General features: G+C 38.8%; 3 protein-coding genes across 4 annotated transcripts; all 3 read left to right on the forward strand.

Annotated features, from left to right (window-relative positions):
• Positions 1-24,942: 24,942 nt before the first annotated feature.
• On the forward strand, positions 24,943-47,988 carry LOC145997421 (uncharacterized). Its single transcript, XM_083134489.1, has 13 exons — positions 24,943-25,006; positions 25,248-25,390; positions 27,204-27,411; positions 28,280-28,456; positions 31,687-31,819; positions 34,563-34,719; positions 35,395-35,568; positions 35,712-35,787; positions 37,103-37,197; positions 42,364-42,495; positions 43,982-44,107; positions 46,316-46,481; positions 47,747-47,988. Exons 2-13 carry the CDS (start codon positions 25,256-25,258, stop codon positions 47,857-47,859), a joined length of 1,692 nt encoding a protein of 563 aa, XP_082990615.1. The 5' UTR covers positions 24,943-25,006; positions 25,248-25,255; the 3' UTR covers positions 47,860-47,988.
• Positions 47,989-50,814: 2,826 nt separating this feature from the next.
• Positions 50,815-90,250, forward strand: LOC145997483 (uncharacterized). Its single transcript, XM_083134618.1, has 24 exons — positions 50,815-50,912; positions 53,579-53,721; positions 53,821-54,028; positions 55,650-55,826; positions 56,339-56,471; positions 57,265-57,421; positions 58,520-58,693; positions 60,183-60,258; positions 61,329-61,378; positions 62,276-62,377; positions 64,442-64,567; positions 64,669-64,834; positions 73,072-73,211; positions 74,193-74,400; positions 76,973-77,149; positions 77,767-77,899; positions 81,573-81,729; positions 82,913-83,086; positions 84,545-84,620; positions 85,362-85,411; positions 87,309-87,410; positions 88,468-88,593; positions 88,700-88,865; positions 90,036-90,250. The coding sequence occupies exons 2-24, from the start codon at positions 53,587-53,589 to the stop codon at positions 90,146-90,148; spliced, it is 3,126 nt and encodes a 1,041-aa protein (XP_082990744.1). The 5' UTR covers positions 50,815-50,912; positions 53,579-53,586; the 3' UTR covers positions 90,149-90,250.
• Positions 90,251-99,792: 9,542 nt separating this feature from the next.
• On the forward strand, positions 99,793-143,717 carry LOC145993627 (luciferin 4-monooxygenase-like). 2 transcript variants are annotated; one of them, XM_083129455.1, is made up of 11 exons: positions 99,793-99,994; positions 123,308-123,484; positions 124,623-124,755; positions 126,876-127,032; positions 128,081-128,254; positions 129,474-129,549; positions 130,041-130,090; positions 133,946-134,047; positions 134,421-134,549; positions 142,362-142,527; positions 143,583-143,717. In XM_083129455.1, exons 3-11 carry the CDS (start codon positions 124,652-124,654, stop codon positions 143,696-143,698), a joined length of 1,074 nt encoding a protein of 357 aa, XP_082985581.1. In that variant the 5' UTR covers positions 99,793-99,994; positions 123,308-123,484; positions 124,623-124,651; the 3' UTR covers positions 143,699-143,717. The 2 variants fall into 2 exon arrangements, with proteins under 2 accessions (XP_082985581.1, XP_082985582.1); XM_083129456.1 differs by lacking the exons at positions 99,793-99,994; positions 123,308-123,484; positions 124,623-124,755 and having other exon boundaries at positions 126,984-127,021.
• The last annotated feature ends 462 nt before the right edge of the window (positions 143,718-144,179 follow it).

A 144,179-nucleotide genomic window follows, 5' to 3' on the forward strand; every position in this document is an offset into this window, starting at 1 on the left:
TCACCTCCACATAGAGATACGGTTAGACATCTTGTCCTTAAATTACGAGAAACTGGATCGTTAAATTTTAAAACACCTAAGCAAAAACGACAGATTCTAACCTAAGCAAAACTCGATGAAATTGGTGCAGCGTTAGAACGTTCTCCAAACAAACCTCTACGCCATGTTTCACAGGAGATGGGCGTGTCAAAATCATCAGCACATACAGCCACTAAGCTACTAAAATTAAAACCGTACTCTTATAACACAGGTTAGTGCTCGTTTTGCAATAATTATATAAATGTCTGCATATGTCCATAAAAATAAACGGGCATTACAGGCCGCAAATGTCGGCATCTCCGCCAGCGCTGCCCGCCACGCTTCTCCCGATCTCTCGGCTGAAGATCGAAATGAACGCACGGTATTTTGTAATCTGCACATAACAGAGAAATCGGACGATAATGTTCCACTTTCGTGGGTATCGGTATTTTGGGGACCAACACTAAAACCCTTTTATTACAAGTATTAGCAAGACGATGATTTTGAAAAACCTCATTTACCCATTTTGTGAACAAATTCCCAACAATGGGCCAAAATAGTTGATACAAAGAGGTAGGTAACCCATCAATACCTGGAGATGAATTTTTTGAACCTTGCTTTACAGCTGCATGAACCTCATCATTAGTGCAATCTGATTCTAATATCTGACGCTCATCATCCGTCAGAGTATCTGGGACATTGTTCACAAATGAGACAGCATGGTCCCTGTTACATACCGATACATCATATATCTTTCTAAAGTACTCATAAATAACATTTTTGATATCCGGATAATGTGTAGATATATTTCCAGCTGTATCTGTAATACTATGAATCATTTGAGTTTTGCCACGAGCACGTTCACGTAACACATGGGTTAATGACGATTTTCCATGTAGACCAAATGGCAAAATTCGACTTCGATTTTTTACACTTGCTCTTTTTTGGGCATGCATTTGCAACAATATAGCTTGTACATGTTTCATTTCCGTGAAAAGCTTTTTACCTTGCAATGCCTCATTATGCATTTCACGCAACACTCTATAATAAAAATTATGTTTGACATTGCAATCACGTGCACTGTCACGACAATTTTGAATACAGAAACGTTTGATTGTCGGCTTTAAATATGTATCCCACCACGTAGGTAAATCACGTTGATTCTGACTAAGAGCTTCCCAATATTGCCATTTTTTGCTAAATTCAAATTGAAAAGTATGATCCTCAATCATGAAGGTATTTGATTTCCAATATCCATATCCATGTTGAATAGTAGGCAAGTTAATGTTACAAGACATAACTACTGCAGTGTGATCCGAAAAACACACCGGCTGAATTTGAATAGCAGAGACATTGCATATCAGAGATTGAGTTTTATATATATTCTATGTAATCTAGAGGAACAATTATTTCTCATATGTGTACAGCTGGGTGAATGGTTGACCACACATCAGAAAATTTAAACCCACTAACAATATTTTGTAAGGCAATTGATGTATTAAATCCCTGTCTCTGATCTTTGGGCAACAGTACACAGTTGAAATCACCAGAAAGGAAAATGTGTTCAGCACAGCTTGGAATTTCAGGTGCAAGATCATTCATAAATAAACTGTTACCGTTTTGGCGCTGTTGATTTCCTGATGGAGCATATACATTACAGATCCAAATATTATGTATCTTGACTCTTATGATCCGTCCATTCGGATGCATGATCACGTCCGTTATCGGGATATTGTCCTTTACTATTATGGCTGTTCCTTGTGCCTGGTAAGTAGCATTATTATATACACGAAGGGAAAATGGTAATCAAATTGGAGAACCGACACTTCTTGAACCAATGCAATATCAATAGATTATTGCAATAAAATCACCCAGGGCATGTTGCTTACATTGGTTCTGCATTTTATTGATATTAATGGTTGCAATTTTAATGTATGTGTTCATCACAACAAAATTAATATTATAACTTACCAAGAATACAGCATGTCGCACATCATCCTGGAGAAAACTATCGCATCACACAAGCACAGACCATATACTAACACGAAAAAATAACCAGAACAAATTCATCATATTGAAAACTTCTAATTTTTCTCACTTTCACTTGCAAGAACATTGGTATTTGTTACTCTGGGATCTAGTTATACGTGCCGCTGATGGATACGGGGAAGGTCGATCTTCAGGGTTTTTTGCAGAAAGCGAAGTCACCTCATGCCTTGCCTGGCCCTTTTTCCTTTTGTGTTTGCCACCTGTTTCTTACTTATGTATGAATTGGAACAATCGGGGATGTTTTCAGGCAATGGGTTCTGCAATTGCTCTCTACTGGATAATTCCGTAACACCAGTCGGATCAAACACCATACAAGAACTATCACTTCCGTTCAGCTGCAAAGAGGAGGGAACATTCTCCGCGTTTGTCTCGGTATTAACAGACATCAGACTTGAACCCATTTCACTATCTTCAACTTCCTTTATCCACGAAGAAATACTCGTCGTGAATTTCTCATCCTGCCGGATTTCGGAGATATGTTCCTCTTGTGGCGAATTTGTTTGTACACACACACGGGTTCATCCTTATGTATCACTGGTTCTTTCGGCACGTCTCCTATCGTGGAGTGAACAGAAGATTCTAATTCAGTCGGTAGAAATTCCATTGTGTCCTCCGTAAGGGGCAGCTGGATCGGAGAGCGAAGCACACTTTGTGCATAAGTCGCTGTTGAATGGGAAACACTGTCAGAAATCGTTGCGGGAGAGCGAGCTCCCAAAACTACCGAACGGGTATATGAACGTCTTTTAGGGCACATTATAGCCGTACGGGTCACTTCCCCACACAGTCGACAAGTAGGCTGTTGACCAGGATAAGTTGTCCAATAACGAATACCTAGAATTGTCACATAAGACGGTATTGGTTTCTTGAGTGACATTTCAACTAGCTTCCTCCCAGTACGAACAGGGTATATATGTTCACCTGAACAAACTTCATCATTGATATATTTAATTTCACCATAGGATGTCAACACAGCCCGAATCGCATCGTCCGAAAGTTCCATAGGCACTACATGTAATCGAACCATCACAGTGGTTTTATCCGCCCAGTCAATTTTCACGTCGTGAGAACCCTCTTCATCACAATATGTCAGAGTTGCACCACATTTAGCTATTAACTGTTCACCCAGAACTCGCGAAATCAGTTTAATATACACACTTGTCCGAAAGTAATCAATCTCAATACTTAACACTTGATCAGGGGTCAATAACAGCTTGTCACTAATGAAACGATGAATGTTCATAGATACCGGTACACGAGATACAGTCATAAAACACAATTTCAAAGTATTCACTCGCTTAGTTTCCATGGTGCGACACTATCTATTCTATTTCTCTCATAAAGCTACCGTGGCCGAGCACCAGTCCACGCAACACACAGGAGCTCACAAGCGATGTTGCTCCTTCGAAGGCTGACCTTCGACTTGCCACTCGGCCACTGGGTCCGGCTCATAATTATGTGTAAAAAAGTAATATTGTATTGTTACTATTACATGAATAGATAAAAATAATAGATTTAAGAATAGAGATGTAACAGGTTATATTCATTATCTAGAGTAGAGCAGTGGCACGGGTTCGCAAACCGAAAATGGGGCTCGATGGGGCTCGCCTTAATGGATTTCTCTCGTAAGGCATGAGCCCCATTTTCTCACAGTGTTGCCAGCTCACCCCAAGAATATTCCACCATGATATTTTACAGACGAAACTAACCTACGAATGGGAGTTGACAACACTGGCAACATCAATTGCGGTTTAATATTGCCAACTCACCCTAAGAATATTTCACAATGATATTTTACAGGCGAAGCTAACCTACGAATGGGCAACACTGACTAGTGGAGGTGGCCGGGTTCTGCAATATTAATTGCGGTTCAATATTGCCAACTCACCTTAAGAATATTCCACTATATGATATTTTACAGGCGAAGCTAACCTACGAATGGGAGTTGGCAAAACTGGCAACATCAATTGCGGCTCAATATTGCCAACTCACCTTAAGAATATTTCACCATATGATATTTTACAGACAAAACTAACCTACGAATGGGAGTTGACAACACTGGCAACATCAATTGCGGTTTAATATTGCCAACTCACTCTAAGAATATTTTACCATGATATTTTACAGGCGAAGCTGCTACGCCCCTTGTGGGTACGTACTTAAATGTTATTTACCACGGCTACAGATATCTTAATCTCAGGGGGATAGGTTCTTTGTTTGAGAATTCCAAATAAGAAAGCGTTTTATAGCCAAGAGGATATAGTAAAATGCGGATCTATATTCTGAGAACTTGACAAAATACAGAGGAAACATATGTATATGTATAATCGAAAAGGCTTCTTCTTCTTTTAAATGGCTTCTTCTTCTTTTAATATGGAAAAAGCTTCTTCTTCTTTTATTATGAAAACGGCTTCTTCTTCTTTTAATATGGAAATGGCTTCTTCTTCTTTTTCTTTGAATTTCTTCTTCTTTTATTAAAGCGTAATCTTATTTATGTGCTCGCTTTCCCCCCGCTTCTTTGTCAAACAATACAAGCTATACTTGTAGAAAGAGTAGGGTCGACTAAACTGACAATAGCGCCACCTCCTATTTGACGACCAAAGGGGAATAACCAGGATCGCTAATAACGAGCGCTACCAATGGCCCAGTGCGACTAATAAAAAGCGCAACCGAAAAGTGCTTCGGGGCGTCTAATTTGACACAGCGCCACCGGGGAACGGACAAATGCAAAAGCTGACGATGTTCTCCTCGTCAGAGAATCAAAAAGAAATTGAGATACGTTTCTGAATTCATTTGTTCACTTAATAACTTTCCTAAACGTTTCATATGCGGCCATATTCTTAATTCTTTTAATTTACTATATACATCATTCTATTTACTTCTTTTATAGTATTTGAACTCTTCATTTATGTGTTTCTCAATTTACTATAATTTATATAATCCATCTTCTCCGCTCCAAGTTTGTACAATGAACTGTGCTCTTCTTTATATGGCGTGCTGCCATCTATCGTCGATTACGAGAAACCATTCCTCCTTGTAACTTTCATTGTGTCGTGTGAAACTGGCACGTGACAAGCTAACCTACGAATGGGCAACACTGACTAGTGGAGGTGGCCGGGTTCTGCAACATTAATTGCCAGTGTTGCCAACTCACCTTAAGAATATTCCACCATATGATATTTTACAAGCGAAGCTAACCTACGAATGGGAGTTGGCAATACTGATTAGTGGAGGTGCACGGGTTCAAGAACATCAATTGCCAGTGTTGCCAACTCACTCTAAGAATATTTTACCATGATATTTTACAGGCGAAGCTAACCTACGAATGGGCAACACTGACTAGTGGAGGTGGCCGGGTTCTGCAACATTAATTGCCAGTGTTGCCAACTCACCTTAAGAATATTCCACCATATGATATTTTACAAGCGAAGCTAACCTACGAATGGGCAACACTGACTAGTGGAGGTGACCGGGGTTGCGTCCGAATCAGCAGCAGATGTCACCTGCACCGTTACATCCGGGGACTCAGCTAATTTTTGTTGTCCGAATTTGCGGTAGACGTGGAGTCGGAGGGAAGAGCAGAGAGGCGCGACAGATGCACGCTTGAACTCGCTGTGATGCTGCGCTTGGCAGCCATATTCTAATTTTTATTTTGTACAGGCAACATTTACTGATTAGAGGATGTAAAACTCAGTTATATTTTAATATTTTATCGATAATGAATGCAGAAAAATTGAAAATGATGAAATAGCGTGTTATATTTTTAATATGAGTAGTTAGGTGGAAATTATTTGTTTGTTTGCGCCCCACGCGGTGGGTGAAGTTCGGACTGTCACCTGGCGGGAAAAGTGACAGGCGTACTACAAGGGGACATGCAGATTCAAACGACTTGGACGTGACTTCGACGGCACGCGAGAGCAACGGGGAGAGAACGGGATGGAGCGCTTGCCAATTCGGACACGGCTTTTGTAAACCTCTCTCGCGGGAACGATGTGCCACACACACGTGCGCGCGCGCGTGCCTGTATTGTGACGCAAGCAAACAAACAAAATAATAATAATTGTTTTTAGGATTCCTGGCCCCTAACCTCGCCAGGGTGCGTGGTGCCCAACCCAAAAAGGTTTTAACGGCTGCGGTTAAAGATAGCCGCACCTCTGTAGGGTTTCACGTGTTTTTTTTTCCCCCAAACTTCCATGAAACCCTACAGAGGACCTCCGTAATGCATGCAACGTGTACTAACGACTCTAGTGTTATTTTGATGTTGTAATATTTTTGGATATAGAGTTTTATTGTGAGATATAGATAAAAATAATTATGTTTATTATAATATTTTTTTGATGAAGATGGAGAATGTATGTGTGTGTGTTACAAATAAAGTTGCATGCTTTTTTCTAGTGTGTGTGTATGTGTTTTTGATGTTTCGACAGCATCTGAAACGATAAAAAAAAAATTATTGTTAATTTTCTTGTGTAAAAAACAACAACAAATTTTTTTTGTGCAATCTACTAGATTGGTAGAAAAATATATTAGTGGGCAATAAAATCTGAAGAAGATTTGTGTCTAGCAAAAAATAAGCTAAATAGAATTACACATGCATACAATATTTATTTATTTTTCTATCTACAATTATATTTTTCTTATATATATTTTTTATTTTTTTATAGAGTTGATTAAAGCACATATTTGAGGAAGGCAACACCACCCATATATAAATAAACATACCCAAAAAAAATGCGCTCCATGAAAAATTGCCCTGTGTGCAAAACAGCCATATCAAGCAAACATTTTGCAAGACATTGTCGCACCTGCGTGCCAGGCAAGCATTTGGCTGCCACCGAACTGTGTTCCGGATGCAATAAACATATTACAATTGCGTATGTCAAGAAGCATAAGCTTACTTGTCTAAGCAAAAATACATCTGGGGCCCAGCCTTCGACCTCCACCAAGAGGAAGGCAGAAGCAGCCTCCATCAATGCACCACCCGCTAAACGCGTCAAGCCTCTGCTTTCGGGGGAATTTTAGGAGATTACGTTCAATTGTCGGATGGCTCATGCGACGTGCGTAGCTTTTTAGAGGAGAAGCGAGCAGAAATAGTTTCTATTTTTAGTAATGCACTGGCTACGCACTCCTCCACTAAATTCTACGCATCGCTTCGTTGCTGGTACAAAAGGCCGTCTGATGAAATTTACAGCTTCTGCCACAACACCAAGGCGAAGACGCTGCATCTGGCGGATGTCGACAACCTCGAGGACATCTACAACAAGTTTGTCGAGGAGCTGGTGGCAAAGCAAGAAGAACATCAAGCCAAGGGCTCGGGGGGTTCGCTGTGTGGGGAGCCTCACGAACTGCGCGTCAAACTTTCAAAGTTTGTGCCTCTCTCCGCCTCCAGCTACGTCCCCTTACCAGAAGCAATTGCGGAAAAGATGGCCGTCCTGAACATTCAGAACAGAGACGCCAAGTGCTTTCTCTGGTCGGTGCTTGCAGCGTTGCACCCTGTTCACTGGAAAAAACAACCACGCCGAGTTAACCACTACCTACCCTACGAGCCAGAGCTGGAAGATGCCATTGCTGGGATCAACTACCCGGTGGAGGTCTCGGATATTCGCAAGTTCGAGGCCCGTACACACAACCCTCGGTTGGCCATCAACGTTTATGGCCTCACCGAAAACAAAAATGTGGTTTTCCCTATCCGGGTGAGCAACGTAGACGACGATAGTGCGCAGGAAATTCATCTTCTGCTTATCAAGGACGAGACCCACCACCATTACACCCTCATTCGCTCGCTCTCTCGGCTTGTTTCAAGCCAGCTGAGCAAAGACAAAACCCACATAGAAGTTTGTCCCAGGTGCTTGTCTAAATTTCGTAATCAAAAACGGCAGGATTACCAGCGCATCAGAGGTCGCAACATCGCTGCCGAGAAGCTCGCTAACCACAAGCTCTACTGCAAAGCCAACGAACCTGGTCTGGCAGACTTGCCCAAACCTGGCGACGTGGAGCGTTTCCGCAAGCACGGTGCCATGGTAGAGCACCCCGCTATCATCATCGCGGATTTCGAGGCCTTTCTCAAACCCCTGTCTACTTGCGATCCCGATCCTGAAGTTTCTTCCACCACCCCTTACCAACTCCACGAGGCATCCAGTTTCGCATACGTTGTGGTGCGACGAGATCAACACATCGCGCCCGAGCCCTACGTGTACCGTGGTCCCGACGCAGCCAAACACTTCCTCGAGAGGATGGTTGTGGAAGCCAACGAGATAGGGAAGGTGCTGTTGACCCCCAAGTCTATGCTCCCACTGTCCCCCGATGATCAACGTAGACACGACGAGGCCATCACTTGCCTTGTCTGCGTCGAGGAGTACACCGCCAACAACCGTAAAGTCCATCACCACGATCACTTTAGCGGTAGGTACGTTGGTCCTTGGTGCAACAGATGTAACCTTAAGGCCCAGGACCCACGCTTCATCCCTGTGTTTTTTCACAATGGCTCGGGATACGACTTCCACCACCTGATCAAGCATCTTGGGTACGACAATGCAAGAATCAACGTCCTGGCACAAAACGAGGAGCGTTACATCAGTGTGAGCAAGTTGGTTCGAATCCCAGCATCCGACTCTACCGTCGAACTTCGCTTCCTCGACTCCCTGAGGTTCCTCCCGGCCAGCCTCGATGCTCTCGCAGGGAAGCTTAGCGACAAGCAAATGCGCATCACCTCTGCGAATTTTCCAAACTTGGACGCCGGTCTCTTCAGGCGTAAGGGGGTCTACCCCTACGAATACATCACAGACCCTACCAAGTTTGCGGAGACGTCGCTACCTCCCCAGGCGAAGTTCTACAGTCAGCTACGAGGCTCGAACATCACCGACGAAGAATATCATCACGCCCAGTCCATGTGGCGCGAGCTAGGTTGTCGAACTCTCGGAGACTACCACGATGCCTACCTCAGACTTGATGTGACGCTCCTCGCCGACGTGTTCCAGACGTTCCGGGCGACCGCAATGAACATCTACCACCTGGACCCCGCCTACTTCTATAGTCTCCCCGGACTGGCGTGGTCAGCCATGTTTCTGGTGACGAAAATCAAGCTGGAGCTTCTTTCAGACGTAGACATGATGCTGTTTGTGGAACGCGCCGTGCGGGGTGGAATGGTCCAGGTGTCGCAACGGCACGCGCGCGCCAACAACCATCACATGGCTACTGGCTACGACTCCACCCAACCGTCCAGCTACATCATGCACACGGACGTGAATAACTTGTATGGGCACTCCATGATGCAGCCACTCCCCTTTAGAGGGTTCGAGTGGGCTGACCCTTCCAACTTCGACGTTGAAGGTTTCGACGATTCGAAACATGGGTTCTTCGCCGAGGTGGACCTTGAGTTCTCCGAGAAGCTGCAGGATTTGTTCTGCGATCTTCCCCCTGCACCCGAGTTCAAGTGTCCACCCGATTCCAACCAGAAGAAGCTCGTCATGGATTTCGAACCCAAGAAGAATTACGTCCTTCACTACCGGAATCTCCGGTGGTTGATGCAGCAAGGAGTCACAGTCCACGCAGTTCACCACATCCTCAAGTTCGAGCATTCTCCATGGTTGCGTCGATATATTGAAGTCAACACTGAACACCGCACCGCAGCCACGTCCGAGCTTGATAAGGATTTCTTCAAGCTCATGAATAATGCGGTGTTTGGCAAGACCATGGAGAATGTACGGAATCGCGTGGACATAAAATTGGTAACGAGGAAAGAGCGATGTCGTCAGCTTGTCCCGAGTCCATTGTTCAAGTCTCGAACAATCTATAACGAGCAGCTGGCTCTGATTCACATGAGGCAAGGTGTGGTGAAACTCACCAAGCCCATCTACGTTGGAGCCACTGTTCTGGATCTGAGCAAGCTCCACATGTTCGAGACATACTACGACATATTACGTCCACACTACGGCCACAACATCTCGCTTCTCTACACGGACACGGACAGCTTGGTGTACCATGTTCGCACAGCCGACGCATACGGGGATATAGCCACAGTTCCAGCTCTTGAAAAGCTCTTCGACACCTCGGGCTATCCCCAGCCGAACCAGTACGACATCCTGGCCCGCAACAAGAAGGTGCCTGGCAAACTCAAAGATGAGAAGGACGGAGATGTGATTCTCGAGTTTGCAGGTCTTCGCGCCAAGGCCTATACCATCAAAGCCGAGGGTGGCGTTACCAAGAAGGCCAAGGGTGTCGGCAGACAGGTGGTTCGTGAGCATCTCACATTCGAGAACTTCGTGGATTGCCTCAAGACCAGGTCGTCGGTTCTAAGAGCAGAACAGCGCATCCAGAGCGTCGACCATGTGTTGACCACCAACAAAGTGAGGAAGATTGCCCTGGATCCCAACGACGACAAGAGGTGCGTTCTCCAATGTGGAATCCACACACTGCCGTGGGGGCACTATCGCTTAGCAGAAAGCAAAACCTGCAACATGTGCCCATCTTCAACAGAAGATTCATAAAACAAAACAGAAAAAAAAACAAAAAAAAACAAAACAAAAAAATTATTTTGTTAGTTATTACAAAAAAAAAACACTGACTGTCATTACAAAAAAAACTTTGACCGTATTTTAAATAACCAGCATACCTATGAATCTCTTTGGTTTCCGAAAACAAACCAACATGGAGACTGTACACCGCGCGACGACAGATCATGAATTTCTACCTTCCATGTTAACTAAACTCAACGGTCTACTGATTGTTCACCTTAACAGCATTTGGACGAAATTGGATGACGATGTGGGCAAGATGTTTTACGTCTTCAACAACAATTTACATTTTTACAAAATTCCGATCGATGGAAAACTTCAAATCACCGTGAATCCGGAAAACGTAGGCGAAATCAAAATATCTACCGGCAAGAACATTTTTCGAATCAAGCACGACAAGATGCTTTCTAACATTACGTACGATGTTTCCGCAGGAGATTCTTTATACGTGGAACTCCTAGGAGATTACGACAAACTCATTCCTCTCTTCGTAGAATTACGAATCGTCTATCCTATTATAAATAACCGTTAACCAAAATGCCTAACGACATTTTCGGCCACACCAAACGTGTAGACCACGCAGAAGAGATTCTCATGTTGGACGTCAGAATTAAAAAGTTGAGGAGCGATTTGATCGCTTTGCAGGAGACCTTAAACAAAAGTTTAGAGTCGGAGATTGCTACGCTCCAAACGCAATGTCTGGACCCCATTCTAAAAATCGATTCCGAACTGAAAACGCTCATAAAAAATTATGTCGACGTACCTTCTTACGACAGCGTTCAAAATATACAGTTGAGCGTGGATTCGCTTCAAAATGATTTGGCCAAATTACAGCAATTTCAATCGAAAAATGAAGATTTGGAAAAATTGAAACTCGAAATCGAAGAACGAACTTCCGCAATCGAAAAGAATTTCTCTGAACTTCAAACCGTCGTGAAGGATATCGATGTAGAACGCTTGCATGTCGTTGTTTCCAAATTACAAGAAGAATTCACCGGCACGTTGGAAGAAATTAAATCCAAGTTACAGACTTTGGAAGATACAATGACGAACCTACCATCGTCGGACGAACTGCAGGTCATCGGTAAAAGCGTCGCGAACATAAAAATTCAATTGGAGGCTTATCAAGATTTCGAACACATTCAAACCACCATCGCTACGCTTCAGGCGTCTCTGGAGTTGATCAACGAAGAAATTAAAAATATTCACGCTGAAGCAAGTGCGTTGACGAGCATACAAGACACGTTGAGCACGGTTCAGCAGAAGATCGAATATTTAGAAAATTTGAACGTCGAATCGAACCTTGCTCATTTTCATCACGTACTGGACAACATACAGGGTGACTTGGAATCGTTACGGACGAGCGTACCTTCGAGCGAAGATTTGGAAAAATTGAAAACGGCGGTGACGGCACTATCCGATTCGAGCGACATCAAAAGTTCGTTGAGCGATCTCGAGAGTAGGGTTGCCAATCTCCCCACCTCCAAAGAATTGCACGCTTTGAAAAGAAGCATATCACGTATGCTGAAACGACTGGAAACGGAAACGGCGAGCGTGGAACAGATTCGAGACGAACTTGCTTCGCTGGTGTCGACGCTGCCCACTTCGCAGAGCGTCGCCGACCTTCACACGCAGTTTACCGAGATGCGAAGCATCGTGAACGATCTTACCGAGAAAAGTTCGAAATTGAATCAAGTCGAGAACTTTCAGAGTATCGTCGTCAACATCAGAGATCAAGTTGGAGTGTTGGAATCCACGCAGGAATCGACGCTGGCCTCTTTCGGTGCCAAGTTACAAGAACTCAAGGAAAACTACAAGCAGTTGAACGTGGAAGTGAAAATCAAACCGTCATTTTCTACAGTAACGGATACCATCGTCGAACATTTGTTGCCCGTACAAAATACACTGGGACAGCTTCACAGCAACTTCGTTAGCGTCGATACTAAATTCGCTAAACTGCATTCTCTGCAAGCCATCGAAATCAACAGCGTACCCAATCAACAGAGAATCTCCACGTTCGTCGAAGGTAACAAACTGTACATGTTACATCCTTATCATCCGTACTACAAGTTTCTCCTCGATGGTACAATTCAGATAAACGAATTTTCGTACTGGTCTCACGGCAGAAAAGCTAGCGTTCCCACCATGACCTTGATATCGAATCGTGGTGTTCAGAAAGCAGGAAACATTCCTCTGGCACGTTGGAACGAAACGCGCAACATATATGAAATACACGAAGACGAAGATCTCACCGTTTTCGACGTGAGTGCCGGCGATAAGCTGATCATTCAAAACACGAGCGAAGTGCCACCCTCTTTGAATCCCATCACGCTGGTGCTTCTCTTCAAACGTAATCTCTAAAAAATGTCTAGGCAAGCCATCGTCGAAGAATTGCATAAACCTGCACGCCGCAACTACAAACGTTTAGCTGTGGTAACCAAGGGAATCGATGACCTCTGGCAAAGTGACCTCGTGGAGATGAGTAGCGGCAATCTAAAAAATGTGCATAAATTGAACAAGAGCAACAAGTACCTCCTCACCGTCATAGACACGTTTTCGAAATTCGCATGGGCTCTACCTTTGAAAGCCAAAACAGGAACGTGCGTTACGGAAGCATTCAAGACAATTTTTCGCGAAAGCGACAGACGACCTCGGTTTTTGCAAACGGACAAGGGGAAGGAATTTTACAATGCCGTATTCCAAAAGTTTATTCGGAAACACGACATTCGACATTATTCAACCTTCAGTCACATCAAAGCCAGCATCGTGGAAAGATTTAATCGAACCTTGAAAACACACATGTGGAAACGATTCACGCTTCGAGGAAATTACAAATGGGTCGACATACTGCCGGAACTCGTCGACACCTATAATAATACAGTACACAGAACGATAGGCATGAAGCCAGCTGACGTTACGAAATCTGACGAGCAGCGTTTAATTTCTACAGTTTACTGTCCAAAGTACACTCCCACGACTACCAAGAAATCAAAATTCAAAATTGGAGACCAGGTGAGGATCAGCAAATTCAAACGCACCTTCGAGAAGGGGTTCACAAAAAATTGGAGCACGGAACTTTTTACGGTGGTTCGAGTTTTACCCGGAAACCGACACACGTATATAATAAAAGATAGTAGCGGTGAGATTTTGAAAGGAAGATTTTACGAAGAGGAACTCTCTAAAACAAAACATCCCGACACGTACCTCATCGAGAAAGTATTGCGTAGAAAAGGCGACAAACTGTTTGTCAAATGGCTGGGACTTCCGGAAAAAAGTTGGATCAACGCGAACGAAGTGATCTTGTAAGTACATGGAACGTGGTGAAACGTCTACCGGATTCGGAAAGTCAAACGAGAAAAAAGAACGGTGAGTTGCTTCCCGACAGCATCCGCTGTCTGATCGTAGGTCCTTCGGGGTGTGGGAAAACAACACTGCTCGTGGACAATTTTCTCCTCGCACCGAATTGGTTAGATTGGAAGAACAGGCACCTCTACGTATTTTCGAAAAGTCTCGAACAAGCGAAATACAAGCAACTGATGAAACTGTACGATGGTCTGGACATTGCAACGTTCGCTTCGGAAATAAAGCCACTCGACGATTGTCGTGAAAATTCAGTCGTTGTGTTCGACGATGTCATCCTGGAAAATCAAAATGAAATTCGCAATTTTTTCACGCAAGGTCGTCACAAAGGAATAGATTGCTTCTTCCTAGCTCAAACGTTTTCCAAAATTCCAAAACAGTTAGTACGCGACAACGCTAATTTCATATGTTTGTTTCGTCAAGATCACACCAACCTCAAGCACGCGTACGATGACTACGTAGGCGGAGACATGAACTACAATCAATTTTCGGAACGCTGCTGCTCCCACTGTTGGAACAGTGACGATTTCGGATTCGCGACGATCGACATGACGAGGAAACCCAACGACGGAAAATACAGAAACAAAATCAACGACTTTCTAAACGTTGCAACGTTGTGAGAAACGACGTGTATAAATAACGTTATGACGAAACGAAAAATCGAAGACGAAAATCTCAAGCTTCGCGATTACCTCGCGAAACGCTTCAAAGGTTGGAAATCCGAGAATCGCGGATTCTACGAAGAGAAGAAACGTCAAGATCAACCTGTGATCGACGCCATCAGCGATCTAGGTAAAGAAATTAAAGGCGTCACGGAACAAAATAAAAATTTGATCAACGAACTCGTACCACTTGCAGCTAAAAGTTACACCGTACCCACGCCCATTTCGACCATTCCTTCGACGCCGTTCGAACTAAGAGACGTACCGCCACGACGTCGAGCCATAGGTAGCACGTCGTCGTCTTTGGATAAGATCGAGTTGGGACCTTTGGCACGAGACTACCTGAGCACGGGGAAATTCGACAAGGATGAAGTGTTCGGATTGTATCCGAGCATGGAGAGCAACGAAGGCGGCGGTGTGGTTTGGAAGATTGGAAAATCGAAGGTGACCTTCGAAGGCAACGACATTAAAGTTAATTTAGGCGAGAAGGATAGTTGGAACAGGTATCCGGGTACGGTGGGACTGTGGGAACTTGTTGCCAAAAAGCAGCCGAAAGATTACACCGACGAAGATTACCAGAGTTACAAGGAAATTTTGATCATGACGGATGCCTTGTACCAAAACAACGACGCCTCGCAGAATAGGGTGAAATCCAGCAGTGGCGAGAAGTACAGAAATCTCATCAAACCGATTTGGAACCAGGTGAAAACAGGCAGCGGCGTCAAACTCTACAACACCCTACCCAAAGAGTTTGTGTGGGTGGACGACGTGCGCAAGCTCATAGACAGGTTGTTGGTTATTGCAGGAGAGGAGAATGCAGGCAATCGTAATTTCTACAACGAGAAGGTGGGAATTGTGGACATGATCAGCGCCAAACTTTCCAACTTCATCGTGAACGAGGACAAGGGCATAGGTTACCTCATTAAAATTATCAACACGCTGCCTCCGAGATTCTGGAACGTGGCCGAAGGAAAGGGACTCGTGAACGACATCATCAACAAGTTACCTTTCGAGATGCATTTACCTGGCTACCAGTACTGCGGACCGGGTACCAAACTCGAGAAAAGATTGAAGAGAGGAGACAAGGGTGTGAATCCGTTGGACGCCGCATGCAAAGATCACGACATCGCTTACAACACCACTCGCACCGATCTGGATGCACGTCACGAAGCAGACAGAAAGTTAGAGCACGCAGCTTTCGAAAGATTCGTCAGCAGAGACGCTTCGCTGGGAGAAAGAGTTGCAGCACTGGGCACCACCATCGCCATGAACACAAAACAAAAACTTGGGTGGGGTATATAAATAACATACAGTAAAAAAAAACACATCATGTCTGGTATAACCGTCTTGCCACACGAACTGCTGTGTAAAATATTCAAACATGCAGTAAACGGAGATTGTGAGGATATAAGAAAATTTTTGATCATAGCGAGATCAACGCCGGAATTTCGCATCCCTTGTGAAATGGCTGTTAAGGATTATCTTCGGGAAATTAGTGGCATGAGGTGCGGCGATCTCGACACTCTTTTTTCGGTCGCAGGGGAAAAATTAAACAATAGGTTAGATGAACTGCACGAGGCGAGGCTGGGGAGAAGACGATTCACAGATGATTGGCATAAGTCGAAACAAGAGACGGAAGATATCATCACGCACATTATCGCATTTTCCGAAGCACAAACTTTCTTCCTCTAACACAGACAAAAAAAAATCTTCGATACAAAAATCTCGTGAAAAAAAATATATATAAAATAACACACATCGTGAAAAAAAAATAATCTTCAGTGTATATAAATAACACACATTGTGAAAAAAATTAAATTTCTCTAACACACACTCTGAAAATTTCTCTTCAATATGACGACTGAAAAAATGAGTGACTTTCAAGCATTAAAACAAATGCTAAATTTGACAGTAGAGTATGTAAAAATTCAGGAATTGGAAGTGGACAAACCTTACACGATAACTTCCGGTTCAATTGTTTCTACCCAGTATGGTCCCAAGGCGCGTTTGTTGCTCAACGCACAATACAGTCTATTTTTACCAGATCGATACGCTAACATGTTATCCGACGAGAAGCTAGCTATTTTAATCGAGAACAAAACTCAAATCGTGTACAAGGGTACAAAGGAACTTCTTGGTAAGAAAACAAAGCACGTAATAGAATTTGTGTAACGGCTCTGCGCGGAGTATATCCTTGAAAAAAAATTACACGGAACAAAAAAAATCTCAGAACATTTATATATAAATAACATACCGAAAAAAATTACACAAAACAAAAAAAAATCTCAAAACATATATATAAATAACATACCGTGAAGATAACATATAGAGCATCAACATGAAGCCCAAAGGTGTCGTGTACCAGATACCTTACTCCAATCTGAAAAATCTAGGTACCCTCGATGGTTTACTCATCAAAAAACAACGCGAGAAGAAACGTTCTTGCTTGATGAAAGGACACGGAATGAAATTACTTCTCAGCACACCTCAATTGAGACGCTTGCAGCGTTCGCGGAAACAGCAAAAAATCGGAGGTTTGATATTCAGCATCCCAGCCATCCTGGCAGCATTGGGGGCTGTTGGAAGTTTGGCCGGCGGAAGTGCCGCCATCGCGAAAACCGTCATCGACTCGAAGAAGAACAAGGCGGAATTGGAAGAACAGAAACGTCACAACCTGGCCATGGAGAAGAAAGGGAAAGGTATAACCAAAAAACAAAAAAGCAACCTCGATGCTTTAAAGAAATATAAAAAAAAGAAGAAGCCCTGTCCAACTTCGATATTGAATCTCTAATCGAACTGTTGGGAATAAAAAACTTCAGGGGTGTTTTCATGTCCGATTCTCTACCCTCTGCTGTGAAGAAAAAGGAGTATGGCGTGGTCAACCTGGACAGTTACAAAAATCCTGGTACACATTGGATATGCTACCTCAAAATTGACGATAACAATGCATTTGTTTTCGATTCGTTCGGTGGCACACCGCCTGCCAGGTTGGTGAAGTATCTCAGTGTTGCCAACCTCTACTACAATGACAAACGCATCCAGGGTTTCACCGATGTTAACTGCGGCCACCTATGCCTTTCTGTTCTCGCATACATGTCTAAAATAAATAACCCGTCGGTGGAACATTTTCAGAAAGCATTGTGGAACCTGAAACACGATGGGCGTGTTCCATCTCACGAGCGAATCTTCGATCCTGAAACTCACGCTGCACGACGACATCGTCTATCCTAAATCCGTAGCTCTGCGTGCATTCTACAGCATGTACCTCATACCTAACGTCACGCAGCACAATAATAAAATTAGTGTCGGAAACGAACACATCGTCGTCACGCCAGGCCAATACAATCTTTCCACTTTGCAAGCTCAGTTACCCAAAGGCACGTACCTTTCTCAAAATTCGGTCACGCACAGAGTGGAAATCGTGTCGGCAACGGAGACCGTGGACCTGGGCACCATGGGAGAACTTTTAGGTTTCGAGAACGACACCAAACTCGAAGCTGGCATCAAACATACGGCAACCAACATTCCTAAATTTCTAGCCATAGAAACTCTAAACGTTCACTGCAACGTGGCGGAAGGCATGATCACGAAATCCTCGGACGGATTGTTAGGAAGTCACAAGCAGACAGGAATCATAGCCACATTCAAACCCAGTTCCGAATTCATGGAACCGATCATCTACACACCCTCTTCGCCGATCTATTTTCCAGTATGCCGCAACCGCATAGACGACATAGAGTTGGTGGTGACAAACGAGAAAGGAGACGTGGTGGATTTCGCAGGTGCAACGACCACTGCCATCGTGGAGATCAACGTATAATAAATAACACGCATAGTAAAAATGGAGCAAATCGAAAGTTACGAATTGCAATCTTTCCCTCCCAACCGTCGCACGTTTGCCAATCTCAACGAAGCGAACAGGGAGATTGAATACGACGTGGACGTAGGCGACGGGTTTGTTCATCCTCACAGAGCGGACCTCTATCTTCAATTCGACGTGGTGAAGAAGGAAAGCGGAGACGCGTTTCCACCCAATGCAAATTTGATACTCGTGGACAACTTCGTGCCTCACCTGTTCTCGCAGGTGGAGGTGAGGAAACACAACACCGTCATAGACAGAATAGATTATCCAGGCATCACGTCGACGGCAGTGGGAACATTGAAATTATCCAAAACTGACGCAGCATACTACCAGGCGGGAGGATTCGAAGCGGGGACCAAAATATCGACTAGAAGTCACACGGTGCTCTTTCCCATGCGTCTGCTGCCGGGATTCTTCTCGGACTACAAAGAGATCATGTGGAAGGGAGGATTGCGCGTCACGTTTCGAAGAGCGGCCAACGACAACAACGCACTGATGCGATACACCAACTTGAACGCTGACGGCACGCCGATAGCCAACACATTACCCGAAGCGGCCAAGTGCGTCATACGGAGCATGGAATTGAGAATGCCGATCGTGGAATACGAGACGAACTACGCCCTCAAGTACAAAGCAGAGATCTTGAAGAATTCGCAGGTGCCGATTCACTTTCACGGTTACCAGTGCGTGCAGAAGATGGCATCGGGAAGTCACATGGAATTCGACGTGACAACTCAGTTCAACAACATACAGTTCGACATGCCAGATTTCGTCGTAGTGTTCTTTCAAACCGGGCGCGATAACAACCAGGAAAAAGATTCCAGCAAGTTCGACGACTGCAAGATCAAGAACGTTTATCTGAAGAACGGGAGGAACGAAGTGTTCCCGCGCGAGAATTACAACCTCGACATGACCAAAGACGATTATCTCAAACTTTACGAAGCTTACACCTCTTTCAAACGCGTGACCGAGGGAAGCATGGACATGTACTACACGCCCAGTGAATTCAAAACCCGCAGGCCGATGTTCGTCATCAACACATCTAAGAGAAAGCAGGTGGTGGTCAACGATCGAACCAACATCAAGGTCGTCTGCGAGTTCCACGAAGCCTTGCCCGAGGACACCGTGTGCAGCGTCATCCTGATTGCAGAGAAGTCCTTCGTCCACGACGTGAAGAACGAGAGGGTCACAGAGCAGTTTTAACATGTTTAACATCTTTTCTTGCACAAATAAGAAATTTTTTGTACTAGCACAATCAGTTACAATAGCACAATACGAATTTTACTAGTTCAGATCAGTTACAAATGTCAATTTCATTAGTTATCAGTTACAATATCTTTTTTGCACTATAGCACGAGAGACAAATCAGAAAATTTGCACAAAAAAAATTTGTTGTTGTTTTTTACACAAGAAAATTAACAATAAAATTTTTTTTTATCGTTTCAGATGCTGTCGAAACATCAAAAACACATACACACACACTAGAAAAAAGCATGCAACTTTATTTGTAACACACACACATACATTCTCCATCTTCATCAAAAAAATATTATAATAAACATAATTATTTTTATCTATATCTCACAATAAAACTCTATATCCAAAAATATTACAACATCAAAATAACACTAGAGTCGTTAGTACACGTTGCATGCATTACGGAAGTCCTCTGTAGGGTTTCATGGAAGTTTGGGGGAAAAAAAAAACACGTGAAACCCTACAGAGGTGCGGCTATCTTTAACCGCAGCCGTTAGAAAACCTTTTTGGGTTGGGCACCACGCACCCTGGCGAGGTTAGGGGCCAGGAATCCTAAAAACAATTATTATTATTTTGTTTGTTTGCTTGCGTCACAATACAGGCACGCGCGCGCGCACGTGTGTGTGGCACATCGTTCCCGCGAGAGAGGTTTACAAAAGCCGTGTCCGAATTGGCAAGCGCTCCATCCCGTTCTCTCCCCGTTGCTCTCGCGTGCCGTCGAAGTCACGTCCAAGTCGTTTGAATCTGCATGTCCCCTTGTAGTACGCCTGTCACTTTTCCCGCCAGGTGACAGTCCGAACTTCACCCACCGCGTGGGGCGCAAACAAACAAATAATTTCCACCTAACTACTCATATTAAAAATATAACACGCTATTTCATCATTTTCAATTTTTCTGCATTCATTATCGATAAAATATTAAAATATAACTGAGTTTTACATCCTCTAATCAGTAAATGTTGCCTGTACAAAATAAAAATTAGAATATGGCTGCCAAGCGCAGCATCACAGCGAGTTCAAGCGTGCATCTGTCGCGCCTCTCTGCTCTTCCCTCCGACTCCACGTCTACCGCAAATTCGGACAACAAAAATTAGCTGAGTCCCCGGATGTAACGGTGCAGGTGACATCTGCTGCTGATTCGGACGCAACCCCGGTCACCTCCACTAGTCAGTGTTGCCCATTCGTAGTTTAGCTTCGCTTGTAAAATATCATATGGTGGAATATTCTTAAGGTGAGTTGGCAACACTGGCAATTAATGTTGCAGAACCCGGCCACCTCCACTAGTCAGTGTTGCCCATTCGTAGGTTAGCTTCGCCTGTAAAATATCATGGTAAAATATTCTTAGAGTGAGTTGGCAACACTGGCAATTGATGTTCTTGAACCCGTGCACCTCCACTAATCAGTATTGCCAACTCCCATTCGTAGGTTAGCTTCGCTTGTAAAATATCATATGGTGGAATATTCTTAAGGTGAGTTGGCAACACTGGCAATTAATGTTGCAGAACCCGGCCACCTCCACTAGTCAGTGTTGCCCATTCGTAGGTTAGCTTCGCCTGTAAAATATCATGGTAAAATATTCTTAGAGTGAGTTGGCAATATTAAACCGCAATTGATGTTGCCAGTGTTGTCAACTCCCATTCGTAGGTTAGTTTTGTCTGTAAAATATCATATGGTGAAATATTCTTAAGGTGAGTTGGCAATATTGAGCCGCAATTGATGTTGCCAGTTTTGCCAACTCCCATTCGTAGGTTAGCTTCGCCTGTAAAATATCATATAGTGGAATATTCTTAAGGTGAGTTGGCAATATTGAACCGCAATTAATATTGCAGTACCCGGCCACCTCCACTAGTCAGTGTTGCCCATTCGTAGGTTAGCTTCGCCTGTAAAATATCATAGTGAAATATTCTTAGGGTGAGTTGGCAATATTAAACCGCAATTGATGTTGCCAGTGTTGTCAACTCCCATTCGTAGGTTAGTTTCGTCTGTAAAATATCATGGTGGAATATTCTTGGGGTGAGCTGGCAACACTGTGAGAAAATGGGGCTCATGCCTTACGAGAGAAATCCATTAAGGCGAGCCCCATCGAGCCCCATTTTCGGTTTGCGAACCCGTGCCACTGCTCTACTATCTAGTTTGCGCATAGTTAAGATCGATGAAATTTACGTTAAAACAACTTTTCTGGCAAGGAAGAAAAAAATAAAGAATGGAATATTTTTTTTAAAAGGATACAGAATGGAATATTTATTGAAAAGCGTAAAAACTATGTTAGATTCACTTAACGAAAACTAAAGTTCGTGAATAACATCTTATGCACATTATTATAAATAGTAGTGCGCATAAATCTTCTTTGGCACTGCCATATCAAAATTAATTACAAGCAAAACATATACTAGTAGATAGAACTAGAATGAAAATAAAAGTAAGTTAATAGTAATATTATGTTCCTTGCATTTTATGTGCCACACAATCATAACTAACAAAGTCGTCCAAAATTCGGACATTTAACTATACCAATTTGATATTATAAAAAAATATCAATTACTGTATGAGTTTCGATAATGCCAAATGGTGCACTCAGGAGATATCTAGAAAAAATATTTAATAATTAAATTTAATAAATCCATTTTATTCTTAATTTGACTGTTTCAGTCTTTGGTCATGATTATAAAAATTCAGAACTGCCTGATAAAGATAAAGGTCTATCCATCTCTTGCGGTCAAAATTTCTTCTCATACTTCTGAATATATGAAACTAAAAAAAGAAATTCTTAGGAGATATTCATGACATAATAATTGATAATTACATTAAATTAAACCAAAATAAAATTGTCCTTGATTGCTTTAAGTTGGTTTGCGTAGTTCCTGTACGATGGAAGAAATCACGAAAGTAACTTTTGATCGAAACTACACTTTCTACGAACAAGAATTTCGGAAAGAAAACTTTGAGTTGAATATTTGCAAATGCACACCTCCACCCCTGATAGTATGAAGGGGAAGAAATAAATAAGAAACCAAGTAATTTCGGACACATAAGTGCTAAAGTCAACAAAACGTCTATATTATATTAGATTTTTTTTCAGAGAGAATTCCCTACTTTAAACACCTGCGTGGAGGAGTTACCTTTGTGGAGAAGTTGCCGATGACCAACTCGGGAAAAGTATCTCGTTCCCTGCTGAAAAAGATGGAATATGAGTTGTGCTTTATCCTCCAAGACTCATGGGCAGGGAATTATAGATTCCATATAAACAGTTTTGTTTTGTAAATAAATTTGAATGTACACTCAACGGCAATAAAAATGGGACATCTACATCCTGAAATAGTGGCTTCCCGTAACTCTACGGCGATAATAGTGGGATTTTAATAGTAAATTTTCAATGACAACTTCTACAACCGCCGTAGAGGTAGGCAACACACACATAACAACTTGCAGGGAAACTTGTATTTCAGGATGTAGGTGACCAATTTTTATTGAAGGTGACACACGTCTATAGGTATTGGATGGGTGAAGGGATGTAAAGCACATTGATATTAACTGGACCTATTACCAGAATAGCAACGATGAATTTAAAAACATGAAAAAAAATCTCTGTATGAAGCACTATGTATACATAATAAACAGTATGGTAACTAATATATTATATTAATCTTTATATATGCATAGCTCATGCGGTCTTGCGAGTCAACCCCCAACTACAGTAACAATAACATGTTGACGGGTGGTTATAATCATGGGATTGCATGAGATCACTTATTAAAGCCACCCTACAAGTTACTTTGATTTTAACTTTGAAGGAAAATATTTGATCTATTATATGATCCTGCTTGTTAGTATTAGGTCGATAGTAGCGGGATGATCTTGGACAAGGGGAATTACACTTCAGTGACTTTTATTGGAGCGTGGTGTGGTGTGTGATCAAAGTGTTACGTTACTTTATATGCTCGCGATTGAAAGGAATACGAAGGCTTTATTGTGTTTCCACAGTGAAAAGTTGTGTTTAGCGTTCAATGAAAACGAACGCTTGCCAGCAGCATCGGTATTTCAACCCGTGATACAGCGAAGGCAGACGAAGGTAGAAGTACTTATTTCATTTATTGAAACGTTAAATGTGACAGATTAATGCAAATGTAAGAGAGAGTGGGGTAATGGTGAACACTTAAGGGAGATGCACGTTTTGGGTTGCTTCTTAACAACTAAAATGGTATTCAGAATTTTGTGATGAATAATTTTATTGAACACAGACAATGTTACATTGAAATCTGGTTTAGGAATCTTAAATTATGTGAAATATGGCAATGTTTACCATTAATGATGAACACATTTGACATAAAAATTATGTTGTATATGAAGTCTGGTTACTTCTTAAGAGTTTGCAGCGTCGTCGCCTTGTAAACAAGGAGTCCCGGGTTCGATACCTAGTAGAGGCACATAGTGGTTCGGATCCCACTTAAAAATGTAGGTCCAGTCCCGATTAGCCTTACTGTGCATAAAGTGGACTTAAAACACCAAATCAATCAATCTTAAGAGGTGGATTTAACATAAAGACCAAGAAAACCTTTATACCATATAAAGAACAGTTTTGTAACTTTGAAGATCTTATGAAATATAATAAAAGTAAAAATATAAACTCTTTCGGTTAGTAAAACATAAAACTAAGAGTTCAAACAATTCCATCACACCGCGTGTCTCCACCGGGTATCGAATCGAGGAACCCTTGATCGCAAGGCAACTACGTTACTACTGCACCATCGGGGAGACCAAAAAAACTGTTGAGAAAACTTTTCCTAATAGGGAATTAAACTCACCTTTTCATTGCGACCTAGTATCATTAAGATTTAATATTTTCTTGAATAATTTTTACCACCAATCTTTTCCTGCTTCTAAAAATATTTCATTCTCATAGTAACAAGCACAAATAAACACAATTCCTTGTTATATGGGGTTATGTAACTCTGCAATTAATACACGAATTGAACTTAGTTCTTCTGTTTCATTTTTGTCATCTCCAAACTGCGTTTTGGAAATTTAGGTTCAAGAACAATGAATTCGAATCTTATTTTAATCCGCATAACAACTGTACATCCTGCTCTATAATCAGCTCATTGCGAAAGCGTGGAAGATTTAGTAGAGAGTTAATTTGCTAGAGGAAACTACGCGAAAAATATCTACTAAATCTTTTTCACGGAAAATTCTTTGTAAACAACTGTATTTGCAATCACGAACACGTAGTCGTTTGGAATTGAGATAAATAGTACACATGACCCTCTCGTCCTCAGTCGCTGAATTGATCTGGTAAGTACATTAAGGTGAGATAAAATCTCAAATTGCAGGAACGTAATTTGAAACTGATTGAGTGTTTTTGAATGGGAAACACTATTATCGGAGTAACATGCCTCGTTCTTGTTTTTGCACTACATCTCCATTAGCGGAGCAAACAATCTCATCTCGAGAATTGTTTTAAATGAGAGTAGTATTGCTTTTTAATGCTTCCTTCCTTACAGCACGTTTATTAACTTCGTTTTATTTTTCGTAGCTTACAAAATGGAGAAGGAGCATATTTTCACCAGTCCTGCACCCGAAGAAGCCGACAGAGTTCAGTTATGTGTTCCTGTCACGGATTTCCTTTTCGGGAAAGTGCAAGAGCACTTGCATAGGACCAAGGACACAGCATGGGTGGTAAGTTCATTGTCCTTGTGAGGAAAGTAATGTGAGTATTTCAAAGTCCTACTACTGCTGTACGTGTAAAACACATTGGCGTAGCCACATATCGCGAGGCCCTGGTCGAGATGAGAACGTGAGGGTCCCGTCAGTTCTTTGGCCAAATGCGTCGATGTATTGGGTGTATATTATCTTCAAAGCTGGCTTCTAAATTTGGTTTCATCTTATTTATCATGACATTAAAATATTCTATTTCTGAACGTTTATCAACACTTTCAGAGCTAAACAGAATTTTTTTTCCAATGAACAATCATTCGGTGTTTGAATGTCAACTGAATGAAACAGTTACTTCTTCTTTACACATTCACGACCTTCTGTTAACGCAGATTGAAATCCAGTTGAATAGTACGAATATTCAATCCAGCCGCAGAATTCCTGAAGATAATCTTAGTCATTATGTATATGAATTTCAACACTTTGCCAAAGCTTCTCAACGAGAAAATAATTCATTCATAGCTTATTTATAGCAACACGGCTTCTAAAATCAACAGCTTACTCCTGGTTATTCAAAATACTAAAAAATTAATTCAAATTGTAACGTCTAACTAGAATCTGAAGACGAAAAACAGAATGTTGTAGTTTTATGTCCCACAAAAGTTTGCCTTTTCCATCTATTCTTTCCACTTCTATTTAATATATTTTTTGGTAAGTCCCATGGCAAGTGAGGCTCTTTCAGGTGAGAGGTCCCGGGCGTTTGTCTACTTCGCCCACCAATTGCTACGCCTCTGGTACAACATAACGGAAACAAAATGAAAAGATTTGTAGTCACTCCCCGGGAACTCTCAAAGAGTCTAGTCTTTTTTTTTTATTTAACGTCGCGTTTCTGTCACTTTTAGCTAATAGCGACGATGAAGATGAGTGATGATTGGATAAAATTGATGAAGGGCACTCACGAATAACACCCATGTCTACGTCAGAATTTGAACGCGAGAACTTGTGTTCCGAGTCCGCAAGTTGATCACTAACCTTGCTGGGACACCGAGCCGGTTCATAGAGTTAGTTCTGTTCCATCAATAATTCAGTTACACTAGACCTATCTACAAGGCAGAGTTGTTGAATGTCCAGGAATCCATAAATTCTAATTAGTTCTATTGGATCCCGTAACAGAACCTGAAAGGTATAAAAATGATTTTCCTTTGCCGGGGATAACTTTTTTTGTGTGGAGGGGAATCCCCGGCTTCCCCCGCCCTCGTTAATTTGCATACTGCATACATGTATCATTTCATTTTCATTTGGGTCAATGGCTGTGTATGATACTATCAGACACATTCTCTCTTGGATGTGTGGCCATGGCAACATACGTATTTATTCCGTTAACTCATTACATATAATTGCAAACACATAACATTACATGCAATCGGGTATCATGTATCACGTATCAGACTCGAATACCAATATTATTTTCCATCAACGATTGAGTTAATAACAAAGAATTACCAGAAAAATAATTTGTAACCTATACTATTTTCTTAAGGGCGGTTCGATTGCCGAGCATGTTAAGTGGTCGACTTTCGATATCGTCACCGAGGTTCCCAGATTTAAATCCCGGAGGGTGCGTTGGTGTTCTTTGTGAGTATCCCTGCATCAACACAATCACTTATTGTCACAATGAGTCAAAAGTGGCGGAAAAGCGATGCTAAATAACGAAAATACAAATCTATTTTTAAGTTTATAGTACTCTACTATTACCAACGCCCTCTCTTGGTTTATTCTTAAAATCTCTGTGTTCATAGTAAGGAATAATTCCAAATTCATTGCATCTCCATTCCAGACGGACACCGTCCACGGGACGCGAGTGTTGTTCTCGGAGGTGGAGCCACTGTCGAGGAAGGTGGCGAGCGCCCTCACGAGAAGAGGCTTCCGCAAGGGGGAGCTTCTGTATTTCGTCACCAACGAGATGGCGCTGCTCGACCTCTTCATCCTCGGTGCCTGGAGGTGCAACGGGGCGGTCAAGGGAGGGTGCCCTCGCAGCACCGAGGGTGAGTTTCCACATGAAAAATTGTGGTTCAAGAAGAAATCAAATATACTGAAGTCATTAAAGCCCTTACTTGCAGTAAAATGAATGGAGCTTTTCTATCAACATAATGGCCTATTTTGCAATTACGGTTGCAGTTTACATGGTTTGCTGAAGATTTGCGAGCAAATGAGCGGCAAAAGTAATTTACAGATGCAATACACAAGGGAGAATCAAATGAAAATCTTCATTTGTTTTTTGTTTCTTATCTAGCAGATTTCTGTATGTAGGGTTGCACAAGTTTGCTGCATTTTAGCACAGACCTATGGCTGATCTACATATATACCTATTCAACTTTGAGTTAATGCTTGTATACCTCAAGAAGAATAAGTTTTTGTAGTCCTTATGAACCACTGCGATGGCCTTTCCACTCATCGGCCTGCGATCTAAAGCCATTGCCAAACTTTCTCCTCCATTAGTAAACTTGCTGGTGTGGTAAGCATGCACAGAGATATTGAATTATTATTTTCCGAGAACTTTCTGTAAGTTTTAGGCTGAAAGAGGACAAGAAACCAATCCTCTTCACTGGTGCAAGTGTGTAGAGGAGGCGTCATCTTTAAAATGACAAAAATGGCGTTTTGAAGCTCACTTGATCAGCGTTTGAGCTGAGATTGTCTTATAAATAACACTTGATATTTCATGTACATTTGAGCTGTATACAGTCTGTCCCGTATTATTTATCGGACGTTTAAAGTTTTCTTTTTTTTATGAAATACTTATATGCACACACACACACACACACACTTCGAAAGTTATGTATATCTTAATCACTTCCAAATTTCCTATTTTGAGTACCCACGGTTTTAAATTGAATTTGTCTTCCAAAATTGCAGACGATCAGTACAAGCTGATGAAGGAGTGTGACACAAAGTTTGTCTTGTGCGACAAAGACACGGAAGAACATGTGAAGAATGTGTTGAAGAGGCTCCCATGGGAAGTCCAACTCTTCTCTCTTGGAGAAATGGAAAAGGCAACTTCCCTAGATGAACTATTGATGGACGATGGAAAAGGTAGTGTCTTACTGCAAATTGGATACAACTTTAGAATATATATATAGATATATAAAAATCAGTCTTTCATATTGATAGTTTTCGATACTACGTATGTACTAACTCTTCAGTCACAGTTCTGCCTCCTTTAAATTCCGTATCAAATCAAGTGGTGTCCGAATGACATTTTCTTTACACTGGAATATATATATGTAAATTGGTTTATAGTTAACGATAGCAACTATCAATGCAGGTACTGTTGATGATATTTTAGAAAGCTTTATGAGCTAACCATGTATTATTTAGCCATTGAAATGACTAAATGCTAAACTAAATGTGCAAATTCTGAATTTTAATGGACCTTTGACCTTGCTGTAACAGTTACGCCAGACCTGCTAAATATGAGGTATGGACGCGTGGTTTTAGAAGAAGTAGGGTTGAAAAGGGGTAAAAAAGAATTGAGTGAATGAAACAGGGGGCTTCGTCTGTTGCGTTCATGCAGTGTACAACCTCTCGACAATGAATTAGTAACAATACAGTGTGGCATTGTAGTCATAGAGGAAGAGAGAGAGCAGATGGTTCAGTGAAATTGAGGTCGCCTTCGACCATAATCTTTTTTATCTCTCAACGTTAGCTGCTCCCTTCTGCTGCTTAATGGCTTTGAGCTACAGTACCCAGGAGATAAGATCGCACTGCACCGAGCACTTCCTGGCTTCCACAAGTCCACGCGAGTTTGTCAAGCCTGTGTTACAGCAACAATAGACCCGTCTAGTTGGCAGCACTTTTTGACACTCGGTGTAGTGCAGGTGTATTCCGGTGTCAGGCTGGTGAAAGGAAATGACGTGCAACCAAGTAGACGGATAGCTGTGTTCAAGTTCAGTAAATTCAACAAATGCCTGTCCGCTGCTTGAAACGTTAATTTGATTAGTTAACCCGCACCACATGACCATACACCACACATTACACCGCTACAGAAGGTAGTGTAAACGATGCAGACACGATATGCACTACTTGACATCAAATCAACGAAGTAGACGAGTCTGTGTTGCACCGTGTAACCAACTAGACACTCAAGTGCAATGAGAGTCAGAAAGTGCAGTGAACTAGACGGGGCCATTGATGCTACACAAATTTATGACGTGGTATTCCGTAAAAACTGAATAGTATGTGTAGCATATATATCAGGGCCGGCGGAAGACGGGGGCGAACCGTGCCACTGCCCAGAGCGGCAAAATTTGAAGAGAAGAAAAAAATAAGCCTATTGAAAACTTGAAAGTTTCGTGTTCTACGTATTATATAACTTGGAAGTTAATACATGCTAACCCACAGTTTTAAAGGAACATACCAGTAGTCTCACTTTAAAACCACTGAGTGCCACAAGGAGGGAAAGCAGATTCGATGCCTTAACTCCGTTGAGATATCAAGTGGGAGAGGTTCATGATGCACTCCTTAAAATAATTGGCTACAATAAAACTGTCCAAATGGTCGCACATGAGGCTCAGTGTATTGCAAACCAGTTCCTTCGCTTTACATTCCTTTCCTCAATAGTTATCTGGTATGACTTTTTACTCCACGTAATTTAATGAACAAATGTCTTCAAAACATTAATCTACGGTGTGTTAGATGCTTTATTGCAAACATATCAGCGCTTTGAAAAAAACAGGAGTGATGAAAAATTTCGAAGTTTCTTAGACGCCACTTGGCAGCCTGGCAGGGCCTCCCTCCCTCCGCTCGTGGAGGCGTCGGGGGGCAGTGACCTGTGAGTCCCGGTTGATGAGAAAGAATTGGCATCGAATTTAGATATAAGTGATCCAAAGATAGGCAACACTGCACAGGGCCGATATCGAAAGAAGAATCAGTTTCAGTATGATCAAACTGTTGAAGGTCCACATGAACGGTACAAAGTTGATTTTATTACCAGGTCCTAGACGATTATTTTAGCTTAAACATCATAGCTGAATTTTAAATTTCTTTTATGATAGGAAAGACATGTCATCTGATCTTTTGTCTGAAAAGTGTAGAAAACTTGCGGGAATGTTAACACATGAAGCTAAAAGTGTTTTCGGCTATAATAAAACAATTACACCAAAGAGACCTTAAACTGATAGAGAGTCATGATTTTGCACCTAATGTGAGTGTAGAACATCGAATTTATTAACTTTGTCGATAACCGTGGCAAGTGGCGAACAAAGTTTTTTGGGGGGAAATTAAGGCTAATAAAAATACTATCTTCGGTCAGACATGTCTGAAACATGCTTGTTTCCATTCTGTGCAAGGTAGCATTATTCGAAAAATAATATTACATGCAAAGGTAAAGTTCCCTGTGCAGATAGCACCATGTTATGAAGGCACATTTAGAGGATGTGGGTTAGGGTCACACACATTCTCGATCTCGGCCATTTTGGAGGTGATGTGATCAGCACCACTCTCCGGTCGCCTTTACCTCCTAATGTTTCCACAGGTACCCATTAATTGGAGGCTGAGTGAGCCCAAGAGCCGCTTTATGCGGGGACAACGCAGGAAATAATTCAGACCTTAGATCACCCACGCGGGAGATCCGGAAATATTAAATGTAATTCTTTTAAAAATCCAATCATATATTACAGACCTACAACGGTAAACATATGAAGTCAAGCCTTAATTTATTTCCTAATACTTGTTACATTTAAGATACGTTTAAGAGAGAGAGAGAGAGAGAGAGAGAGAGAGAGAGAGAGAGAGAGAGAGAGAGAGAGAGAGAGAGAGAGAGAGAGAGAGAGAGAGTTTTCATAAAATATAATAATAATATAAAATTAGTGTCGCATTTTTTAAAGTTTAACTGTGGTCGAGCGAAATATCCTTTTGTGCTTAATAGCATTGAAATAGCGTAACAAGTCTCATTATTTATTTTACAGTTTGATGTTTTACTTAGGAATATATTGATTTTCAATATATATATCCCCTAGTCCTTATTAATTAGTATTAACACATACTTACGTATAGTACATGCATAATATAGATTGTATAAATGTTTACACAACACAACTGTCATTTAAATAACAATACATGCAAAAGTGTTAGTTACGTAGTAATTATGCACAACGCTATTCAGTAAGTCTTGCAAACAAGAGAGGATATTTTGAAAAATTAACAAACTTAAATAAATGAGCTCTTTACAAATGAGAAGCCGTTTTGTGCACTGGTTAGCATGTAATAAAGCCGTTTCGAAACTTTAAAACGTTATACATTTTTTAAATTTGGTTTTGTTTCAGCTTTCCCCAAGATGTTGGAAATAAATATTAAAGAGGATGTTATTTTCATTCCTACCACAGGCGGCAGCACTGGTCTCCCGAAAGGAGCAATGCATACACACTACTCCTTACTTCACACGATAAATAAATTTCGGTAAGGCGTTTCTTTATCCCTTGTCAAGAACTGTATAATTTTATAAATAGGCATATTTCAACGTTGATGTCGAATTTTCCTCATTTTACATAGAAATGTTTGTAATTCAACTAAGTTCCGAGGAATTATGTTTGTATATATTTAATAGATAACTTTTAAAAAGATTAGCTAGGTAAAGGATTCTATTAGATATAAATACTGAAACACCGATTAAAGAATAAAAGCTTGGTTAAACGTAAATAAAACGTACCGATAGATGATGCAAGGAATGGAGGAAACAGGATAGGGTGTGTGACCAGGTCCGTGCCCAGGATGTCTTTGAGGGGGGGCCAAGTCTGAAACCGCGCTCGCGTGTGTGAGTGTGTGTGTATATATATATATATATATATATATATATATATATATATATATATATATATGTCAATTATTAAATAATTAATTAATATAATGAAACATGTATAAATAAATTAATTTGGTACATTTATAAACTAGCAAATTAATTTCTTTAACAACTGGTTCAAAATGTCGAGAGATTAGACAATAGGTGAAATATTTTTAATAAGTGTTAGATTTTATTTAATTATTGCTTTCTATAAACAATGGTCAATAAAATTTCATACTTTCATTGTGGTATATTTCTATAATAGTGTAAATTTGTTCATGGTCTCTCGAATGGAAATATTTCCTTATCAGTGCTGTAGCTAGAGATTTCAGCGGTCAGGACAAGAATAGATTTTCGCAACCCCTGCACCGAATTTGCATCCCCCCCTTTCCTGCCTAGATGAGGCTCTCATACTTAGACAATGAAGAAAAAATTTTATGTACCTAATCTTTTCCGATGAATCCGATGAAAATAAAACTTAGCATTCAAGAAATGTGGCTAATAAAAGGACAGTCGGTTGTGAATCCTACCTCATCTTCATTCAAGCAGTGTGTGGTACTGTTCACATCTGCAAATTCGATTGCAAGGAACAGTTTATCAGTTCAGTTTATCTTGGTAGATAAAGTTTAGCATAGTGTGGGAGCAAAAATGGCAAAAGGTGGTGGGGCGGGGGGGGGGGGGGCAATTGCATCCCTCGCCCCTCTAATAGGTGCCACTGTCTATGACTATAGAAGTGCGTTTTAACCGCATGTTGTTACCAGCTATAAAGAAAGACACAGAGGGAGAGAGAGAGAGAGAGAGAGAGAGAGAGAGATAGAGAGAGCAGTTGCATGCAACATTCACACACACACACAGACATTATTCTTTGTTCTTCCTACCTTGTATGTGTTTCTGATATTATTCTTAGTAAAGAATGTATGAAGTCACAACTAATTGTTTATTTTTATTGTTATAACAAACTATTCCCCTCGGAAAATTTTGATTGTGGGGGGGGGGGTGAATTTTAGTAGAACAGGATCGTTGGTGGGATGATGTGAGATCCCCCCCGCCATGGCAATTCGTACCCTGGATATGACCAGCAACGCTAAGGTAGTATTGCAACTGGATGTACAATTGTAGTTTTGCAATATTATGGACCAAAGTAACGGGAAAAAATCAACTCAGTGATAACCCCGTCCCCCCCCCCCCCAATTTCCCTGGCCCGACAATCAAAAATACAGTTGCTTACAGAGAAAGGCTGTCACCTGGCGTACAGCTCGGTGCTTATTGCTTACATTCCATTCTCAAAAGTATTTGAATAATACAATATTCACAAATTAACAATGTTTTCAATTTTCTTATACCACCACCATTGAACAGCCATGATTTGATTTGATTTGTAATAAAGATAATCTATGATTACAAAATAATATATTTATAAGAAGTTAAATTACTTGTATTAGGAATGATTGTTATAATGAAGAACATGTCTGAATGTGAATTAAGAAAAAAAAAAGAACATTTTCTCATCAAGTCTGCAGTTCGAAAAAAATCAGGACAGAGATTAAAAATAGTGTACTGTCCCGACCAAATCGGTATGTTTGGTAACTTTGCATAAATGGTTATAAAACTAAAATTGCTAAATATACCACAGTGCAGACTTCTGGAATCTACCTCTCTCCAGAAACAACCCATTCATTTATGCAAGAAGAAAATTGAAATTCTGCAAAATGTGAAAAACCGTCCGTGTTTTTTTTGTAGTTTTTTTTATAAGTTCGCATTAAAATATTTCATGGCTCGAGGGGGGGGGGCATGGCCCCCTTGCCCCCGCCCCCTTGGGTACGGGCCTGTGTGTGACCAATATGGCTGCCTTGTTGGATTCAAAAGCAGTTTTTTAAGCAAAAAAGTGGGCATGTGGCACATGAACATAGGATAACATTTCAAGAGAGATACGCAGGTATACTACGTTTCGTTGTAATTTTGCACCAGGTAATCATTTTCGTAGGAGCTGGTTGACACCGGGAATCGAATTGGATCTCCCACGTAACAGTCAGATGCCCTGCTGACTTTTTTTTTCTAAAAAAAGAAAAGCCCCTAAGCGGCAGATTGCCCCAAATGAACCTTACATCAATTAATCTCAATTCTCTTCGTTTTCATTCAGGACAACAATCAGAAACGTCCATGTCTTGACTAGAATTCGAACCCGAGGTCCTTGGCTGACTGGACCACATCGCGTAATACATATTGAAACTAACAACCCGTCAGCCCTAAAGATGTTAGAAATGATTTTACATTTTCAAGGAAATTGACATTTTTCTTTTCAGATAGTATTTGTTTTGTGCCATAGATCAAGTGATACATTTTCTGGTCTGTGAATTCCAGGTTTCTATATTATGAGACAGATGTCACGCTAACATTGTCCAACTTCCACATAAGCGGAATGTACAGTAGTTTAGTCCAGTTGGTCAGAGGATTCAGAATATACACCATCCCCGTCTTCTCCGTTGAAAGTGTGCTGGAGGCTTTAACTCGATACAAGGTATCAGCTTCGCATGTTGACACTAGATTCTAGAGCTTTGCATATTTTCAATCACATATTTAAAATTTCAACAATTGGTTTAGAAATATAAGTGTGTTTCAAAACTCGCTCAAACATAACTTCCATTGCTTTTAATATGAAATGTATGATTGATTGATTTACTTGGTTATTTTTCTTCGCTTTTCTGCCACTTTTGGCTAATCGCAAGATGACTGATGAAATTAAAGAAGGGGCACTCACAAAGAACATCCATGCCTAGGACGGAATCTGACTCTAGAGCCCCTGACGATGTATTAAAACAGGCTTGTCATTATTTTAAAATTTTGTTTTTTATAATTTTGGATTTAATTGTGGTATTAATATTTAATGTTATATATATATGATAATTAATATGATGTAAAGCAGGTATTTTTATATCCTGTATATTTTAAATATTTTAAAGCAAAATTCTGGTAATTGATGCTTATAATTGGAATGGAATACAGTATTCTACGAATAATATTAATATTTTACACAACTTTTAATTGTTACAATTTTCAAGCATCGGTATCGGTGTGGGTATCTGTTCAAAGTGATATCGGCTCATTTCTAATGTGTATAATATGTATGTTTGTATGTATACTAGTTATGTATGTGTGTAATTGATATCTAACATATTTTATATTCTTTCTTAAGTCTCCAACATTCGGAACGCTTCAACAAGTTCTGGTTTGGTTACTGAAAATTCCAATCCCTTCGAAGTACGACCTCAGCAGTTTGCAGTACATCATCACAGGTGGATCTGTAATTGACAAGAGCGTCATTCAAGGACTGAAAGACAAATTTCCACACTTGAAGGACATAATATTCGTAAGTGTATTTCTCAACTCTGTCATGACTTCAAGTAGTTCTGCATATAATTGAACCAAAATTTAGAAAAAATAGAAAATCAAATCTTTGTGGCGTGATTATATACTATTTTATTATTAGTATTATTATTATTATTATTTCAGAATTACGGTGCGACAGAATGCGGTCTCGTAACATCAACTCTGGCTGCTTCGATGTTCAAGGTTCTACAGAAACCAGGTAAGGACAAGAATTGCTGAATAGAAGGTAGTGTTTTTAGGGGGACAAGAGAAATTTGTATAATTTCATCTCTCATGGTTGCAAATATTTATCCATACTGATCATGTGTATCGTCAAATTCTTTTGTAGGGTGTGTCAGGGCATTGATAACATTTGAATAGTAAAAACTGTAATAATGTAGTATTATCATGGTTATGATTGTCGTTATGCAATAATAACTATTATAAACTAATAAAAATAAATATTTTTTCCATATTATTATTATTATTATGGTCGACCTCGGTGGCGGAGTAGTTAACAGAGCGTGCTACGACGCCAGGGGTGTCAAGTTTGATTCCCGGCCTGGGCATGAGTGTTCGTTGTGGGTATCCCTACATCAGTTTAACCATATCATCACCCATTCTCATCTTCGCGATAACCAAAAGTGACAGAAATTAAAAGTAAAATTAACCAAATCAATTATTGTTATTATATTCTTGCGGATATTTTTCTGCTCGATCCACCAAATGAGTGAATATCTTGGAGAACTCATTTTCATTATTTTTCTACATTTCATGTGGTTTGGGCACTGAACGACACACTTACTCGATTTTGTTATTTATATTTACATGCTCGCCCAAGAGAAAGCTTTTGAAGTTATGGGTAAATTTTAGACATAAAGTTTATGTTGTGTGTTCTAACACATAAAACTCTAATTTTTTGGAATTTTGAAAAGTGTGGAAGCATTTAGTATCTGCATTAAATAGTAGAATATGGGAAAAAACTGGTCCCTGCATTTTACATTTAATGTTTTCGCTCTAACGTAGTTTCTTCTTATCTTTATTCTGTTCAAATACAAACTGAATATTGTTTTATTTATAGTATTATTAGCCATAAACAATCACTCTGTTTTTTGCAACTTGAAATGAATGACGGACCAGTTCGACCTCCCCCATCCTGATTCCCATGTTAGAGAAATAGAACAGTCTTTAGAAATATTCGTGATGTAGTTAAACATACTTTCCATAATCATTCGTTTGAGACATTTTCCTATTTCATTCTCATTTCCAATACATCAATGAGATACAGAACTTTTGATCTGTTAAACTAAAAATTAAGTAAACTACATATCCAAGATAATTTATATGACTGCAACAATTAAAAATAACTTAAATGTTCAATTTCTTTATCTATAGGTAAAACCGAGTTCAATAATAGACATTGAGGAGGTATTCTGTGAAAGCTGTTGGCTATCATTTAATTCAGCATTATGAATTGTAGGAATTTTTTCAAAGTTGTAATTCTGGGCCGTTGTATTATTTTTCTTTCCTTTCAGGTTCGAAAGTGTTGAGCTCTGGGGTTATTTTTCCGTCTGTAAAAATGAAGGTGCGTAATACTTACACAAAAACCAATACATTAACGACATTGTTTGTATGATTCGTCCGCTCATAAAAACCTAATTTCAACTGTTTTCAAAAGATGATAATACATAAATGTAGTTACAAATGTCGCATATCTTAATACCCGTTGTAGTCAATAACATTTATAAATAGTTGTTAAAATATATTGAAGCTCAGTAAATAATAAATAATTGGAATTTTTTTGTATTACCATTGCATCGCAGAGTGCTAATTTTTTAAAGTGTGTGCCTGGGTAGCGTCTATAATTGTATTTAACTCAGCTTCTCTAAAAAAAAAATAGGTGAAAAATAGAAGGTCGCGCATATGCTATGTACACTCATGCTCATAAATTAAGGATAATGCTGAATCTTGTACAAATAAATATTTGATGTGCACGTTGCAGCTTGAAATGTTGTCCGCGTACTGGACCAAAGAACCTGTGTTGACTATGACCTTGATCCAGTGTGTGGTGGCGCTGTACGCAGACAAATGACTCACAGGAGCGAAACTCCTGACCAGAGTGCAGTGCCTATAGGAAGTGTGCAGTTGTGTTCAGTTGTGCGAATGGTGAGTGTGTGTGAAATGGCTCAACGAACACATATTGATGATGTAATGAGGGGAAGGATACTTGGGCGTCTAGAGGCGGGCCAAAGACAGCAGGTCGTATCACAGGTGTTCCATGTGCCACAAAGTCTCATCTCACGATTATGGCAACGATTCCAACACATTGGAAACGTGTCTCGGCGCTACAGCAGTGCACGTCCACACAGTACGACACCACGAGAAGACAAGTATCTCACCGTAAGTGCCCGGAGACACAGACGGAGTACTGCCGGGGGCCTTGCCCGAGACCTTGCAGCTGCTACTGGAACAGATGTTTCCAGACACACTGTGTACAAACGACTCAACAGGCATGGTTTATTCTCCCGGAGGCATGCAATTTGCATTCCACTGTTACATGGTCACTGAGTAGTCCGTAACAACTGGTGTAGAGTACACAGGACATGGACAATGGAAGAATGGTCTCGGGTACTCTTCACTGACGAGTCCAGGTATAGTCTCAACAATGATTCTGTGGAACAACAATTTACAATCTCCCTTGCTTTGTATCATATGTGCGCTCTTTGATTTTTTTCACGTTTTCCGCAATATACAGGGTTAAACGGGGTATGTGGATGCCTTTCTTGGGTGTTCAACATGTGTCTGTGCTACCACAACTAGTTTGTTTCAGTGCTGTATCGTGGGGCACCAAAACCTCTATTATCCTTAATTTATGAGCATGAGTGTACATTTAAATATATATATTCATTCATTCATTTATTGTTTGAACACTTCTATGCTTTCCAATATTACGTTTCATGTCATCGTATGATCTACTTAATTGAATATTATCTATGTCTTCTTCTTCCTCCGAATACTTTTCCTGTTAATGATTCCTTCCAACCGGCCCCCGTGGCGGAGTCGTTATCGCATCGTGCTACACCGCCAGGGGTTCCGGGTTCGAGTCCTGGCCTGGACATTGATGTTTGTGAGTGTCCATTCATCAATTCCATCATGTCGTCATTCATTCGCATCTTCGCAATTATCCAAAAGTAGCACAAAGCGAAGTAAAACAAAGTAAATCAAACAAACAAACCATTCCTTTCACAGCGTATTCTAGCAGGCAGTTCCTTCTTAGCCAGTGTCCCAGTCAATTAATTTATCTTTTCTTGATCCTCGCCACAGCCAACATTTCTAAAGCTTCTAGTCGCCTTTCCTAATCTCTTCGTAGCGTCCAGGTTTCTGCAACATACAACGCTACACTCCACACAATAGTTTATTAGTCTATTTCTTGTTTATTTGTGTAAAGGTCCACAAAACACACTTCGTCCTCTGTTAAAGGCCTTTCCTATTTTCAGTCTGACATCTTGACTACAGCTCATGTTATGTCACTGCTTCTATCCCCAACGACTTAAACCTCTTGTAAGAAATGTTCAAGGGAATATTCAAGGCTATTTCTCTTCTCATTTTGACTTCTTGGCTGATGTTCACAGTTGGCATATAAGTGGGATAAGAACCACTATGCACCTGCAGCGGGTATCCAACGCGGGACCACTTGATTCAAGGTAATTGGTGAGGCCCTGCACAGTACGTCGAATCCCACTTTCAACAGTAGTTCAGTCCGGATTTGTCTGTCTTAGCATACGGTGGACCTAACACAGATTTGTCATGAAGTGAACTTTGATGGACATCGCGTTTATAAATACGAAACTTTGTTGCTCCAGCTAAAATAATGCTTTTCGAGATAATCATTGAGTTTCCAACAGCTTGGACAATTCAATTTAGGTTAGTGTTATTCTTATCATCTTCCATTTATCAAATCTCTTCCACGTAGTAATGCCCTGGGCTCTATTATTACAGGCCATGGTGTCCACGGCGCTTGGATTCAGAGCCAGTAAAATCCTCTATGAAGCCTTGTGTTGAGTCGTATGTAAGTTTCTTATCACCATTCATTTTCATCGTTGCGATTAGACGAAAGAAATAGAAAGGCGACGTAAAATACACTAAATCAATCAATCGTTACATACAAGGTTCGCCCAAGATTATTCCAAGTGTCCAGTGGCGTGCTCAAGGAGGGGTGGTGAGGATCATAACTTTATTTTTTGGAAAGAAAACAAGTAATTACCTTCAAATGACTTTATCACCTTCAAAATAATCACCAGAGAAGGAAAAACACTTTGACAAGCGTTTGTACAGGTCTTGGAAACACTGTTGATAGTCATTGACAGTACGTTTTCGCAAAATACGCGTAACATTTAATTTAATGTCCGCGACGTCGTCAAATCATCGCCCTTTCATAGCCATCTTAAGCTTGGGAAAAAGTTAGAAATCAGTAGGCGATAAGTCAGGAGAATATGGAGGGTGATTGATCATATCACTGAATGCTTAGCAAGGTATCGTTGTACAGACAATGCGGTATGAGGCCGAGCATTATCGTGTAACAGAAACCAGTGGCCAGGATCATAGAGGTCCTTCCTAACACGCTTCATCCTGTGTCTGAGTCGACCAAACACTTCTTTCTAATACCATTGATTGATTGTTTGTTTTTCAGGAACAAATTCATGGTGGATCAGTCCTTGGGAATAAAAAAATGCGATCACCAGCACCTTTGTCTTCGATTTAAACATCCGTGCTTTTTTCTTTACGGACGAGAAGTCCTTTCCACTGCGCACTTTGTCTTTTTGTTTCGGGGTCATATTGTATACACCAGGTATTATCTCCCACAACGATGCACTTTTAGAAGTTGATGTCCTGGTTCACAGTTGCCACCAAATCCTCCCAACACTCTTTCCTTTTGTATTTTTCTCGTTCTGTCAAAATGCGAGGCACAAAGCGAGCACACACTTTCCTCATTTGCAGGCCCTCCGTTAAAATTAACCTACAGCTTTCATTGCTGATATGAAGCATGTCTGACAGTTGCTGCGTGGTTAAACGTCTATCACCTTTCACCAGTGCACGAACTTTCTCCACATTGTCGTCATTCCTTGACGTTGAAGGCAGAGGCGAGGCGTCCGGCCATCGGGAGATGCGGCGATGACCAAGCAAAATAATAAAAATATTGCATTTTATATATTTTAGAGAAGCAGTAAAAAAAAAAAGTCAGAATACTCGCATATTTTTGCGAAATAAGCCAAGCGACAGCATGAAACAGCTCGAAGTACGCAAGAGATTCGCTAATCTTAGCGGATCGAAATGAGGCTCCAGTACTACTCCTCGCGCCGAACCCTCCCGCCAAGTTTCCTATGGTGTTCGTCGGCCCAGCTCATCGCAGAATGGTGCGAATCTCTCCAGTCTCTGCCGGTGCCGAGAACAGCCGAACGCTTCCGAACAAACAGACATGTCCAACGACCTGTACTTTTCCCCACTCTTAAAGGTCTGGGTCATAACAGGCCCTTTTTTCAGCCCCCATCCCCATGTTTACAGCCACGGCAGGGTTTGTCTGGAATCAACAAGATTCTTCCGAGTGTCCAGTGGCGTGCTCAAAGAGGGGTGGCGAGGATCATAATTCTGCTTAGGCTCAATATTCTTTGAAAAAAAAGGAAGAAAGAAATGGCTCAATATTCTTTGAAAAAAAAGAAGAAAGAAAAGGCAGGAAAAGATGGCAAAATGAGGACTTCAGAAATTACTACTAAAAAGTACACGTAACCCCCTCCCTTCGAAAATCCAGGGCACACCACTCGAATGTCTGCTATTTCCACTCCACACATTGAACGATATGAATATGCTTTTCATTATCTAAACAACAATCGGCGGCGAACCATAAAGGTTCTTCTTACCTTTTAACGCGACAATTGAGGTGTTTGCATTTCAGTTTCCATCATATTTAATAATTCTCGTCGTATGGGATAGAATTATGTGTCTTTTGTAGTCGTAAGGTCTGTGGTATGAGCTTTTACATTGAATTGGCAATAGCCTTGGCGTTTATCGCAGATAAATATTGTGCCCTCCCCCCTGCCTCTCCGTTGAAAGATCGACCCTGACGTTTGGCAAATCTTGCGATGACTACGTAAAAATGTCACGCTTCGCCACTGGTTGAAGGGCGTCCTGATCTTGGTTCATCCTCGACACTTTCACGTCCACCTTTGAAACGATTGTACCAGTCATACACCTAGGTTCTTGATAATGCTGCATCACCATTACAAGGCGACGACGCTACCAATGCGCCATCGGGGAGGCCAAATTTTAAAAGAAGGAACAGAGTCGTTGGCGAAAGGTGAGTTGAATTTCTGTACTCCGACAGGTAGAAAACAGCCCAGGAAAAGCGAATACAAATTTTGTTGAAAATTCTCAGACCATTCCGCTCCCTCCACGTTGCAACACTGCGAACCAACGTCGCCGCGGAGAATGGAGTGGGGAAATGTGGTGTGAGCTGCGCAACATCTATTTGCAGCGTCTTGGTTTTAAACTTGTCGAGTTATAGCTTATAACTTATCCTTACTACACAGTATATATACTAATCAATATATTATTTTATCATTGCATAAACTTTATATTATCTTTATTGTATTATCATGATCATTATGCGATTTTTCCCTTTCCTTGTTTCTATTGGCTTATTGTATCTCTGACAAGGTTCTAAGAACTGTCCATGAGGCCGTAACACGTTTGCTTAAACAAAGACCATTCTGTGCTATTTATTCTATAACAATTTAAGTAATCTAATTGTCTTATCCAATTCCTCTTTCAGATTGTTGGCTTGCAGAGTGGTAAAGCCGTAGGCAAGGGGCAACAGGGGGAAATCAGGGTGAAGGCCGACTCTATTATGAAGGGATATCTCAAAAGACCTAAGGTAAATACGTCCTTCGTCCTTGGGAATTATTGTTGTTAACATAGCAAACATTTCGTCCCATATCATGATGTAATAGGTAAGCGTTGTAAAGAAATATAGAAAGGCACTATTTTATATTTAAAATAAGGCATCAAATTTATACAATTACTAAATTACTAAATACGAATTGTATTTTAGTAATTTTAAGCAGATTAAATTTCTCTTTAAGTTATACGGTGCGGACAGATGAATTACAATTACATTTTTCTGCTTTAATGGTCGCTTCATCTATCTGCTGATTTTTGTATTTTATTTTCAGCCCCTGTGGAGTGGTATGTTTGTCTTCAATTTAGATATTGTGCTTCTTATTGTGATATTCAATAATGTTTTACCTACATTACGTCTTATTACGCAGGTATTATTTTTGGGACAGAATAGAGCACCCTGATATGTTTTGTTATTATTCTTCTTGTTGCTTCAAAAATCAGGCTACTTTCCACATACATACAACAGTGGAAATTTAAGAGTGTAAGCTTAAAATGCACTATTTTTCATCAAACACATTTTGACTTGTATCTTTCAACCAGGGACATATTTAGTTAGGTGATGTGTATGTTTGGGGGGGGGGGGGGCAAATTTTAAAATAATATGTAATTCAATGTATAACTTAAAATGGCTTATAAATTATATTTTGTTTTCTGTATGTCAATAATATCCATTACATAACATAGAGCCTTATGCATAAATTACACACACATATACGTATAGTAGTAGTTTTAAAAATAAATATACATTTTCAGGGTGTCTACCGAAGTAACAAATCCAAAATTCTAGACATTTTCATGACTTTTGTTTACCGTTTTTCTAAATCTTTATTTATTCGACCTATACCTAGGTAGTAATGAAAACTTCTGCCAAAAGGCCAGTTAAGATGAATAGTGAAGATGTATTTAACAAGCGAAATAGACTTGCTCTATCTATTAATGCATCCTGGACTGCATTTTTCAGACTAGCGACACACTGGCATCTGGACTCAACCAGTATAATCTTGTGCTTGTATTGTCGTCCCTATATATTTGTGATTGTCTCTTCATCCATCTTATGTTACCACCTCCTCATCTTCACGATTAGCCAAAAGGGGCAGAAAAGTGAAGTAAAATAATCTAAATCAACTAAATCAATTGTGATAGCAAAAAGTCTAGACAAAAAGTATAATTTCTTGCCTTTTTTTACCTACTTGTTGATTTCTTTTACTTTCTCTAGACTGTCATGGCTTTCTTGATTGGTAGATACCATGATATTACATTTATATGAAATATAATTCTTAGTCTATATCCCAAGAGGTACAATAACTTAAAAAAACAATTTGTGACCCACATGTAACGTTTTATAAGTAAATAATTTGAAGATTTTTTATTTTTGTTTTTTATCTTATGGGACCTGGGGAGTTTTAATGCCCCCTTTAACAACACTCATGCTTTCAACAGCGTCTTTCTTGCTTTCAAAGGACACAAGAGAATCATTTGACGAGGACGGTTGGTTCCGCACAGGAGACATTGGCTACTTTGACGACAATGGGCACTTGTTTGTTGTGGAGAGGATAAAGGAAACGTTCAAATATTTAGCATTTCACGTAAGCCTTTTATAAAGATGTTTTCTCCTATTTAGTTGCTAAGTGTTATTTGAACATTTGCACGTCATGAACACAGGTGTCCGCAAATGAGGTAACAGAAGGCTACCCCCTGAAAATCGAATGTTACATAAACATTTACGATTCATAAAGGTAATTTAATTGGAAAGATAACATATTGCAATATAGTGGGCCTATAGTTAACGAGACGCGCAGTAAGACTGGTAGAGTGGGATGCATAAATATTGCCATACAAATTGCACAAAGTTACCAAATTCAAAGTTGAAAAAAATTGAAAGAAAACACAAAATGACAAGTTGAAAATCTCTAGAACAGCATCAGTATAATCCCATTTCTTAAAAAAAATCACGAGGAGAGGAAAGTAATGACGTGCTGATGGACAATGTGACTAGTGTTACTTATGCATCTCACTGTACAGATCATCGCCTTAATGCCATTTCGAATTCTCATATTTTTAGGGTAAGAAAGTGAGAAAGGAGATTCCTTCCCTCTTTCTCTCTCTCGCCCTTACCTCTTTCTTTTCATTTTCTCTCTCTCTCTCTCTCTCTCTCTCTCTCTCTCTCTGTCTCCCTCTCTATCTATCTTTTCTGTTTCTCTTTCTACTTTCCCATTTCTCTCTTTTTCTCCTTCATTCTCTCTTCTTGTATTGTTTTCTTTTCTCTTTGTTTCTTGTATTGATTTCTTGTCTCGGACTCTTCTCTCTCTCTCTCTCCTTCTATCTTATCTCTCAAAAGACAAAGTTGGAGCGTGAGAAAGAAAGCTGCCTCTTCCTCGTTTTCTCTTCCTCTTTCTTTATCTTTCTCTTTCTTGCTCTCTACGAGAGAGAAAAATCTTGCGAACAGCTTTCATCGTGAATGTTGAAGTTAATTTGAAAAATTATCATTCTCCACTGTTTTCAGTGTCTGGCTGTTCATCTTCCACTGCTCTCTTTTTACTTGCTGTATCCTTTTGTTTTCATTCTCTCCACTACCTACTTTTTTCATTGACATCGTGGTCTTTCTTCCAGCTTTTTCTCAATCCTTGTTCAGTGCATGCTCTCTCTGAAAGTCTGTTACATCTTCACATATTGAAACCAGCCTTGCCTGGTCTATTCTACCCTAGATTCACTATTTCACCACCACTGTTGCCAATATCTTCATTCCTTATCCTTCCTCTTCTTGTTCTCTCTCTTCCAATCTTCACTGCCTACATCTTCTTCTCTCTCTTTCTTATTATGTTAGCATCCCGTCAATGTATAATTACAGATAGGTAGTGTGTCTAAAGTATTAGCACCTTCTTGCACCTCATGGGTACATTCAACAACAATAAAAATGTGACACGTACATCCTGAAATACTCGCTTCCCTGCAAGACGTTAAATGTGTTGCCTAACTCTCCGGATTTAAGTGGATTTTAATATCAAATATTCACAACTTTTACCACCGCCGTAGAGTTAGGCAACACACATAGGACTTCCTTGCAGAAAAGCGAGCATTTCAAGATCTAAGTGTCCCATTTTCATTTTTAATGCCGGTGACTGTACATGCCTCTTCTCTATCACTTGTTCAGTGCGTACAGTTTAAAACCGGCCCCGAGCACAAATATAATAAATGTTTAGAAGATAGTGATCTGCGTATTTAGTACCTTACAACAAATGTTTGTTTGTGTATATTGTTGTACGTTGTTCAATTCTTTCATATATATACTCCCCTCCCCTCCCTCTTCCCCTCCTCTTCTTCCCCTTACCCTTTTCTGCCGCATGGCGTGTTTGTCTGAGGGAATTGTTTGGCGAGAGCGTTATTTTACAAGGACTATGGCTCGCCAGATCTCCTGATCTCTCAAGTCCGGACTACTTCCTATTGGGTTTCTTGAAAGAGCGGAAGCATCACATGACTGTTGCCATTCAGAATATCACCGCAGAAGTACTCCATAAGGTTGCTAGGAATATGTCACACCGTCTGGACATGTGTATCCTGCAAGAAGGACGTCATTTCCAACATTTGTTGTAAGGTACTAAATGCACAGATCACTATATTATAATATTGCTCATATTTGTGTTCGGGGCCGGTTTTAAAATGTACGCACTGTTCTTTGATATAAACCAGTTCCAGGTGGATTCCTTCATTTACCTCCTCATCTATTCTTCTGTTTACTTATGATGCAACCATCTGGCAAACACGTTTCAATGATGAATGTTTCTATCTTTCCTCAGATATCTCCAAGTGAACTGGAGGGCTTGCTACAAACACATCCAGCCGTGATGTGCGCTGGAGTTGTTGGTGTTCCAGACCCAGAATACACTGCGCTTCCAAGAGCTTATGTCGTCAAGAAACCAAACCATGACGTCACCGAGAAGCAGCTCCAGAGATATGTAGAAGGTAGTTTCGATTTACAACAACAACTTGAACAACAGTAAACTAAATTCTCCTACACATGTACAGTCACAGACACTGTTTTGTAACAATTCCTTTTAGTTTTAATGAGATTATTACAACCCAGAAGTGTCCGTAACTGTACAACTACAAATAATACCTAAATAATTTCCTAACGAAGAATTTAATTTTTATCCATGTCTGAAGTTTTGCGTTTCAACTGCACATCTATGTCACTAGTTCCCAGGAAGAGACCTGCTACGTGCACACTGCGAAATAGTTGCGAGCTGAGACTTCATTGTGATCCTCATCTTCGCCATTAGAAAAGCTACGTAAAATAACCGAAATAGAGGGAAATATCGTTATGCTAATCCCCTCTTACAAAACATAATTCATGTCAAGTACGCACTGTTACATTTGAATAAACTAGCACAAAGGCAATCGAACACAGAAATACTACTTATTTGTAATGGGTTTTCCAATAAGAATGATATGATTTTGAAATGAACTGGCAACTATGATTCAAATGTTATAACTGTCACTACTTGTCAATTGTATTTAGTATACTGTGACAATTCATCATGGCTAAATACAGGCTTCAAGAACGTTCGGTTATTATCCAAACATTTTATGAAAATAGACGTTCTTTTGTGAATACTCAACGTGCACTTCGGGAAAACTATGGTCCACATAATCGCCCTTCTCTGCTTGCTATTCTTCGATTTATATACATACTGATTTAACTTCTTTAGATTGTGTTTTGTGGGGTTATTTGAAATCTATACGTAGTCTATGCAAACAGACCACGAACCCTTGATGCATTAAGATTGAAATCGAATGCTGCATTCGTGACATTAGGCCCGAGTTATTGCACAAAGTCATCGAAAATTGGGTTCATCGAATTCACTCGTGTGCACGAAGTCGAGGTGGACACTTAAATGATGTGTTATTCAAAACATAATGTAATGAACAATGCTTCAAAATAATATAGAAAGTTTGGTTGTATCTGACATAGTTTTTATTTTATTTCATTGTAAAATCATATCGTTCTTATTGGAAAACCCTATACAAGATAATTATGTTAAAACCACGTCAAAACATAGAGACTGAAAAGAGACAGATGAGAAGTAAAATTAAGTAGATAAATATAAATACGAAAAGTATGAGATGAACTCCATTCCAAATATATACTGGAACCTTTTATACTACCACCATTTGTCCAAGAAATATAGATATTTTCTTTATACACATGCCTATTATTATTTTTTCAGAGAGAACGCCCTATTATAAGCATCTACGAGGTGGAGTGTTCTTTGTGGACGCTTTGCCGACAACTGGCGTGGGAAAACTGTCCCGTTCAATGCTGAGAAAGCTGTTGGGCTAACAGATGTATCTTATCCTGCCAGGCCACTTTACCGAAAATAACATTTCGCCAAAATATTTGTAAAGAATTTTCTTTCTGTGTAGATATGTACCACATACTTGAACTAATAAATATCTTACCAAAATATGAGTTGAATTGAAAGTTTCATTTAGTTACTCCTCGAATAAAGTTAACCAAAACGAAACAGTAGTGTGGAATTTAGTTTCTACTTCCAATTCTTCCCAGTATTATAATTTTAAATCTTGAAAAAAATCAGACTCGGTTAACAAGAAGCAGTTACTTTTCAGAAGAATTATAACTGCAACTAGCCTAATTGCTTTTAAGAGTAAGTAGCTATATAACTGTAACTGAGTTACCTTTTTCAATAAAACGGTCACTTTGCACTTACTTTACGACACCTAAATTGTTAACTTAAAATTTTTTATCGTAGGTAAGAGCTTAATTTGGCAACTTGTGTTTCCAACGATGTGTCTTCTCTGGATGTTAAGGTGAAAGTATTTTCGTGAAATTGCCTAAGGGTTCTGGGATGGCAGAGAAAGAATGAATGTCAAGTGAAATTGATGCCATCACATGCAAAGTAGAACCATGGTGAGTATAGAAACGATATCTCGAATTAAAATCATTTAAGCTAATTTCTTGTCCCATATTTTATTTGTTGAAATTATTTAAATACAGGGTGTGGCATAAAAACTTGTTGTTGTTGGGACGGTTTCTGTAATGGAGTTGGCAACACTTATTGATTGTCATTTGCATAACCAATGTGCGCCATTGACAGACATGGATCGCTTGAGCTCAACGTGCTGTAGCTGTGAGGGCATTTTATAAAAATGGCAAAACTGCTGCTGCTGCGAGACGAGAACATCGACGTTATTTTAAATGTTTTAATCTCGGGAGACATGATGCCATTCCGTCTGTCAATGCAACCAGGATGTGGGTGAAAAACTTTGAAGCTATGGGAAGTGCATTGAAGCAGAAACAGGTTTCACATGTTGAAACGTGCCATGAACAATATCCGTCGCCTATTTTCAGACTGTCAACGACGAAATGGTGGTCATCTCTTGGACGTTTATTTTCAAAACACGAACTTGACTGTGCACAATTTGCAACTGTCAATGTAGAAGAATGTACTTGATATGTTAGTATATTTTTAAAAATAAAATGTAGTATTAGTTTCATTGCACTTAAAAAATGACCATTTTTATATCACACCTCTTATGTGGAGAAATATACGAGAAACATAAATACAACGCATGTAAGTCTTCATATATTTATTTGGTTACACTTTGTAATAATTCAGTGCGTGTAATTTGCTTGTAAGAAAATTTCCAACATAAATTTATTACAAAAGTAACTCAGATACACTATGTTGCCATTCGTCACTGGACACCCCTCAAAAAGTGCTCGGGATCATCTGTACACGTCATACAACCTATAAAAGGCGTTGCCGGTTGAGAATACACTCATACCAGCTACAGCAGTCAATATGGACAAACGACGCGAACTGAGTGAGGCAGAAAGAGGGATGATAATTGGAGCCCACAGGTTTGGGCATTCGACCCATGAGATTTCCAACAAATTTCTGATACACGGGTCGACAGTGAGTGATGTTATCATGAAGTGGAAGTAAGAGGGGGTCATGACATGCCGACCCAGACCCAGTAAACCGAAAATATTAACAGATCGTGACCGTCAATACTTGAAACGTGTGGTGAAGTCAAACCGGAAGGCGTCGTTACAGATGGTGGCACAGGAGTTTCGATCGGCTTCTAGTAGTGCTGCAAGTGGTTGTACTGTCCACCGGGAGATCGTCGCACTTGGTTTTCATGGACGCGCAGCAGTTTACAAGCCGCATATCACAGCCCGCAATGCGACCCGTCGGTTACAGTGGTGCAAGGAACGCCGCCATTGGACTCTCGAACAATGGAAATCCATCCTATGGAGTGATGAATCGTGCTACCAGATGTGGCGGTCCGATGGACGTGTGTGGGTGTGGCGTATGCCCGGTGAACGCTGTTTACAGGACTGTATCATACCCACAGTGAAATTCGGCGGTGTGATCCTCCTTTTCGTGGTATGGTCTTGGTCCTCTTGTTTTAGTTCGGGGAAACATGAATGCCGATGCGTACCAAAAAGTTCTGGACAATTCTGCGCTACCGACATTGCGGGGACAATTCGGTATTGGCCCATACCTGTTTCAGCACGACAATGCTCCATGTCATACGGCAGGCATTATCAACACGTGGTTCTAGGACATGGGTGTGCAAAAACTTGATTGGCCAGCCAAAAGTCCACATATCAACCCCATTGAACACCTTTGGGACGAGTTGGAGCGCCGCTTGAGAGCCAGGTCATGCTGCCCAAAAAACACCACTAAGCTGTTTGCCGCTTTGCAGGAGGAATGGGGCAAGATTCCCGTCGACATGTATCGCAAATTGGTGGAGTGTCTTCCTCGAAGGGTTGCGGACGTCATTGCGGCGAAAGGTGGCCCTACACGATACTGATGTAGTGCTGCGACCGGATTAACGTACTGGTATGGGGTGTCCGGTGACGAATGGCAATATAGTGTACATCTTGAAACAACTAACTGTAACTGTTATTGCAGTTTATCGCCAGAGAAAATAATGATGGTTAAATTTGCTAAACAAAGTATCTGTTAACGCCCACATTTCCAAAGACTAATAGCTGAAAACAGGAAGGCATTCATTCTCATCTAATAAAAAACACACCTGGCGAGATTCAGACTTCGAACTGAGTTTAGTGGTAAACCCAACGAGCCATTTAGTTGTTATCTGCCTTGTTTGAACTTTCAAGTTCAGAATTCAAGAGTATCCGGGATATAAGTATATCTCTTTGAAAGCCATTGTGCAATTACGATTGTAAATCAACTCGTGAGCAAATAGTATTCTCTTTGTTCTTTTGACAGTGTTAGTTTTCGGCAAACAGTTGGATTTGTGCTTTTACGTAATCGATGCAATTCCTCTGGTGGTACGCTGAGAACAAACTCCTAACAACCCACTTTGTACTCTGTCATCCGCCTGGTTCGTCCTAAGTTGGTGAGCGAGTTTGGCTTCTCTTCTGAAGCATGAATTTCTTCCACTTTCTTTGGTGTTGTGTAAATGCACGAGTGCATATCATGGTCGAAGTTTGAGCTTTTGCTTTGGGGGGGGGGGGGGGCAGACTCTGGGAGAAGCATATGATGTACCTGAGGGTTGTTGAATATCCCCTAGCTTATAAGGGGTCCGGAGACATTTTCCCCGGAAATTAGAAAACAACAACTTAAAAACACTAAGTCCTAGGGCCTTTAGATTTGAAAATGTTAAATTTCCTCGCTTAAGTAAACAAATATTAATTAGTATATTGGTTGTCAGTTTTAAAAGAATAAAAACAGTACGATTAGTGCATTTTGCAAAATTTTTATTGATACAATACTCGTATTACTTTCAAAAAAATTACGGTACAATAGTAAGCTTCAGAAATTTCAGAAAAATTAAATTGAAAAGTTCTTTTGATGCCCCAGCAGTAACTGTTGACTCAACAAAAAGTTATTTTACGTTTTTATTTCTTCAAACTGTACACATCAATCAAATCGTCTAAGACCTGCTGTTGCGGCGAAATTACCGCACATGCCATCATGCCAAACTTCAAGATTTGCGGTATGGCTTCATAACAAAAATGTAATAACTGAACTTAATCATGTGTTATTTTTAGTCTTTTTTAATGTGGGGGAAAGGCCACCCTGGCCCCTCCAGAACTCCGCCTATGCTGCATATACGGGTATGACTCATAGTAGCAAACTGAAACACCTTGTTGGTCAAGCACCGTATTTCTTCTGGCGTAAGCGCGAATGCTTTTGTTGTTAGGTTAGGTTTCGTTGTTAAGAAAGAGAAGAGAGAGAAGAGAGAGAGAGAGAGAGAGAGAGAGAGAGAGAGAGAGAGGGCATATGCGGAGTGGATGGGAAGTGGGCATTTAACTCGGGGGGTGGGGGGTAATATGGTTTTGAGGCCTTGTTACGAGTAACCATGCTGTACACAGTTGCGTTGCGCCAGAGCACCAGTTTACTTTCAGTGCGGTGCGAATTTGCACCTCGCGCGCGGGTATTAGCAAATGACTCCTGATCAGAGTCCGAGTTTCTTCCTGCGATGAGCAAAGTGGCAAGAAAACAAAGAAATACAGAAAAATAGTTTGGAAAAATGCAAATGTAATTATCACAAATACTATTTTGTAAGTAGAGTAAAGGCCGAATCACACGGAACTGGATTTTTAGTAGGAATGCCCTAGGTAAAGCTAGACTGGCTACCCATCTGATAGTTTTCGCCTCACACGATACTTGTTGTCGTACTTGTCGGTATACTTTTGTCCCCATAAAACATTGCGCAGTACACAATCTAAAAGATGGACAAGCAATTTGAAGAACGTTGTGAGAGAATTAAAAAATTAAAAAAGAAAGTTACGGACTAGACTTTCGCATGTTACATTCACAAAAAAAAAGTTCAACTAAATACCGGGTGTTTCAATAAATTTTATATCATTTCGTAATCTGATAACGTTACCAAATCTCGTGCAAGTGATTTAAAATTTAACAGTATGTGTAGAAACACCTCAAAAAGTCAATGTGTAATGTGTTATGTGACAACTTTGATACATGTCTTGTTTTTAGTGATGAGGCCACATTTCACACGAATGGCAAAGTCAACAAGCATGATGTTCGCATTTGCATTTGGGGCAAAATAATTCCCAATGCCACACTCGAGCAACTGAGAGGCTCACAAAAAGTGATTGTCTTTTGTGCCATCTCCAAGAATCATCATCATGGCTCGTTTTTCTTTGCGGGAAATGTGACTGGCGATGATTATCTGCAAATGCTTCAGACCTGCCTCTTGAATACACTCATTGCTAACGAACATGAACGCTTCATTTTGCAACAGGACGGGGAACCACCTCACAGGAAGCTCGCTGTGTATATTTTATTGGGGGCTATGCGAAGGGCCTCGTCTATGCCCCCCTCTTCCTACAAGCCTAGAGGAACTCCAGCAGAGAATCACCGCCACACTGGAGACTGTTACCGCAGACATGCTGCAGCGTGTTTTGCAGGAGCTGGAATACATTACTTGACGTGTGCGCGCGGTGCGCATATTGAACATACCTTCGAATTTCTTATTCACATCTTTATGCATAAATCTTACTGAGTTGAGCATTACATCTGTGATGTTTCCTTACCCTTGACTATTTAGTTACTGAGATATTAACATCTGCAATGATATAATTTTTTTTTAAACACACTGTATGTCAAACTTGTAATAATAAGGATTTCTCTTTATCGGCTAATCACATTTGTCATGCACAAATCTCATAGCTTTGCGTAAATGCCTAAATATTAATGAATTGAACAGGAATGCACATATTCTATTGAGAAGTGAACAAAAATAACCAACACTGGGAAACCACAGACAAAAAAACATTCCTGTCGCAAACTCGCAGATTCTCTTCACATGGTCAAACTTCTCTCTCATTGGCTGTTCGACATATCTACTCCAGTATAGCCTGTTGCAAATAGAACATGGCCTATTCCTCTAAACCAGTCAAGCAGCCAGCCCGGCGGCCATGATTTCCACCCAGGTTGTCAGTTCAGCGTCAACTTACTACAAATCCAGTTCTGTGTGATTCGGCCTTAATTTGTTTATAATTTTATAAAAATGTCAATTCGTCTCCTTCTTCACAGTGAAGAAAATGGACGCTAATCTAATTTATACCAGCCCTGTGCCGAAGGAATTCGTAGAAACCCCGCCGAATGTACCTCTCACGGATTACCTCTTTGGCGAAATGCAGCTGCACTTGGATAGAACAAAGGACAAAGCCTGGGTGGTAAGTACATTACTCTTACGAGGAAATTGATGTGTATTTGCTCTTCATAATTCCAAACTAAGTTGTCATGATTCTTCTTTGCTGCGGTTTGCATTCCAGACGGACACCGTCCACGGGACGCGAGTGTTGTTCTCGGAGGTGGAGCCACTGTCGAGGAAGGTGGCGAGCGCCCTCACGAGGAGAGGCTTCCGCAAGGGGGAGCTTCTGTATTTCGTCACCAACGAGATGGCGCTGCTCGACCTCTTCATCCTCGGGGCCTGGAGGTGCAACGGGGCGGTCAAGGGAGGGTGTCCCAGCACTGGCGAAGGTGAGTTTCAATATGGAGAATGGAGGAAGCGAAATTGGGGGGGGGGGGGGGAAATTGAAAATTATGCGACGCATTCGCAGTGGAAGTCACCCAAGTATCAGATCAAAATTTGTCACATAACGAAACTCATCATAAACTTGTTGGTATAACTGGATATATTACATTAAATTTTCAAAACTTTATGATGAGAGTCTAGAACATTGGTTTCTATTAGCCAAGGATCGTATACTCTATTTCTGGAATCTCTGGAGCAAGGTAGCGCATAACGGTTGAGAAGTGGAGAAAGTGAGTGGCAGAGAGATGCCGTACACGCTGCTGCAAAGACTGGAAACTGCAGTCGCTTTCCACCCTCCATGCAATCCCGTTTCCTTGCACTTCATTGGTCGAGCCATCTCGAGTCACTACTTGCGCAGATACTTGGTTCCGTTTGCTCCCGTCAGAGATTTCCGGGACAGAGTACAGACTTTTTGTGTTTTCGAAACGTAATCATGTATATAATGAACACCACTACATCTTTGCGTTGAAGAATCAACAACTACATTTTTAAAATAATTACTTTATGGTTATGATGCCACATAGATGCCATCTGTATGTACTTTGTGAGCCTACAATGGTCCCTGACCACCAATTGGTAACAACTAGATAATTATTAATCACATATTACATAGTATCTTACTTCTGTTACATAGAACATGACCAATCATGAATTTTAAACAGACTTACTTTTCATTTTGGTAATCAACGGAGCTGTAGATCAAAGTATTCACACAAACTTATAATCTCAAACTTCACCTTGAGTTTCTTAGAATGAGTAATCACCACAATAGTTAACCTCAAAATTACAAGATTACATATAATACAAGATTTGAGGGCGAAATGTATGAAATATAATTAGTTCATGATCAAGTCAAGTTAAGCCTGTATTTCCGAAGTTCCATTTGATATTAAGGAAATACTGTACTAACGATTCATTCCAAAATAAGATATTTAGCTGAAAAATATCCATGTTTTAGAAATTACGGGGTGATTTTTTTTCTTTTGTACGTAAGTTGCAATTAAATACACAATGAGAAGTTCTCAATCATAAAACTCTTTACAAAACTATATTGCTCAAAGTATCCGAGATATGTTAGTTTCAAACACTTGTGTCTCCTGAATACATGTTAGATTTTTTTTGGTTTGATCAGTATGAAGCCTCTATCGCTTTATCCTCTTGGGGTCATGATCAGTGGCGTGCCCAGCATTTTCGAAAGGGGGGGGGGGGTAGTGTATACTTTTTCTTGGTAGTCAGCTCTCATTTTCTCATATTTTCCTACCTTTGACGTTCTTTTTTTTTTAGGAATTCTGGGCGAAAGGAGGGGGTTATAACCCCCTATCAACCCCCCGCCCTTCGGCATGCCACTGGTCATGATGTACTCTATAACAGTTCTACAATATTTAAAAAGTCCTCGAAATGTCTGAAGCGAACCAACATGAGGCGTGCGTTGCATTTAAGTCTGCCTATCTAATCAGACGATTTCCTTGGAAAAAAAAAATAGAAATATCAATGCTTCGCTACTGTAATTTTCTTACATTAAACTCATAATTTGACAGTTTTTTAAGTTATTTTTGTCAATTTCAGACGAACAGTACGAGTTGATGAAGGAGTGCGACACGAAGTTTGTCTTGTGCGACAAAGACACAGAAGAACACGTGAAGAATGTAGTGAAGAGGATTCCTTGGAAAGTCCAACTCTTCTCTATTGGGAAAGTGGAAGGAGCAACTTCGTTAGGTGAACTATTGAAGGACGATGGAAAAGGTACTACAGCAGTATAATGGTATAACGAATTCAATTTTGTAAATAATACCATAGCATATAATCTTCTTTAATACGGAGACCATTCTACTTAATTTGTTAATTTAATAAGGCAAATTACTTTTTTAAAACTTTCTCCTAATTACTAACCTACTGAAGATTATTTCTCTCTCTCGGTTCCGCTTGAGTACATTAGATCAACAGTGGAAATAATCACAATACTGGAAAGTGGAAGACAACGGTTGAGACACAACTTATATATGAGAACATTTCCCTCCGACTTAATATTACCTTGCCAAGATACCGAGATGAAACTGTTGATATGACCACCTTAAAGTTGGGCTAGGGTTAACCATGGCCGTATATTCTAGCAGCAATCAGCAAAACAAGTTAAAACTCTAGAATTTCGTTTTACTTTGAAGAATGGGTTATGTTATAACCATGCCTCAGTCTATTCTATATACATTTATGTAGTTACAGGCGCATATAAATTCGTAGTACTTTTGTCGTTACAGCTTTTCCTGAGAATCTGGTGATAAACCCAAAGGACGATGTAATTTTCATCCCTACCACTAGCGGCAGCACCGGTCTTCCAAAAGGAGCGATGCACACACATTATTCCTTAATTTACATGGTGCACAATTTTCGGTAAGGCATTTTTTCATCCAGTGGCATGTCCAGAAGAGGAGTTGGTGTGGTACGATAGCCAATTTCTTTATAGAGGCAGAATGGCAGATAGATACAAAGATGAAAAAAATATATAGCAATATAGCATTCGACTTCTAAAACAACCGCAACTCTCTGCTTTAATGAAATTCCCCAAGCCACTGATTTTCAATCAAGGTTATTTTCTTAAGGGGGCAAAGCTTTAGATACAACATTTGACTGTAAACCCTAGTTCGATTAGCCCCTATGGTTATTTACATAATAAAAACTTCCAAGTTTCTTGCCATGACTCAATGACGATTCTAAAAAGGACCAGTGGAGGCTATGGTCTCCCAGAAAAGCGATGCATTTTCGCCATTATTACCATATATATATATCTTAATTTCGAACTTCTGAAATTTTTGGAGGACTCACCCTAATTTGTCACTCTGCCCCCCCCCCCCCCCACACACATGATAACTCTTTTTTTTATGGATCACTACTGCCCAACTTTAGGAAAATGGTAAGAATGTTTGCTCACTAGGTTTTAGTTTGTCAAGTTTACTCGCTATCAAAGATTCTGGCTTCGAGTCCTGATGAATGTGTGGCGTTTCATTTACTTAGAAATAATGTTCATGAAGCCAGTTTCCTTCATTACTTATTGGACTAGTGTTTTGAACGTTTCTTTTAAATCTAATTTTCAGTTAACATAATGAAAGAGCACAATGCATTAGATACAGTCAATTTATGTTTGTATCGTCTCTTCCTTGATACTAATTTATTTGCATGTTTGTAGGTATGTAATATATGACAAGGATGCTTTGTTTACGTTCACCAACTTCCATATAGCCGGGCTTGCTATAAGTTTACACCATCTTCTTAAAGGGTTCTCAGTTTTCTCCATCCCAGTGTATTCCGGTGAGAAAGTACTGGAAGCTATGACCAAATATAAGGTAACGACAGAACAAGAGACCACTACAATTGTAGTAGTACTTTTACCAGGTTAATGTTATAATAAATGAATATTATGATTAAGTTATTTATATATTATATAATGTGTCGCCCGTGCAATGTTATTAAAGTTTCACACTAGGTGCTGGAAGGTGAACAAATATTCCTAATATTTTACTCCTTAAAGTCTGATTTCGTCGCTACAGCTCATTGAAAAATTTCATTTTTATCACCAAGTTACATTAATGCTACTCACATTTATAGTTTCTGGCAGAAAACGTCAAAATCGTTCTCTGGGGACAGACTGCAAAGTATCACTAATCTTGCCAGGCCAAATTCGTGCCAGCTACCGCGGATAGACGAGGGGGTATAAATGAAGAGTTGGTTGGCTTAACTTAATAATTATTCTTTTGTTGTTTATATTTTATTTGTGAGGTGACATTTTATATATATCAGTTCTGTTATAATTATTAATTCTATGAAGACGGTATGCTTAGACTAGGATTAGATACCCTATTATTATCACTGTTAAATGATCTTGAAACTCAAAGAATTTGGCGGTGCTTTATTCTATTCAGAGGAACCTGTCCTGTGATCGATATTCCGCGTCTTATTTGGCCTGTTATTGTAAATTTTCCAGTTTGTATACCGCCGTAATTTGAGGGTTAATACCGCTGGTCAAAAATATGAAATCTTTCTTTAAAGCACGAACTTAAAATGGAATATGGAACATATGTAATATACGGGAAGTGAAAAATTCCTACTGAACGTTCAACTCAACAATATATATATATATCAGCCGGCCCCTGTGGCGGAGTGATTAACACATCGAGTTACGACGCCAGGGGTCCCGGGGTCGAATTCCGGCGTGGGCATGTATGTTTGTGGGTGTCCATTCATCCGCAACCTCTAAATGATAATTCTCGAGCATACTTAAATGAGTTCATTCATGTAAATAAATAAATAAATAAATAAATAAATAAATAAATTTCACCATATCATCACTCATCCCCATCTTTGCAATTAGTAAAATAAAGCAAATCAATCAATATCTATATTTCTGATATGTATTGACTAACAAATCTCATTTTTCTCTTAAGCCAAACATGTTTGCGGGTTTCCCCTACGTGTTAGTTTGGTTGCTGAAAACTTCGATCTCTCCAAAATACGACCTCAGCAGTTTGGAGTGGGTGTTCACCGGAGGAGCTGCACTGGAGAAGGACGTTGTAGAAGGTCTTCATGCCAAGTTTCCAAATTTGAAGAGGGTCGAATTCGTAAGTTAAATTATCTTCTTTTTAATTGTATTTTGTAAATGGTATTCTTCTTATTGAAAATAAAAGATGAAGAGTTCACGGTGTCGGACCTTCCCCGAAAGACTTAACAAATCGAAAACTGAATAAGCAAAGTACTTCTTTACTGTTGTATAATGTGAAGTTCATTTATTTCCGTAGAACTTGCATAAAGAAAAGGTTTAAATTGTCATTATACAGCATTGCGTCGACAGTGCCTGCGAAACTTTGTGCGTACCATCACTACTAATAATAATAACACGCATATTATTAACGATCATGGACTTTACTTTTCGTCAGTTTCACCTAACATCATCTTTGGTACTCAATAAATAAATCATTTAAATTTTTTGACATAAATTTATTTCGTAAGACAGCTGTTTTAATACAAAACTGGACATAACCTAGATAATGAATACATGTTGTTGTCTCAATCCTTTAACATCTTTTACCTGTTAATGTAATAATAATTGACCCATTTAACTAATATTATTATTAATATACATTAATATTATAAACCTATTAATATAAACTTACACGCGAGACACTTGTTTCGGAAGCCTCTCGAAACATAGAACTAAATACCTGCTTGTATTACGTCATCCTATATAGACTAATTTTCATTTATGGCGTTTTTGATCTGGTTCGAACACATTTCCGCAGAACTGAAATAATTGCTCACCTTATGTAACACTGTACTTCTGTCCTTTTTAACACATATGGAAAAGGAAAGTCGGGATAAGTATATGATGTAAAGAAATCGTCAACAGAAAATATTTATGTCCACCATCAGCACTTTCTTTACAGCACATCTCTTTTCTAAATATCATGTCGCAATTTTAATTCCACTGTAAAAATTTGACTGGAGAAATTACGGTCTAAAAGCTCCATGTAAAAAATAACCATGACCGGCTTTAAAGGTTACTATACACCTAATCTAAATTAATATAATTTTATTAATGTATTTAGTTTAAAAAATATATTTATGATGCACACAAGTTTAATTTATAACTATTATCTATCTTTATGCATAAAAATATAATTACATTAAAATTTGGCAGTTTTTCTTATATGTCTCAATGCTGCAATACAGATCCATGTTTACTTCTCATACCAGCACAACACAGAGAGGTTAAGACAAGAATGTGCCACCCTGACGAAACAAAGTATAGCGTCACGATTTTGTAACTTTACAAGCAGAATATTAGAGATTTTACAGTAACTTCTAATATTATAGCGTCGACGATGAAAAAGGATGAACAATTCGTGAAACACAAGAATGTATAAATCAACGTTAGTCGAGAATTGGAAAGACTGTTTGATTCCTGCATCTTTTAAGAATACGTTTGCCAAATATTATACTAAAAGCAATTATACAGTATACTAGATTTCTCTAACATGAAACTAATGTACAACGGTATATTTTTCATAATGCTACTCACGTTTTTCATTTTACCTCTCCTCTTTCTTTAAGGCATACGGAGAGACAGAATGTTCGGCTGTAACATGCAGTAAGGTCGCTAAGATGTTCAATATTCCTCAGGCGCCAGGTAAGGATCCGAGTATTTAGTCATTCTGCTCAAAATATCCCGGAAATTCATATGGTGTACTTTGTTCATAACATTTCGCTGCAGAAACATGACCTGCGAATCTCCCGCGCATGCCCACAATAATCAAAAGCGACCAGTAGGTTGCAATGTCAGGTGAAACTACTACTGTAGTTTAGATACAATTGTTAAATACACGCTCGACATTTTAAAAATGCCTTCCCTATTGTAATATGCCTCATTTATACTAATTATAGGTACATAATCGGTTTAGAAGAGGCCTAACCGAGATGGCGCAGCAAAGTAGTGCTCAACGACGTTCACTAGCCGAGCCTTCACGAGTCACTACTTGCGCAGAGGACTTGTTTTCGTTCGTTTGCTCCACAGATTCGTGAGACAGAGTATATAGCTAGTCCTGCATGGATTCTGCTGAACATATAACATGTAGCGAGAGATGTAGTGAAAATAGATTAGATCCGATTCGTCTGCATATTCATGGGTATATTTTAAATATGAAGCTTACTATTTCAGTTCATATTATGTATTTCTTTCCTTCACAAAGACTTTCAAAAAAGTATCTCTCTTCCTGAAAGCTGCAAATCAAATTCGATTACATATTGAGAATTGTACATAAAACTGTAGAACAGAGGTGTCCACAGGGGGCATTATGGCGCAGGCTTCACCATCGAGATTTTTTGGGGGATTTTTCCCCTTCAAATAATATAAAATTCAACATTTATATATTTTTTCCAAAATATATGTAAACATTTTACACCTTAAATGCACCATATTTAATCCATTAGACGAAGAAAAGTGTTCAGTAAAGCTAAGAAAAAGTTACTTTCGGTAGATACGCTGTCGTAATTAAATACTTTGTGGGGATTACGATATGGTTTGAGGGCGTGAATAATATGATTTGGGGGGTACACATGACATGATTTTGAGGGGGATGTGCCATTAGACTTGAGGGGGGCACCCCTGCTGTAAAACAATAACATGTTGCTTTTTGGTTTCTCCTTGCAGCTTTAACAAAAACTTGATCATTAACTTCTACTTCCTTATTTTATTTACAGATTCGAAAATCATGAGCTCTGGTGTGGTTTTCCCGTTTGTAGAAATAAAGGTGCGTACGTTTTGGATATTTTTGCAAAAATCTCAAAGAAGTGTATTAAGTTGGAGTATCAACACTGGAAAATAAATTAACCTTGGATAGTTGAAAATCAGTGTTCGCAAAGTTACTTTTTTATACTTAACCGAGTTAAATTTTAGTCTCATACACCAACTTTCTGCTGAAAAAATTATTGCAAACAAATTACACACATTAAAATCGATAATAGGTAAAGGATTTTAAGGTGCAAAATTATGGTCTGGAAAGGGGAAAAAAAGGTTCTGAAAATGTTTTCAAAAAGGTGCTGATAAAATGCCTTTATTCAATTATCTCCTTCTTCTGGGCCTTCTGTATATAATGCGCGCGGACCGCATAGAGAACTGTAGCTCTGCCGAATAGGTTTTGTTGAAGTTTGTGTTTTCTCTCGCGGGTTTTGCTATATTATCTTGGGAACTATTGGGGCTGCAATGATTATAATTTACCATTTTATAGCTCTCGTTCTGCTCAACAAGATGAGACTATAGGATTTTTTGTAGCTGCTCAAGAAAAGTGAAAATCATTTATTTTTCTGTCCAATTTTTTAAAAAAAAACGTGGAAGAAAAAGAAGGAAAAGGTTGCTGGAGCATCAGAGTGGGGGTAAAAAGGGGATAAAAATGCTAATCTCACGAAAAGGTGCAAAAAGGCGCAATAAAGTGTGTTCATTTTTCTTGATTTCATGTCCTATAATACATATCTCAAACGATTGGTATGAAAACAGCTATATTTTTGGAAAGGTGCTTTATTTAAGTTTCAACTCGCATATAGTAACTCAGACTCTCATTGGTTTCCAGTCACTATTATAACAACATTATGCTTTATGGCAGAAATTATGTATGCACTGTAAAAGTAAGTAACTTACATTTTGTTTCCAGATTGCAGATGTGGAGACAGGTCAAACCGTAGGTAATGGACTACAGGGTGAGATCAGAGTGAAGGGCGGCTCCGTCATGAAAGGTTACCTCAAGAGACCTAAGGTAACTTCATGTTGCTCATTTAAAATTAAAACATAGTTTTCATTTAGTTTTCTCATGAAACGAAGCCAAATGTTTTACAAATGTATGAATCTAAAAAAATATCTTGTAGTGGAGTACGTACCCAATGGCGTATTGGTCACATTGTCGTTTGTAATCAAGGAGTCTCGTGTTCGATTGCCGCTGGAGGCACAAGGTGATTCGGATCGCACTTTAAACTGTAGATCCAATCTCGATTAGCCTGTCTGTGCATAAAGTGAACTTACTTTATACTAATGCATGCAAGTTGAAGTAAAATGCAAAAGTATAATTCTGGAAACTACATTATTATATTTTTCCCATATACCCTATATATTGTATGTAATCTTATGTTCGGCTTATGGGAGGAATTTAGATAAGTGACAAATGTTCGACGCTTTGAACACCACATAACTTTCAACAAGATACGTTATTCAGCCGCAGAAAAAAAGGATTACACGGAAATTTGGCAAAAGTTTTGAAAAACTTTACTCCTCAGATAATAATGTAAAGTTAATAATTATTTTTAAGTTTCAAAACCTCAAGAATTCAGTAAAAAAATAATTATCTTTCAACTTGAAATGTGTCGATTTTTATAAAATTTCCTAACATTTCATTGTAACATGTATACTGTGAATGATTTCACTACATTTAGAAGTCCTACGTTTGGAGATAATGTGCCTATTTTTTGTCACTGATCTGGTAATCATAGATCATTTTCAAGCTTGTCATTATTCACAGTCCTTGAAAAACTAAAGACATGCTAATGGGGGATAAAATTCGAGATGTCAAATTTATAATTTACAATTTTCTTACAAAAATCTATAGAGCCAGTTGTCTATATTCGGAGAATACTAAGGTTGAAGTAAATATGATACACAGTTATTATGAACAGAATTTCGTGTAAGAGATATATATATAAATAAAAAGAACAACTTTATAGAGGTAATAAGTTCAAATTGATGGGTGGATGTTAAAAATGCCTCCCCACTATGTAAACTTAATAGCAAAAACAATGAAAAATAGAATATGTTGAATGAATGACGTTGGAAAATATACTAGATAAGAAATGGCTAACAAATGCAGGATATGTAAAAATGTTTGAAAAATATGATTTCATTACAAAAATGGGCCTCACCGATGTCTCAGTGGTACCGTCGTCGGCTTGTAATCAAGGGGTCCCGGGTTCGATACCAGGTGGAGGCACATAGTGGTTCGGATCCCACTTTAAACTGTAGGTCCAGTACCGATTAACCTTACTGTGCATAAAGTGGACTTAAAGCACCAAATTTACCAATCAACCATCATTACTTTAATGACTAAATTATTAGGGAATGCATTACTACTTTTCGTTCTACTCAATTTATGGTTGCACATGAATTCGCCAGTATGTAGGTAGCCCTATAGTGTATTAAATGCAGATTTCATCATAACTTCACAAAATGTCGAAATCTAACAGAATCAATTTCAGTTTGGAATCTCATTATCATGTCTACGAAAAGAACCCGCTAGTTTCAATATAATTCGTCTCGATATCGTCTTAGAGAACTCAGGCGAATTTTTTAGAATGAATATGCACATACTGTCATAACCAAATAATGGCAGACTGACACAGGAAAAAAAAAGTAAAGTGCTCCCCTGAGCATAGCAGCACGCCATGAAGGCGTATAGGGGGTGTGGGGATAACGCCCCACACTTTCTTGATCCGGTCGTGAGTGGGGTGATGTGATCAGCATCACGCCCCTGACAGCCTTTACCCCCCAGGGTTTCCCCAAGGAACCCATGTTATTCGACGCTGGGTGGGCGCCGGGGCCGCTTCCATCGTTAGAACAGTTCCCGGATTTGAACCCGCCGGGGATCGAACCCGGGACCTTTAGCATGGTAGTCAGACGCGTTACCGACTGAGCCACCGCGGCCACTGACACAGCAAGAGAAATTAATTTTTAAAAGAAGAAAATATAAAGCTAAAACTCTTTTTAGAAATTAAACGGTATTTTTATGTAAATATTAGTGTGACTTTTCTAATGTTCTCAATTCTTCCACTGAAAGGCGACGAAAGAATCATTTGACGAGGATGGTTGGCTGTGTACGGGAGACATCGGGTACTTTGATGCCAATGGACACTTGTATGTTGTGGAGAGACTCAAGGAAACATTCAAGTATCAAGCACACCACGTAAGTATAAAAAAGCTCTATTTTATGAATTAAATCAATTATTACCCAGATTGAGCTTGCTTCAAAGTTACTTCAAAACAAATGATTCTGTATTTTATCAGATATCACCAAGTGAACTGGAGGGTCTCCTGCAATCTCATCCAGCAGTGATGGCTGCTGGAGTGCTTGGAGTTCCAGACCCAGAATGCACCGCGCTTCCAAGAGGTTACGTTGTCAAGAAACCAGGACATGACGTCACAGATGAAGAACTCCAGAAATACGTGCGAGGTATTATTAACCTTTTCAGTTTCTCATTTGCAACAGAGAATACATGGTACTGTGTTATACTGTATATAATTATATGTAACTGCTCAGTGATGTGCTTGTGCTACAGTGTATAGAAGAGTTTTCGCCAATGCACCTATTTAACTGATAAGTATATGGTTTCCTAAAATTCTATTTTTATTCCGTTTCTCATTGAAATAATGTGGATTTGTATATAACCTACATTATCTCTTTCTTACGTAGATTAGGACATTAATTCATGTAAATATGTATCATTTTCTATCGTCATGGTCGTTACTATTCTCTATGTTGTTATTGTCTTCTACTATTTTTATAATACTAATTATATACTAATTATGTAGCTACTATTTTATAATTGTAATTGTGAGATATACCATATCATTGTGCAACTTACAGTAATTGTATGATCAAGTGCAAGGCAATTAATCAACCAAAGCCTAGTCTATAAGTGTATGTCTAAGTACGCTGTCTACTTTTAATCTACGGGTATATTGCTTTAGCTTATGATTAGAGTGAATTGATTTGTTGTTTTAAGTCCACTTTATGCACACTAAGGCTAATCGGTACTAGACCTACAGTTTAAAGTGGGGTCCGAACCACTATGTGCCTCCACCGGCTTTGGCTTAGGAGTTCAAGTAAGAACGAAAAGTAATATTGTTAAATCGTGTTGGTTTATCTGATAACAATCCTATTTGCAACAAGAACAAAAAAGTTCTAGCATCCTCTTTCAAGCATAAGCTGTTGTGGATAAATATAGATAATGTCGGAATCATATCAAAAGAAGTATGTTTTTCCGACTTACACTAATAGTTGATATCAATATATGAATTACGACCTCGCTACATACTAGTTTACAGATTTGATCCCCGGCTTGGCATGGATATTCTCTGCGATTGTCCCTTCATCGGTGTGATCTTACTATCGCTTAATCATCCTCATCGTCACGATTAGCCACATTGATCGAATAGCTAAAGTAACAAACAAACAAGAAAAACAGTTTGTATTTGTAAAGAAGTACAATTGGAAACGCACGATAATTATTTCCACTACGGCCAGTGACGTCAAATATACCGGCTCGAGAGAGTTTCTCCTGAACTTGCAACTTGCAGCCCTGGCAATCACCTGGAAAGATGGTCTTTCGTTCGTTCCACGGAAAGTACAGAAAATGTTTTCTTGCCAGTGCTGGTGAGAAATCAAAACCGCTGAGAGAGAACTGTCCGCGCAGCCTCCAAATTTGAATTACAAGCATGGGGCTGTTCCAGTTAGTGGTGGTGAACGATCAAACTAAATGGAACATGCCAATGATAAATCAGCACTTATCAAATTAATTTAATAATATTGACCAGAGGAAACTAAAAGATTTCATTACATCCAGTCTTTGTCAATGAATTTAAATAAAATTCTATATTTGTCTGCAAGCTTAGACATTATTAAATTAAGGTATAAAGTTTGAAGGGTTGCCGTATCACACATCTAATATTAGTAAATCTTACCAAAATATTTTAAGTTATGAATTGATTGAGTGCAAAATATAACCAAACTACTGAAATTGCCATTGCAGAAAGAACACCATACTACAAGCATCTGAGAGGAGGAGTTATATTTGTGGACCAGCTTCCCATGTCTCCTGCAGGGAAGTTGTCTCGTCCAATGTTGAAAAAGTGGTTGTAATATCATCTTCGCTGAACTGTCAGCCAGGTAAAGACCACACAGCAGGAAATTTACTATTTCTCCTCTTTAGAAAAGAATGTTTTGAACATGTGTAAACTTTAATAAAGGAGGTAATATATATATATATTTCATTTTTTATTCTGCTTCTAACCTTTGGAGTGGAGAAAATGCTTGCTTGTTTGTATTGAGTGCCTGAGCTACACAAATTCAAAAGTGGTTCTTGTCAAAGTGGGATGGATTGTTATGTCTCAACCCATCCCTCCAAGCTTGATTTGACTCAGACTTTCTCCTGATGTCTCTCTGAAAAACATCCTTCGTGGGGTTGAAGGAACATTTCGACGATGTGAAAGTAAATGTGATGATGATGTGATGTGATGTAAACTGGCTGTGAAGTCGTGGGCGAAACAAATTTTTCAAAACTGGATTTCAGCAAAGGGTTTTACTTATCGCACAAGACTCGAATAACTTTTTTGCTCAAGCCCCGCCCTTCGTCTTCTGACGTCAGGCTAAATGCTTTCTTTGTTTCGTTAGGCTTAGGTCTCTTAGCATAAATAATACAATTTTGGTCAAGCCCCGAAAAATTGCTTAGAGAACTCTCATTTATGTTAAGAGAACCTAGCCTAACAACGAAGGAATTCCACACTTACATCAGAAGACGAAGGGCGTGAATTAACCAAAAAAAAAGTTGTTTGAGTCTTATGCGATCAGTTGTACCCATTTCAGCAATGGGTTCAAAGATGGTGGAAATGTATGCAAAGTTATGGACAGTATTTTGAATAGGCTTGCATTATACATCACTAGGGAACGGATTTTAAGGTGCAACACCTTTCAAAAAATTTAACTGTTCTCATGCCGATCGTTTGAGATTATGTATTTAGGACATGATATTAAGTAAAAGATACACTGTGTTGAACCTTTTTGCACCTTTTCGTGAGATGAGCACATTTATCCCCTTTTTACCCCCACTTTGATGCTTCAGCACCTTTACTTCCTTTTCTTTAATGTTTTGTTAAAATAATTGGACAGAAAAATGAATTACTTTCACTCTTTTTGAGCAGCTACATAAAATCCTACAGCCTCATTTTGTAAAGCAGAACGAGAGCTATAAATTGGAATAATATAATCACTGCAGCCCTAATAGTTCCCAAGATAATGTGGCAAAACCCGCGAGAGAAAAAACAAACTTCAACAAAACCTATTCGGCAGAACCACAGTTCTCTACGCGGTCCGCGCTCATTATATACACAGTTCTCTATGCGGTCCGCGCGCATTATATACAGAAGGCGCAGAAAAAGAGATAATTGAATAAAGGCATCTTACCAGCACCTTTTTTGAAAACATTTTCAGAACTTTTTTTTTTTCCTTTTAGATCATAATTTTGCACCTTAAAATCCTTTCCCTATTCGTCAACAAGTTTAATTTCTTTCAGGATGCCCTTGTATATTGTTTATAAACAGCGATGAAGATCTTCATCAGAAACTTTCACTCAAGTTGATATGTTTTTCATTTATATTGCATATGTTGTAAGTCATATTGGATGTAGCGCGTGCGTGTTCCACTGTGATGGCCAACGATATATCGCGTGTTTGAGTAGCGGAAGACCTTGCAATTTCGGAAGGGAGAGGGGAGTTGGAATGTTCTATAACAGTTGATTTCATGACCGAATGGTTTGAACTGTGTCATCCTTTCCGCAGTTGTTGAAATACAAAGTAGTCTTGTGCATCATAAGGATACGTTGTGTTGGGTACGTACAAAGAGATTTTATGTATTACTAGATACATGCATGGCTGTTGTAGTCGATGGTCCTACGCCGTATACCCTCTGGTAAATCTTAATCATTAGCGTACACCTTCTGCTTCAGTGCTACATTCCTTTCGTTTATATTTATTTATGTAATTTGGCCATTAGTACAGTGAGCTTATTAGTGTAAAATACTTCTGGTTTTACGTGATCAGCACCAACCAGATGATCAGTTTAAACGTCAGACATATTTGAAGATATGGCTGTAAAACCACTTTGCTTATTATGCTTATTCTAGAGTTTGTGCAAAACGTTCTTGTTACAAAAGAGGAACTTTGGAGGTAGAAACGCCTCCAGAACAAGATCTTTATTTCTCAATATATGTATGGTCCAGTATTCAATTTATTTTTTCCAAGTTTTTCATTGTTTGTGTTAGTATTCAGTATTAACTATGGTGACCTGACGTCTCGTTTTGAACGGGACAGTCCCGTTTCAGAGGCGTGTCACGGTCGTCCCGTCTGTATTATTAAAAAGCCACTACTTGTCCCGTTTTATAAAAGTCTAGGAGTTATCTTGAATACTAAGTCTACATTTCAGAGAAATTTTATGTTAAAAAAGATCCATTGTTTTGCACGTGTTCTGTCATTTTTGTAAAGCAGTGAATGAGCATGCAATTTCTTTACGGAGTTGCAAAAGGAATTTAAAGTTCCTGCGTCTTGACAAGAAAAATCAAGAGTATGTGTCTGATATGTGGGGTAAGGTTATAAACGGTTGGTGAAGAATAAAGCTGTCTTCTGCTAAATACTTCTGGCATTACTCAACTTCAGCATGGGACTAACATCAAAGGTTGATCAGAAAGAAAGAGTGTTTATGATGCATCATTTATGTGATCCATCCTTTAATAAATAATAACAACACGTTAAAAATAAGAATAATTTTATAATAAGGCCTAGCCGATTTTTCATGAAAGGGGGAGAGATAAACTGATCTCCTTGAGATGCCCCGTTTTTGGGTCAAAATATTATGGTCACCCTAGTATGAACAGTACACAAATTGACACTTCACAAAATAATATGAACAGGTAAATAAAATACATGTTGTACTGTATCCCTTACGTTCAAATGCACTTATTATAATACACGTTTCATATTTGCAAAATGTCCTCTCTATTGTAACATTTCTCAATGTATTTTCTGCAGAAGGTAAACGATTTCATACATATATTTAATGGGAACATGATCGACAGTTAATGCAAAAATTGTCTCAACGTTTCACAAAACTCCATTCAAAGAATATGTGGTAGTCAGTTTGATATAATCACGATACATTCTTATGGAAAAATACAAAATTGAAAATTTACAAAATGTATCAGTTTTATAAGCCAAAAGCCCATGTGAGTAATAGGCATACCCCATGGCACGGTGGCAACGTCGTAGCCTTGTAATCAATGGGTCCCGGGTTTGATTCTCGGTGGAGGCACATAGTGGCTCGGATCCCATTTTAAATTGTAGGTCTAGCCTCGATTAGCCTACCTGTGCACAAAGAATACACCAAATCAATCAATCAAATCAAACCCATGTGAGTAATGTAAATTGAGGTTTCTCCATGCGTAGTGAAATATCATTGACCTTGGCAACATTGATAGTGGTGGTCGCGTCGGACTGAAGTAACTGCATCGGGTTTCCCTTGATTTTCTCCTGGAACTAGTGGGTAAAGAGAAAAACCTGGCAGTCCTTGGGGACTGTGGCTTCTTGTTAAAGGAAGTTATCTTACGTAATACCCAGAACATTGTTTGAGGGCGCATGTTGCATATTACATTAGACACGACTCCCTGCAGGCGGGTTTCTTCCGGCTCTCGTGCAAGCCAAGCCCTTTACGATCTCAAATTGTTCGTCATAACAACGCTTCCAAGAAAAACACCATAAGAAAGTTCGGCTCCACACGCCTTTCCCTCCCCCCCCCCTCCACTGCATGGAACATGTAAATATCCGTAAATATCATTGGCGCAGAAAAATGGATAAATACGCCACATAGTAAAAGAAAGGTACAGTCACAGGCAATAAAAACGGGACATCTAGATCCTGAGATAATCGATTCGCTGCAAGACGTTATGTGTGTTGCCTAACTCTACGGTGCTAAGTGGATTTAAATTGCAAATTTTCAATGCCAAATTCTAGCACCGCCGTCAAGTTCGGCAGCACACATAACACCTTGCATGGAAGCCAGTATTTCAGGATGTAGGTGTCCCATTTTTATTGCGGTTGACTGTACTTGGTTGCGCTTCTTGTACCTGAGGCATGTCTTAAGGACTTGCTGAATTAATCTCCAAAAGTGAGTATGAACTTTAGTGTTCCAACCCGAGGACTCCTACTCCACCTGAGGCCTCAACACCAGACTTGGAGGATACCTGTGTTAGGCGAAGCTCGAGACCAAAACCAACAAGATGTAGTGAAGTGATTGGTGATGTGAGTGATGTAAAAGAGAAAGAAGAGGAACTGAAGTTTTATGAAGAAGGTCCAACGTCCATAAACCGAAGACGGTATTATATTACATCACTGAGGGATCGTGGGAGACCCTCATGATCCTAATCTCCCTGGCTTTGGAGGACAAGTAAAACCTGTGATAGTGCAAAATTAGATGTAATCCTATCTGAACTTATAAGGATACATCACACAAAGGATACAGTGTTGAGTGAGTATATTTAGTGAAAGAAGAAGAAGCCATAAGAAGATATTGAGTAGGACTGAATACCCATTAAATGTGGAGAGTGACCAAGGATCTTAACCAAGATGAGAAGAAAGTAACTGGGATGATCTCATCTCTGATACAAGACAAAGAAGGTCCCAGCTCCAGTTCCAATTCTGCGGTAAGAAGAAACTAAGGAACATCTATTTTTCGGATGGCCTGCTCTTAAAACGATTCCCCTTTTATTTTGGGAACAACTGGTCTAAGGACTGTCTCCCTAAAATAATCTCGCTTCATCCAAAAGCGATTTTCACATAAATACTTCTTACTCAATGTACATTGTGAAATTCATATCTACATCAATAATTGTATTGTAGCCTACACAAGTTAACCTGCTGGTTTCAGAAAATTCGTGGTATAAGGACCTTAAAACATATAAGTATATTCTCTCTTTCTTTCTTCTTTTACTCTATTATAACTTATTATTATAATTTTTCTTTTATGTTATTCATGTATTTTATAATTTTAAATTCTATGTCATGTATATCATCTATTATTATCAAGAATATCTCCTAAAGTTCTCGTCTGAATAGAAACACACCTTGGGTTTAATATTACTGAACCTCTCCTCAATCCTCAGTACATCCTTGTCTCCAGGTCCGTACGATTGGTTTAAGAATTTCTTAGGGAAATATTAGGGATAAAACTGCAAGAGGAAATTTTGACAAGCCGTGCATTTAGCGTACGGACTAAGGTCTGGACCGTACGTCCGTACATGTATGGTCAGGACCGTACGGTTGGCAACGCTGTGCTTTCACCACTCGATTTTCCTCTTCCTCCTCCTCTGCTGATATGCGCGGCCCTGCTCTACAGTTAGCTGGTATGGACTTGTATTAGCCCAGTTACCGGTGCGGCCTACCGGATCAGCAAGTGTTGTCACGTTGGATGTCCAGAAAAGAGCTAAATCCCGCCTAAAACGGGGATTCTATTTCTCTGAAGCAACAAGAGCTAGACTGCGAAGCCAAATCTGGATTTAACTACAACTGAGACCGTTTAGTAATAGACGAAAATATAAGTACTTGATGCGATTCGTGATTTGGACAAACCTTGCTCCAAAAAACTAAGTTGACAACAGTAGTACGTACATCTGGACTTCCCTTCCACTGCTGGAGGAGGGGAATTCTGTCGTCTACTCACCGCAGAAACTTCAAACTGACCCGAGAAATGTGTGGTTCTTGTTCCACCTCTTTGCAAAGAAACAGAGATGGTTGACAAGGCTCGACCACTTTTCACTAGATTTTCGCGGTAACTTTCTCATGAGTGATAGTTCTTTCTAGGAGTGTTTGTGGCTAAATCATTGAGCGGATTGCACAAAAAAAGAACGAAATTAACAAAACTCTAGATCAAAGGCATGTTTTGGGGGGAGCGGGGTAGGGTGGAGATGATAACGTCTGATGACCGGTAACACTTTTGAAAAAACCACGCCATGCCACTGGTTACACTCAATCTCTCTATCTTTTCCTTTCACTCGGACACATATATAATATAAACACTATGCAATGTGCATGAAGTGTTGATTGATATTTATTAATAATTGAAGATGCATTTCCGGTAATTAATCTGAAATAAATCTTCATTATCTGTCCTTGGTGTCAAAGCGTGTGGTTTATTTGCTTCGTTAAGTAGCCAATAAACAATTTTATGTCATTGTTGTTCTTCACTTTACATAAGAGTATTATACAAACTCATGTGTCTTACACACGCACACGAACACATGGATAATATCCGACAAAGTGGACCAACAACTGGCTACAAGTGAATATGCTTTGAATAAAGGTAATCTGATGAAAATATTCTCAAAAATTAAAAATCGGAATGGATGGTAGTCAAATAAACATTTCAAGGAACATTTAACAAATATTAACGAAGATGACATCAGAGAAGAAAGGATAAAAATCATTAAAGCCTGCATAAATTTAACGAAAAAACCTTTTGAAAAATTGAATCGAATTGGACATAAGGGTCTGAAATGCACTGTCAAAGGGGTGGCGTTTTCCTAAATGTAACATGCTGTATTTTTTTTGCGCATTTTCCACATTGTAAATTAGTTTCTTTCTTCACAGTGAAGACAATGGAGGACCTGATTTTCACCTGCCCTGTACCAGAAGAATCCGCAAAACCCCTGCCATGCGTTCCTCTTACGGATTATATCTTTGACAAAATGCAGCAACACATAGATAAGACTAAGGACACAGCATGGGTGGTAAGTACGTGTATATTATACACTGGTCGACAATTGCTAAGGAACAAACACGTTTTTACCAATAACTTTCGACTACGTAATCAGGGTGCAACAAGTGAACAATATATAAGTACAGATATCAGTTAAGGTTTATTGAGAAAAGATGAAGGGGATTGCCCATCAACCAAAGAAACAGGACGTCATAAAGCAAAACCAGCATAAGCAAAACAAAGTGAGGAAAGCGCACATGAATCACAATTTGGCATGTGTAGAGTGAGCCCCGAGGAAATCAGTATGGCGTGTGGCCACCGTGGACTGCACAGCAAGCTGCACACCTGTTTGGCATGATGTCGATGAGAGCGTTCGTGAGCGCAAGGGGTATATTGTCCCATTCTTCCTGAAGTGCAGTTTTCAGCTCCTGGAGGGTCCGGGGTGGGGGGTTCCTTTGTGCAACCCGCCTTCCGAGAGCATCCCACCCATGTTCGATGGGATTGAGATCCGGTGAATACGCAGGCCAGTCCATGCGGGTGATGTTTTCTCTTTCCAGTGTCTCTGTCACTTGGACAGTTCTGTGTGAACGCGCATTATCATCCATGTCAAGAAAGTCAGGACCCACTGCACCCCGAAAGAAAACGAACATAACCTTCCAGGATCTCTGTAGAATACCGTGCTCCAGTAACGGATCCTGCGGCGAAGATGTGCAGTGGTGTTTTCCCATTTTTCATTATGCCCCCCCCCCATACCATGAATCCGGGTACCCCTTACCTGACACGTTCACAGATGTGCTGTGCATGACATCGTGTTCCACGTTCCCTCCACACCATTTGATGTCCAGAATCACTTGTCACACAGTACCGCAATTCATCGGACACGGAGTTGTGTATGAAAAAGATATAGGTCAATATGTGTTTGTTCCTTAGCAATTGTCGACCAGTGTAGTTCTTTGACCATTTGCCATTCGATATTACAAACAGAGTTCTCATGATTCTTCTTCCTTTCCAGACGGACACCGTCCATGGGACGAGAGTGTTGTTCTCGGAGGTGGAGCCACTGTCGAGGAAGGTGGCGAGCGCCCTCACGAGGAGAGGCTTCCGCAAGGGGGAGCTTCTGTATTTCGTCACCAACGAGATGGCGCTGCTCGACCTCTTCATCCTCGGGGCCTGGAGGTGCAACGGGGCGGTGAAGGGAGGGTGCCCCAGCACCGGTGAAGGTGAGTTTCACTATGATCAGGTGTGGATTTAGGAGGTTTGGGGGGACTACTGGCTCAGTTGCAAAGGGGCCTACAATTCGAAAAATTACTTTGAACAGAGCAACTAAATGGTAAACTGATATTCCAAATGTGGTAAAAATATTTTTCTAAAATATAACAATCCATCTGATATGGTTTGGTAAATATTATAACTGAAATTGTATATAAGGGGAGTTCACATTTATAATTCCGGGCTTGAGAATGATGGCAACAAAATTGGAAGAACACAATTTGAAGTTTTACCAGTACAATTGAGTAAGCTCTTGGCACAGTCCAAATGACAATGATAAACTTGACACGTAATGAAACACTCCAACAAATTGATGATATAACTACAATTAGTAATTTGTCCACAGACTCCTAACATTCTCTACAAAGGCCCAATCTGTGGTTATTTTAAAACTTAATTGACCTTTACGTCTTGTGACGTGGTCGTGGCATTCAAACCAAAAAATGGTAAAACGTTGGAAGCAAAAAAAAAAAAAAACTAATTTTATTTTTATGCTGACTAAGCCGCCGACCACTTCACATCAGCAATTGGCCCATTTGAAGTAAAAAGCAAGTCAAATACGTAATTCTAGATATGGGAGAAATATACGACCCGCAACCCTTGTCTTACTTCTTGCTCCAATCATTTTAGAATTTAAAATATCTGCGATAACAATCACCATCCATCCAATATACTTTATTTATTTATTAGCACAGAGATTTTTAATTTGCCCCCCCCCCTCCCTTTTTACTGACTTACAAAATAACGTGGATCAAGAGTATCAAAACCCACTGAATTACAGTATCCTCTTCCCCAAGTTTAGCAGTTCTGTTATCTAGTTCCGTTTCGTGATTGTCTAGAATCGACGGAATAGATAATAAATTACAAAAATACAGAAAAAGACTTCTACTCTTATCATTTATCTCATTCAAGCACATTAAAACAATCCCTTTGCTTATTGTTATTTCAGCATGTCCTAGTGTACATAAAACTGGAATAGTTGATCGACAAAAAATATTCTGAACGTCGAAAGATTTCATTTTTCGTGGTAATTTATTTTAACAATATAATTCTTATACAATTCATAACTGGACCCCAATATTTGACACACACGTCCTCGCAATAATTTACGTATGCATTAGAAAGTAAAAAACACACATGTACTATAAATAATTCACATTCTTCATACATACCATTAAAACTCAATTATGAAGAGGCGACACATACAAATAAATACTTGGTACTGGTTTAGGTGATCGGAACTTTTTTGTTATTACGTTATGAATATTCTCAAATCAAGGTTTGAACTTAGACCGTACTAAAGCGGCATGGAATATTTCATATAAGTATTATTGGTGAAATGAGTAATTGCAAAAACTGTTACGAAAATCAAATTAATCCAAAAGTGACTAGTCTTTTAACAAAACCAAAATGAATTACATAATTATACCTGGTTATTCCATGTATCAATTTTTGACCAGCTTCCGATCACCTTCCCCGGTGTATCGACGAGGAGGAGAGAGAGAACCTCTCTTCCTATGTATGCCTCAATTACTACTGCACTCGCTCTCGTGAGAAAACTCTCCCGTAGCCGTGGCTTCTCAGTCGAGTTACAAATTTCTCCCGCTAGGGGAAGCAGGGTTGCCGAATTTACAAACGGTGTCGAGACTCGAGCGTTAATTACACTCTGACGCAAAACCTCCTCGTAAAATTTAACGAGGAGAATGTGGTGGAGCTTTAAAGAATAAATGCTATAAGCAAACACCACAGTCTCCTAAAATTAACGTTATCTCCGAATGTAAAATGTAACTGAGCAATAAAGATAATAAATTATTTTAAGAGAATATACAGAATATATATTCTGATGTGATGTTTCTTTAGTCCGTAAATTGCATCTAAATTGTTCCCTATATTTAAGACCTAAATCGCGAAATTATTAACGAAACTTGACTATCGGAGATATTCGTACTTTCGAACACACAGGCCCAGTGGCCTCCCCAGTATCCTTGTAGTAAAACTGTCGCCTTGTAATCAAATGGCCTCGGGTTCGATCTCGGTTTTGGCATTTAATTTGGCATTTAAAGCACATTGTGCAGTGGTTCGCATTCCACTTTAAAATATATGCCCAGTTCCAATTAGCCCATCTGAACATAAAGTGGACTCCAAACATACCTCTCCCATATGTCTATGTATCATTTGTTGATACCCTATAAAGCTTCGATTGCTTTGATTCTTTTCACTTCATGAGTTAATGGGTTACTGCTAAAGTTACAGAACATGAGAAAAATAATTGGCACTCCAGTAATCAAGAACATGTGACCATTATTTTTGTCAAACATGCTCATCCCTTGAGGCCTAAACATTCAAGTTTTCCAATACTCAATTAGTCCTAGAAATAAATGTAACATGAACCAATACAGTGTACGTCGCTCTCTAATTTTTCTATTGTAGTCTTAGAGATATTGATGCTTCGCTAAGACTACATGTTTTTACTCCAAACTCATAGTTGTATTTTTTTTAAAAAAATCTGTTTGCAAATTCCAGACGAGCAGTACGTGCTGATGAAGGAGTGTGACGCGAAGTTCGTCTTGTGCGATAAAGATACGGAAGAACATGTGAAGAATGTAGTGAAGAGGCTTCCATGGGAAGTTCAACTCTTCTCAATTGGGGAAGTTCAAAGGGCAACGTCTATAGAGGAGCTTTTGAAGGACGACGGAAAAGGTACTACAGGTGTATAATAGGATAATGAATGCGATTTTGTAAACAACATTCCAAAGTCTTCTCTAAAATTGAGCTACTTAATTTGGGAATTTCATATGGCCACTTACTCCCTTCTTCCATTTGCCTTATGTTCATTAGTTCGACTTGAGTATGTTAGATCCATAGTGGAAGTAATTCCAACACTGTGCATAACACTGAAACATAAAAGAAAAAAGTTCAGAGTCAGCTTACATTTACTAGCATTCCTTGTAGCTTAGTCACACATACATAATATACATAAGTGCAGAGCTACTTCAGGTTGGGCATATGTGAATCAAAATTGTAAGAGTTTTTCTAGTATCAAATTCTTACATCAAGACTAACTACTGTTTAGCAGGTTAACATATACTGTTATGTATGATTTAAATATTTCTAAAATTCTTATATTTCAATGTTTTCTCCCTCAAAGTCAATGATTAATTCTTCACTTCAGCAGGTAACAAAAAAAAGTTTGAACTTTGCTTATCGAAAGGTGTGAGGTATGATATTGGTGATGATTTTACTGGCGTAAAAATAGGGTTGATGAAGTTGATGAAAATCGTTGAGACACTGTTAGCTTTTATTTTCTTTCTTTGTAGCTTTTCCTGAGAATTTGGTGATAAACCCAAAGGAGGACGTAATTTATATTCCTACCACTAGTGGCAGCACCGGTCTTCCAAAAGGAGCGATGTACACGCATCATTCCTTGATTTATATGGTCTATAATTTTCGGTAAGCCTGTTTCATCTGTTACGTGTCCAGGGCACGAATTAATTTCCACTATGGCCTTGCTTTTTCTTACAATAGTAATAATAATAATAACGCCAGATACATGATAACATGGGACAATATAGTGGTAGACCAGCAACAGCTGAACCTCGCCCAGCAATAAAGTCAATTCAATTCAATTCAATTCAATTCAACTAATGCAAGGAAACACTAAAAATATTTCCACCTAATTACAAAATTCACAAGAAAGTCACTGGGGCAAACGACTTTTGGTCAAAAGTTATTTCCTCTTAACGAATCACTGCTTCGGGCTCCACTTTTAGCTATAGACCCAGTTTCGATTAGCTTTTATTTATGTACGAGCTTTCGATCTGTTTGCCTTAGATTAGGAGTTTAACGGTGTAGTAACGAATGCTTGGTGAGACTTGACAAGGTTTGCTAGCAAATGGCAGCCTTGGATTTTAGTTTGGACTGGACGTGAATGCTTTATTATGTTTATAATTTCATCGAAGGTACTCAAATAATTTACGTGAGTTGGCTATGAACGTCTGCAATTTCTAAAGGGAAAAAAACCTCAAGCTGTATTTCTTTGAGACTTGTTGGTCTATTTCTCTCAATAATTTATTTGGTTCAAGATTTTAATAGTCTAAAACAAAGTCAGTAAAATGTTTGGCGCAATTAGATGCCACTGGGAAACAATGAAAATGTGTAACGGACAAGAGTTGCTATTTTTTAATGTATTGGACATACTAACCACCAATAGTGAGGGGTGGGTGTGAGATTTTGTGGTAATTGACGGTCCCCATCGAAGTCCGATATGTTGAGTGCATGATTAGGAGTACAAGGGGTTTTCCACATTACACATAGCCGTTAAGGTTCCTTGGGCATTTGACCTGCACCAGCCAATCAGTTTTCGAAAATCCCCTTCCTTTCAAAAAACACTATGATGTGCAAAATGCTGAGAAAATACATCTGCTTAGCATTCCCTCTAGATCATGGTTCGCTCTCGCTGTTGTCAAGATATTTGATATAGTTTCATGGCTAAGCAAGTCTATTGAATTATTACAATATATACACATACTATATAGCTAGTTTGGCACAAGACAAGAACGACGTTAAGTAACCGAAACAACCAACAAAGAATCACAGGTGACAAGTACAAGAAGCAAATCTGTGAGGTCTTGTAAGGCATTGCAATATTGATGGTGCTACGTCATGGGTACACTACGTTTTCCTGTTCCCTGTGTCTCTGTGACAATCATGCTATGACTCCCCACTGCAAGAGAGAGAATTGATCTATCAACAGTCATGTCCATGGAAAGAAAGCTTTAGATGCTGTCAAGCAAGTAGCCACAAACTATCCAGCAAATAAAGCTGACAATTGCCAGGAACGTGTGAAGACCCTCTTGCGGTATCATTGAAATTACACTTTATACACTCTCATCACAATTTTCCAAGATAGCTGCGGTGATCTCGAGTAATGAGCATTGGGGACGATTTTAGCATGATATTTAGTACCCACAAAAAAGACACCAAGGGAAATGGAACTGAATGCTGGCCAACTACTTTGTCGCTTGTGAGAAATGTTCGAGAGACTCGTTACAACCGACAGGCATAGTGGTGTAGCTGTGTAACTTCATATGGTATGTATGATGCATTGTAATGGCAAGTATGGCTCGGACGAGAGAACCAAAGATATCCTCACAAAGTTTATACCCACCAGCAAACTATGCCAGCTAAGGATGGAAAAGTTCGGGAATTCCGCAATGAAAGCGGAAGAAGAGGGGCAGTGGAAGAAGGAGGTGCGAATAGAGAATCATTCAGGCAGTTAGTTTTTTCTCATACATCGAGGTGGTAAGGAGTGGAGCATTGAACGGGGCGAGTTTGACTTAGGTCTCGGTCAGTACTTGCATGGCCAGACATCGTCCATCTTCGGACGGTTCGTTCCAGTTGTAGCAATACGAAGTTTGTAAATAAGTGGTCTGTGGGACAAGAAAAGTGTTGCCAGTCATTTGGTCTTTTGATTCCCCTTACATCCCCATGGTTTAGTAGAATGTAAATACTTTAAAGAGTATCCTTAAAGTTTGTTTTGTGTGTGTGTGAGTAGTACACACATAGCTTCAGGAGTTCAAAGAGCAAACAAGCACATTTCTGTTACCCAACTGACACTGTAGGGTAAGGAATAACTTTCAAACTAGAGCGGATTCGGAGATGTTACGCTTATATTCGTGTCCAGAATGCCAAAATTACAAGGGTCGTTCAAGGTTGACCGGGATTTTTGTACGTAAAAAATCGATGAATAGCCGGATCATGATGAAACGTGCGGGTGACGTAATGTATTCCTTCGCGAGTAACTAGCACCCGGCATGACGTATTTCGCGCATGCGCAGCAGTTGCAGCGAACATGGCGGCAAGCATTGTGTCTGTGGCTGTGGAGCAGCGGTGTGTAATCAAATTTCTCGTGAAGGAGAAAGTGAAACTAGCTGAGATTTTCAGACGATTGCAAGCACAGTATGGTGAACAAACGATGTCGCGGACGAGAGTGTACGAATGGTGTGAGCAGTTTCGCGAAGGACGGGAGCTGGTGACAAATGAAGCGCATGGACACATTCGCCCGACTGCAGTCACACCAGTGAATATCGCACGTGTTGAGCAAATGATTCTTGAGAACCGGCGAGTAACAGTGCGGGATATTGCTGCCGAGGTGAATATCAGTGTCGGGAGTGTTGAGACAATCATTCACGACCACTTACGCTTCCGCAAAATCTGTGCAAGGTGGGTTCCCCGCCAGCTGACATTCGATCAGAAGTGGACACGCAGGACGGTCTGTGAACAGCTTCTGAATCGGTTTCGAGCAGAAGGTGATGAATTGTTGCAATCCATCATCACGTGTGATGAAACATGGTTGCACAATTCAACCCCAGAGACCAAAAGACGCAGCATGGAGTGGCGGCATAAAGGTTCCCCGCCCCCCAAGAAAAGCAAAACGCAGCCGTCCGCTGGAAAGATCATGGCAAATGTCTTCTGGGACATGAAGGGCGTTATCCATGTGGATTTTCTGGACAAAGAAAGCACGATTAATGCCCAGTATTACTCCACATTGTTGAGTGGTGCTGTACGAAAGTCCATTCGCAAGAAAAGACCTGGGATGTTGTCTGGAAATGTCATTCTTCTCCATGACAATGCCCGCCCTCACACGGCCAATGTGACAACAACAACTCTGGCCGACATGCGCTGGGAAGTTCTGCCCCATCCCCCCTACAGTCCGGATTTAGCCCCCAGTGATTATCATTTGTTTGCACCCCTTAAAGACCATCTGGGAGGGAAGAAATTCGCGACAGACGAAGCACTGCGGGGCGATGTCCTCCAGTGGCTACGACAACAACCAAGTTCTTTCTACGCCAAAGGAATTCGGGAGCAGCCAGAACGATGGCAACGGTGCGTCGGCGCGCACGGAGAATACTTTGAAAAACTGACATAGTTTGGTGTTTCTTCTGCTACCTATTTCCTCTGCAGAAATAAAAGTCCCGGTCAACCTTGAACGACCCTTGTAGTTTGAAATAACTACTTTGCCTGGGTGGAGGCAGGCAAAAAGATATTTTTTTTGGAGTGTTCTTAATGTTCGTGCTTGCATCTTATTTTGCTTAAATAATTCTCATTTTTAATTTGTGTGTAGGTATGTGTTGTACGACAAAGACATTGTGATCACGTTCACCAACTTCCACTTCAGCGGGCTTTTTATCAGTTTACATCATTTAATGAAGGGACTCAGAGTATTCACCATTCCTGTGTATTCTGGAGAGAAAGTGCTGGAAGCCGTGACAAAATACAAGGTAACGAAAGTGTAAACAACATTTTTTTAAAGTAAAATGGCTCTTTCTTCCGATTAAGGTGTTAATAATAATAATATTACTTTATTTACATATTAATGAAATCTATAATATGTATTTCTAATTCTGAAGTTTATTTTAATACTGAAGGTGTTGATGGTCAAAATAATAGATTCCTCGATGGCGTAGTGGTAACGTCATCGCCTTGTAATCAAGAAGGCAAAGACTCACTAGTCTGCAACATGCAGTTCAGGGTGTACTACGTGGAAAAGCGGTTTACATTTGGTGTCTTGAGTGAAGGTCACCCGTTATACCCTTCAAAAGCACTGAAAATGTGATATCTGTATATCGAAAACATCAACGATGTGGTGCAATTAGTAATTGATGATACCAATTCATTTTATTGGCGTAACTAAAACCTTGTTTATAACAAATGTACAATGAGACAAAATGTAAAGTATGTGTGGGTAGGGTTACTTGTAGTACATTGCGTTTCTGAGTTCAATACTTTAATAAGTAAAGTGTATTGTTATATCTCATTAGATGACTCGGATACATCGCTAATATGATTGGTCATTTGGTAGTGCATTATCCAGAAAAACTACAGCGAACATCCTGCTGAAACTGAAGAAATAGTCAAATTCTATTTCTATCTTGGTTATCATACGCCAATTTTCTTCCTATATTAATTGCGACGACGGAGATGAGCTGATGAAAGAAAAAATGGGAAGAACACGATGGTACATCCATGCTTAGCCCATGTTTCGAACCTAGGATCTCAGGCATCGTAGTACGTTATGATAAATATTATAGCAAAAAGGTCAGCAATAATAGGCTCCGTGTAGTTTGCTACACTTTTCGACACCAGGTGTAGTGCAGGTGCATCTCAGTGTCAAGGTGGTGCAAGGAAATTGCTTTCAATCAAGTAGACGCTGGAGCCAAGAATAGCGGTGTAGATTCAACAAATGCCTATCTGCTGCTTTGAACGTACGTTGCACGCGGTGCAAACGGTGCAGACACCAAATTCACTACGCGACACCAAATCAACGAAGTAGACTGCTCGGTGTTACACTTTGTAACCAACTAGATGCGAGAGTGCAGAGAGAGTCAAAAAATGCAGCGAACCAGGCAAGGCTATGAAGTCCTTGAAGGAACATAAATGACTAATAAAGCTATTCTTTTAAAGCCAAATATGTTTGGAGGATTTCCATACGTCCTGGTTTGGTTGCTGAAAACTCCCATCTCTCAGGAATACAACCTTAGCAGTTTGGAGTACATGTTCACTGGAGGAGCTGCATTGGAAAGGAATGTTGTGGAAGAACTCAAAACAAAGTTACCAAATTTGAAGACCGTCGAATTCGTAAGTATATCTCATTTATAGGGGTGTGCGGGACAGAATTTTTTGGGTCGGGACGGGAATTTTTTTAAATCCCGACATTCGAGACGGGAGAAATTCGAGTCGCGAAATTTTCGGGACGGGAAAAGTTCGAAATTTCCCGAAGCTTTGGAAATCTAGAATTCTACACGCTATTTTCACTTTAAGTGATTGTTTTTGCATTTCTGGAATAAAAGATAACAATTTCCGGTAAGTTACAGAAACGTACAATGCAGAAAATGTCGAGAATTAACGACTTTTTAAAATGACAATTCGGTATTTCCCGACTGCTCGGGATCCCGAAAAGTCAGGAAGTAATTTCCTGAAGTCGGTATTGGGACGGGAAATATTTTTTCCCGATTCCGGTCTTGACTTTTCGGGATCCCGCACACCCCTACTTATTTATGATGGTAGCTTTTAGATGGCAGTCGCCATATTAAGAAAAGTAAAGGCTCATTTCTAATATGTCACCATACATCGATTTAGATCTACTTTTACACGCTCCGTTTCCTTCACTCTTCTTATGTGTTTTTCACCAGGGCTCGGAAGTTGATGACTTAATAACTGTAAAAAATGTCATAAAAATGATTTCGATCTGGAAATGAAATCTTGAATTTTTCATAAATTACAAGAGAGTAGCTGAAAAATTGAATAAAACTCGAATACGCCGCAAGGTTTCTCACTATAAGCACAGATAAGGGTATATAAGCAGATCTGGAACTAAGGCAGGAAAACGGGTGCACTGACCTCCCGCTGAGAATCGACAGTGGTGAAATTCAGCAGCGCCATCTCTTAGTCTATTTGGCAGAATAAGTGGAAACGAGAGTGCGAGCGGTGCCTCTCAGCGGATTATTACAAAACTTCTTGCGAATGGCGATTCTCAGCGGGAGGTCAGTGCACCGGTTTTCCTGCCTTAGTTCCAGATCTGCTTATATACCCTTATCTGTGCTATAAGTCATTCATTTTCTTTGAAAGTGGATCTTCCACGATAAAATATGTTTTCAAGGTTCTCAGGAAAAAAAATCTGATTTGTCATCAACTTCGAACCCTATATGTCATTTTCTTTTCTTTTACTTTTGTTCTCTTAGAAAAAGGAAGCAAAGGAACATAAGAAAAGTCAGCCATCAGTTAACACGGGAAGGCAGCGTGGTTTTCTTTGCAGATTTTTATCTTTTAAAATTGTATATCTTAATTTTACGTCCCTAATCGTGATGATGAAAATGGACAGTCAAATGTTGAAATACATTAGGGAACATAAAGCCTGGTTTCTTACCACTCTACAGAATAAAATTGAAAAATATTGATAAAACAAATTACAGACCGACTTTTGTAATATCAAAAATTGTTATAACTGTTAAAAGAAAGGTCCTAAGGGTATTTTATGTTTATGTTCTTGTCAAAAGATTCTTCTGTTACTACTTTATTTTCTTCTCTTTTGTTTAGGCTTACGGACAGACAGAATGCTCTGTTGTAACGTGCAGTAAGGCCGCTAAGATGTTCAATATTCCTCAGGCGCCAGGTAAGGGTACGAGCATTTAGCCACTACCTGCTCAAAATGACACAGCAGTTCGTAGAGTTTCCTCCATTTTGTATGTATGCGCAGCGAGGCATGCGCAGAATAATAAAAAGCTAGTATAGAGCGACCACAAGGAAAAAAAAACCTTGGATGAAAAGACCCCGCCAACTTTCCGTTCTTCCGTTCCGCTCGGGCCATAAGAAAGCATGGTCGACTCTCTCCCTCCCTTCCTCGTGGGAGTATGGTGCACAGGAGTCGCGGGTCTGCGCAGGTTTCTTTGCTTGTGGCTCCACTATAGTGGGAGGAGCTTCTCTTGCGTCAGGTGAATCATGCGCAATAAAGTGCGCTGTAGTCTCTTGCGTCTGCGCAGAGGAACGTCTCCTGTCAAGTCATTTACTAGACTCGCATCTAATGCATGTATAAGATGACGCAAGGAATGCACTGAAAATAACCCAGCTCAACATCCAATTTGCGTGCATATTCATGGGAATAATTTAAATGGGAAGCTTCCTACATCAGCGGAAATTGTGCATTTGTTTCTTTCAAACACACCATGAAAAGTCTGAGAATACATCCCAAATACATGTAAAGCATAACTGACAAAAATGAAGTAGAATATTGTAGATTATTCTTTTTTTCTTTTTGGCAAAATAAATCTTCTGCTGTTACTTCAACAGTAACCACCTGAGAAAAGTTACAATCTTTCTTTGGCATATGTTTTTAATTGTTTTCTTTTATTTTCAGATTCAAAAGTATTGAGCTCCGGTGTTGTTTTCCCGTTTGTAGACATAAAGGTGCGTAAGTTTCTATATTATTCAAAAAAAGAGAAACATGACGTTTTAGTATCCACAGAAAGATTCACTTGTGGTTCAATTAGTAAGATCCCTTCATCTGGAACATAAATATGAACACGACTACTCAATTCAATTATTCTTTATCGAAAGACAAGGTTCACCCTGCGGCTGTTCAGCCACCTAACCCCAATAGATACATTACTACATACTAAGGACATATAACAAACAAACAAGAGACACAGAAGAATAACAAATACATTAGTGAGAACAATGGCTCGCTTACACACGAAAGAAAAGAAAGAAAAAATACACGGAAGATATACGAATAAATAGACACGATTGTGCTTAGTGTAATTTAGGATAGGATTATTACAAATTAAGATGATATAAAAATATTTTTAATACACAAGAAAGGACAAAATATAGTCAAAGATTGACGACATGTAAGGGAGAAAGTATAGATTCAAAATAAGAATAGTTGTTTTTAGGAAGTTCGTTCAAAAGTGAGAGCTACTGTTCGTGAGTGCTTGAACAGAGATATTGTTCATTTAATACTAGATTTTTTAGTTTAGTTTTGAAGTTGTTAAAATTAGTGAGGGACGTTATGGAAGGAGAAAGTTCATTGCACGTTCTTGCAACTGAATAGGTAATTGATGTTTTGAAAAGCACTAATGTGTGTTTTAGAAGCTCAAGTTTTGATTTGCCCTTGTTTTATATTCATGTATTTTCCCTTCTGAATTTTAATTTCTGGCGTCTTAAAGCACTAGAATTTGCTATAAAATGTAATTTTCTAGAAATGTATATACTGATTCTTGGGAACAAGAAGTATCGTTCACAAATTCTGAAATGTCAGAATGCCGAAGAAATTTCAAACACGTGTTATAATGTAGCTCAAAGAGCCCTTTGAGGGATACAAAGCGGCTTATTGTTGGGTAAAGCGTGGTCAGTGCAACGAGTCCCATCGTCGATGTTTTCTGGCTTTCGAGACCGATCGTTATTTTGGAGTTCCCATCAGGAATTGAACTCGGGACCGCTTGCACTAAAGGCAAGGAAGCTAGCCATTTCTCTCAATTTTAAAAAAATGCATCTTATTATTATCGGTGTTTCTAATTACATTTCCCTTAATAAGTAAATGAAAATAATATGAAACCTTTCTTGATCTAAATTTGCAGGCCAAACACCGACCGACTTTTCTGTATTTTAAGTATTTTTGTTGTGTGTGTTCATACTGTATGTGCATTTTTTTACGTTTCTTACAGCATATATGTGTATTTTTGTGTTTTGTCTTTTTGTGTTTTTTTTCTTTTTTGTGTTTTTTCTTCTTTCTTTTTTGTGTTTTTCTTTCTCTCTTTGTGTTTTTTTCTTTTCTTTCGTATTTTGATCTTCTATATTTCGCAAACTGTTAGATATTTCAACTAAATTTGTAAAATGTGGAGTAGAGATGGTTAAGTGTAAGAAAAGGCTTGTGCCTTAACTTCGCCATCCAAAAGAAGAAGTAAATAAATAAATAAATATCTTGTTTTCCATTTCTTACTCTTCCGTATAGTTTCTGACTGAACACAAAAATCTATGTCTTACCCTCAATTCGAACTTCGTACCACTGACGTAGCAGTGTACTGACCACTCCGCCATTAGCCTACACGGAAGCTCAAGAAGTAAAATTAACCAAACAAAATTATATTATTGAATAATTTGTACCTCTTTCGAGGAATTAGGGGGGCATGGGAGCAGCTACCCCACCCCACAGTTTTTTCACCTGATGACCGATACTGCTACAAAGATATTTCTTGCAAATAAAGAGCCATTATAACAACACTATTGTACACTTTAGTATAGAAATTTTGCCAGCAAATTTTGTTGTGTCCCTGAAAACAAACACTTTCTATTTAATTTCTAGGTTACAGATTTGGAGACAGGCAAAACCCTAGGCAGGGGACAAAAGGGTGAACTACGGGTTAAGTGCCGCTCCGTTATGAAGGGATATCTCAAGAAACCTAAGGTAAATACTAACTTATTTAATACTAAGTACTTGTTGGATGAATTTTTAAAGTAAAATACCAAGATATAACTGGATAGCATAAAGTTCATTTGTCATGAAACCATATCAAACTATCAACAGATGTATGAGTGTAAATTGCATTTTCTATTTATACAGGATTACGTGGTAAGATGGTAAAGTTAATCTAAATTTAAATTCTTGAAATTATCATACGCCCTAGTCAGAAACAAAAGAAGTTATTCTGATTGATATTCAAGAAGTTCACTTCAAGTTCCACAGCTTTATTGATAACTTCAGTACCCTTAAAACATATGAAGTCTAACACGAAGTTGATGTAATTATGGCAAATAAATGCTATGCATATAATATAATTTTATTACGATGTGATTTTTAATAAAAAGGGGAGAATTAATGTGCAAAAAAGCTCTACAAGATGTCAAAATTATTCATATTTTAATGTTCATAACAAAGAAGAAATGAACAGGATAGATTGAATGATATGGAAACACTGAGAGAAAATGTCAAAACGTATGTAAAAATATTAAGGGGGATAAAATAACATTCTTTATTGTTGTGATGAATGTTGTATGGATTTTTTTAATTAATTTAACATGTTCCATTCTCTCTTGTTGTTTCGAATAGTTCAATTTCTTTAACAAATACCGTAACTCCTCTGTTGCAACAAATTGTTCATTTGTTTAAACAAATGCCGTGATTATTTTGTTGTCTTGATTTTTTGCATTAGCGTGACTCATTTGTCACGAAAAATTGAAGTTTATATTTTAATATCGGAAGTTTTTACAAATTTCAAGGGCATTTTTAATGATTCATGGGTGTTTTGAGAATTGTTAGTTAGTTAGTTTGAATCCGAATCCCATTCATAATTAAGCATATTATTTCAAAGGAAGTATATTTTTTTATTACGACAAAGGTTGTCATGTAATACCCGAAACGTGGTATGGAATGAAATACGGTAGGATCCTAAATAACATCGGAACAAGAACATCATACATAATGAGTATGTTCCTTCTAATGCCCTAATTTATTTCATTCAAAGGAGACGAAAGAATCATTTGATGAGGATGGTTGGCTGTCCACAGGGGACATCGGCTATTTTGATGACAATGGACACTTATATGTTGTTGAGAGACTAAAGGAAACTTTCAAGTATCAAGCACACCACGTAAGTATAAAGAAACTATTTTATGAATTAAATTAATTATTACCGGTACCCAGATTGAGTTTGCTTCAAAGTTACTTCGAAATAAATGATTCTGCATTTTTCTCAGATATCCCCAAGTGAACTAGAGGGTCTCCTGCAATCTCATCCAGCAGTGATGGCTGCTGGAGTGCTTGGAGTTCCAGACCCAGAATGCACCGCGCTTCCAAGAGCTTACGTTGTCAAGAAACCAGGACATGACGTCACAGAACATGAACTCCAGAAATACGTGGAAGGTAATGTTGGCTTTTCAGTTTCTCATTTGCAATAGAATTTGGAAAGGTGAGAATAGCCTTAAATTAATAGATGGGTCTCTGTTATATTACATGTATCCTGTGTAACTGTTCTAAGGTGTAAAACTAAGATGAAGGTTCAATTTTTTAAAAATTTTCTGAATCTTCTTCCCTCTTGGGTTGTGTTGGGTTGCTGTTGCTGCATCCTTCTTTTTCTTTAGGGCTCTCCTTTTCTAGGAGATTCTTTCAGATAGGTCAAAGACAAAGCCCAGAGACAAAAGAAGTTAGAAACTAATGAATTATCCCCCCCCAAGAAAACGCTGAAATTATGTGTCCCTCGTACTTATGGTTTTTCACTAGGCATTTAATTCTGCATTTACATTGGGGTCCCACATGCCATTCTGCCGAGCCACACTGAATAGCCAGCCAGCAAGCGTCAATTTATGCAGTTAAGCAGTGTGCTGATGTGCAAAGCAAGCGATGATCACGATGTGGCAACATGCACCATCATGGGTGTAACTTGGTGGGGGCAAGGGGGAGCACTTGTCCCCCGCAAAAAAAAAAAAAAAAAAAAAAAGCTTTTACAAAATTTACAAGTTAAAGATACTGTTGTTAACTTCCTGGTGCCTAAAGAGCAAAGTAATAAAGAGTAAGTTTTATGTTTCGGAAATCTAACAGTCATTTAGCAAAATAGTCCTAGATGAGAATGGAAACTTTCGATTCTGCCACCCCCACAAAACTTAGGCAACTTAGGCCCAAAGTCGGCCATGTGCACCATGCTGTGTTACCTAGTCCAAGCGTCAACCCTCCCTCGAAAAGAAAATAATACATCATTACCAACGCTCATCTTTGCAACAAATATTGATACATTTTTTAAAAAAAAAAATGCATGCGGTATATTAACATAAAGAAGGACTCTTTGGTTCGATCCTGCGTTCTACAAGGTAGAACGTTACATGGTGGTGATGCTTGGGCTTTTCATCCGTTTTCTCGGAAATTTATAAGTTTGTAGACTGCAAAATACGTATCGTAGGAAATTAACATTCAAGACACTCACCTCAAAATTAAGAAATTAATTTGGCCAAAATCCTGAAGTAACGATTGGTATTTTGAGCACAGTCCATGTCCAAACTATTGAACATAATTTGTTTCGCTGTGAATTTTATGTTTCAGAAAGAACACCATACTACAAGCACCTGAGAGGAGGAGTTATCTTTGTGGACCAGCTACCCATGTCTCCTGCAGGGAAGTTGTCTCGTCCAATGCTGAAGAAATTGTTGGAATAGCATCTTCATTGTACTGTCAGCATGGAAATGATCACACATGCACATTAGGAAATTTGCTACTTTTCTCTTTTCAAAAAAATGATTTCAATATGTTTAATACAACCTCAGTAAAATATTTAATAAATGTTTTCAATTTTTTCACTTTTTATTGTGCTTTTCGCATTTGCATTCCAGAAAATGCTGGTTTGTCTGCATTCAACCTTAATCACTCTAATCTAAAAATGGTTTTGTTGATTTCAGTTCCACCCAATTTCAGGCGGGATTGGGTTCTTGATTGATTCATATGTTTTACTTCGCTTTTTTCCATCTTCAATTCCATCATATCATCACTCATCCCATGTTCACAATTAGACATTTTTGGCTAATTGTGAACATGGGATGAGTGATGATATGATGGAATTGAAGATGGAATTTTTTTCTCAGTCGTAAATAATGACACCTTCTGCTATCAACATGCACCTTTCGCTCGCGGTTCAGAGAGAGGCAGAGGATCAGAGATCCAATCGTTCGATACCCTGCGGCGACCGTTAGGTTTTGCCGCGCTTCGGCTTTGTTGCGTGTTGTGCCATCTCACGACGACGAACGAAACAACCGTGGATGTTTTGGTGGATGACCTACCAAGATATTGTCAGACAAACAGAATGAACGCCCCTGCTGGATATATTAAGACAGTGTGACCTGTCACAACAAATTTCACCATGACCATGCTGAAGGATTTTTTTGGCGATATCATATCTGGACGATGGCCACCAAGGTCTCCAGATCTTACCATTCCAGACTACTTTTTGTGCGGACACTTAAAAATAACTGCGTAAAACAGTCCGCATACTTTAGACGATTCCATCCCTAGTTTCGACAACGGAATACTCCATGGGGTTGCTAGAGACATGGTGAAACGTGTGTGCAAATGCATTGAACTGCAACAGTAGATACAAAAAATGTAAAAACACGTAAGTTATTTCAAATTTACAGAACACCACACAATATATTTATAGTGGTGACGTAGTGGTAACGTAGTCGCCTTGTCATCGAGAGTTCCCGGGTTACATACCCGGTGGAGGCTCATACTGGTTCAAATCCCACTTTAAACTGTAGGTCCAGTCACGATTATCCTATCTGTGCATAAAGTGGACTTAAAACTCAAACAATATAAATAAACACACAGCCACCAGCTTGATATAGGTCCAGGATGCAAAGTCCAACGGTTTGAGAGTCATATATATCACCTGTTCTTTCTTATTAACCGGTAGGAACAGTTTCGCAACATGTGCAACAAACTTATCTAATAATCACTTTTGCCTCCAATTTAGTTTGCAGATAAAGTTTTTGCTCAGGCCTGTAAAATATAACATAACTGCGATACACTTCAATGTCAGAATGTATCACGATAAAAACATTATCACGTCATTTTAAAACGAAAACAAGTGACCTCTAGTTCGGTTTTATCGTTAGAATTGACACGTAGTGCGATAGCGTTGTCACGAGAATATATATTTTTATTGTATTTATTTCTTCCTCTGATGTGCTATTTCAAACGAACCTGGACATTCCGCTTGGAGCAGATCTTTCATCAGGAGGTAGGTAGAATGTTTGCGTATTCATTATATGTAGACTAATGCTCAGGGTAGTTTTGTAACTATTAGGAGATTTTCTTGTTGTGTTGCATAGGTCTGATCAGCATTTAGGGCATACCAATGAAGAAAATGTGTCAGTTTCTCCGTCGTCCATGTTTATTGAATAACAAGAGAAGGTGTTACATCTAGTTGACCATACTGCCATAATGCCGAAAGGATAAGGATAAGAAAAAGGGCAATCCCATGAAGACGTCCAACCTCAACCCTGGCATCTCTGGCTGTGTCCGAAAGGTCTAAAGAATCAAGTTTGAAGAACGGTCTTGTCGGAAGTGACGTCACGTAGTGCAGTTCGAAAGCGCCAATGAAACGAGCAATCGAACCTGCAGCATGCAATACTCGACATTGCGCACTCGTTCGCTTGTTCTTCAATTGTTTGAAATCATGGAAGTCGAAAGTCAACCATGTGTTGGTTGTACGTACAATTGTATGAAAATACAAGTATAAGAACTTTTTAAAATACTATGTGGTTCATATGGTGAAAAATAAGTGTTTATAACGCGGTAAAAACAATGCATTCTTTGTTTTATCTACTGATCGTATTTGGCGCTGCAGTCGAAATGAAATTCGAAAGATTTTCCCTTCCAGTACAAGACTTCAAGACTGAACTGCGACACCATTATCGAAGAATGGTACGGTTTTGCACCTTTCGGACACGGCCTCTGAAACTATCAGAGATATCGAAGTCAAACTTGGTGAATTGCCATAAATTAGCTCGGCTTGTCTGACCGTGAGAGACAACAATCTACCTGTCGATAATCTGAAGCAATGAAGACCTAAATTCTATAAAATCGAGGCAATAGCAAATGGAACTTTATGGAAACATAAATTATTTCAATTGGAATGCACATCCCATTTTTCCCTTGGTCTGTGGACTCAGTGGAGGCGATTAGGTTCCAAAACGAGGGAGTGGGAGGGGGGGCAAGGTGCCAAAACTGGGGGCAAAGACAGTTTACTTTCCCTTGTTACATAAGGTTTATACGGAGTGTCCGAAAAGTCACGCAACCCGGTGTTTACGACCGTATAACGGAATAGCGAAACGGAATGAGAAGAAACGCTTTCTGCCAAGAGAATGCCCTGTATATTGGGAAAATTTAGAGAGACAAACATATGTAAGAACATGCATGTTTTAATAACAAATAAGCAAAGTGTTGCCAAAGGCGGAAAAAAAATATTTGCAAATCGTGTGTATTGATGCACAGAACCCATTGAGGTAAATTATCGCAACATTTCACAATACCAACGAACAATTTGGATGGCCATCTAATGAATTTGACAGAAAAAGAACTTTGACGAAGTTTCAAAAACATTGCAGACGGGAATAAATGGGCTGTTCCAAAAATCGATGTTTTCACAATATTACGCAGGACACTGGCAACACTGTTGGTGTCACGTGTCACTAACAGATGTGTTTTACCTCAGGCTATCACACTAAGGCACTTTTAACGACAAAGGAGAAAGTTGGTTATTCTCGAACATATGCAATAAATTACATACACCTTGCAACCCTGAAATGTGGGTACAGAAGAACATGTATCAATTGTTATGTGTTCTGTACCTTAAGTGGTTGCTGTTTGTCGCGAACGGCATTCCAGATTGTGTCTACTTATGCTGACATCGTGTGTGTGTTTTCAAAATGCCATATTCTACACAGAAAAGAGTGTTTATTGTTGATGAATATATCCGAACATCGTCACATTCTCGCGTAAGAGATGCATTTAGGGATACCCACATTTCAGGGTTGCAAGGTGTATGTAATTTATTGCATATGTTCGAGAATAACCAACTTTCTCCTTTGTCGTTAAAAGTGCCTTAGTGTGATAGCCTGAGGTAAAACACATCTGTTAGTGACACGTGACACCAACAGTGTTGCCAGTGTCCTGCGTAATATTGTGAAAACATCGATTTTTGGAACAGCCCATTTATTCCCGTCTGCAATGTTTTTGAAACTTCGTCAAAGTTCTTTTTCTGTCAAATTCATTAGATGGCCATCCAAATTGTTCGTTGGTATTGTGAAATGTTGCGATAATTTACCTCAATGGGTTCTGTGCATCAATACACACGATTTGCAAATATTTTTTTTCCGTCTTTGGCAACACTTTGCTTATTTGTTATTAAAACATGCATGTTCTTACATATGTTTGTCTCTCTAAATTTTCCCAATATACAGGGCATTCTCTTGGCAGAAAGCGTTTCTTCTCATTCCGTTTCGCTATTCCGTTATACGGTCGTAAACACCGGGTTGCGTGACTTTTCGGACACTCTGTATTAGCATAGTGCGGGGACAAAAGTGGCGAAAAGTGTGTGTGTGTGGGAGGGGGAGGAACTGCCTCCCTCGCCCCCCCAATCACAGCCACTGTGTGATATTAAGATACACGGTTGGAATTTACCGTAAATTTTAACAGTCTGCTTGTCAATTTATAACAAAGGAACGCAATTTCTTACTTAAATTTGAATATTTTGTCATGCATAAAGATATATGTAAAGTGCAGTTGACTGCGCCATTAATAATTACAAACATTAATTTTTACAAACCGAATCATTAAAATTACACTAATTAGGTTAACTAGGTAACAGCCGTTAATACTTTAAAAACGGCCATTAACATTTTTACGGTAGTTAAATGGCAGTGGAAATTGACGGTTTTAGACCGTTATTTCTCCAGCTAAGTTTTTACAATGTAGACGACAGTCAACAATTGATCATTTTTTAATGTTGCGATATCTTCGAAACTATTTCAGTTACAAATATGAAATTTGGCAAGCTGAAAGAACAGGGAATGTGAAGGAAGGGCAAATTTGGGTCGTGAGGATGAATTCGAACCGTGAGAGTGAGAACGAAATTGTTTCGTGAGGGTGACGGAGGTTGAGTAATAACCACCTCTGTTTATCGCTCGACCAACACTATTCGTTACAGTTACAATATCACCCTGTGTGGACATACATACGCGTCAGTAATCGAGAGTGGTGAATGGTTCAATCATGGTGTCCCTACAGAATGTTCCACGTTCGAGTCTCGACCTTGGCGTTCTCTCTCTCTCTCTCTCTCTCTCTCTCTCTCTCTCTCTCTCTCTCTCTCTCTCTCTCTCTCTCTCTCTGTGTATGTGTGTGTGTGTGTGCATCACTTTCATGTAATTATAATACATCATCGACATTGCAACTAGGTTAAATAGACAGTACAGCTATTTAAAAATATAGAAATATATACACGCAAAAAATATATGCACTTAGGGTGAACATATTGGTGCACTTGTTAGTATTATTTAGGCAATCTCATCTTGTACAAGAAATGTAATTCCATACACTATCCATCAATACTGAAATATTCGGCGCCAGGGGTTTCTAGTTTGAATCCCACCCGGGGCATGGGTGTTCTTTGAGATTGTCTCATCATCAATTCCACATCATCACTCATCCTCAGTGGCGGCGATTAGAGGGGGCGAGGGGGGTAGTTGCCCCCGCAATTTTCTTCACCTTTGTCCTCGTACTATGCTAAACCTTATCTAAAAAGGGAAATATACTGTATTTGCCCCCCCCCCAGTGTTTTGGCAACTTGCCCCCCATCCCGGTTTTGGAACCCAATCGCCGCCACTGCTCATCCTCGCGATTAGCCCAAAAGTGTCAGAAATGCGAAGTACAATAAGCCAAACCAATCAAGTACTTAAACATTGATATTTTTACGCAACTACCAAAAACCATCATCTAGAGCTGATGTCGCAATCGCACACTTTTTGCAAATTCGTTGGCATTTAAAGCCTGTGCTTTAGACTTGCAGTAATAAAATCCTTATCTTGCAGTAATGAAATCCTTATCAAGTCTTAAAGAACAGACTGCACGTGCATTCTCAGCTGCAAGATTCACTTGGTAGATAGATTCCAAGGCAATATCGATTATTGTACCATTATTTCAATCATCGGTGTCTGGTTTTACTTTTCTCCTGTGGCAGAAAATGTTACGTAGAGATTTTGAGAGAAACCACATGCTGGACAGTAAGGTCCAGCATTTACATACATTTACTCTGTGTGTGTGTACTCTTAAAGGCATGGGGCCTCCCCGATGGCGCAGTGGTAGCGTCGTTGCCTTGTAATCAAGGGGTCCCGGGTTCGATACCCGGTGGAAGGACATAGTGGTTCGGATCCCACTTTAAACTGTAGGTCCAGTCCTGATTAGCCTTACTGTGCACAAAGTGGACTTAAAACACCAAATCAAACCAATCTTAAAGGCATGGAAACATATTTCTAGAATAGAGTAACGGGGTGTTCCACAATATAATGGTGTCGATTCGTACCAAGCAAAAATAGAAGTTGTAACTATGTTAAATTTAATTCAGCGTTTAAGAACAGAAACTAATTGTCACGTACGATAGATAACTATTTTCTATGATCAAAATATTACAGTCTAAAATTTTTATTATCAGTTGTAGAGGAAAGAAGAGTTTACAGGATTCTGGTTGGGAAACCTGATGGTATTTGATCTGTAGGAAGGCCAAGACGAAGATGGAGGGCTAACGTTGAGATGAACCTAAAGGAAATAGATAAGGATGGAAAAGACTGGATTGATCTTGCCCAGGATAGGGACAGATGGAAGGCTGGTGTTGCTGCAGCCAGAAACCTTCGGGTTTAAGAAGGTTAGAGAGTTAGTTAAGTTAGTTGCAGGCAACGGAAAACTGAACATGACACAGTGCTTCGATCTCAAACACACGGCACAAAGCTAATACTTCTCATGATGGGTCATTTACATTCTTTCAGTGTTTCCAAATACCAAAAACTACACTGCGCACTCTTAGAAGAGCTTCTACTTTAGAAAATTTTCAGATGTCGGATGGTATGAAAATCTGTTCAGTCAATGGGAAATTGAATGTTCATTTTAAAAGTGATTATACTGTTATATAAACAGTAATTATACAATTCATGCAGATGATCGTTAGAATGATATTGTAAGAAAATGGTTCGAAAGATTGAAGAAGGGGAAAAGTAAGCAGAATACTGATACTTTTTGCCGCCCATTCAATCAACACCACCAAATATGGTCCCACTCGGACGTATACACGTATTTGCTACCAAGAGCGTAAATGCAAGTTTCTGGGAGGGACATTTCCCTCATTCCCCTCATATACGACCGTGGTAGGGTAACTATACGTCCTATAGGCGTAACTTGGTGGGGTCAAGACTGGCACCAGCCCCCCAAAATTTTCAGGTTTAAAATTTACAAGTTAGGGGACCTGAGGAGCAAAGTAATAAAGAGTAATATTTGTGATTTCGCAAACGTCACAGTTAATTAGCAAATAATCCTGGACGCTCTTTTTATTGGATGGAGAACTTTTCGAATATCTTCACCAAACGTAAGCCCCAGGTTTGATTCTAGCCCCTCTAAATTAGGCCCTAGTCTGATTCTGCCCCCTCAAAACTAGGCCCCAAGTCTGATTCTGTCCCCTCGAAATTAGCCTCAAGTTTAATTCTGCCCCTCGAAATTAGGCTCAAGTTCAATTCTGCCCCCTGGAAATTAGGCTCAAGTTTAATTCTGCCCCCTCAAAATTAGGCCCAGTTTGATTCTGCCTCCTCAAAATTAGGGCAGGTTGAATTCTGTCCCCTCGAAATTAGGCCCAGTTTGATTCTCCCTCCTCAAAATTAGGCTCAGTTTTAATTCTGCCTCCTCAAAATTAGGCCCAGTTTGATTCTGCCTCCTCAAAATTAGGCCCCGTTTGATTCTTCCCCCTCAAAATTAGGCCCAGTTTGATTCTGCCTTCTCAAAATTAGGGTTGGTTGAATTCTGTCCCCTCGAAATTAGGCCCAGTTTGATTCTGCCTCCTCAAAATTAGGCTCAGTTTAATTCTGCCCCCTCAAAATTAGGCCCAGTTTGATTCTGCCTCCTCAAAATTAGGCCCGGTTTGATTCTGCCCCCTCAAAATTAGGTCCCAAGTTACTCGCATGATACGTACCGTTTTGACCGGAACAGTCCCGTTTTGGAGACGTGTCCTGGTCGTCCCGTCAATATTTAAAAAATTCTCAATATGTCCCGTTTTAGAGCTTGAAGACCAAATGAAAAACCAAAAACTCCAAAAAGAAAGATAATAATGTATATTTGTATGATAAATGGAAACAGATTTTAGGTGAACCACATAAGGTATTACGTACTTCTGAAAGCGGTGAAAATGATGTTATATCCACTCCAGTTGAGCGTAGGCCGAACATCAAATATAAGTCATACTTAACTTATACAGTATTATGATAACGGGAGATCACATTTTATTATTTGTTTGTAATGTATCAGTTATGTGATCCATTCTTTAACTAGTAATAATAATAATTTTATGATTACAGATTTTTCAGGAAGAGTTAAACTGATTTTGTTGAGACGTCAAGTTCTGAGGTCAAAATATTATGGCCACCCTAGGTATAACCCTACAAGCTAGGTAGAAAGGAATATGTTGTTCAAGTCATAATTTCTCTTCTTATGAAGTTCACATAGAAATGTATTGCGGTGAGTCACAGACAGCATCTTGGAAAGTGTTAGTTTTCATTCCAGAAATGCAAAAAACAATCACGTAAGGCAGTGGTTCCCAAAGTGTGCGCCGCGGCGGCCTGTGGCGCCATGGGTAGTTTACAGGGGCGCCGCGAAATGTTCCAATATTTTCACTGAATTGATATGATTGTTTCAAATATGGGCCTTTTGCACATAAAATTTGAAATATGTGTTTATTTCTTAACTTAAGGCAAGCAACCTAACCACACTAACAGAGCGTTGTAAGTCTTAGATAGGCCTATATTCTGACTTGGGCGCCACGCGAAAGTCTTGAATCACTAAGGGCGCCCTGAAACGAAAAAGTTTGGGAACCATTGGCTTAAGAGAAAACGACGTGCAGAATTCGATATTTTCACAGTGTCGGAAAATTTTTAACATTTGCCGTCCGAAAATTTCCCGAATTGGTGGTGAAATTACAATCTTTTCCGTCCCGAACGTCGGGATTTAAAAAATAAAATTCTGTCCTGCACACCCGTACTGTTGACTGTTCCGTTACGAACTGTCTCGTCTCCTCCTCAGAGCACAAAATGGAGAGGGAACACGTTTTCACGTCTTCTATACCAGAAGACACAGAAAGGAGGCTACCTCAAGTTCCTGTAGCTGATTTTCTCTTTGAAAAGATGAAACTGCACTCGGACAGGACTGAAGACAAAGCCTGGGTTGTAAGTACATTACTCTTATAAGGAAAATGATGTGTGTATTTGCCGTTCATAATTCGAAACTTTGGGTTACCAGACGTACTCTTTTATTCGGACATGTCCTACATTTTAGCCTAATGTCCGGCGTCAGGGAGAAATTTGAAAAATAAAAATTACATATGTCCTACATTTTGAGTGTCACATAATTTTAAAAATCTAACACCATTAAGCCTTGTTTCCATGATCACCAAAAACTCAATATGCTGACCAATGCAGAATTTATTTTATTTTTAAACATAAACTAAACGTTATGTTTCAACCTTCTAGCAAGGTCTTCTTCAAAGTCTGTACAAAAATCTGGATATTTCAAATTATTTCAAGTTATGTTAATTTCTGAATATTTGTTTGTCATTCCAGATAATAATGCAAATCCTGAGAGTATTTTTCATTAATGTCAGCACAATGTAGTGATGAAAGAAATGAATTTGTCGTGGAGTTTGTAAAAGGTTTGGTATTGGTTGAGTATAATTCTGAGTTCAGAGTTGTATTGTAAATGTATTGTTAGAAATGTGTTTATTATTGATTACAAGTTGGGGATTTTGTACTAAGAAACCCTTAAAAAAATATTATTTTTCAAAAGTGGAAATGTGCCAATTTTTACATTATTTACTAACATATTCTAGTAACGTGTTATATTTTCTGCGAGTGGTTTGTTCAATACATTTTGACATAAAAGTCCTACCCCCTGATTTGGGATAGGAATTCATACTTTCCCCTTATAGTGATCTGGTAACCCTTTCCAAACTGGTTTTATCATGCTTTTCTCCTTTATTGAGCCTCTCATTCCAGACGGACACCGTCCACGGGACGCGAGTGTTGTTCTCGGAGGTGGAGCCACTGTCGAGGAAGGTGGCGAGAGCCCTCACGAGGAGAGGCTTCCGCAAGGGAGAGCTTCTGTATTTCGTCACCAACGAGATGGCGCTGCTCGACCTCTTCATCCTCGGGCCTGGAGGTGCAACGGGGCGGTCAAGGGAGGGTGCACCGCCACCACTGAAGGTAAATTTGATGTCAACTATGTCACGGTATCCAGTGACTTGTCGAAAATCTCCGTTCGATATTAATCAATTTGTTTATGTAATCATATTATGGTTAAATGTAAAATGTGAAGTTTGGTTTATGTTATCTGAATATTTGCAATGTATATGTGGTAAAATTTGTATACGAGCCAGACATCGGGAGTTGGGAGACGTGTTTTTCTGAGTGACAGCCGAACTGTCAATACGGCAAAGTACATGGCATATTTGCACCAAAGCGGTTCGTCACGGAGAAAGGATGGACTTATTTTAGTCAGGACCAACAGAGGATTCGCCGCAGGAGGGCAAACGACTTTTCACGGATGACCAGGATACTCAGCTGGAGCCCAAGCTCGCAAGAACCGAACACACACCCTGTGACCGCGTTTCGAGACAATGAGCCGCAGTCATTTCCATCTCTTCCGAAACCCAAGCCAAGCAATCTTTACGTTTTTCCAACGGGCAATTTTGAATCTGATATATATCTGCAGGACTTCGAATTCACCACACAGTTTTATCCGCGCTACACTCCCGCGTGACTATTGTTTTGTCTCCGTGGACTTTGTTCTTTTTGCGTACCGTCAGCGAGTTACCGATAGTGAGTTTACCAGTGTGTGCTTTATTCTGTGAAGCATTTCGCGGTGGTTAGTTTTTACCAAGCGAGGACTACCATAAACATGGCCGGCTAAAAAACTATAATGAACGGGGTTGTCGCCTTTCCCTGATGTCCGCAACGATGCACCACCACCATCCGGTGAAGCCAACCGACGCCAAAATCGACGACCGACGCGAAACGCCGCAAAGCCAACCACTGCCCGACGGCCAGAAGGACGATTCCAGTTCAACGCCCAACAGATGCCCGGTACACAGGGAATCGAATGAAACGCCCCCCCTTACGGTTATGCAACCTGGAATTTTATATCATCTAGTTTCGCCTGGTAGAGTAGTTCCCGAGAGGAGCAGTGTTTCCAAACCTATAACCGTAGTGTTTCCAACCCCGTATTGGTTGGTTGGTTGTTGATTTGGTGTTTTAAGTCCACAATGCACAGTATGACTAATCGGGACTGGACCTACAGTTTAAAGGGGGATCCGAACCACTTTGTGCCTCCACCGGGACCCCTTGATTACAAGGCGACGACACTACCACTGCGCCATCCAAGCCTGTATTGCTTCGTAGAAGACGAAACCTTCACGTAAACTTCTTCATTCGTGAGTTACATTTGATTTACAGACTCACATTACAGGACACTCATTTCCTGTATTGCATGTTTTCTGGAGCATTTATTTTTCCTTCTGTGGAGAAAATTCTGTTATTATTTTACATCTTATTTTTCGCAGCTTCTCTTCCATTTATTGGCTAATCGCAACAATGAGGATGAATGATGACTCGATGAAATTGATAAAAGGACAGTCATAAAGAAACCATGGGGAGCTAGATTCATATTTTTATTATTACTAATATCTTTCTCTTTTTTTACGTTACTTTTGGCTAGTCGCAACGATGAGGATTAGTGTATGATAAAATTCATGAAGGAACACTCATAAACAATCATACCCAGGCCGGGACTCGAACCCGGGAATTTCGGCAGCGAGATCAAAAGCCGACGGCTTACCACGCTCGGGCACAGCGGCGGCCAATTATTATTAGTGATATTGTCTCAAGTAGTGTATTTTTCCACCATATTCTTTCACACAATCATGAAAGGGATGAAAATTAAAATGTTAAAATACCTGCCTACGTTGTTTTTTTAGCTTGCAATATAAAGCCCTACTGCACGAAGCCAAATTGTGGGAATACGAAACAGAACCAAGTTAACATATCTTGACCGTCGAAAGTGTTAATACAAAATCTAGAAAAGAGCCATTTAACAGTTGCCTGATTGCTTTTCCATTTGTTGTATGGGAAGAATTGTCTGAAATGTGTGTGTAGTGGCAGGCAAAAGAGAATACAAAGATCGAATAGAGAGGCAACACTGTCATTGTTCTGCACTGCACAGACCTCGCGTCTCGTCGAGTGGGCGGGGCACTGTGGGTGCGAGCGAGCTGCTGTTGCTTCTGCAAAAAGAACACTCACAAACAACTGAATGACGCTCCGCTTAAAATCTAGTCAATCGAGAAAGGATTTGTTGAGGAAGTGAATTGAAATATAAACGCCAGAATTTGGTCTAAGCCTATAATAGTTACTAGCTATAAGAGCTGATCAATTTTTACATGTGGAATTCCGTAATGAACGAGGCAACAGGCCACACTCCACACCTTTAGCCTGGTAACACTAATAAATCATCTCATTATATGCGTTCGGTTATGCTGATAGTCATGTTTAATATATTACCTTCAAACATAAACAATATCATGGACTCACTCAGAGGCTGAATTCAATTTTACGCTTTACTTTTCTGAAGATATTGTAGCAATATAATCATTCCGCTCTATTTTCGTATTCTCAATTGAACTCGCACTATTTTTTCCAGAAGTTGAGCCCCCCCTTCCTTCTCCCACCTTAAAAATTCTTGGATGAGAGGCTACAAACTATACTAAAACTGAATTACAGACAATACTTTACGACTCAAAGTGACGTGACCTAGAACGTAGTGAAAAATCACTGGTGCAAAATTCAACGTAATGATGATAAAATGAAGGTAGGAAAATGGATGTGCTAGAAAGTTTTACATACATACACACAGTTAGCTCCGTGTAGAAGATATTTCTTCACATTTTTTTCTCACCTTGGCTTCCTTGAATTCACGAAACTGTAAAGCCATGAACGCGTTAACCCCCTATAATCACGGAGTCCCAGGTTCGATTCCTGGTGGAGACACAACTGCCTAGTGGTTCGGATCCAACTTTCAACTGTAGGTCCCACTTCGGGTAGCCTTTTTGAGCATGAAATGGAATTAAAACAAAATTGGAACACGGTAACCCATCACAACACACGCGCAGAGAGCGTTGAACTTAATGACTGACAACTACATCGAACTTTCAGCGAAGCTGGAATAAGGTCTATTTGCCATGCCAAATAGTGTGCATTTTCAGTCTCGTGGTGCCTTCTATACGAAGTGCAAGCAAGTTATCTAAAAAAATTCAAATGTGAGGGTAAGTCGAGCTATGTTTCATTCAATAAGACTCTTCACTTCAAACATATTTTGCTCTATAGCTGTCGATTTCGAATGGGCATCTAAGACTGGTTGCTTAGCGGACCGGATTTGGAAAAAATCACGGACTGTCATAGTTCCAATCACACTACAGACATAGCAAAAATTGTTCGCCTGAAGATGAGAGAAGAGGTGATCTCTTGATATGTCTCCAAATATATAGATAGAATATATAGTCAATCAAAAAGAAAAACAATGGATAATGTCCAATTAAGTCGAAACGCTGTTAGAACCTGTGTTCATTCACAGAGCAGAAGAGTTATTTCGACAAAATCCTGTTTCCCTGCTGGCTGCTTCGGGGAGAAGGGCTTTGTAAAGTTGCCGCTTCTTGCCCAAGCGGTAGACCTAATTCGTTGTTTGGCCACGAGTTCCTTCGTAGGCAAACGCGGCAACAGAGGATCACTGCCATAAAGGTGGTTCCCGCGCCGGCTGAAAGAGCGACGGGAAATTAAAGAACCATTGTGCAGGTGTGTGAAAAAGTAACCATGAGCACCAAGGTATCAATAAGAAAGAATTGGAAACATAAGTTGCATATTGAGATGTGTGTAATTAGTTTTGTTCTGGGATGTAGCAAAGAACATCGGTTAAACCGTGCGGGGTTTCAATACTGTGTCCACCCTCGTTGGATTCAAGCACTGCATCTAGTCGACGAGGCAAGGATTCCACGAGCAGATGTTTGGTCTTCTCCTTAAACTCTCCCAAACATCAAACACGTGAGCCAGTAGAGCTTTCATTGTTCTCAGCTGTCTAGGTTCCCACTCTCACCATCAACGCCCAAATGTTTTCGATTGGGAGACTTCGCTGGCCAATCTACTCTTGAAATTCCTGGGTGCTGATTAAACCAGGTGGTGTTCGCTTTCGATGTATGGACGCTGCTGTTGTCTTGATCGAAAGTCACGTGCGAAATCTCATCTTCAAGGTGTCTCTCTCGCACGCTGGGAAGCATGTGGTTTTCCAGCACTGTGACGTATTCCTGCGAATTCATTCTCGAGGACACTTCAAACAATCCACCTACTCCAGACGAACTGATCCATCCCCACACCGCCACGTATATCCTGCCACTCCTAGCATGGGTAGAAATGTTCTCGGGGCCGTACCGAGTGTTGTCGTGCCTCCAAACATAAACCTGACCATTTTCGTCAGATGAAAATACTTTCTCGTCGCTCAAAATTACGTTATGCCAAAATTCTTGAGGAGCTGGTAAATATTGTAAAGCAAAACTGATCCGTGCTTCGTGATGGAAATGCATCATTGCTTCTTTCTTTGCCGCTCGACGGTGCCGAACTGTTGCAGCATGGCACTCCAGTTTAAACTCTTGGCGAATCTTCGTTGTAGCCATGAAGGGATTGCCTTCGCTCATCTCAATGATGCCTGCATCTTCTTCCCTGGTTGTCTTCCTCGGCCGGCCTTTGTTGAGTCTTGACTTCATTCCTTGGTCCCCTTCTTCCTCGTAACACCGAATCCAACGCCTGACGCATGAATCGTCCACACCAAGGGTCGTATCAGTAGTGCAGATCCGCCGCACAAGAACATACGGACTATCTTCTCTCTTGGAAATTCCGAAGTGTAAGACATGATGAAATATGAAATTATATCGTAAAGGAACATTCGGACCGAAGGGACACGCTGCACGTGGCAGATGCTTCTTGAAAACACCTTATCATTGGTGCATGTAGAGTTTCACGCCCATTCCGGTGCAGAAAGTTTCATTTTATTGGTTCCGTTGCAAGTGGCATGCTCAAGGCATAGATACGAGTAAAACTGCTGCAGGATCTCGAACGAAGCACCCACCGGGGCTCGAATTAAAGCCAAAGCGTGGTGGCAAAAGGCAACCGTGAAGTTACTGCATCTGAGATTTACGTCAAGCAGGGCCTGCGTGGTGTGTGCAAAGAAACTCACGCTTCCTTTAGGAAATAAGGATACTATTGAATCAATGCAATATAAAAGAGTATATACCGTAAAATATACATTATTATTGACTCATGCATTCCCTGAAAAAAATGCATTGTTATCTCGCACATTTCTGCCCGCAATGAATATAAATGTATAATCTATTAAATTAAGCAGGTGCATGCAGATTTAAAAATATTGATAAGATGATGCAATTGAATTGAATTGAATTGTTGTTTTTTAAGTCCACTTTGTGCACAGAAAGGCTAATTGGGGCTGGACCTACAGTTTATAGTGGGTTCCGAACCACTATGTTCCTCCACCGGGTATCGAACCCGGGACCCCTTGATTAAAGATGACGACTCTACGATTGCGCCATAGGGGAGGAGAGATAATTCGTTCGGAGCAATAGAAATGCCCTATCAAAACAATTGGGGAATATTATTTTCAATGTGGATATTTTTCGGAAAATATGTTTCTAACAACAGTTTACCTAAATAGTGGGGACGTGGGGTGAGAGAGAGGGACGAAGTTGGAAGAGAGAGAGAGAGAGAGAGAGAGAGAGAGAGGAAAAGCACACCATTTTCTGTTCAGTGCGAACCTTTGGGATTGCTTTTTCATAGCGCACCAAAAACACAATACGTATAACCCAAATACAACCCAAACCTTCAATGGCAAAATTGTGAGTCAATCACTCAACTGGAATAAAAAGTACGGATTTAAATGTAGGAGGCCAGAAGATAGTTATTGCGCTACCATGTGACAAAAAAATCCTCTTTGTCCGCGAGAATTGTCATGCCTGAGTGACATGTAGTTTATGTTAGTTGTGAGAGTTGCTTCAATTCCATTGCCTGCCAAGAATAATGATAGCGCTGAAAGCATAAAATACAGAAATGTGCATGTTTGGCGAGCTATGAGAAAAGCATATCCTTGTGTTTTCTTTTCAAAATTTACTAATTTTATGTCAACTTTTACATATAGCAGCCAATGGCGACAGAGGATGAATGATGCTTCAGGGAAATTGATGAAGATTGAAGAAACAACAAAAAAGAAAAACTCATTATCAGAGGCTAAGACCAAGAACCCTGGCTACGCAGCATGTTATGATATTTAAGTATATCACGGATTGCTGCTAAATCCTTTCCTAGATATTTGTAATGAATGAACCCCCGCCCCCGCTACGAGAAAAAGAAAGACTATAGGATGTGAAACATTCACAATGTAATTGCATTGCTTTACATCGCTCTTGGCTGTATTCCAAATGTAGTAAGAGATCAACGATAAGTTGAATTTTTTTTTTGTGCCAAGGTATAAGTGTATTTGAGCGCAAGGGCTACCTATTTCATCATTTATAAAGAGTTAACTTCGTCGTTACACTAGCACCAGGCACAACTGCATCAATTTCTATTTCGGTTATTTTACATCACTCTTCTGCCTCTTGAGTTAATCGCGATAATACGGATGAATTATCAATTTATAAAATTGTGACGGGACAAACTCAGTGATACATTCATGCCTGACCAGAGTTCGAATCTGGAACATATGACCTCGCTTCCCTAGAAAGGCTGGCAGAAATGTATCGGAAAAGTGTAGGAGCACCAAGAACCGGTTTCACCCAGCACAGACGATGAAATCATTTACAGCGACTCGCTGTGGCAGTGTTGCTCGTCACCCCCTCCCCCTCACTCGCAGATAGCCTAGCCTTCTCAGCAGCCCACCTGCTGATGGAAGAGTGGAACCACAAGCAAAACCACCTGCGCAGACCCTGGACTCCTGTGCACCGTACTCCCTCACTCCCTCGAGGAGGGGCGGGGGAGAGTGGACCATGCTTCCTTATGGCCCGAGCTGAAGGGAAGAAGGGACATCTGCGCGGGTACTTTTCGTCCCAAGGATTTTTTTCGTTATGGTCGATCTATACTTTTCGTTTCAGGCATACTCCGACTGGAAGGTTTCTGGCACTCCTCCGCCCCCCCCCCTTCCCACCATGGTTAATAAATGAGGCCCTTGCACTTTCAAAACCCTTATCGCAAGAAAAAGCTGGCATCAATTTTACACCACCATACAATAAGATTTACACGGGAAACATTTCCTAACATATTTTCTTGATTCGGACTAAGGGCAAATTAAAAATAGTCAAAGAATTAAATTACTGAAAATATGGAAAAGCGCGATACCGAAATCTGTCATGAGTGCGAAGGGAAAATCGAGAAAAGGAAAAAACATTAAGTATAAAAGTATTCGAATAACCAGATTAAGAGAGAAAGTTATCACGGCTCGAACAATGCAAATGAAAAAAAAAACGGGAATACGAATTAAAATATACGACAATCGGAAGTAGGCTGAAGGAAGCAAATTTTAATAAACGTGGAAAGAAAACATCGCTGGTTCGATTCGCGACGGAATATGTTGTTCGAATCCCACTCTACACTGTATGTCCAGATGCATTTACACTTAAAACAAACTTCGTGGAACTTTTTCCACATCAGATGTCGCCAAAAATTTAAAAACAAGAAGAATAACTCTGAAGGAAAAATGCCGAAAGCGTTATTGCAAAATGAAAAAAAAAAATCTTCACATATTCGTTCGGAAGTGGTAAAAGAATAATAAAAAACTCAAGCATAAATGTTAATAACACTTGTTATTATTACCAGAGACATTCTCAAAATAAACTTCTTGTCCGTTAAAATCAAATCAAGAAGAAAGCAAGATCTCCACCCGGTCGCGTGAATCTGTGGCTAGATTCAAGAGTTGGAAACACTACGCTTCTCGCGAGCTGCTATTCCTGGCGAAACTAGATGATATAAAATTCCGGGTTGCATAACCGTAAGGGGGGCGTTTCATTCGATTTCGAGTGTACCAGAGAGAGAGAAGGATGATTCCAGATCAACGGCCGACAGAAGACAAAAAAGAGAGAGAGATGGAGATGATTCCAGGACGACGTTTGATTGATGCCAGACACACAAGAGAGATTCCGGACCGGCGCGTGAGAACGTACAGCCGACGCTTGTGAGAAGAGAGACACGCGACGTTCTATGAAAGTGAAAGTGCCCAATATCGTCGCAACCATCCTTCGTCGCATTCGACCTTGAACATTTTCGCCGCAAAGAAACCTTGTGCAAATCCCCGCACCCAGGAAAGATGAACGATCCCACGATGTAGCAGAGTCTGGTAGAGTATTCTTCAGATGGTTCATGTCCATGTACGCATGTATAGTTTGTATCAACGCCGTACCGTAAAAGCCGAAGTCGCACTGATTTGCAAAGTGACTCAGGAACTCCGAACCTAACTTCCGTGTCTGATATTTTTGAGTAATGTTATATAAAAGGTCATTTCATGTCCATATGTAAAAAATTGATTGTCTCCATTTAGAGTTAGAAGCTCCATTCCATTACGTTAATTTTTCGTGTAACTTGTCAAAGTGTGTTCAATTTTTGTTTAACCAACCGCCCAGTCGCGTCAATTAGCTTGTCAAAGGTTGACCGAGTAGTCTTTTTAATTTGTTAAAAGCGTATTTTATATTGCAAGGTCGTGCGAGTGTAGTATTCTTTATTGCACAGTGGTTTTTGTTGTAATTTTTGCTCACGCCGACGATTGATTTGTGTATTCCGGCAGCTGGAGCCGATTAAGTTTCGCCGCACTATGTATGGTGTAATTGTTCTCAATGGACGAGAGAGGCTTGTGTGTATTACCCCCGTCCGAGAAACTTGGTAAATGTCGTGCTTACGACTTGATGCATACGTTCATTCGAACGAAAGGTTTAACTACGCCGACCAAATTGTGTTAGATAATTGCTTTCCGAGGGCTGGCGCATATTTGATTTAAAAGACCACAGGAGCGGACAGACTAATGACCTAAATTCACGTAAAGGTTCAAACAAAAAGGAAATGATATGTTGATTAGATCCATGATTTGTATGTATATTCCCATGTAAAAATTCTCCAGAAGTGAGAATGAGAGAGAGAGAGAGAGAGAGAGAGAGAATGAGTAAGGGGGTGAGTAGTGGTATTGATACTATTACTGGATCGAGAAAGGATGAGGTATTTTTGTCCTAAAATTAGGCTAAGATGCCTATAAAAGCTTATTGCTCAAGTGTCCTCCTCTATCAAATTTAAGATTTTTGTACAGAAAAAGTTTTGAGAAAGGATGACCCCCCCTCTTAGATTGATTTGGCCACACCTGAATTTGCCAGATTGTTGTCTATAAGTTTGTTAAAAATATGTTTCTCTCGACACTGTTTTGGTTTTAGTTAACTAGACAGTAGTACACTGTAAAATATAATCTTAAATACTTGTTTAAAATATTTTTGTACTAGTATGTTAATATGTTGATCTGGAATGTTCTGAATTAGGACCAGGCTTAATTGATATATCTAATATTAAGATAATGTAATATGCAAAAGTCTTCTAGAATTGCTCTGTTTGGGCTTCGCGTGGGTATTCTCAATTTGCTGCGTTGCTCTGTTTGGGCTTCGCGTGGGTATTCTCAATTTGCTGCGTTGCTCTGCTTGGTTTCGCGTGGGTATTCTCAATTTGCTAAGTCTCGCTGTTATGTTTCGCGTGAGTAAGTTTCTCTGTTTGGTAGATACGGCGATATACAACATCGAAACATAACACACGGCATTAGGTCATTGCCCGTGGAGACATGCAATTGCACTAGGTCAGTGATTCTGGAGGTCGGTGCTTTTGCAGATCAATACTTATTCTACCTTCATGCATGTTGCTTTAGTTAGACAATTTGTCAGAGTTTTATTAAGTACAGAATTTTGATTTGAATCCCGAGAAATTGTATATAATAAACCTAGGACAAAAAAATACCCACACACTAAATATATATACATTAAGTATACAAAACATATTGCTAAACCTAATTGATATTTTTATATTAAATATAGAGTTTTAATTTAAACCCCAAGAAATCTTATAAAATATAAACTAATAATAAAAAAATATTAACATATTAAGCATATAAAGCATATTATTAAACCCAATTAATATTTTATATTAAGTATAAAGTTTTAATTTGAACCCCCAAGAAATCTTATAACTAATAACAAAAATGCCAAATCAGAAATATTGAAATCAATGCAATAAAAATATATCTATCCCTAATTGGGCTAGGCACCAAAAGAATTGTAATCCAGACAAATATAGAACACTAACAAAAATATGCCCAAATTGTCATAGAAAATATAATCTGGAATATTTCACATATAAACATAAAAATACTTGTTATGTACAACCATCAACATCTTCATCTGGTCTAAAAAGAAAACTTGAAATACCTAATAATCATAAACCAGCAAAAAAGCCAAGTTATACACCTATTCATAGTAGTTTTAATAACCAATTAAAAGATTAACGTTTTATATCAGAGCCAAAATATGATATTAAGAATTTTTTAAACAATATAAATCCTGATATGCAAGCTATTCTAAATACACAAAATGGCTCTTATAAACTCTTTCAAATTATTTACACAATATAAGAAAGCAAATGGCACAAAATTTACACAGCCTCACATAACAGAAACTGTACCTGTATACTCAAATACAAATTTAGACAAAATAATAAGCAGGTTGATAGAGCAATTAATTATTAAACACTCTGAATTTGCTGCTAAAGAATCAGGATGGAGTTTATGTGGATCTCCACACAAGTTATATATTAATATTTCTGAATTTAACCCATTACAAGGTTCTACATATCTGCCATTACCTGCCAATATTAAAAACAAAAAGGCTGTGCTTAACATAGAAAATAATGATCAGAAATGCTTTCTGTGGTGTATTTTAGCTGCTTTGTATCCAGTTTTAAATAATCCAAAAAGAATAAGTTATTATAAACAACATGAAAATGATTTTGAGGATGCAATGGAGGGCTTAGAATATCCAATGTCTGTTCAAAATATTGATAAATTTCAAAAAAAGGCCAGAGATGTCAATGGTAAACCATTATCTATTAATGTATTTATTTGTTCTACTGGTCGTGGCAATTGCTTGATAGAACCTCTCAGAATTAGTACACTTGATGATGAATCTGCTATTCCGATTGATTTACTCTTAATTGAAGGGGATGGCACATACCATTACACTCTAATACGCAATCTTGAAGCTTTAGTCAGAAAACAACTAGACAAATCTAATACAATGTACAAGTTGTGCCGAAGATGTTTAACTGTATTTGATGGTCAAAAAATGGTAAATGGGGTTCGTCAAAAAAATGTAGAAATTGCTAAAAACAAGTTAGTTGAACATTTAAAATACTGTGGGAACCATAAACCTGTTCATATGGTTATGCCTAATTTAAATGAAAATGCCAAATTTAAAAAATTTGAAGCCTTGTTATGGTACCCAGCATATATAGTTTGTGATTTTGAATCAAACCTGAAACCTCTTGCATTCTGTAGCCCAGATCTTGATGAATCTTGAGGTACATCATACCAACTACATGAACCTTCTAGTTTTTGTTATATAGTTATACAAAATGGTGTTGCTAGTAAACCACCCTTATACATGGGACCAAATGCCATCAAAGAATTTGCACATAGATTAGAAAATGGGTGCCATGATATAGCATCTAATATCTTATTAAAATCAAAACCTATGATGCCTTTAACAAAAGATCAGATTGAAGATTTTAACAATACAGAAAAATGCCCGATATGTAATTTTAAATTTTCAAATACAAATATCAAGGTAAAACACCATTCTCATACAGATGGTAAATTCTTAATGGCTCTGTGTAATAGTTGTAATATTAAAATCCAGAGACCAAAATTTGTCCCAATATTTTGCCATGGTGCATCCAATTATGATTTTCATCATCTGATCAGGTACGAGGGGTTTGACAAGCAGAATTTAAATATTTTAGCAGAAAATGATGAGAAATATATAGCTATTATCAAGATAATTAAAGTTAATGGTATTCCTATTCACTTAAGATTTCTAGATTCATACAGAATTCTGTTGGCTAGCTTGGCTACTCTGGCCAGTCAATTATCTGATGATCAATTTAAAATTACTTGTGACATGTTTCCAAATCAGGACCTGAAATTAATTAGGCGAAAAGGTGTATACCCATATGACTATGTTACAGATTTTTCTAAATTTGATGAGTGTGCTCTGCCACCACAACAAGAGTTCTACAGTAAACTCAGGGCCTCTGGAATCACTGATGAAGATTATCACCATGCTCAGTTAATGTGGGACAATTTAAAATGCCAGACACTTGGTGATTATCATAAGGCATATTTAAAACTTGATGTGACTCTTTTAGCCGATATACTTCAGGCATTTAGAAAATCTTCAATGAAAAATTATAAACTGGATCCAATCTATTTCTACAGTGCTCCGGGCCTAGCATGGTCTGCCATGTTTTTAAATACTAAAATGCAATTGGATCTGATCCAAGATCAAGATATGTATCTATTTATGGAACAATGTATACGAGGAGGCATGGTGCAATGTTCTCAGAGATATGCTAAAGCTAATAACAAATATATTCCTGATTATCATCCAGCACTGCCATCAAATTATATACTTTATGTGGATGCCAACAGCTTGTATGGTCATGCTATGATGGATAAATTGCCATATGCAGAGCTTGAATGGGTCGAAGATTTTAGTATTGAGAATCTTCAAGATTTTGATGATAATGATTATGGTTTATTCTTAGAGGTTGATCTGATAATTCCTGATGATTTACACAACAAGTTTTCTGATCTGCCCCCAATTCCTGAGGTTAAGTGTTCACCTGGTTCTAAACAAAAGAAATTGATGATGACTCTAGAGCCAAAACAGGATTATGTCATATATTACAAAAACCTCCAGTTCTTAATGAATCATGGTGTTCAAGTGACCAAAGTTGGCAAAGTTTTGAGGTTCAGGCACTCAAAATGGTTGAAGCCATATATTGATACGAACACCGAGCTTCGAACATCTGCAGTAAGCCAATTTGATAAAACATTGTTTAAATTAATGGTTAATTCAGTATATGGCAAAACTATAGAAAATGTTAGAAAGCATACTGATGTTAAATTAGTTACCGACCCCAGCCGGAGCTAAAAATTAGTGGCAAAACCTAATTTTAATTATAGAAGAATTTATGATGAGAATATGACACTCTTTAATATGAAAAAACAAAGATTAAGTTTGATAAAACTATTTATGTAGGGGCTGTGATATTAGAATTAGCCAAATTACATATGCTGGAACTCTATTATGATGTGTTGAAACCTTTTTATGGTAATGATATAAAATTAATGTATATGGACACAGATAGTTTTATTTTTGATATTCAAACAGAAGATGTTTATAAAGATATATCACAGCCTGAATTGTTTAAATATTTTGATACTAGTGAACATACAAAAATTCAACCCCACAACAAAAAGGTACCTGGCAAGTTAAAAGATGAGACACTTGGTGATGTTATTGTAGGATTTGCTGGGTTAAGGGCCAAGATGTATAGTTTTAAAACATGTAGTGGTGGTGTTACTAAAAAAGCCAAGGGTATAGGTAGAGTAATTGTAGACAAAGAGCTTGAATTTAAAGATTATGAAGATTGTCTTAAATCGCAGAGGTTAATAAGAACATCTGAATGTAGAATCCAAAGTGTGGATCATTTATTGACCACAAATGTTGTAAGAAAAGTGGCTCTGGACCCACATGACGATAAGAGATGTATTTTACCGTGTGGGTTACATACTCTACCATGGGGTCATTGTGACTTGAGAAGTGGTAATCAATGCCCAATTACAGAGCATGATTTGAAATAAATAAACATGCCAATGAACTTATTTGGATTTAAAAAACAAGATATTATGGACCTGCCGACACCAGCACCCTCTTCTGATATAAAATCTAAATTAAGTGGTTTGTTAATTATTCATCTGAACAGCATACTTACAGATGTTGATGATAAAACAGGTAAAACATTATACATATTTAATAATAACTTAAACCACTACCAATTACCTATAGGTGGTCAATTACAATTTATTACAACTCCCGAGGGTGATGTTAAGGTTTCAGTAGGGAAAAATATTTATAGAATTAAGCACTCAAACATGATTTCTGGCACTGTATATACTGTCTCTGCCGGTGACTGTTTATATATTGAGGTCCCGGGATACTATGACAAACTTATACCTTTTTTTATAGAATTAAGAATGAGATATTTTATAATAAATAACAACTAAAACAAAAAACAAAAAATGCCTAATTATATATTTGGCCATACAAGGCGCGAAGATCACAGTGATGAGATTCTGATGCTTGATGTCAGAGTTAAAAAATTAAGAAGTGATTTACAAGCTCTACAAACCACACTCAATGCCAGTCTTCAACTAGAGATTACAAATTTACAATCACAATGCATGGACCCTCTTCTTAAAATTGACTCAGAACTTAAATTGCTACTTCAAAAATATACTGACTTGGCAACATTAGATAATTTTCAAAGTTTAGAGAAGGCTGTAGCGGCTCTTCAAGCCAAATTAAAAACTCAGACTACCAACTCTGAGCAATTAAAACAACAACTAGAAGAGCAAATTGCTAGTGTCCAAACACAGCTCCAAACAATTGTCAAAAGCATAAAGTCACAAGAAGATTTTGATCTAGTAATTTCCACTCTAAAAGAACAAATTCAATCACTACAAATACCTAATCTGGACCTCTTGAACAATGCCATAGCCGAGGTTAAAGAAAAAATTGAGACACTTGAAAATTTTATGAACAACTTACCATCTTCTGATGCTCTGAGTGCTATAACTCGTAGTGTTGCCAACATCAAGCTGCAACTTGAGACATATGAAGATTTTGGAAAAATTCAGAGTACCATAACCCATCTTGAGGGTACCATAGCAGCAGTACAAAGTTATCTGACAAATGTACAAGAAACTCTAGAATCTCGCCTGCCTGGTATTGTAGACACCCTTGTCAGTGTCCAGCAACAGATCACCAAACTTGAAAACCTCAACACTGAATCTGAGCTATCTCATTTTCATCACTTGATCGATGATATCCAAACAAAACTTGAAATTTTACAACAATCAACACCTACTCAGGCAGACATAACCTTGCTCCAAGATGCTATGCATAGTGTGGTTGATGCTTCTGAATTAAATACTGTGAAACTGGCCCTGGAGTCTTTGCAGAATACTGTAGCCAATCTGCCTACATCACAGGAACTTAAAAATATTAAAAGAGCAGTGAATCGCATATTAAAATCAGAATATATCAAGAATATTCAAACTGAGATCAAACAGCTTACTCAGACAGTGGCTACTCTACCAACCAATCAACATATTAATGAACTGCATGCCCTGTTTGAGGATATTAGAAGACAAGTTCATGATCTTACAGCCCAAAATTCAAAATTGGCGGTTGTTGAAAATTTACAGCAAATTGTAGCCAACATCAAGCAACAGCTAGGGACTATGGAATCCAACCAAGCAAATGCTCTGTCTGTTTTTACCACCCAGCTTCAAGAAATTGTGCAACAATACAAAAAACTTGCTGTAGACATAAGAATTAAACCAGGTCACGATGAGATTGTTAGGACTATCAATGAGCACCTTGAATCTGTAACAAGTAGATTGCTTACAGCAGAAAAAGAAATAACTGGTCTAATCGAGAATCCTAAGCATACAGTAATCCTTGAATTGTACAGTATCCCCAACAAAGAATATGATTCACCATTTACACCAGGTGGTAAACTTTATAAGCTGTCCCCTGCACAATTTTATTACCAGTTTTTTGTTGGGGGCACACTCAGACCAATCAAGATCAAATACTGGCTACAACCACAGGCACACCACTATCCTACTTTATCAATAACCAATGCTGACAACAAACCAAAGGTCACCAGTGTAGAGTTAGAGGATTTTACAGACCCCAATACATTAGAGACAGCTTATGCTGAAGATGATGGTTCTCTTGAATTTAATATACAAATAGGAGACAAGTTATATTTAGAAAATCCTGTAGTATCTGCTGCTGAACACCCCATAGTTGCAATATTCTTGTTTACATACTATGTCTAGACAAACTATTGTTGATGAACTACACAAACCAGCTAGACGTAACTATAAGCGACTGCCAGTAGTTACAAAAGGCATAGATGATTTATGGCAGTCTGACTTGGTTGAAATGGCCCCTCATGGGGGACAATTGAAAAATTTAGACAAAATCAACAAAGGCTACAAGTATGTACTTACTGTTATAGATACATTTTCAAAATTTGCCTGGGGTTTGCCGCTCAAATCTAAGACTGGAAAATGTGTTACAGAAGCTTTTAGGACAATTATTAATCAGAGTGGAAGATCACCACGCTATCTACAAACAGATAATGGCAAAGAATTCTATAATTTGGTGTTCCAACAATTTATTAAAAGCCAGTCAATAAAACATTACTCGAGTTACAGTGATCTCAAGGCTTCTATTGTAGAAAGATTTAACAGAACTCTAAAAAATCATATGTATAAACAATTTACCATTCAAGGTAATTATAAATGGCTTACTATCCTACCAGAACTTCTAGATAGATATAACAACTCGGTCCACACCACAATCAACATGAGGCCCTCTGAGGTAACTTCATCTGATGAGCAGAAATTGATCAGCACTGTTTACTATACTAGATATCAGCCAACAACTAGAAAAGCCAAATACAAGGTTGGTGATCAAGTAAGAATTAGCAAATATAAGCACTTATTCAAAAGAGGTTTTACCAGAAACTGGAGTACTGAATTATTTACAGTGGTTCAAGTTAAACCTGGGACCCGTAACACATATATAATAAAAGACCATCGAGAAGAAATTCTCAAAGGCAGGTTCTATGAAGAAGAACTCAACAAAACTAAACAGCCTGACACATATCTTATAGAAAAAGTCATCCGCAGAAAAGGCAACAAGATACTGGTCAAATGGCTAGGACTAACAGAACACAGCTGGATCGAGGCAGACAAAGTGATAATATAAACACTCGGGATGTTATAAAGAGACTACCAGATCCTGAACAGCAGACTAAGAGAAATGGCAATCTGCTGCCTGATAATATTAGATGTCTTATTGCTGGGCCATCGGCTTGTGGTAAAACTACACTAATGATTGATAATTTTTTATTGGCACCAAACTGGTTAGACTGGAAAAACAGGCACTTGTATGTCTTCTCTAAGAGTTTAGAACAATTAAAATATCAGCAGCTGATGAGGCTATATGATGGACTGGTATAGCCACTTTTGAATCAGATGTTAAGCCACTCCATGACTGTCTCGATAACTCTGTTGTTGTATTTGATGATATTATACTGGAAAACCAAAACAAGGTTCGAAATGTTTTTACACAGGGCCGACACAAAAACATAGATTGCTTCTACCTGGCACAGACTTTTTCTAAAATACTAAAACAGTTGATAAGAGACAACAGCAATTTTATATGTGTGTTTCATCAAGACCATACTAACCTCAAACACATACATGATGAATATGTAGGTGGGGACTTGAGTTACAATAATTTTTCTAAGTTTTGCAGTATGTGCTGGAACCAGGACAGCTATGGATTTGTCACAATTGATATGACAAGGAAACCTAATAGTGGCAAATATAGAAATAAAATTAACAATTTTCTAGATATTGAAACATATATAAATAACCATGAAAAGACCAATCATTGATGATCTTAAATTAAGAGACTATCTTGTAAAAAGATTTAAGGGATGGAAATCAGAGAACCGAGGTATCTATGAACAACACAAGCGCACAGAACAGCCTATTATTGATGCTATTAGTGAACTGGGTAAAAATATTAAAACTGTTACAGAGCAGAACCAAAATTTGATCACAGAGCTTGTACCGGTAGCTGCTAGGAACATATTAGATTATCCAATCACCCCACTTTCTAGTATTCATACACCTAGTCCTGTTCCTCCTCGAAGAATTGAAGCTAGTCAGGATCCTATTGAATTGGGTCTTCTTGCTCAAAAATATTTAAGCACACCTAAAGACAACAAAGATGAGGTTTTTGGTTTATATGCTGACACAGAGCTTGATGGTAGCATTATACATAGAATTGGCAATTTTAGGGTAACATTTATGGGAGATGATCTAATAGTATATTCAGAATCTCATCTTGGAGAAAGAGGTGCTTTTGTTAAGTATCCTGGCACACCTGGATTGTGGGAACTGATGACTCGTAAGAGACCTGGCAGCTATACAGATCAAGACTATGAGCACTACAAAGAAATATTAATAAAATCAGATGCACTATACCAGAACAATGATCCCACACAAAAAAGAGTCAAGTCTAGCTGTGGAGCAAAATACAACAACTTAATCAAGCCCATATGGTCACAGATCAAGAAAGGTAGTGGGATCAAACAGTACAACACTCTGCCTAAAGAATTTGTCTGGGTTGATGATGTCAGGAAACTTGTAGATAGGTTGCTGGTCATAGCTGGGGAAGAAAATGCTGATAACCACAATTTTTACAATGAAAAGGTTGGAATTATATACATGATAAGCACCAAATTGTCTAATTTTATAGTTAATGACACTAAGGGCATTGGATATCTTATAAAAATTATTAATACTCTACCACCTAAATTTTGGAATATCTCCGAGGGTCGGGGGCTGGTTAATGACATCATAAACAAACTGCCATTTGAGCTACACATACCAGGCTATCAGTATTGTGGTCCCGGTACTAAACTAGACCATAGACTAAACAGAGGGGACCCTGGTGTTAATCCCCTAGATGCTGCTTGTAGAGACCATGACATAGCATACAACACACATACCGATCTTGACAAGCGACATGTGGCAGACAAGAAATTAGAAGAGGCTGCATTTGGTAGATTTGTAAGCAAAGATGCTTCTTTGGGTGAGAGAATATCAGCATTGGGGACCACCATAGCTATGAATACTAAACAAAAACTGGGGTGGGGGTTGTAAAAGATTAAATAAATTAGCTACAACTTAATTGAACTAGTTAATTCCAGAATATGTATATAATAAACCAACAATGAAAGCCAAAGGTGTTATGTATCAAATACCTTATGCAGGTCTTAAATCTCTTAGAACTATTGATAGTCTTCTAACCAAAAAGCAGCGCAAGAAGAAAAGTTCTTGTCGTGCCAAGGGACATGGTATGAAATTATTACTTAGTACCCCCCAATTAAAAAAATTACAACATTCCAGAAAAAAATCACATATAGGGGGCTTCATATTTAGTATCCCAGCTATTTTAGCAGCACTCGGTGCAGTTGGCAGCTTGGCTGGGGGATCGGCTGCCATAGCAAAAACAGTAATAGATGCCAAGAAGAATAAGGCAGAATTAGATGAACAAAAGCGCCATAATCTGGCTATGGAAAAAAAGGCAAAGGTCTTAAAAGAGACATAAATAAGTTTAAAAAAACAAGAGCCGCTTACAAACCAAGATATTGAAGCTTTAATCAAACCACTGGGCATCAAACATTTTAGAGGTGTGTACATGTCTGATTCTTTACCAGAAAAACCACTCAACAAAGAGTGTGGCATAGTCAATTTGGATAAGTACAAAAATCAAGGCACTCACTGGATCTGCTATTTTAAATATTAAAACAATGAGGCATTTGTGTTTGATTCATTTGGAGGTGTTCCACCTGAGAATTTAGTAAAATATCTAAAATCAACTAATCTTTATTACAATAATGCCCGTGTTCAAAACTTTAAATATGTTAATTGTGGACATCTGTGTGTATCTGTTCTTAGATATCTGTCTCAAATAAATAAACCATCAATTGAAAATTTTCAAAAAGCCTTGTGGTATCTAAAACATCATGGGAGTATTCCATCTTACCAGCCAAAATTCAATATTGAAGCTCAGACTACATGATGATATAGTATATCCCAAAACAATAGCTCTCAGAGCATTCTATGGCATGTACTTGATCCCTAATATTACACACCACAACAACAAGATTGCAGTTGGTGACCAAAACATTGTCATCACTCCAGGGCAGTATAATCTGTCTACTCTAAATGCTCAGTTACCCAGAGGTATAGTGTTAACTCAAAATTCTGTCACTCACAGAATAGAGATTGTGTCTGCTACAGAGACAGTAGATCTGGGTACTATAGGAGAGCTATTAGGCTTCCAGAACAACACAAAACTTGAACCAGCCATCAAACACACTGCTATTAATATACGTAAATTCTTAGCCATAGAGACTCTAAATATTCACTGTAATGTGGCCGAGGGTATGATCACCAAATCAGATGGCATAGGCACTCACAAACAAACTGGCATTATTGCAACATTCAAACCTAACTCTGAATTTATGGAGCCAATCATCTACACTCCATCACCAACATTATATTTTCCTGTGTGCCATAATAGAATAGACTATATTGAGTTGATGGTCACTAATGAAAAAGAAGAATTAGTTGATTTTGCTGGAGCCACAACAACTGCTATTATAGAAATTAATATTTAAATAAAAATACATACAAAAAAAATGGAAAATATTGAGAGTTATGAGCTACAATCATTCCCCCCAAACCGGAGGACCTTTGCAAATTTAAATCAAGCCAACACAGAGATTGAGGTTGACCTTGATGTAGGGGATGGCTTTATACACCCTCACAGAGCAGACTTATATATCAAATTTGATGTTGTAAAGCTTGATGGTACAGATTATCCGGCTAACTCAAATTTAAGACTGGTAGACAATTTTGTGCCACATCTATTCTCTGAAATCGAGATCAGAAAACATGGTGTTGTTATAAACAGAGTAGACTACCCTGGTATTACATCTACTGCTTTGGCCACACTAAAATTATCCAAGACCGAGGCCTCATACTACAAAATAGGTGGATTTGAGGCTGGTGATAAAATATTAAGCAAGAGCCACACAGTACTGTTTCCTATGCGCCTGTTGCCTGGATTCTTCTCAGATTCTAAGAATTCCAGTAGTTGAATATGAAGCCAGTTATGCTCTTAAATACAAAGCAGATATACTAAAAAATCCACAGGTGCCTTTACAATTTTATACATATCAATGTGTCCAGAAGCCTGCCACTGGTAGCTATTATGAATTTGATGCTACAAACTCATTCTCCAGTATACAATATGACATGCCAGATTTTGTGGTGGTACTGTTCCAGACTGGAAGAAACAATAACCAAGAAAAAAATTCAAGTAAATTTGATAGCTGCAACATTAAAAACATATATCTTAAAAATGGCAGAAATGAGGTGTTTCCTAGAGAAAATTATAATTTAAACATGTCCAAGGATGATTTCCTCAAATTATATGAGGCATTTACATCATACAAAAGAGTTACAATTGGGAATACTGACATGTATTACTCACCAGATGAATTCAAAGCACAGAGACCCATGTTTGTCATCAACACCTCAAAAAGAAAACAGGTTGTGGTTAATGACAGGACAAACATTAAAATTATCTGTGAATTCCATGATACACTCCCTGATGACACCATATGTAGTGTTATTCTTATAGGTGAAAAATCATATGTTTATGATGTAAGAAATGAGAGAGTCACAGAGCAATTCTAGAAGACTTTTGTACAATGCATAATATTAGATATATAAGTTGAGCCTGGTGTGCAATTAAAATATTCGAGTTATATTAATACTCTAAATTTAAACCGAAAATAAACCAGAAGTGGACCGGAAGTAAATATATATAGGTGTGGGTGTAGGTGTAGGTGGGTGTGGGTTGGTGTGGGTGGGTTGTTGGCTTAGGCCAAAACAGTGTCGAGAAAAAAAGCATATTTTTTAACAAATTTATAGACAACAATTTAGCAAATTCAGGTGTAGTCAAATCAATCTAAGAGGGGGGGTCATCCTTTCTAAAAACTTTTCTGTACAAAAATCTTAAATTTGATAGAGGAGGACACTTAAGCAATAAGATTTTATAGGCATCTTAGCCTAATTTTAGGACAAAAATACCTCATCCTTTCTCGATCCAGTAATAGTATCAATACCACTACTGGGGTGATGTAAGCAGTTTGTTGATTCCAATATTTTTGTTGATACAATATATTCATATTTTTACCGTTGGTCAGTGTTATCATTTGATGTTTTTCAGGTATCTGGTATAATGCTATTAGTGTATTATTATTGTTCGAGTATACATAACTAAGGTAAAAAGGTAAAGCAAACAGTGTAACATTTCAAGGTATTTATCTCCGCCTCGCATTAGTACGGCAATAAACGACCGTCTCACTACGGAACTAAAAGACCTGGACCGTAAGTAAAATCACACGACCGGTTTCCCGTACCTATAATGGTACCCGTGCCGGGGTATGAAAGATACGTCATTCCGGGGACCGGGAGTGGACCTTTTACAACTAGTTATGTCTGGCACTTTCTTGAAATATCTAATTTTAAATCGTAAAATTTCCAAGATAGTAGCGATAATTTTATTCTAAACTCTGCACGCTTAAGATACTAGTAGGTTCATAAAATATCTGTTAACTGAATACAGGAACGTGTATGTGTGAGACGTACAGCAGAATTCCCAATTTCTTAAAAACGACAGTAATTCGAATATCTTTGTTAAATACAGGGAATCCCGTAGATGTTAATCCCTGAACTAATATTCATTTTGAAATTGTTGAGAAAAAAAATCCGTAGTAAACATTGCGAGAAGACAGCAGACATTTTGCAGTCACCTCGTGCATTACCTTGACAATATATGTCTACCTTTTTTGCTCAGCAGCTTATCGGATAAGCTAATTGGGATTGGAGGCATTGTTTGAAGTCGAATCATCCACCGCGCTGTGCCTCACCTCAACTCAAGCCTGGGACTCCTTGATTACGAGGCGACAACGTACTACATCTACACGCTATTGTGTAGACTTGCTCTGTGGCTGAGTACGTTGATTGGTCGGCTCACGATTATACCAACAAAGGCTCTTGGTTCGATTCAAGCATTGGTGTGTCTTTGTGAATGTCCTTTTATCAATTTCATCTGATACTTATCCTCGTCATCCTTGTTCGATACCTGGTGGAGGCACATAGTGGTTGGGATTCCACTTTAAACTGTAGGTCCAGTCTCGATTAGCCTTTCTGTGCACAAAGTGGACTTAAAACAACAAATCAATCTATCAATTATCATCGTCATCGTGATTAGCAAAAAGTGACATAAAAGTGACGTAGAAAACAAACAGGTCAGTACCGGTAGCATCTCAAAAGTAAATGGTCCAGAATGCATTTTTAATTTAGAGCATTTTATATCCATATTTCAGACGAACAATGCGAGCTTATGAAGGAATGTGAACCGAAGTTTGCTCTGTGTTACGAAAACACAGCAGAACATGTTAAGAATGTGGTGAGAAGGATCCCTTGGAAAGTTCAACTCTTCTCCATCGGACAAGTTGAAGGTGCAACAACGCTGAAATAAATCTTGGAGGATGATGGGAAAGGTATATGTTCGGCTGTAATCAGATTGCAGTTCCTCAATGTCTGCAAGTCATGTTCATTGTCAAATGTTTTACATGCTGAGAACGTAGGCTGAGTAGCAGGATCTGACACCCAAACTTTCAGATCAAAATTATGTTTTTCTTAGTAATATTGTTTTTAAATGTGCTGGTGTGGTGGTCATGTCTATTTTATACTTTCACTGAAGCATACTTATACTAATGATTATAATGGAACTTAATCTGCGTTAATTTAATCTATTCAGTTAGTTTCATTCTCGAGACACAAGGACTAACTAGCGATCTCCTTTCTAGGAATCACAAAAATAGTTTATAAAATGCCCTAACATTGCTCAGAAGGAAGAAATAGAAAAGGAACAGTACAGTTAAAATGTGATGATTTTCATGCATAATCTTTGAAACTGAAATCACATCATTCAATGCGCACAGACTTGGGTGATCAATTCCTGTTCAGTAGGTAGGCCCCAGGTTTAAAATTTTAACCTGCAGCGTTTTAAAGTAACTAAATGATATTGCTATTATTGAAAACTTATATTGTCAATTATGAATGTAGAAAGGATAATTTCAAATAGTAAGCATTGTGTTTTCATAATACAGTAGAGTATTAAAGTTTGTCAAAGTTTGTCTTAATTTTAATCCACATTGTGCTCAAATAAGCTGATCGGCACAGTTTAAGGTAGAACCTGAACCACGGTGCAATATGCCTCCATCGGGGATTCGAGTCAGAACCCCTTTGATTCCAAGGCTACTGCTTTACCACTATGAACTATCATCAAGCAGGCCCAATATATTGTATTATAAAATATCTTTATGCAAATTAAACGACAACCCACGAATTGTTTCCTAAAAATCACAGCTGATGAATTCAGACTTGTACAGGTGTTGCAAATAATCCTTTTATTTACCTAGATTTTCTCATATCCTTCTTTTTTCTTCTCTTGTCATTCTTATGGTTGTAAGTTTGAAAGCCTTGAGTTGACGGTTAACAGGGACATCTGTTTCCCTTTCGATCTAGCTATGCTGCCCTGTAATATTTTAATATGCTTAATAGAATATGAAATAGCAAATAAAATAATAACGAATTTGGACATGTAAATGTTTCATGAACATTCTCTAATTTCAGGCTTCCCTAAGGAATTGCATATCAACCCAATGGAAGATGTCATATTCATCCCAAGCACAGGCGGCAGCACAGGCAATCCGAAAGGAGCTTTGCCCACTCACTATGCTCTTATAAATGCAGCACATAATGGGCGGTGAAGGGAGATGGGCAAGACCATTCATTACTCCTGCATGTCGCTTGCTGTCGATGACAATTCACAATATGAAAGAACAAGCATTTCGAATTCACCCAGATATCTTGGTATGAACTTGCTTGTCGTGAGATGAGCGCAAGTACATCGAGCGCACAAAGAAAATTTCGTACATCGAGCGCACACTTCCTGAATGACATTTAAACGATCGTATATCGAGCGCACACATATTTTTCTACGTTTATGATTAAATGTAAACCTTCCATCACACTTTTTCCAGACTTGGTACTGGACAATCTGTAATCTAATACACAATGGTGGTTTGAAAGATGTTGTCTATTAGCAGCGGCTTCATCAGATTTTTTAGGATTAATACTTTTTAATTCAGCAGTCAGCTTAGTCAAAACTTTTCACAATAATATATTTTCAATCGGCAATAGCCTCGTTACATAAGATTAATGGCTTTCAATCAAACTTGGTCACATACGTTAGAGCTCTCAGGCAGCGAAATAGGTCGTCAGTTTTAGCATATTTTTTTAGAATGGCTTGAGCGTCTGTCCGTTTCAATGTACTTGCGTCTCCTATTCCTGCTTTGGATTCCCAAGCCTTGAGCCATTATCCTGCCGCTTATCTCTTCCGCTTATTCTTTCATTTTCTGTAGGAGTAGATGAACGTTCGGATTAGGTGCTCCAACGATCCTGTTGAACTTGTTGTTCCATCCTTCAACCGGATTATTTAGGATTACTTGTCCGGTGTCTTTGGCCGGAAACATTCCATACATATATTTGTATATACTCGTTGTTCAACCACTGCTCCACAAAATAGTCCTGAAATTTTGTTAGATCTCGTGGCGCGCTTTCCATAATCCCGAGCCAGACTTTGTCGACTTTTTCTGTCGGTATCAACGCCAAAGCAGCACACATCCTACATGTTTTCCTAATCTCCTCGTTTTCTTTGTACTCCTTTGCTAGCTAATTGCTGTATCTGCCTCCATAGGCACTGGCTAAAGTGATAATTACAACTGGACACGAAAGTCTGTGGGAACACATCTCTGATCGCCTGTATCACCGTTATCTCAAAGTCCAATTTAACGGTTCTCGGAGACCAACCCCAACGTTGTAACGTTGCAAAAAGTTGCACGTACGTTGATTTCTTCGTATCCTCCAAGACTAAGTTTACTCTTGTAAGTGGTGATTACTTCAATTTGATAAACTATATAAAAACAAAGCGCTCTGATCCACGACATTCTCACTACAAATACTTTGCAAAGAATGAACCCACTTTATAAATTTCAATCTCCTCCTTGCCTACACCTTGGATTTGTAGGGTGACTCAGTTATGTGACTTTCACGTGCGCTCGATAAACGGCTTCTCTTCTGTGTGCGCTCCAAATACCGTGAACTCGATAAACGGCTTCTCTTCTGTGTGCGCTCCAAATACCGTGCGCTCGATAAACGGCTTCTCTTCTGTGTGCACTCCAAATACCGTGCGCTCGACGCACTTAATCCTCAAAACAGGATTGATTGGATTTATTTAACTTTGCTTTTGTGCCATTTTTCGCTAATCACGAAGATGAGGGTGGTTGATGATATGATGAAATTGATGAAGTGACACTCACAAGAAACACCCATATGCCTAGGCTGGAATTCGAACTCAGGACCTCCGAAGTCGTACCGCACTGTACTAACCATTCTACCACGAAAGTCGGTTGTGACTATATGGGAATTGTGTGAATACAACTGTTCGAGGAAGGGCTCCTAGGATTAGAAGCTACGTATTAAGGAAATTAGTAGAAATTTTATTTTTTAAATTTAAATTTGTCAAATATTGAATTTCGAAAGAATTTTCTAAAGGTGGTTATTTTTCTTGCCTGGAATTGTGGTGAGTTATAATCGTTGTCATTTCAATAATTGAAATTTCATATTCATATTCTATTTTCTCTGTTTACATTTTGTTTCCCACATTTTTGTCACATATCTAATTCGCTGTAATTTGAGAAACAAACTGTCATCTTCACTAAGTCACAGTTATTATGTACAACAAATTTCATGTAGTTTCATGTTTTTTCCTGCGTAAATAAAACAAAAGTTTCGTGTGAAAAATATTTTTTTGTTCATTTTCAGGTATATGATCCGCAACACTGATTTCATGTTCACGTTCTCTAATTTCCATATAGCTGGACTAATCTTCACTTTGCACCAGCTAATAGCAGGGTATACAACTTATACAATCCCTACGTTCGCAGGGGAAAAAGTATTAGAAGCTATCAGTAAGTATAAGGTAATAATAATCATTATTACATACTACATATGCTTCACTGTAGAATGCTATAATTTCTACAGTTCTGCCGGTGTATGTCCCGGCGCGGGGACCGCTTCTATGGCAACCATCCGTTCTTAACAGCCAATTAGGCCTACAGCTGCCAATCTCTGCTAACCGAAGCAGCCAGCAAGGAAACAGAATTGTGTCAAAAGAACCGTTCTGCGGTGTGAATGGAGGCCGGGAAGTACAGCGGCAGGACTGTAGATGTTCTCGATTCTATGTGCAGTGAGATGTATAGGTATTACCAAACAAATTGTCCATCGCAATGTTTATTCTATTTGTTTCAGGCAATGACATCTTCTACAATTGAAACAAAATGCCGAATGAGCTGTTGACAACCTCTGCGTCAGTACAAGAGTCCCACAAAGGATTATACTGGCTGTGAGTCCAGACGCCATAGCCTCGCTAGTCTGCAAATACAGTCCAGGGTGTACTACGTGGAAGCGAGGTTGAATTTTGGATGTATTGAGAAAGAGCCACTCTTTAACATCCAGCTTTGATATGTAATTAATTGCTTAGAGATGCAAAAACTGATGAAGGCTTACAAATAATTTCTCAAAAATCATGTACCGAGATTTAGAGCTGCGCAATCAATGCTTCTAAATACGTTTACAATTATAAATGTGAAATATCAACACCAGGTAGTTACTAAAAAGCACAATATCAATTTTCAGCTGTTAATAATGTCATCATCTCATAATCAAGAAGACTTAGGTCGCAAGATATGTGGCACGAATAGAAGAGGAAGAGTTCACAGGATTCTTGTTGGGAAACCTGCTGGTAAGAAACCTGTAGGTAGGCCAAGACGAAGAATGAGGGATAACATTGAGATGGACTTAAAGGAAATCGGTAAAGATTGATCTTGCTCAGGATAGGGACAGATGGAAGGCTTGTGCTGCTGCAGGCATAAACCTTCGGGTTTAAGAAGGCTAGAGAATTAGTTAGTTAGAAATAATCTCATCTTAAACACACACATAACTACACTCTCCTTTATCTTCTTTTCAAGCCAAAATCTTTTGGGGCGTTTCCGAATGTTCTGATGTGGTTAACCAAAAATGAGATTCCCCCTGAATACGACATGAGTAGCTTGCAGTACATTTTCACAGGAGGCGCGTCGGTGGATAGATATATTATAGATACACTCAACAACAAGTTTCCAAATCTCAAACAAGTCGATGTGGTAAGTGAATTTTGAATTATAATATGGAATTCTTATTTTAGAATAGCACATTCCGGATGTTAAGTCCAGACATGGATACAGGAAAAATATTGCGAGGGAATTAGGAATCAAGCATCCGAATTCATAAGTTTAAAGCAGATTGGTATGTAATGTAAAAAAAAATTAACTTATTACAATGTTTTCATTCTTAGATCTTGTATAACTTTATGTAGAAGAACATGTTTTCAAGTGTCGTTTGTAGAACAAAATTTCAGAAAACTACTTGGAAAATATTATCTCCTGTTTTTATGTAAGGTCTTGGGTACTGTCTCCACTGGGAACTGTCAAATTTCGGCAAAAGTTTGGTTTAAGTGCACTTTATGGTCAGGCTAATCGAGTGGGGACAAGCTGGCCTGAACCACTCAGCAATAATGTAAATAATCCACCAGAAATCAAGCTAGGGACACTTGGTTACAAAGCGACCAAAATTTTCAGTTTTGACCCAGTTTGAAATGAGTAAATTCCATTTCTTTTTCAGGTAGCAAGTAACCAAATGTAACAGTTATTTTTATAGATACTATTGTTTCTGTACTTAGCAAAAGTATGGTTTGCTTAAAGAAAATAGAAATACGATTTTAATGTCTATTTGTGTGTACGCACACACTATGTTACTAATGCTTTGTGTTGCGTCATTTCTTCAACCATTACTATCCATTTCTTTTGCTTCCCCTTTTCACATTTAGTAGTAGATTCAACCTACATTTTTATTTCATTTTCATTTAGCGACGCTTTTCCTGCAACGTTTGGCTAATAGCGACGATGAGGATGAGTGACGATATGATGAAATTGATGAAGGGGCACTCACAAAGATCATCCATATTCGAATCCTGGAACCCTGGCGTCGTAGCGGACTGTGCTAACCACTCAGCCATGGAGGTCGGTAGATTAAACCTAATCCGGTACCATAAAACACGTGTTTGTATAGTGCGTAGTGACTCCATTATTGTTAAGTGTAAGATAGAGTATGAGTGTAACCTTCCAAAAGTTTTTTTTTCTGTTTGTAGCCATGTATTCTATGAGTTGTATCTTGTGTAGAACCAAGTAACTATAAAATATAGTTACAGTTAATCTGTAACTATCTCTGTTTAGCAAAATAACTGTAAAAGTTACTTTCAAAAAATAACTTTTTAAGGACTACTTCCCTGACTACATTTCTATGAATCGCTGTCTTTGCTTTCAGGCCTACGGAGCAACGGAATTTCTACTAGTGTCGTGTACAGCTGCAGCTTCTATGTTTAACATTCCTCAGGCTCCAGGTAACGGGTTGTGTCAGATGAAGTTTAGTAGAAATAACTTGGAGAAAATGTTCGTTATGTGCATTATTTTTGTAATGTCCGACTTTCCAAACATCATTTGTGACGATTTAGTTTTCATTTTGAATTAACCTCACTCAATCTCACGCCCCGCCCTCGCCGTCACCCTAATAAGTCTTCCGTACAGTGAGGTCTTCCCTCATGAGGGTCGCCCTCCGGATAATAAACACCTGAAGTTACCTCAGCTATTTAAGCAACGTAGCCTAGATCCTTCCTTGCAGACGAACTCCGGAAGGAAGTTTACAATACAAATTTGTTCTGGTTTAGAAGCAGTTGTGTTATTTCGATTAGTGTATTTGCAGCCTTAATTTGTTTATATAAATTGCTCAAAGTACGTATAATCACAATGCAAGAACAATTTTATAAAGATACATTAGTAATGGTGATTCTTTAGGTGTATTCAATCCTTTCTCATTATCGTAATTTCTTTCTAGATTCAGGAATGCAGAGTTCAGGTATTCTCTTCCCCTTTGTGAAAATAAAGGCAAGTATTGAATACAGTGTTGTACGTTTGTAACATTACATGATACAAAACTTATATTTGCATTCCACACATTGAGGTAAAGGCTGTATATTATAATTTGCCATAATTTATAACTTATTATGTAGCTAGTAAAAGTTATACATTAATATTTAAGAAGTAGTAGTTCTACGCGCAAATATACAGGGTGAGTCACCTAAAATTACCACCGGAAATATTTCGTGAACAACAATAAATATGGAAAAACTGCTTTCGCAAATATAAAAGTATGAGAGGGGCTCATGAAATTAGCGGATACAATACGTTCAACTACATAATGAAGTACGATTTTCAACACAAACTTAGCTTTTTAAATGGACACCCCATTTTATTTTCAGCTCATTTCAAAGTACGGAAAAATTCATTAAGAATGTCGTTTGTTGCATTGTAATACGTCAAGTCGTTCTCAAGTAATTGTAACGCGAAGTTAACGCTTGAAACAAACATTCTCACAAGTTGATTCATGTGCCGTAACATGCACATCCCCCTTTTGACGCCATTCATGTATCGTAACAAATATGTTACTCTTCTGCATACTATGCGTTGTGCTTAGGAAAGTTGTTACGATCCAACAACTGCGGGTTACAATGAAATGTGTAATTTGTACATAAGTAAGCTTTAACAAATTATCTAAAAGGATTTGGTACTGATTTAACAAATATTTGTACATTGAAAGTATACATTTTATACTTTCTACCATCAATTACATACATAAAGATCAGTACATTAACATCTTTCTAATTTTTAATTGGCGTACACCGGAACAGTCAACTCTATTCGTTTGGTCATGACAAATCCTTAAGTTTTCAACTTTCAAACTTTGCATGTTATACTCGTACATTTTTCTCTCTTTCTTTCTAATTGATTTATTAACTTTATCAAATGAAGCAAGGTCGTACAAAGTACACGGATTAACCATACGTTTTGTCAAACTCTGAAAAGGCCGAGACGATACTTATCTATAGCGAGTGTAGGAAAAATGCAGCACACGCGTGCAGGCTGCATGCACGACGGCATTTGCGCTCGGCTCCGCCGACAGGCATAGTGGGGATGCGCCTTCACGCTCAACTTCACTTCACAATTACTTGAGAATTACTTGACGTATTACAATGCAACAAACGACATTCTTAATGAATTTTTTCCGTACTTTCAAATGAGCTAAAAATAAAATTCAGTTTCCATTGAAAATCGTACTTCCTTACGTAGTTGAACGTATTATATCCGCTAATTTCATGAGCCCCTCTCATAGCTTTATATCTGCGAAAGTAGCTTTTCAATATTTATTGTTGTTCACGAAATATTTCCGGTGGTAATTTTAGGTGATTACCCGGTATACGTACATAAAATGTCGCAGGTCAGACTTTGGTTGACAACAAGTTCACGTTCCAACTCAGAAGAGTACTGTTAAAAATATGGAAACAGCAATGAAAATTCACTACATAAAGGAGCCAACAATCATTTACAATTTAATATTCGCTATGCAGTTTGTATATTCTTCCTTTATCTGACCTACGTGGCGGAGTGGTTAGCACAAGTGCACTACGATGCCAGGGATCCCGGGTTCAAATCCCAGCCTGGGCGTGGGTGTTCTTTGTGAGAGTTCCATCGTCAATTTCATCATATCATTACTCATCGTCATCGTCGCGATTAGTCAAAAGTGGCAGAAAAACGACGCTAAATAAGAAAAATCGAATCAAATATTCCAATTGCAGGGCAAATGGAAAATCACTGCATATGCCCACTGTGATTCTATTGATTGTTGGTACATGGCACCAATTCTTCTCCCTTTTTTGAAATACACAACGGTAAGACTTTCTGTCTAAAGAAGTATCATCCAAATATTCGAAAATGAGTTGTTTTGAGCTGTTTAAAATTGGGCACTGAATGCTTGAACACACTGTTTACAGTTTATTACTTCATAATATACTACTATTTTTCCTCCTTGCAATGAGCCTAAGCACATGTCTCTATCTTCATTTATTTCCGAGATACGAGTAATTGAAAACGTCCTGTTTGTGAAAAATTATTTTTTGAACAGCCCTTGTGTAATACGGAATATTCATATTTCAAACGTGTGTGCGTGTTCCTCTTTCGCCTTTATACATGTAAGTGACCCGGGTTATTACTGTACGTAGGAGAGGGGAGCAGGTGGAAGCCCATAATTGTTGAACCTCAATTATATCGAAAAAGAAAGAATGTGCCCCTTTCCCCCGTCAAAAAAGCTAGGGGGAAGATGGATGCAGTGTCAGATTCGGACAATGTACAACTTACATCATATAAAATGTTAAAAATCTGTCTGCTCAAGACCAGAAAAATGCATGTAATTCTAAGCATTAGACTTAGATTCCCTCATTCCCAGTTTAAATATCATTTATTGTCATTTGTTTATATTTATAGGTCATTGCCCATGTCTACAGTTCTTTATTTATTGTCATTTGTTTATAATTACAGGTCATTGCCTATCTATAGTTCTTTTGACAAAGCACTGTGCTGCAGATAACTTCGAGCGAGATAACACATTATGTTGATAAAATTATCCAATATTATAAATCAGCATATCTTAGTATGAGATGTTTAATTGCCTTGATTTATTTTACTTCGCTTTTCTGCCACGTTTAGCTGGCTAATCGTGAAGTGAGGATAAGTGATATGTAGGGAGACAAATTTATGGTAAATAAAAACTGAGGAGAGCGGTAAATAAAATGTTAGGTCAGCGGTATATACCAGCGGTGGAAAAAAAATTGGCACACACTTTTTCATTATGAGAGGAAACAAGATACAAAAGAGGTATAAATTGATAAACTAGTTCATTTTTATATACTGTACACATACACAAGTACTTAGCTGTCCAACCAGAAAGAAAACATAAACACAAAATCACTTCATTTCTAAATTGCATATCTCATATTCATTGTATGTATTTAAAGGATATTCTTGCTGTCCAACAAATAAAATAATCATTACTGCACATACATAAACACATGTTGAAAATCACATGATGATAAACAAAATTCATTCATGACTGAACACAAATGACCCCATTGTTTCCCTTGATGTGCGGGAACAGACTAATCTTATCGCTGCTACACCTAGCAAGTCCAATGAAACTGGAAGTTGAGAAGACATTCGGGGGAAGAAAGAAATGCAGCTTGACAGGGAACGAAGTTTTCTAACCGAGATTATGTGCATGGGAAATCCCAATTTGTAGCGTCTTCCTGATGTGATCGAAGCCAAAACGTTCTTCAGCTGCAAGTGTTAGGACACTTTAGGCAAACGTTTCGTTACAAATCGACAGTTTGCGCGCACAACTTCGATTGTCCGTTTTTGCGTGTTTTCTACTTAATTTGATGATATTTCACGGTTATTTCGCGAAAAAACGTTCATTTCGTGGAAAAGAACACATTTCGCATTACTTCGCGAATAAAACTCATGCATATTTCATCATTGGGGGTGTAGTTACGTGCAGAATGTTAAAAATTGCATCTTTTTTTCAAATTTTGCGATTTCGCGCATCGCGAAAATTCAATGTTCCTAGTGATATGATATGATTAAATTGGGACACTCACAAAGAGCACTCCTTCCGGCATGTGCGCTGGGCTAATCGCCACAGAGGTCGGCTCTGAGAAGATGTATCAAATGAATTAAACTCTTGTGAATATGTGTGGCACATGGTTCTTATGAAACGAGTACACTGATATGTGCCAATAAATGATTTAAGCAGTCGCGAAACTACTGTATCATTTAAGAAAACGTGTTTACTGCACAAAACTGAGACTTTAAATCAAAATAAATAACTCAAAATATATTTTCTTTATTTAGATTGCTGATGTGGACACAGGGAAAGCATTGGGAAGAGGACAACAAGGAGATATCAGGGTCAAGAATCCATCAGTTATGAAAGGATACATGAAGAAACCAGAGGTACATAAGAACAGTCTTTCATACATACGCACCCCATACACACATAGGTCCCGGGTTCGATACCGGGTGGAGGCACATAGAGGTTTGGATCCAACTTTCAACTGAAGGTCCAGTTCCAATTAGCCTTACTATGCATAAATTGGACATAAACAAAAACTCAACCTCAAACTCAACACATACAATTATACACACATGTATTTTTGCTACGTACAGTACATACACGTGTGTATGAGTTAAACGATATAGTTTCTCTCCACTATTTCTTCATGAGATAAAATATTGAAACATTAAATTAGCCCAATTACGGTTTTTATATGCTTACAATTAAGTATACATTGTAGCTAAACATTTCATTTGCTACTTTATTCAACAGGAAACAAGAGAATCATTTGACGAGGATGGTTGGTTCCGTACAGGAGACATTGGCTATTTAGACGACAATGGACACTTATACATTGTGGATAGACTAAAGGAGACTTTCAAATATCAAGCACAAGAACACGTAAGTACATTAATTTTTCATTTTGTATCTCTCCGTGAACGAAATGAAATGTGGTTAATAAGAGAATTTACTCCAAGATGCAATTTGAAAATGGGTAGTATAGCATTCTGATACTTTTCTTCTTTGTCACTACTATGAAACCTCAAGACTTGAGTCAACATATTAGTAGTTAATTATTTACATTTAAAACCAAGGGCGCCGACTTTCCAAAATTGCTGTGGGTGCAGATCTGTAATTATCAAGTATTGTATACTTTAAACAACTTACATGCACAATGATTGCAAGAAGCAATGATATTATCAACACGTTACTATAAAAGAAAATACCACATTCATGCAAATTGAAATGAAAAAATCTTCATAAATGCAAATAATTTTAATTGTATTGCAGAAAGAACTATGCAAGGATTTTGTTGTGAACAGAAACTACAAAATGACTAACTTTATGTACCAATAATAATCATGACAAATTAACTTTCAATATAAAACACATTCCTTCTTACGTCATTTGCACTTATGAATTTGTTTGCAATTTTGGTAAAGTCAATATTTTTAGTCATTTCTTTATGAATATGCAAAATTGCCAAATCATTCAATCTTTTTTGGTTGTTGACCGCAAAAACGTTTTCAATCGTCTAAGTGCTGAAAATGACCGCTCAGAGGTACAAGAAGTAACAGGTATAGTTAAAATCATCCGTACAAACTTCACAAATTCTGAGAGCATTTTACGCATGGGACCACTGTTTTCTCTACTTAAAATATTTGTAGTGTCTGACAAGTTGGCTACGTTTTCTTTGTTCGTTCGGCTCACATCTAGAAACATGTCCCTGTGCAATGTTAGCTTGACTTTATCAAAGTCTGTCCCATAGAACTGCAGAATTCGATCAGCACCAATTTGACCGATAGCAAAAGCTTCAAGTTGTGAAATAAGTTCCAAAACCTTTGTTTGAAATCTACAATTTAGCGAATCCACAGCCACATCAATTATTTCAAAATACAAGTATATTTGTCTGTACATTTCCTCCGGCGTTTGATACGTATGAGGATCACTACCTTCGTCGTAGCGTTTTGGCATCTTCCTTTTTCTAGACAAAACTGGTTCATCAATGTTCAATTCCTCCGCTTTCCTCATGGTTTCATTCCACAACTCAAAAAATATTTCCCTTTGTGAAGCTAAACTTGCAGACAAAGTTTCCACCAAAGTTATGATTTCTCGGTAAGACAATGATTTCTTCTGAAAAGAAGAATGAAGTTGTTCAATCCTGCCGAAAACTGAAATTAACATTTTCAGGAAAATAAGAAATCTGAATTGATGTAGGTTTGAAAAATATCCACTAGCCTTCCCACCGACTTCACTTTTTTCTTCTGACAGATCTTCCAAAAATTTCAAGAGAACGTCATAATTACTTTCTAACGATTGTAGTGATTTTACCCTCACACACCACCTTGTGGGACAGAATGGTCGCAAAGTCAGTCTGGGAATGTTTTTTACAACACCATCTTCGTTGTCTTCTTGTAGCGATTGAAACACTGCTAGCCTCTTTGGCGAATGTCTTACAAATGATATTAATTCACAAAGAATCACCAGAAAGTCTCGCACATAATTGATACCTTGCATCGCACCTTGCACTACCAAATTCAAATTATGCGCCGAACAATGAACAAATAAATCTCTCGGCTCCAACTGAGTAATCCTACTTTGTAATCCTGTTAAATGTTTACTGACATTACTCGCGCCATCATAACATTGACCACGAGAGTATTTTATGTCAATAGATAAACGACTTATGGCATCCTGGACGACTTCAAACAATGTCCTAGAACATGTTGAAGCTACTTCATAGAAGCCCATAAACACTTCTTCAACTTGCAAATTTTCATCGACAAATCTGAAGCATATGGATATTTGTTCCTTCGCTGATATGTCGGAAGTCTCATCTACAATGAGAGAAAAATATTGTGCCGCCTTAATAGATTTCACAATATTTTGCTGTACAGCATTGGATAATAAAGAGACAATTTCATTCAATATATCGTGAGAAACCCACTTATATGTAGTTCGCTGCAGCCAAGATTTCAACTCAGGAGCATCTTCTGCTCTAAGCAGCAGCAACTGATGAATAATTGAGGCTTCATCGGTGTGACCCCCTATTTGCTATTCCTTGCTATTCCACGCCGCTCTTATCTGATTGAAACAAACAAAAGAAGAAAAACTCAACTATTGAGGTAGTCGGTCACAATCGGCTTCCTTGTGTTTCGGTTTATTCTTTATTAGTGCTCAATATCGGGAAGTAGTTATTTTAAAACAATTGTTGACGAATGGAGTGGGCGTATTGTAGTGTGTCACTTGTAAGGAAACATCAAAGCAAGCAGAAAAGACGGGATTCTATTCACAATACAATATACTTCCATTGTTATTGTGGGGACTGCTTTGACTTGGCCAGAGACAGACAAGGAAGGGGGGAATGTGTTGCTTGGTTGCCTTTGCACAAACACATTTGAAACAATTATGTTTTAGAGGTTAGAAATTTTAACTTCCATCTCAATGTTTCAATTGCTTATTATTTTTTGATAATGGCAAGTGAGAAATATTTATTTTATTTTGTTTTTATCAAACTAAAAATCTTGTGGGTGCGGCGCACCCACAAGATTATTTATGTGGGTGCTCGAGCCCCGGAGCACCCACGTAGTCGGCGCGCATGTTTAACCCTCTCGCACACAGTGACCTCATATGAGGCTCCAATCACTTCTTTTTCCGGAGCGTGTAACTACTAAACGCATTGTTCAATCGAGTTGGTTTGACTTCCATATTGTAGAGGAGACTCAAATGAGTCTTCTAGTTCATTCAAAAAAATCCCGGCAGATGTCGTTGGTGTATACGACGGTTGGTGGTGAATTGGAAGCAGTATTTGGAGGGAAAGTGGCCATTCCTGCTAGTATGGAAAGATACATATTTTTTTGTGAAGGAGAAATTTAAAAATTTAGGTAAGTTTTATGATATTTATGTTTATTATACTCTAAATTTATAGCACAGAAATTTTTTTCACCAAATGTCTCAAAATAATTGTAAAATATCAGTTTCAATGACAGTTCTCGTGTGAGGCTTATCTGCATTAGGGGAAACAAACGCAAAAGTGAAGCAATCTTTCAAAGACCCCAGATGAGGTCTATTCTATTCAATAGAGTAAAACATCTCTCCAAACTAATGTACCATTGCTATGTTGTAGTGAATTACTTGTATTTCATCTCTCATCAACACATTCAAATTATGTTTCAAATGGTATTTCAGTTGGATATTCATTCTCTGTAATTATTTTAGATGTTTACGTATTCCTTTTATATTCTAGATCATTACCACGTTGAAAAGTCCATGGATAACTCAGCTCCTAGCACAAGCAGTGCAGCTGCATCAGGCAAACCATGTAGACCAGAGAGAGAAGGAAAAGACTCAATTGGAAAAGTGAGTGAAATAATTTCATAAACTTTTAAATAACAAGACTCATTATTTCCGTAGTATCACAAGTATTTATAAATTCTGTACTCCTCAGTAGTTCATTACACTGAACTTTTATTACATTTCCTCACTGGCAGAATATAGATAATGCTTATCTCATAACTGAATGGATTTTCACTGAAAAGAATTCTATTTCCACATCAGCTGTAGGCAGTCTAATAACAGAATGCATATTTATGATCGCATTTCCTTCCATATTTTTCCATACAATGAAGGAACTATTATCGGGAATTCCTGATTAAGTTATGTCATATATGTATATTTTTTCTTACTTCAATGTAATGAGCCTATATATATTGTTTTATATACTTGCAGGTAATTCAAAGTTCGATACTTGCTGCTTATGAAGTGGAAGATTACCTCCTAACTCTACCTTCCGATTCTGAATGTGATTTGTCAGGGTCAGAAGATGAATTGTGGGTTCCAGATGCAGAGCACAAAGAAAATATGGATCCAGTTCAAGATATGTCTTCAGATACGGACGAGGTTCAGTCCACCTCTACTACAGGTGATCATCCTTCATCAGAACTTCCTTCAAAAAAGACAGGTAAGAAGAGAAGTGTAATTTGGTTTCAAGGAAAGGATAACTCCCATGCAGTGAACCCTCCTCAGTTTTCTGGGAATCATCAATCTACCCTCTCTGGGAATATGCCTGTTGATTTCTTTACTCACTTTTTCCCCGATGACTTGATGTCAGACATTGTGTTTCAATCCAATTTGTATGCAATACAATGTGGTAAAGAAAATTTTGGACTAACCGTACCGGAGCTAAAAGTGTTTCTAGGCATAAATTTTGCTACAACATACTTGCATTATAGTAGACTTAATCAGTACTGGAGCACTGAATATGGTATGAGACTTCCACTAATTGCTGACCACATGACTTTGAACAGGTTTCGTGAAATTCGCAGATTTCTTCACTTCGTTGACAATTCAACGACATGTCCATCAGATAAATTGTATAAAATTAGGCCAATACTGAAACATTTCGCCAGTGTATTTAAAACATCCTGTCTAGCAGAAGAACACTTAGCCATTGATGAAATGATGGTGCCGTTCAAAGGGCGCTCCTCACTGAAACAATACATAAGAGGAAAACCTCATCCTTGGGGCTTCAAAATTTGGGTACTAGCAGGTGTAAGTGGCTATGTGTACGATTTTGAGGTTTATGAAGGAGCAAAAGGTAATCGCTCTGAAGTTTCAAAAGAATTTGGAGCTGTTGGTGATGTAGTCCTCAGACTTTCTAAAAACATAGAGGGAAAAAATCACAAGTTGTTTATGGACAATTTATTTACGTCAATTCCTTTATTCATAAAACTTTTGGACATGAATATTTATAGCATTGGCACAATACGTACAAATAGGCTTCTTGGGGCACAGTCCAAGTTGAAACAAATTTCTGATTTACAAAAATCTGGACGGGGTTCCTATTCAGTTTGTACATCTCAAGAAGACATAACAGTAATTAGATGGTATGACAACTCAGCTGTTCATGTTGCCTCTTCATATGCAGGTATTGAACCTATTGGTGAAGCTAAAAGATGGAGTAAGAAAGAGAATCAAAAGGTATCCATTCCACGTCCACATGCAATCCAACTGTACAATATGTATATGGGAGGTGTGGACAAAATGGATTCTCTTGTGGGACTTTATCCACACACTCTCAGGCATAAGAGATGGTACCTACGTCTGTTCCACCACCTACTAAATGTTGCAATTGTGAATGCATGGATTCTATGGAAAATGCATCCTGAGAACAAGAAAATAGACTTGCTCGAATTCAAGAGTTCGGTTGCTTGTTCTTTGATATTCAGTGGAGTTGGGAAACAAAAAAGAGGCCGCCCTTCAGGAGAAATACAGCCTGCAGTTAAGAGAAGGGTGAAAGTGAAGGCATCAAATGAACTGCGGAAAGATGAAGGGCCACATTTTCCATGTAAAACTAATGGCAAATATGCTGCAAAATGCCACTTACACGGTTGTAAAAGAAAAACAAGGTATTTGTGTATGCGATGTAAGGAACCACTTTGTCCTGAATGTTTTCATGCTTTCCACACAAGATAAAATGTAATTTGTGATTTCAACTCCAAGTGGAAATTAAGCTATCATAAGTAGGCACTGAAATTTGTTATATTCCCGACATACAAATTTAATTACGATGTATTAACAATATTGAGATCCTTTAAATTTTAATTAATATTATAATAAATGTTGCATAAAAACTTTAATGAGTGGTTGTGAAGATAGAAATATTTCTTACATTTTTTGTTTCAAAACATACAAATATATTATTTGTGTAAACATTTTGTGATATTACAACTATAATGTGAGTAAATTTTCAATACAACTGTAACAATTGTGTAATGTGTACTAAAAACAAGGAAAATGTGCAGAATTATTGCAAAAATTATGTGAGAAACAAAACTAAATAAAACTAATTTAAACCCACATTTTGATTTACTTATTTCATGTAAGCCTCATATGAGACCTTTTCATTTTTCACATATGGATACTGAAATGAAATGAAATTTTAAAATATTTCTTCTATTTGTACCTATATAGAACAGACAAAGCAAGGAAAAAATTTTTTTGAACAATTTTTCATTATTCGTGTGTGAAAGGGTTAAAACAGGTTCGTTATTGATTACCCCTCCCCTTGAATGATATCGAATTATAATCTTGGGGATATATGTGTTTCCGTTTCCCGCCAACATTTGGCGCTAGTGGAGGAGCCAATCAGAGTCGACTTATGAGTGGGTAATAGAATCTGATTGGCAAATTGACTTACTTGTACGATATGACGTCAAACGTTATGTTTGGAAGATAACATAGCTATCCTTTTTAAGTTATCATCCAATTATTCCAAATACTCAGGTGCATATTGATTTAAATAATGCTCTTTCAATTTGAGGAAAGAGAATGATCAGGAATACAATGAATAAGAAAGACGTCGCAGCAAGCAATAAAGTTGTATCTGCGTTAATGCGAAATGGTCTGCAGGAGTACAATTATCCAGACCGTGGCGATTGAAGTGAATGACGTTCAACGCAGTTTTGGAATCTGTATGTAATGTATATACATATATATTTATCGTTACTCATTACTGATTTGCATAGATACATTCAAGGATTTCCATAGACTCTTCATTGGTGAAAGCGAAAGGAAAATTAAAGGTTTTGTTCAGTTTTGTGACTAATTTATCTCTGAAATTCTTAGGACAATTATAGCCAAAAAACAACATTGATGATACTATAATAGAAACGTAAAACACAAATGCAAGCCACTTATTTTTTATTTACAAGTTTGTTCCTAATCAAAAGTACTTTATTTTTAACCAAACATCGAAATCCTTATATCACTATTTTTCACTTCTTACATTTCAATGCAAATCCAAACAACCTTCGCCTGTTGTTCCAAAAGCCCGAAAAAGTCATTCAGTAGCATTAAGTTTTGTTAAGTCCAGACTTTATTACATTTCAAACTAATTGACGAGTTAAACCAAGAAAAACTTTTTCCATCAAAATGATGATGTCAACAAGAAGAGTTTCAAGACACTTAGAAATAGTTTTCCTTCAAACACGATATTTCCCCATCGCTCATTTCAAGGTATAAATTAAATAACGTCGTACGAGACACTTGAAAATATTTTGTAGCTTTCATATCTTCATTATTCAATCGGTATCCCATACTTGTCATTCCGCCATTTCTAATTTCTCATATCGTCCGTTATTCTTCGACACACTTCCTATTATTGAAACTATCCATGGACACATTTCAACAAAATAGAAACAAAATGTCTTCACAAACAGAGTGCAAGAAATGCCTTACAGAATTTCTTAAACTCCAGAAATCGGCTTTGTGCACCTGATAATAAGTCCAATTATACTCTGTCCCAGAAGCCTTTAACCCAAGCGAATGAAAACAAGTCCTCTGCGCAAGTAGTGCTCGACCAATGAACGCGTGAGAGGAGAAAGGAGTACATGGAGGGGAAAAGGCGACCGCATCTACCAGCAATTTCCCAGCAGAGCGCACTGTTTGCTCCGCCCACTTGCTTTCTCCCATTCTCTACCGTTATGCGCGGCTTTGCTCCACAAACTCCTGGGACAGACTGCAGTATTAACGCAACCTCAAAACCAATGGCGGCTATCAGGAAATAGTTTCTCAGATACGCAATAGATAGCGACACACACCAGAAGAGAGACTACAGTGTTACATAATTACCGATTGTTTGATATATTTTGCTTCATATTTCAGTAAACGTAAATACAAAACTCAGTAAAATAACTTGTGTTTTTCTCACAGATATCTCCAAGTGAACTGGAGGGACTTCTTCAAACACACCCAGCAGTGATGGCTCCAGGGGTGGTTGGAGTTCCTGACCCAGAATGCACTGCTCTCCCAAGGGCTTATGTCGTCAAGAAACCAGGACATGACATCACAGAACAACAACTCAAGAAATACGTAGCAGGTACTTAAGTATCTTCTAAATTTCGATACCGGCTGTATTTCATTGTTCGGAAAGTTACTTCTTACAAAGGCACATTTACTTGGTTCAAAAAGTAACCGAGTTAGAGTTACTGGTACATGAAAAGATACTTTTTGCTGGAAATTTTCTTGCAAACAAATTATACACACAATGAAATCAACGATAACTAATTGGAATAAAACGTGTGTTTTATTCATATCTTTGGTATGGTAAGTCTAAATATTTTTGCAACAAATAAGAAAGATGGACCAAAACACTGAAGTCTTTCAAGTTCAATTAGAAATGACGAATTGTTAAAACCGTAGTTTCATTGCCTTAAGGGATTTCGACGTGGTATCCAGGGAAGATAAATAGTTGGTAACAAGAGTACCAACTTTAGCTCTTCCCCCACGTTACATACCTTCAAATAATATTTGAAGTGCGGTGGTTACTGTTGATAACGTTACTTCTATTGCATAAAAGAAACTTACTTTTAAAAGTAACTGTTACTTCCAAACAATGATTTTCATTTCGAATTTGGTGTCGCTTGTCTGTCAATCTTGGTTAATCGCAACTGTGAGGATGAAAGATGAAATTAATAAAGAGGTATTCTCCGATGGCGCAGTGATAGCGTGCTTGCCTTGTAATCAAGGGGTCCCGGGTTCGATTCCCGGTGGAGGCACATAGTGGTTTGGATCCTACTTTAAACTGTAGGCCCAGTCCCGATTAGCCTTATCGTGCATAAAATGGACTTAAAACACCAAATCAATCAATCAAGCCTGAAACTATAGTGGATAAATTGTGAGTCCTAGTCATCGTAAAATTCTATCAATCCAACATCTATGGATTTAGCTTTGGTGGTTTATTAAATCCAAGCTGTACTCAACTAAAGTTATTAACCTTTCAGCTCTCCAGAATCGCATAAGGCCTGCTGGGACCAGTAATATTAAATTAATAGGAAGACAACACTTGCCCCCTCTCTAGCTACGGCTGTCGAATTTTTATATAATGTGCTTTACTTGCAACCAACGCTTGTCATTACAAATATTATTTTTCAGATAGAACACCTGACTACAAACATCTACGAGGAGGTGTCATCTTCGTGGAAGAACTACCAATGTCCGGTGCTGGAAAATTATCTCGACCAACGCTACGAAAATGGATCAATCAGTAATAATATTTCCTGAGTGCAGAAAATATATTATCCAAGCATATAATTAAATGTAAATTATGTGCATTTACTTTAAAAATTAAAAATAACTGTTAAAAAATATGGTTATTTTACCTTTATGTATTGTTATGGATTGCTTGTACTTTTCCTAGTTTCCGTAGGCCTCCCCGATGGCGTTGTGGTAGCGTCGTCGCCTTGCAATCCAGAGGTCCCGGGTTGGATACCCGATGGAGGCCCATAGTGGTTCGGATCCCACTTTAAACTGTAGGTCCAGTCCCGATTAGCCTTACTGTGCATAAAGTGGACTTAAAACACCAATTCAATCAATCAATCCTAATTTGCGTCACTTTCCTAACTCTCAAAAATCTCCTTTTTCACCGAAAATTGATTAAAGGATAAATAAACACCAACAACGCCCATACACAGGCCAGAAATCAACAGTAAAAATATCGAATAACTCGATTGAATATGAGCATAGAGATTC

The sequence above is a fragment of the Lepisma saccharinum genome, chromosome 1 (genome assembly GCF_977018435.1).
Source record: "Lepisma saccharinum chromosome 1, izLepSacc3.1, whole genome shotgun sequence".
NCBI classification, from domain to species: Eukaryota; Metazoa; Arthropoda; class Insecta; order Zygentoma; family Lepismatidae; genus Lepisma; species Lepisma saccharinum.

Coding starts and splice junctions, on each gene's coding strand:
- LOC145997483 (XM_083134618.1), top strand. CDS start 53,587: ATGGACGCTAATCTAATTTATACCAGCCCTGTGCCGAAGGAATTCGTA. Junction 55,827..56,338: donor ATTGAAGGACGATGGAAAAG/GTACTACAGCAG, acceptor TTGTCGTTACAG/CTTTTCCTGAGAATCTGGTG. Junction 77,900..81,572: donor TATATGGTCTATAATTTTCG/GTAAGCCTGTTT, acceptor ATTTGTGTGTAG/GTATGTGTTGTACGACAAAG.
- LOC145997421 (XM_083134489.1), top strand. CDS start 25,256: ATGGAGAAGGAGCATATTTTCACCAGTCCTGCACCCGAAGAAGCCGAC. Junction 25,391..27,203: donor CCAAGGACACAGCATGGGTG/GTAAGTTCATTG, acceptor TCTCCATTCCAG/ACGGACACCGTCCACGGGAC. Junction 37,198..42,363: donor ATACATTAACGACATTGTTT/GTATGATTCGTC, acceptor CAATTTAAGTAA/TCTAATTGTCTTATCCAATT.
- LOC145993627 (XM_083129455.1), top strand. CDS start 124,652: ATGGAAGATGTCATATTCATCCCAAGCACAGGCGGCAGCACAGGCAAT. Junction 128,255..129,473: donor ATCTCAAACAAGTCGATGTG/GTAAGTGAATTT, acceptor CTTTGCTTTCAG/GCCTACGGAGCAACGGAATT. Junction 129,550..130,040: donor TAACATTCCTCAGGCTCCAG/GTAACGGGTTGT, acceptor ATTTCTTTCTAG/ATTCAGGAATGCAGAGTTCA.